At 45.4% G+C, this 144,179-nt stretch overlaps 2 protein-coding genes and 1 pseudogene across 2 annotated transcripts; 1 reads left to right on the forward strand and 2 right to left on the reverse strand.

Moving 5' to 3' along the window:
* Positions 1-26,494: 26,494 nt before the first annotated feature.
* On the reverse strand, positions 26,495-68,349 carry LOC149362531 (neprilysin-1-like). The gene is made up of 18 exons (XM_089569745.1): positions 68,189-68,349; positions 66,152-66,244; positions 64,961-65,160; positions 60,728-60,895; positions 58,831-58,914; positions 56,631-56,758; positions 49,523-49,760; positions 42,548-42,646; positions 40,424-40,501; positions 37,555-37,658; positions 35,859-35,917; positions 35,444-35,495; positions 34,486-34,553; positions 31,443-31,573; positions 31,274-31,339; positions 29,975-30,082; positions 29,620-29,696; positions 26,495-26,594 (listed from the first exon to the last, which is right to left on the reverse strand). Exons 1-18 carry the CDS (start codon positions 68,229-68,231, stop codon positions 26,495-26,497), a joined length of 1,896 nt encoding a protein of 631 aa, XP_089425871.1. The 5' UTR covers positions 68,232-68,349.
* Positions 68,350-68,935: 586 nt separating this feature from the next.
* Positions 68,936-77,071, reverse strand: LOC149362532 (uncharacterized). The gene is made up of 4 exons (XM_089568324.1): positions 77,035-77,071; positions 76,008-76,116; positions 74,788-74,891; positions 68,936-69,003 (listed from the first exon to the last, which is right to left on the reverse strand). The coding sequence occupies exons 1-4, from the start codon at positions 77,069-77,071 to the stop codon at positions 68,936-68,938; spliced, it is 318 nt and encodes a 105-aa protein (XP_089424450.1).
* Positions 77,072-114,611: 37,540 nt separating this feature from the next.
* On the forward strand, positions 114,612-120,373 carry LOC149362533 (uncharacterized; annotated as a pseudogene).
* The last annotated feature ends 23,806 nt before the right edge of the window (positions 120,374-144,179 follow it).

The raw sequence follows: 144,179 nt of genomic DNA on the forward strand, positions 1-144,179 counted from the left end.
GTGTAAAGGAGATGACAGGCAAAAATTATGAAGACGGTGTAAAATGGTGGTGAAAATTTTTATGACGGACAGAGAGAAGGTGCCGAAGACGGTGATATCATAGAATTGCTCTCGAGGAGTTGTACAACACTTTGCTCATGTCCCAATTAGCAGTCGGTTATATAGAAAAATAATTGCGATTAACCTCCCAGCCGACAAAATGGCATTTGCCTGCTATGGGGCGCTATATTACTTTTTCATTCGAAGACTACTTTCAGTCGGTGGTGCAGCAGTGCATCGATTGCTTATCCACAATCAAGAATCGACGAAAATAGCCCCATTTATTGCGATTAAGCACCAGAAAACATCGCATAGAAGCGCCATTTCAAATTAGAAATATATTTTGACTGCCAAGAGTCCTGGCATAAATTCCGTGTACAGGTTACACATGTCGAATTCGTAGACCAGGACTTTAGTTACCTATTTATTTACTTTATATACTCTATACTCAGTGCAGCAGTTCGACGAGTGTGGTAAAAAAAAAGAGTTAAAATCTTTAAGACAATAAGGGGCACTGACATAAATCGGTCAATAACGACAATGGTGTAAGAAAACTTAGATATGGGTAATGAACCGATGTTTTCAGGCAGCACTTTCTATGGCTTGATGGTCAAGCAAAAAAGCTTTACTGATGCGTGTCAATCTCGGAATAAAAGATGTTGGAAGTTTGCCATGGAAAACTGACTTAAGTTCAAGCACTATTAGTGATTCAGAGCCTGGAGAATGAACCAATTGAACCAACCTGTGTAATGTTATCAGACATTGGACGCGGCGACTTGTTGAATGTACTGTCATGCCTCAAGCTCTATAAAGGAAAGGGGCATAAGAGAATCTCCGCTAAAGTTCCGGAAGTTGAAACGTACCGATTCTTTCTCAACGGATCCGCTGCGGTGGTTCAGTGGTTAGGGCGCTCGAATGCTAAGACCCAGGACGCCGTTTCGATCCCTGCTCCAGCGGCAGCGTTGCAATGGAGGCGAAACGCAAGCGGCGTCAGTGTGCTGTACGATGTCACAGCACCCTAAAGAAAACTGAGTAGTCTAAATGAATTCGGAGCCCTCCGCTATGGCGTCCCTGATAGCCCATGTGCCGATTTGAGACGTTTCTACCTATATATCATTTACCATACTGTTTTCTGAATTCGTTGTATCTTTTAAATACCGCGTTTCTTATGAGTATTCCAGACATCACTTCCATGATCAAGAGCGAGGCGGACAAGCCACTTGTTCGCTAATAGATTGGTTTCATTCTTTTCTCCATGTAATGCGCGATGCTGGTATGCGGAGCGTTTAAAATCATTGTTGCTTGCGATATAAACGTGTTTCGACCATGACACGTCATGGGAGGGAGATGTGCCTCTTAGAAATGATATGGTAACAGCTTTAGAGAAATGAGAACCCCAGGTGGTCGAAATTTCCGGAGCCTTCCACTACGGCGTCTCTTATAGCCTTAGTCGCTTTGGGACGTTAAACCCCATAAACTAAACTAAACTATTTCCAGTCTGTATTCTGCTACGAATAGAAATGAGCAAATATGACGTAAAGAAGTATCTTACCCAGCGATGTGTGCATAGTCACAACACGCCGTCATCGGTGTCAAAAGCATGTTTAACATGCTAACGTATGGTGGCGTAATTGGGCCGACGCCACCCGCGCAGCAGCATACAGCGCCTGTGATGGACCATTTTGTAGCGTGAGCTACACTGGCCGAGGTTAGGCAATTTTGAATGGCTCCTGTAGAGCCGTGCTGCACATGCGCGAGTAGCAGTGACGTCACACGGCGCACAGCTGGCGTGCCTCTCCGCGCACGCGTTAGCCTTCCTTCCTTTAAAGTGATCGGTGTGTAAAAACGTTGACAACGCCAACGCCAATGAACACAATGAACGCCGACGGCCTATGGCTTTAGCGTCGAGTTTCTAGTGCAACCTTGTCAATGCCTGCAGCCCATATATCTCTCTCTCAACACCCCACATACCTATAAGCACGACTCATGCCTCTAAGGACCCAGGGATCTATTATGCGCACTTCCTTTCCTTTCCTTTCCATTCATCGCCGCGTTTCTGGCACAACATTGTCAATGCCGACGTATGCAGCGCACACCTGTCACGACCGCCACTTAGCCTAAAGTACGGTTGGGGTGTCCACTGTTCCAAGAGGGCAGTTATTGACCTTCCCGCTGGTTCAGGTGTCCACCCAGATGTGTACACATCGCCCTCACCTCACGTTACGTATATCCTATAGCTGAGCCAAAGCCGGCTAAGCCCCTGCCAATTTTTGAAGCGAAAAGCTTCACAAGGCTAGTCAACACCGATGCTAGCGTGGGCCCCGTCGTCAGAAAAAGCCACAGGTGAGCATGCGCGAACTGCGTGACGTCACAGTGGACACCCGAACCGCGCCCTAAGGGAAGAAAACTGAAAATAAAATTGGTTTTAAGGAAAGGAAACGACGCCTGTCTCTCTATTATTCCGGTGGATACCTCGAACCGCGCCGTATGGGCCTCAAGGAAAATGAAATGAAATGAAAATTGGTTTTAAGGAAAGAAATTGTCTGTCTCTCATATCTTGGTGTACACCCGAAAGGAGCGACGTCACATGCAGCACAAATAAAAAAAATAAATAAAAGACAAGCACTGCGTGAGGAACCTCTCATACCTCGGTGGACACCCGAACCGCGATGTAAGGAAAGAAAAATGAAAAGAGAATTGGTTTTATGGAAAGGAAACGACTCCTGCCTCTCTCATATCTCGGTGGATACGCGAAACGCGCCGTAAGGGCCTTAAGGAAAATGAAATGAAATGAAAATTGCTTTTAAGGAAAGCAAATGCCTGTCTGTCATATCTTGGTGTACACCCGAGAAGAATGCACCCCACAGTACATGTCTCTAAAGCAACCTTCTAAGAGAGCACCGTATTCACTACACGCGCGGCTCCTTCTCCGCCTTGCCGCAGCTTTTCGCTTCGAGATATCCAGGCTTAACCTTAGCTGAGCCACAGCCACTTTTGTGTAAGTTTTTTTTTCTAGAATTTGAATCCAAACTTGATCTCCTTTTACTCACAGCAGTTCAACTTCAATGGTACCAAGCATAGGTCTATAAGAGCTGATAGTGGAACAGTAGAGCATTTCATTTTAGGCCCACTTTATTCCCATCTAGTGGCTTCCAGCAAACGGCCGCGTATCACCCTTCATCTGTCATCGCAAAGCAACACGACGCTTCTAAGCTTTTTACGATTACGATGGACGTTTAGCGACTAGTATAGCGGCTTCCTCCAACTCACATCCTAATCCTGGTGCTGCCGTCTTCCGTAAAAAGCGACATCTGAGCTCGAAACTTCCGCACCTCTCGATAGATGGCCCAGGATCCGTGCAACGATGAAAAGCTAGGCGAGCGCAAATTCGCCAACGTACTCGGAAAAGTCGAGGTGTAGGTCACAGACTTCTTCACTGAAAAATTTCTGTGTTATCTGTAGTGCGGCACAGTAGAGTCATAAGAAGGATACGAAGGACGAAGGTCATTCCTAATATAAAGTTTCAGCAATAAATCAGCCACCGTTGTGTGCCGAGTGGAGGCTTCTTTCTGTAAGAAGTGAAGCGCTGGCACTTCATTTGCCAGGGGCTTGTGGGTTTGTTTAGAAGGGTCACTCATGGATCAGGCCGCTATTATTAGGCTTTGTTACTGCCCATGTGAAGAATCCGTCTTTCTTTAACAGCCGGCCGCTCTGATAGACAGTCACAGAGGGGAGAAGATCACATTGCTACTGAAGCAGAGACTGCAGTGTGACTGCACAGAGTCCCGAATGCACAGTAAGGTTCCGAATCGAAGGGTTGGCGATGCAACCAGACGGAACAATACCAAGCTGCCGACACCTCAGGCTGCGGGCGGCAGCAAGTTTGCTAAGCTGTGCAAGACAATCAATTTGGTCGCTTCTGTAACCTGTTTCTACGTGTGACTGTGGTTTTTGGGCAATCAACCGAAAAGTGTCTGGTCATGCAAAGAGTCTCCTGCACCTGGAATGAGAGCCTTTCGACACATTCCAAGTGGGCAGAGCCTGTCAACCGTCACTCAGAGAAGGAGCAAAGGACCTGCCTGCATTGATTTACGGAGCGGAGAAGAACGGTATTGGGCATTCTTGATAACACAAAAAGTAATCAAAAACGGTCGACGAAAGCCTCAGTCTGCTAGAGAACGTTTTGACAATGTTACTTGTAATAGTTTGGAGCTAATGCGGTCATCACAGCCGGTTATAACTATCAATGCTGACCAAACTTCTAGAAGTTAATTCATCCTAGAAGACTGGGGCCTCCTCTGGACCCTTGCACATTTCTTTTGTCTTTTAAAGGTTTTAGACATCCCAGGAGAGCAAGAGACCTTTCCCGCTGGACTTAAAAGATGCCACTGGTTTGGCGCCCTGCAACAAATTTGCCACACAAAGCAAGACCTATACACAATGTCGACGATTCGTTCGACATTCAGGGGCACCGATTCTTTAAAAACAGGATTGCCTCTTATTATCTGGACAAGGTTTGTCGCATAAGGTACTCTCTGCACCCAGAGGTCTAAATATTGAATCTCTTGCACACATGTACGCTTGTACGCAGTCACAGCTATCACTGGAACTCCTGCAGCTGAAGCCCCTCCCCAGTGACCCCCAGATTGAACTGCACATGTACGGGAATCCAGTGGCCATTGTGCCTCAGATGAAGATTCTCGGCCTTCTCATTAACAACACACTCGATGCAACCGCCACCCTTCAGCTCTTGCAAAGGCAGACCAAACAGGTCACTGCACTTAGGCTGGTGGCAGCACGCAACCACGGGCTGTCTGAACGCGAGACCCTCAATATGACAAATGCACTAATCATTAGCCGCATTACATGCCACCTCCCATACCACATACTCTCTCTGCGGCAAACACAACAGGCAGACATCCTAATACGCACGGCTGTCACATCCGCCCTACGTCTTCCTCGGACGGTTAGCACAAAACGTATCCTGGCCACTGGTACCCACAACACAGTTATCGAAATAATAGAGGCTCAACGCACCAACCAATTAATCCGCCTCAGTCGCACAGAAACAGGACAACGCCTACTGCGACAGCTGCTTCTCAATCCACCCATTCCCACTCCAACAAGTCCTACACCTTACATGAATTCTCTGCGCACTCAGGATCGCATATATCAGAAGCCCCTACCGCGCAATATGAGCGCTAGTCTCCATCAGGGTAGGCGGCAGGCATGAGCCAGCTATCACACGAAAACATACAGCAACCGCTCCGATATCCTTTATGTCAACGCGGCAGAAAATTCGAAACCAGGATATTTCACGGCAGTCGCAGCCTATGAAGAGGGCACAGTGGGGGCCGCCGCCACCATCCGGACTAATTCGCCTGCAGAAGCGGAAGGAGCCGCCATCGCACTTGCTCTGGCCCACTCCACCATTGACAAAAACGTAACCGAAATTTTCAGATTCCCAGGCCGCGTACCGCCACTACCTAAAGGGCGTGGCAACGCCGGCAACACATCGTATTGTTGCCACAGTCACCTCTCTCGACCGAACGGTTACTCTGTCGTGGGTCCCTGGGCATGCCTCGATCCCCGGTAATGAGCGCGTTCATGCGCTGGCCCGAGAACTCTCCTCCCGGGCCCCGGATGATCAGGCACCCAACCCTGCGAAAGAGGCCCCATCGGTCCTCTCTACATATCATCAAATCACAACATTCTACAAACTCAGCCGCATGACACTGCCATCACCCCACAGTACCTTGTCGCCCTCATCCAGCGCCACATGGCGACAATTACAGACAGGCTGTTTTATTTCCCCTCACCGTCTCTCATGCTTTCACCCCACCTTTCCTCCTGATTGTACCAACTGTGGCATGCCCAGATCCACACTTTTCCACTACCTTTGGGAATGTCCTTCCCCAAAGGCAGTACCCCCCATCCCCAATCCCACTCATTCTTCCTGGGAGGCTGCTTTACGGACCGCTCAGCCCGCCGGCCAGAAATGGCTGGTGGATCGGGCTTTACGTGAAGCACAAGCCCGTGGACTCCTGGAACAGTAGGGGACTACTCTGGAAGATTTTTTTTTTGTGTAAAGCGGTTGAATTTCTTTGGAGGAGAAATTCTAGAGGCTCGTGTATTGTGCGATGTCAGTGCACGTTAAAGAACTCCAGGTGGTCGAAATTTCCGGAGCCCTCCACTACGGCGTCTCTCATAGCCTTAGTCGCTTTGGGACGTTAAACCACACAAAACAAACCAAACCTAAAGTTGTTTTCATCTATCCATCCACTGGAAAAATGTACCTAAAAGTATACAGTTATTTACGGAGAATACAGTTATTTACGGCAGTGGCTGTTTCACTCTCACTGGGTGCTGTATCCCCGCGGTGAGGAAAATGAAATAAACGGAATTTCAGAGACCTCCGTAATAATCGACAAACAGGGGCATTTTGGCGTGCACTGACATTGCACTGCGCATGGTCGTCTTTTGTATTTCGCTTGTATCTAAATTCGAAAGGTGCTGCCAGAACAGACGCGGGCAGCGCACAGAGTAGCTACCTGGATTATCTTCACGCATCAATACGCCGTTCTTAGTGCTCTAGCACATTTACCTGTTGCATGCTTCTCTTCTTTTTTTTTCTAAAACCGGTTTTGTGGCAAGCTACTCAGGTACCCACCGAGTGGTCACCTTGCTAAACGCGACGCGGAAACAGATAAAGAGCAAGAAAGAAGAGGCTAATCACAAAGTCGTCGAGGGAATGATTAGTCGAGAAGCGCGCACAAGTGGCTTCAGCGACTGCCGTACAGAAGGAACAGCGAGTCGAATCGCAACCAGCCGCTCAGGCAGGTTTTAGCAATTGGATGGTTAGTGAACAACTGCAAGAAAAGTGGATGCAATGCGCATTTTCAAGCTTATAAAATGCTAAACGAAGCTAAATGAAGCTAAACAGCGCAAACATTTTCCCACAATGAAGTCGCATTTAGCTTAACCAGGAAAACCTGGGGCCAATTGTGTCACCGTCCTGCTGTTTATGATATGAAGGCATCAAAAGAAGCGTTACATATGCAAGAAGGACCTTTAAAATCGAGCATTCCGAATTTGCGCCCCGAATCTCGCAATCAACAGAAGTTCTCAATAAAAGCGCAGTTAAGAAACGTTTTCGCATATCAGCTTAGGTTCAGCTTTCGCGGAGGAGAAGAGAACGACGAAGCGGAGCGCGTCACCTCAGCCGCGGACCTTGGCAGCTCGCTGTCTCTGCTAGGGCCTCGGCTGCCGGACTTCAGCTGCTCCTGCTGCAGCAACCGGGTTGTGAAGGCCGGTTTAGGCAGCAGCTTCTTCTCCGAGGTGAGCCCGTGCATCTACTGCGCAGATCCGCAGGTAGCGCCTACTCGAAAAACAGGAACGACGGCTCATCTTCAAACGTAGATCTGCGTTGTGAGGCATGCTGCCAGCAGCAGCCCTTCGTATGGGCCTTTGTCAATGCGGGAGCCGATCGTATCGTTCAGCACAGTCATCCTCTCGGTCAGAAACGAAAATAATAGCCCCTACCGCCTATAGAATACCGGCTACATCGGACCTCTGTACAGTTCTTGGAACCCGATCATTTCCTGCGGAAGCCGGGCTGCGTGATATAAAAACCGCTTTAAGAAGGGACCGTCAATCTCCCTCCCAACTTTGTCAGTGAGAAGAACCAACCGCCTTTGAGATTGTATGGCGCCCTTGGATGTCCCTTTGCCACGATATGTTGACAGAGAATTTGTGTATGGCTTTTTCGCTAAATTATAATTCTTCCCTTCGGTACCAAAGTGCGCAAGTTTATTTTTGTCGTTTTGCTACCTGGTTGGATGTTATTTCACTCTTGTAGTTTGTTGATGCGCTAGAATTCTGAACAACGTGGTGCAGTACGCTGAAAATACTTCCGTAACCCACTCCTTGTATGGGACAGTTAAGACTTATAGTATTGTTAAATAAATTTGCACACCAAAAAAATAAACAACTACCCGGAACGCGGTCCTAGAAATTAAGTATAAAATGTTCACGTTTTCCAGCTCCCCTTACATCAAGTTGTGTGCTCTGCATCCCGTCGGCTTACACCTCCGGGAACTTTTTCTCCTCTACCAAACGCAGAGGATGCGCTGTTGTCTCCGTGATCCTGGATGCGGGGAAACGCCCATAAAACTAACAAACTTAGTCTAGAGCAAAAGCTGCGCCAGCCGTTACATGTACAGTTGAGCCCACTTATAACGAACTTGATCGTCACGCGGCATTTGTTCGTTGTATCCAAGAGAGAGAGAGAGAGGGAAAGGCAGGGATGACGTTGTATCCAAAGTTCGTAGTAAGTGGACCACCTATAATACGGGCAAAAAGAGCAAGCGAGACGAAAGTTAACTGTATTTTTGAAAATGTCCGTGATGCATGTCTGCTTCTTCAAAGCTGATCGCATCACTGCCGTTTCTAATTTTTCTAGCGCGGTTATATGTTCATCGCCAAGGCCTCTGCTGCACACGAGTTCCTTAAGCGACGCGATGTAACCGATCGCGGTTGAAGCGTTCACAGCAACCGGCGGTAGAGCAGCATCCTCGTCATCGTCCTCGTCGGTCTCTGGGCAGTCAGGAAGGGCTCGCACTTCACGCACAATAGCTTCGTCAGTGCATGGCTCCGCAGTGTCGGCGTCGTCATCAGCAGAAACGAAATCGTCCCAGGCAACGTCAGGTCCAGCCAGCTGCGTATCAACGACGCGTTGCCACAAGTCCTCGCGCGACCGGCCTTCCGGTGGGTTATCTATGGCGTCCTCGGTGCCTGGGCCCATAAAACCCGCCTTGCGGAAGCAATTTGCTATGCACTCCGCGGTGAGTTCCATCCACGCCGCTTTCAACATCTCCACGGCGGCAAGCAAGCTGATGCGAACGGGCATGGCAGCATCAATCGCGATCAACAAGCGTTGGATGACGCGGCACCGGTAGCACACCGTGAACGCATGAGTGATGCCCATATCCAGCGGCTGAATTTTGCAGGTTGCATTCGGAAGCAAGAAGAGCCCTGTCACCGCATTCAAGGAAGGCTGCACATGGTGCGCCGCACAGTTATCCAGCACGAGCACGACCTTCCTGTTTTTTCGCACCATGTCGCGGTCGAACTCGACAAGCCACTCGGCAAATAAGTAACGACTCATCCAGGCTTTTGTATTGTACCTGTAGCGTACGGGCACGTAGCTTCCAAAGCATCGCGGCTTACGTGACTTGCCAATGACAAAAGGCAGCCGCCGGTCACTGCCGTCCATATTGACACACAGAAGAACGGTTATGCGCAACTTGCTGTTCTTCCCTCCTGCGCACTTGTCGCCTTTCAAGGCATGCGTTTTAGATGGCAACATCTGATAAAACAACGCAGTCTCGTCGGCATTGTAAACGTCCCGTGGAGCATAGCTTGTGATTGTTGGGAGGTTGTCGGAAAGCCACGCATCGTCGTCCTCGTTGTTCACAGACGCGGCCTCGCCGACGATCGCCTTGAAAACAATTCCGTGGCGAGCCTTAAACCGGTGGAGCCATCCATTGCCTGGGCCGAAATCGGGAAAGTCCAAAAGGGAGGCGAAGTCTTTAGCCTTGGAGAGCATCAGCGGTCACTGATCGGAACGTTGCGAGACCGGGCGTCAGCGAACCACTTCAGCAGTGCATCCTCAACATCCGCGTAGGTCGCCTTCCGAAGGCGCTTTCTAGTCGTCGGGTCGGCATTCACGGTAGCACCAAGAATCTTTTCCTTGCCCTTAGCAATGGTTGAAATGGTCGATTTCGACAGTCCGTACTTATTGACCAGTTCGCAGTGTTTTGCACCTTGAGCAAGTTCATTAACAATGGCCATCTTCGTTGCGATGTCGACAGCTTTCCTTTTAGCACCTGAAGAGGTAGGCGTACAGTCCTCCATCGCACCAGGCGCAAGTCAAGCCCTTGGGCTCGCGCGTTGAGGCAGCCTTCAACTCCCCGATCTGGGAAAGGCACGGATGCGGCAACGATGTCAACGCACTGCCATCGCACAGAAAGAATCGACGGCGCAATGCCCTCAGCGCGGGGTGGCAACGGAGCAACAAATCACGTGGATGCATCACAGCGACGCGGGCGGCGCCACTTTCTCTTTCGTCACCGCGCGCGCGCGCTTTTTCGTTTTCATTTTTCAACGCGCGCTCTTTCTTTTTTAACTTTATTTTATGGGGGCCCGACAGCTTCGCGTTCGCTCTAACCGAGTGTTGAGGCCACAACAGTTCGTTCTATGTGAGACACTGTGCCATTGCCCCAATATATATTTTGACGGTAGCACCGCCCTCGTTCGCACTAAGCGAGCGTTCGTTATATCTGCGGCTGTTATAAGTGGGCTCGACTGCACGCCCTTTAAACACGCTTACTTACCTTCGTCGCAGCTTTCCTGTCGCTGCCGCCTGATATGTTCGCTAGAAAGAAGATGAAACAGATGAGGTACTAATGGTGTAACAATGATTTTTCAGATTCCGTGAATCTATCCGGTATCATGATGCCTGCTGCGTATAGCATTTCTGCGGGTGTTTCAGATTACATGCCCCGAAAATAGTATTTTCAGTAGATTTTACCACTTCTTAAAAAAATAACGGGCTGCTTTTGTGCCTGTTTATCTGCAAGCATACTTGGCAGTACCATGAGTACGGCGCGCATGGTTAGCACAAGTTCTTAACTGTGCTTTACATCCACGTGCAGTTAAGCTATGAAAGCTACGAGCAGCATTGTATCACGCGACGACTCAGCCGTTCCAAGTATCAGAATTTTTTCATTAAAAGTGATAAATCTCCAGCATCGAGATAAGCGCGATGAAACGGCCATCACTATTGAGATAGTGCGACATATGTAATTTGTTTGATGTTTTTGCGGTGCATTCGCCTGCATGAAAATTAGCCTTCACCCTTCCTACCACTCTCAAAGTGGGGTATGTGGTAAAAAAAGGTACAACCAACCCAAGGCTACAAGGCTCCGCTGGTCTGCAGACCGACGTGCTTGTAGAAATTTCTTTGATCGCTTTGTCTTTATAGTATCAGAGATAATTAAGTACTTTGAAATTTCGTAATTTCGATGCCAATGCCTGCACATTGGCAACACCATTGGTTGGTTAGCCACATGTTTTCTTTTTCATTTATTCATATCGCTTTTTTACTTCTAGAAGCCCTCGAGCTTACTGACTCTCGAGAAGCCCGGTAGATCATTCATCACGCAGCTTTTAAACAACTCTGTATGCACCGGTAGAGTTTGTCTCTCAGGCAAGCGCATGTCTTTTCGTTCTTTGTTACTTTTTCTATAGCGCTTGCTACTCTTTTGAACAGTTCAAAAATTTGCTGTCTGACTGCATGACACGCGCTTCCTTAATAAGCTTTAATTGCCATTGTTTACGTTTGGTCTGAAAAAAAACCAAAAAACTCCGTAGCAGCACCAACGAATCTATGAAATATTGCAAAGTTAATCGTGCTTTAATTTTTCCTCTTGCGGTAATTTTTGCTGGCTATTTTGTATTTTTCAGTGGTAGAGCAACCCAGCAGAAGCCATGGGAGACCAGTAAGAAAAACCTTTCAATACGCTCTCATCTTTGTGTTTCCATTTGCTTAGCTTTAAATACGCCAATCTAGAATGCACTGAAACTAGCCGCTTGTCGGGAAACACGAGAACATATGTAATGGCCAACTGCCATGCTGAAACGTAAAAGTGAATTTAAAAAAAACATGAAGTTCAAAATCAAATTATATATGAAGGAGGCGAAAGACAATGAAAGCAAATAAAGCTTAAAAGGAAAGGTAATTTCTTTCTTTAATTTTTGTGCTAATGTATGGAACATTGGTGCCGTAATCGTTTTATGTGAGAAAGATGCTTCTCTGGAAAGTAGTTTAAGTAGTGCAAAATACAAAAAGTTCAGTACGTACCTTTACGAGCCCTTTATTTGCCTACCTTGCCAGGTCAGTGACATATATTGATCGTTATATCAAGCACAAAACATACATTCTCTCTACTAATCCGAATATTTCGTGGTCATCTAATAAAATCACTGCTGTATTAGAGACTGATAATACCTGAACAAACATTTGGTACAATTTCTCGTGTTCTATGATTCCCAAAATAGCCAAGAAGAAATTGACTCTCCTCAACGGGGCGTGAGGCATCGCAGCGCGCTCCAGTAGCGATTATAGCATGCAGTCTTATAGCATGTAGCTTATTATAGCATGTAGCTTATTTAGCATGTAGCTTATTTTGCAGATTATGGCATGTAGCTTATTTAGAGCATGTAGTCTCACAGTATTTTATTTTCATCTCTCTTCTACTGGTTCGTGGCACACCATAAAGGAACCAGCGGCATTGAGGTCACCGCTAGTACCAGAGACCAAAACGATGGCACTATATAGCTAGCAGCTTCGACAGATGTCCCAGCCGAGAAAATGGCTCTCCGCCCCCGTTCTGGGAGCCAGCGGTGGCACGCGGTAAAAAAGGGTTCCATCTTTAACACAGCTCCTGGCGTTGCGCACTTAGCACAATTTTATTGCGAAAGCAATACTTTAGCACTTTTCTGCCGTCGGTGGAGGTCGTTCCTTCGCTCCGGCGCAGCTGCGGCGCACGACCACGTGACAGCGTGACGTCACGACCAGAGGAGAGCAGGCGCCCCAACTCGTCTCTTCGGCCGTAGTCGTTCCTTCGCTCGGCGCGGCAGCTACCACGTGACGGCCTCCTCGGCCCGCCGCGTGAGGGCGCTCGCTAGGAGAGGATTAATTAAATAATTTATTTATTCAATTAATTAATAAAAATTATTTAACTATTTCGATTAATTAACTTTCCTTAATGCCGAAGAAGAATCTATGAGTAGTGCGGAACGATATAATCACAAGAGAAGAAAATGCCGTGTGGAAGAAACGCCTGAATAGAAAGAAGAGCGGCTTGGTAAAAAAAGATTGCAGTATACAGCCAAGAAGAAAGAGCAGAGCTTTGTGGTGATTCGAGACGATGACATCGTGGCTCAGCGACGTGAAGAACAAGAGATTTGGCGAGTTCGAGTCTGCTACGCGTGAATTCGAGAAACGAAACTACCAGCAGAACCAAGCGCAGCCAGGTGTATTGCTTTCGCAATCAGCCAGGCTTAACCAAGCTAAGCCTACAGCCATTTTTTTCTAGTGGAATTAAAACTTCTCTATTTATTCATACTCTTAACCCTATTCTTGCTGAGACGAAATCGAGTAAAACTAATTTACTCTCATTTACTCTCAATTTACTCTCATACAACAGAATCGGCAGTTACCATACCATTCCTAGAATAAGGTCTTTAAACCTGATTCAACTTTTTGGATGATACTGTTCTCCACGGCTTCACTTCGCAATTCATTTCACATTTTCAACCCATCGGTGAGACCGAATGCTTGGTATAGTTCATAATGTTTAGTTGTATAGTCTATATAGTTATAGTTACATTTATATAGTCTTATCACGAGTGGCTTGTCATCAGAAGTGACACCCTGTTCCGCGACATGCACTGCGTAACGACCGTCCCTGTGGTCTACAGGAGTGCCATGAGTGGAATGGAGTCCGCGGCTCCTGGTGAGGGAGGAGGACCCAGTCGTCCCTGGCTATCCTCAAAGGGCATCCTGCTGCTCCTCTGCGTCTTCATCATCTGCATGTGCGCTATCATCGGGCTGGTGGTCTACCTGATCATCCTAAAGGGTAAGCCCGTATAACTAAAGTAAGGCTGAATGGTGGGCCTGTTGGTATGTCATGTTGAAGAGCATTTTTTATCACCCAAAAAGATGTACATACGAGGGATAACCACACAGGACAAGGGTTGGGCAAGGTTCTCCCTTGTGTGTACACCTTTTTTTGTCAACCAAAAAAAAAAGACGTTCACACAAGGGAGAACCGCAAGGGCTTCTAAAGCCCTTGTCCTATGTGGTTTTCCCTTTTCTGCCCTCTTCAGCATAATTAAAGTACCGCCATTCTTTGCACTTCGCTGCTGGATTGCGAAACCTCGCATTTTGTGATCGCTTACCTCTCAAGTCGGCGCTTTTCTGGGTTATGATTCGCTCCTCCAGTTGTCGCCCTGAAGATGGGAGCTAGGCGTCCGGCGTGCTTGTTTTTTTTTAAATTTTATTGCGAAAGCAATACTACTTGCACTTTCAAGTCTTTGCCGTGACGCGGCGGTGCCACCATTCCAGTTTCGCATGACCTCTGTGTGACGTCACGCCGAAGAGCTGGGCGATCATCTCGCGCCATCCGTGTGCGACGGCGGTGCACATGAAGATTGAATTGGATTCGATTGGATTACATTAGATTAGATTGGATTCGATTTGATTAGATTGGATTAGAGTGGATTAGATTAGACTACACTAGATTACATTAGATTACATTAGATTAGATTGGATTGGATTGGATTGGATTTGATTGGAATGGATTGGATAGGATTGGATTGGATTGTATAACCGATGCATCACCACAAGTCTAACCACAAGCACCACCACCAGCTACACTACCAGCTGTACCATGGCGTAGGTACGGATATTGCTTTCGCAATTACCGGGCTTAACCAAGCTAAGACACAGCGAATTTTTTTCCTCGGCGCCATTTACAAGCCGGCTGGCCTTCTGTCGCTGCTATACCACTCCTGGAAATGCAGCTTCTCCGCGCTTGCGATTTTCGCGATAGTGCCATCTCCCATGGGTTTGATTACGACCGGTGCTGTCAGCATTGAATAGCGTTGCCGCTGCTCGTACAGATACCGTGCATCGGTTCGGTTCAGCCTGTTCCGACACCAGGCTGAGCTTTCACAAAGTGTGTACCAAGCCGTGTTTGTAACAGGGCCGCTGAGGGTAAGGTTCCATGCCTGTACAATCGTGGGGAGGAGGTTTCTAATCACGCTAACGCGATCAAACTCTTCTGGCGCCTTTCTGTCTGCATTAGATATACCTATTCACAACAACGCAGTGTGTCGGTTCTGCCGTTGTTGAAACGCAGTGCTGCGCCGCGCGTCTTCAGTGTATAACGCAAATGTCAAAATTTATGCGTGCGGCGAAGCGAGGCGTGAAGCATTTATTACAGGTTACACATAGAGAGGTAGTTTGGGAGGTGACCCCTAGTGCGCCACCCCCCCTCACAATACTAGGTGGGGTCCCTATTCCGGGACCCCGTTTGACTCTGCCGCCGCTCGGGTCCGCCGGACCATGGCCTGTTGGGCCAGAAGGTCGTGGCAGCCGAGCAGGGCCGCCTCCCAGTCCTCTCGGGTTGGGTTGGGGTGGGGGTTAGGGAAGGATTTTTCTGGCATGCCCACACCATATGGTAGGTGTCAGCCACCTCCGTACAGTATGGGCAGAGGCCAGAAAAGGACGGGTCGAAGTGTTTCATGACTGCCGGGCATAGCAGTGTATTTGTAAAACGTCTTATCAGAAGACGCTCACCTGCTTTTCCCAGCCCCTTGAGGGGGTCGGGTACTTGCGGTGAGAGTATTGGTAGTGATTGACTATATCATTAAATTTTAAAAGGGGTTCGTTGTCCAGATCCGAATCGGTAAGGTCATCGCCAGGGGCCCGGGAAGTGAGTGCGCGGGCGGCTGCGTCTGCAGCCTCGTTACCTGGTAGGCCTTGGTGGCCCTGAGTCCAGACTAAGTAGCGGAGCGTAGGATCTCGGTCCCGTGCCGCGTTCCGAAGTATTCGATGAGCTGTGAGGAGCGAGTCCGAGAAAACACATCGTCGTAGTCGTTTCGGGAGGTCTTTGGTCCGCTAGGGAAGGAGTGAGTAATATAGCATATACAGCTGATAACATATTTCCAAACTGTGATTAATCGACAGAAATTCATCAAACTACCTTCGCATGTATCCAAAGGAAAGGATCGCTCTTGGAAAATCAAGGAACACTTCCTTTAAAGATGACGTTTTGCGGTACTGTTTTTTTGCTTAGACATCGCGCCCCTGGAATATTCTTCCGCGTAGCGTCGCACAAATTACGCATGTTGATGCTTTTTGCCACGGTTTGAGTGTATGAATACCGCGATTTTTTTTTAATGAAAATCCCCTCTGCTGTAATGCCTTATTGGTGACGCATGTACTAGATAAATAAATAAATCAGATAGGTCGGAATTTGTGTGGCAAATAACTAGCCCATTTGTGAAAAAAGTAGTGTGGCAAAGAGTGCGTGTGTTTCCATGCGGTTGACGGAATCAGAAACTTTCTCTTTTGCAATACCGTAATTTCGGGATACAGTATCGCACACCGACTGTGATCAGGCAGGTTTTTTGCTTTTTCATTGATAATTCACTCCAACGATATTACTCGATATGAATTCGCCGGTAAATGCAAGTAAACAATCGTAAACAGCATATGTGCGACTAGAAACCGTAACGCGGAAAACCCTGTGCGGCGTGACATGCACAGGGTAGTCTTGAAGAAAGCAGTTGTAGCCCCCAGTCCCCACCAGTACTTGTTCAGCAAAATGCAAGGTGGCAAATGCAAGCCGGCCCCATAACGTCATTTAACGCCTAATCACCGATCAGCAAAAAATGCCAGAAACCTATCAGCAGAGATGCTCTCTCCTTTCTTCAGCAAAATTTCTAGCCTCATTCTCGAGCTCAAGGTCAAGTTGCAAAGCAATAGCCTCATAAAAGGACCAATGAAACTACTAAGGTATTAGGTAAAGAAAAATGGTTGCTAAATCTGCATCACTTCTCAATTGATCGACTCTTTCGGACTCAAACTCGATAAAGGTTAGCAAAATATGCTTTCAAGCTAATGCACTGGCCTTCTGTTGACCCTGTTCCTCAGCATTAACGCGCCACTGCTAACATTAGTCAAAAAGAGTAGTTTTGAAGCGTTTTCGCCGTGCTTACCTAAAATCGAAAGCCAGCAGAAACCATTGTTCTGCGCAACCTATGCGTTACTTGATAACCACAATTACAAATAGTGATGTCGGGATCAGCACGGAAATATATTTAGCAACATGGAATTTACACATAAATCCTGCCTATTTCATTTACCTCCACATTCGTTTGGAGGAAACGTCTTTAACTATGGAAGCCAACGTGCGCTGTGGCATACGCGCGCAGCGGCTTCGATGTTATTGTCCACGTCCCCAGCGCTCTTATTTAGCAACCTCACCGTCCGTACCAAAGCGTTACGGAGTGGACTCTTGGCATGGCAGAAGTCGTATGCGTGCAGTTGTTTTCTGCGTGGTAGCGATAAGCGAACGAAAACGCTAGTGCGCTCATTGCTTTTAAACAATCCAAATACTGGATGTTTTACCTGAGAATTTGTGAAACTTTTAGCAGAAGAAGCTTTTTGAGTTAGAACAAGGCTTTTTTTTTTTTTTTTTTTGGGGGGGGGGGCATAGCATTGTCAGCGGTGTAATACATTAGATTACAGCTAAGACGTGCTGATTACCAGGCTAGTTGGCTAAATTTAGAGCGAATATTGAAGCGACTCGGCTGCTGGGTGGTTGTCGATTGGACCTCAGTATTGGCTGGCAATGACTTTATTATGCAGCCACAGGTGAGGTGCGTCGCAGCGTTCTCTCAACAGTTGGCAATCGTGTCTACCCATTGGCTGCCAATGGCTGCTATGTGCAGCCAACGATGTGGTCCGGTCGCCTTCTAGCCCATGGCCGGGTCGCCTTCCGCAGACTTTTGAAAGCCGCGAGTGTATCCGAGTGACCAATGATAGAGTATCAGATGGGCACGAAATGCCTATTTTAAAATGGGCAGCTAGTTTATTTATTTATTTACATATACTGCAGGCCAATGTTTTGGCCAAAGCAGGATGGGCATACAAATTTAGAACACAACAAGAAGAACATATGCAATGCGAGAAAGAACACATGGGAGACAACATATTTCTTAAAAGAACAACTACATCATAAAACTAATATTGTGTAATAAATGGCACCAACACATCTCATGTATGATAAGAATGCGAAATGCATGACAAATGACTCTTCTGGAAGGAAAACAGGATATGTTAAGTGTGCAAAATATGGCTTTCAAGTCCTTTCACAGAATAGAATACGGCCCCTAGTTTCAAAAAGAACAATGAATGAATCTTGATAAGACTGCAGCGCGACCACAGTAAGACCACGAATACGAGCCTTCGTATGTATGTCTCTAAGGTTGGTTTTGTTACTTAAGCCACGCTGAACCCACTGGCTATTATCTGCCTGAAGGCCTACCCTTTCATGGAAGAAACTGCTTAGCGTGTAGAAATAGGAGAGCGTTCAGTACTCCATAGTTGGGAGGTTAAGTTTATGCGCCAAATAGTCTGCAGTTTCCTACACTTTAATTCTGAATTGGTAATACTTTAGTTAGGGTAACCTACAAGTGCAGTTCTCCGGTACGTTTTGTGCTGCTTTTGGGACACGCTCATTCTCGTCGCTTTTCTACGCAGGAAAATCGCTACCCGGAGGAGCGGCACTGGAGCCTGAGGGGCCGGACCGTTAAAGTAAGTGGCTTCTGAAATTGTAGGTGTGAAGCATTGGTCCTTCACACCTACAATACTACCAACACCTACACTAGCCCAGCAACAAGTGTTACTTAAGGATTGGTCCGTTGTAGTACAATGTCTAGCTCGAAACGACACGGAATCCAATGTGATTTGCGGTCGCGCGATATGCACCATTGCCTTCCTTCTCCGTTTTCGCATTTTTTTTTTCGGCGGGGGGGGGGGGGGGGGGGGGTAATGCTACAGCATTATATGGCTAATCGGAAACAAAACTCGGCGTCGGGGTTCACCAGCAGCAGCGGTCCTCCAAATCCCAGGTGACATCAGCGTGGTATCAAATGAAACTAAAACTTCTTTCGAAGCTGCACGGAATCGGACCCAGGACTTCCAGATTGAGAGGCGAGCACGCAACTTGTAGTCCACAACACCGCGTTGCTTCGTGGCGAACAAAGGTGAACCTAGTGGATACGTTGCCTTACGCCTGTGTGCTAATGAGAAAGTGTGTGGTCTGAAAGGGGAAGAAAAAAAATTGGAAATAAAAAAAACGAATGAAAACAAGTGAACTACATTGCTTTCGCATTCGCAGCACTTAAGTAGCCGTAAGTGCTCTCCGTATTTTTGCAAACAGCCCATTTGCTGTGATTTGAGAAAAAAAAAATTCTCAAGCATTCAATCAACCGTCCCTCGTAGCCTATGCGAAGGTTCGGGACGTAAAACCGCAAATAGCCTGCCATACCATAATATGCCATACTATGCCATACAATGAAATGATTTCTGCAAGCCTGCACCTCATCTCATAATTTGCGCCACTGGCCGTCATTAACACGACCTACAATGACTGAACACTCGCGCTACTAACTCAGCAGCACGTCGTGTAATCAGACTAACCACGTCAACAGAATCCACTTCATAAACCCACTAGCTGCGGCTATATTATCAATGGTTTAGTAAGCTTTCCTTAGTAGGGCATGCAACATTGAGGTTAAGACGGACCTAAAGAACTTAGAAAGCTGTCCACTGCATGATACAACAAAACTTATGGATCCAATAGAAAGACAAGTGGGTGGGAATAAGCGTCCCAGTTTTGTTGTCATGACTTGGAAGGCACAGTTTGTTTCACGTACGTAGACGCTTCACGTACGTAGAGCGTTTACGAATCACCAGTGTGCGCAAGCACAGAACGTGAAGTGTCTGCGTGGGTCTCACGGACGTGCGTGAGATTCGGCTCTTTGCGTTGCGGTCTTCACGTTGCTTGCGTACGTGGCGTTGGCAAGATGGCAGCGCCCTGCCCGCCCGCTTCAGGGTGAATACAGCTTTGTCACTAATCCCTCGACGTGGTATCGTGCTGCAAACTGCTGTATTTGCCTTCAGTTGGCCCATTTTTGCTCTCACATGATTTAGGTGAGAACTAGCTTTTGTTTTCCAGGTAGAAATCCGTTGCACCAGTTCCTAAGCCTGACGGAGAAGCGTTTGTGGTCGTCATAGCAACGGAGACCAAGTTACAGTGCCGAGTGTTCCGAGGGTTTCGCGACACCACGCGACGCTCGAAACCTCGCGGGATATCTCGAGACCCTCGGTACAGTCGGCGGGAAAAGCAAAACGGTGCAGGTTTTGGCTCCGTACACACACGTTGTCAACGTGAGTGGGACACCAACGCGCCTTCGCTTCTCGAAAGCGAAGATCTAGATATGGTGCGGGGCGTGAGGGAATGCAATCCCTTTGAAGATAACACGCAACATACAGTGCGGTGGACTGAAATCGCTGAACGTTTGTCAGAAGAGAGGGGGAACTATTTACCACCCGCACTGTGGCTTGGCCTTGCTCGGCTCCAAGCAGCTCGACTAAACAAAATTAGTTTTGTTTATCTCTATTGGATGGCATGGCATAACTTAATAGCGCATTTCTTAGGTACTATGGCAGATCTACATAGTTAGCGTCCTTTACGTGTAGCTAAAACAATACGAAGAGACACGAGCGTACCCTACGTAGACTGCTTACATTTACGCACGTGAAGTTTCTACGTACGTAAAACTAAAACTGTCTAATAACAGACCTTACTCGCTTACAGAGAAATTAACAGTATTAACAGTTCCCTTCTTAAACCTACCTGGCGTGGTGGCTTACTGCCTGTAGTGTTTGGCGACTGTGCGCGAAAGTTTGCAGGCTCGAAACCCGTTCGCGGCCGACGACAACGCCGGATTTTCTGTAGGGCAGAAGCCTCAGCGCTGTCACGGTAATAAGGTAGTAATTACTCCTTATTTGGTATTCAGACTCAGTGAAATCAAAGTTAATAATTCTAGGGAAGAGTATTCGGTCATCAGCAGTCCTGGATTCTTCAGCTCTACAGCGGGCTCCCCTAGCAGGCCATGGTCACGGGTTCGGTCGCAGTAAGAGTGCTTTATAGGGGAAGTTGGTAATTCATAATCACATTCCAAAGGAAACAACAGCAGAACACGATAGAGACATAGAAGGTTGTGTCGTTTTCCTCTATGTATGTCCTTTGTCAAAAGTTTAGAGTCCACGCGGGTTGCTTCTCATGCGTGTAGTGCTTCTGTAGCATTCTTCAAAGTCCTACTCGTTGGAGGGGGCAGGACCGAAGTTTTCTTACCTTCACGAGGTTTGGAACGCTGAGCAAGCATTACGAGCCATACGGTGTGGCTCTGAAGCCTAGACCCTGGGTTCTAAACTTTTGACAAAGGGTGTACCAGTATCGTTAAGGTGTTTTACTTCGAAAGCAGGGCTTCATGCAGTGAGTTAATGCCCCTGTACACCAGAAGCACCACCAACTAGCTCCTTCTTCACCTCTTTCCCACAGTTAAGCAAATGCCCCCCTGCCCCCTCCCCCCCACCACCCACACGCTACCATCCACAGCCCACTTTTGCCCAGCTTCTTCCTCCAGATATATTATCTCGAGTGTATTCGCCCCTCTTATACTTTGAACAATCATCAGAGAAAAAGCATGATAGTAATCATCAATGCTAAATATAACTGCTGGTCGTATTAGACGTCTGATTGCCCCATAATGTTTATCTTTTGAAACGTGGCTCCGATTACGTGGCCAGAACGAGTTTTGCTTCAACTACGAAGGTTCTGAGAAAGTAGCATAGTATTTCTTCATAGCCATATGGCTGCGCTTGGATGGATGCCAGTGATTGTTACTGCCATCTTTGAAATCTACTCCACCTTTGGGGATTGCCCTGAGTACATTGCATATGCAAAAGAATGCGGCCGATGGAATCGCCTTACTAATGCGATAGCGCCAAGGAGCTAGTGCCGTAGAAATTCCGGCGTCGCCGTCGTCTGCGTCGTCGCCGTCGTCGGTGTTGTCGGCTTCGTTCACCGTGAGCAAAAAATCCACAAAAAATCGCCAGAGAAGCACCCTAGAAGGCAGGTGGGCCACCTGTGTCACATAACCTTGCGGACTCATCACAATCTGCCCACAGGATTGTGAGCAAACTGCGCACTGTGGCAGGTGGCAGTTAATAACTGGTCGCCAGAGCTTGCCCGCGAAGAGCATGATGGGTTGCGCAAGCCCCACCGTTGGCACACCTGCCATTGTAGGGCAGTGGTGCATTGCTTAACCGCTGCACCTCTGCTCCAGGGGTGGTATGAAGACGCCCAGGGATGTTTGAACGTTAAGTAGAGAATGAGCAATTCTGCATATATGTTTATTAGCCCGCAAAAGCTATCGCGTCATACCCGGAAGGCGGAGCTTGTGCCCCTCTAATGTTTTCATTCTAATATTGTCTTCCTGACATAAACGACCCAGCACTCAGAGCTGTCCTGCAATGACAGCAGCAATTCGTCGAATTACAAAGCGACGATAGTAGGAATGCTCTACATCGACGATGTGATGGCTCTAAAGAGCTTAGTCCTCGTCGCCATATCGGTCTTTTCTCTCTATCTTTGCTGCAGGTACCTCAGAAAAAGGAGCCGCTTGAAACCTTTGTGCCGTAGCAGGGGTAGCAACTGCGCGCATATAAGTACGGGGCTCGAAGGTGGCCGTAAGGAGGCAGTTTCCAAGCTGAAGTCGATTGCATCGTTCTCTCTATCTTTTGGGCATTTGTAGCCGGGTTTGCTCTTTACCGAGGCCGTGGTTATGCCTATGGGCGTCAAAATTATATGTGGTCACAAAACTTCATTTAGCAGATAACTTTTTTACGAAATAGCATGACAGAGCAAGCTTGAATAGTGTATCCTGACAGTAATATCTATTATTCGCTGCAGGTCGGAGGTACGCAGGCGACGGAGCTTGGCCTCTCATCTGCTTTCTCATGGGATGAAAGGCCAGGTATCTTGGGCATACCACTGCCGCCGTCGTAAAATGCAGTGGCCTGTGGCCTGCGAACGCTGGTCGCCTGTGCAGCGCTCCTCCGATTCCAGGACGGGATCTCTCGGAGAATAATAAAACGATGATTTCCGAAGAGCGGCGGTTGGCACAGTTCAAAGGCGAACCAACGCGTTTTGTCATAACTTTTGCGGGACAATATTGCTCCCAAATTCAATTAGGCGCCGAGGAATCCCTGAAGCTCGACAGTGTCTCTCAGTATATAAGTACGAATGATGACAAGCCGGCAACTGCAGTATTCTTTTTATTTCAGCAACCAGCACATACGCGGCAAACCCGCGATAAAATTCCTTTTCACCTGCCTTACAATAAATGACTGCATCTATTCTCTTCATTACCTAACACCCTTCCGATACTGATCGAAAGCTGGAGCCTCTTATGTAACTTGTAATTTAGTTTTCATTTCATTTGCTCATCACATCAATGTGGGGAAGCAAACGGCCAAGAACAGGCATAACTGTTGAAGTCGTGGCACCTCCGTTGGCTACCCTTCGGCCACATGAAGGCAGTGTGGTGCTCAGTAACATATGGAAAACTCATTAGGCATGTCAAACGCATCCTCGTGAATCTTCAATCTTCGTCGTCGGCGCGCATATGCCAGTGAGGCATCGGCATGGTTATGCAACGACCAGTTGGACGCCACCCGCAACTACTTACGATGCTGGGAGCAGCAAGACGCGACCAAATTTATCTCGATTGATCGCATCCAGGGGAAGCTGAGTTTGTTTTGTTCGAGAATGTTCTAGTAACATTGCACGCTTTATCTCGAAAGTTCGCTGTCACCATTAAATTGAGCACGGTCGACAGCGGCGGGCATTCGGTCCGGCGACCGCCCAGCAAGCCTGCTGCTACGCCGCCGCCGACTGGCTCGGTTATTTGCGGGCGCAAGTCGGCCCAAATAAAGTCTTGTTTAGAAGCGATTCTAGTCAGAAGCTGTCTTCCTGCTCTCCGGACTGTAGTCGCCACTACCTGACAATATTGCTGATGAAGTAGCCGCCTCCAAGGAAGTATTCTTAAAAAGCCCAACTGACCGATCAATCAAAGCCCACAGATGATCAAAAAGAGACTTCACAGACTCCTCGCCACCGACAAGGCGATGCACTATGCTGGGCGCAATGGATGGCCAGAGCATGTGAGCCCACCCAGTCCGAGAAAAAAATTGAGCAAAATTTTACATTTCGCTTCCACTAGCCCTTATGACTTCACTTATGCAATAAATAATGTTTCCCCTCAGCAGACAAAATTGTAACCTGAAGGTGACACTTGACTGCCCACTCAAACTTACCCCATTCCACATTAGGTAGCATATTGTGCACATTTTTATAAATACATACTCAATGACACAATTATTTTATTCTAATTGCCGGCAATCTTAAATAATCGCAACGCTATTCCTTTCTTTTTGAACTTTCTCCCCTTTCGTGTACTAATCTATGGTCGAAATGTTTATTCCGAATTTACCCGGTACATACCCACTGCCTTACTGACCACTCCAATTAACACTCTTTATTTCCTCATTCTGGTGTCACTCACACATACTGCTCAGTTTCCTAGCCATATTTGTACGAATGCTTAGGTCTTAGCTGTCTATCTGTAATAATCCATCTTCTTCAATCAACTCGTTGCGTACCATGGGGAAAATGGTCATTTTTCTGTAGATGCACTTTTTATTCTTGGCTTAAAAATTACGTTAATTATATCGCCCCCTACAATATCAAAGTGAAGCTCAAAATGCGGTATTGTGCTGTATAAATATTAAGTGGAAATATTAGGCCCTTAAGTAGCAAAAATATTAGTACAGGCGCCACAGGTAAACAACCAGGCTACGCGGTGGAGAGGAGATTACGTTTTGCGCTAGTTTCTTGACGTATTCAACGTGAAAACCAAAACCTGACTATGTGACATCGTTCTCAGGATCAATATTGCTATGACTATTACAGGAAAACATTATCGGTTCACCTTAAAAAAGCACACACAATTTAGATGGTTTGCTAGCCGGCACGAATATCAGGGATTTTTCCTTCCTCGCTACTGCAGTTGCCCACCGTGCTCTCCTGTCCTGCGCCAAAAGTCGCCCCTTTGTAGCAGAGTTAAATTTATTCGAAACTGAATGTTGAATTCTGGTACTACATAACTAATAAGATGAAGTCGATAAGTTCATTGGTAACGTTAAACTAGACTAGCGCGCCGTCCCCATGGCACACCGGTGACTCATGCTGAGTGGACACGATACGTTAAGAGGAAGACGGCGCCTGCAGAACCTCAAGTCCACAAGAGCCACCCAGCAGAAATAATGGGGCACTTGTTTTTGTTGTTAGCCTTTGAAAGGATGGCACATGCCCTCACTGGGGGATCGGCCAAGAAACGGGGGGTAAAGGTTAATGAGTACAGATCACTACCTCATCAGAATATCAATGAATAGGCAATTGGTGATGTGGTGTCATGAAAGAAGAGCGCTAAAGACGAGTTCGCAAGAAGGAGAAATTATAACACCACAACGCTTCTCCTCTCCTTTCTTGCCGAGTGTTAACGTTTCGAGATTTTTTTTTTTAAGGAGCTACAACTATATTATTAGCTATAGTTCCTATTCATGACACTTAAGGCGGTGTTTCTACACATGCGAGGCAATACGTCGAATCTACTTGGTGTCCACCAAGATATGCGAGACAGTTACTGTGTAATTTCCTTTCCTCACACCGCCGCGGTGGCTCAGTGGTTATGGTGCTCGGCTGCTGACCCAAAAGACGCGGGTTCGATCCCGGCCGCGGCGGCTAGAATTTCTATGGAGGAGAAATTCTAGAGGCCCGTGTACTGTGCGATGTCAGTGCACGTTAAAGAACCCCAGGTGGTCGAAATTTCCGGAGCCCTTCACTACGGCGTCTCTCATAGCCTTAGTCGCTTTGGGACGTTAAACCCCATAAACCAAACCAAACCATCCTTTCCTCACATACAATTTTCATTTTCTTCACTACGGCCCCTATTTGTCTTTCTTCTTTCACTCCCACTTCTTCCCTTCCTGTGCGGTGCGGTTCGGGTGTCCACCGCAACGGTTGCTAGGCAACGGCTCATACGGCCGCATCAACGACACAACAGCGCGATTCAGGCGTCCGCTGACCCAAGGAGGCAGTTTGCGCACTTGCTTTCTTTAATATGATCGGAGTGTAAACGGCGACACTGCGAAACGGGCGCTAAAGAGCTGCGCTCTCAAATACTACAAAAAAAAAGCGACCGCAGTCACCAAAGACAATACAAACCTCACATGCGGGAAGCCCGCCATGCGACAAGCGGTTCGGGAAAGCGGCGGTGGGTTGACCAGAAGGCTTTCGCCAAGCACACTTTAGAATTTCGAAAGTGCCTTCGGTAATTTAAAATGACCTCCAAACTAGCTTCAGCAGAGTGCTGAATTATTCCATTTCGATGCCAACCAAAACACTCACGATGCGTGTAGCTTAGCAACCATCCTTATATCCTGGCGCGCACTTGAAGGGCGCATCCTTCTTGTCGTAGAAAATTTTAATTAATTAAATGTGCCGGAAGCTCAAATCTTTATTCGCGCCTCCGGCTCCAGCCCAGCGCGCAAGTTCCGTCAGTCAGGAAAAGGAAGGAGCGTTACGGACAGCCTGTCGACTGCTGGTGCGGCCGAGTCACCGTGACGTCACCAGAACGTGCAGCGAAGTGTTCTATTCATGGGGCTGTCTTCTCGGCACTTAAATGCCTCGGCAAATGATGCCATGTTGCTGAAGGGAAGGTTCACCCTGCAACAGGTTCGCCATCAACACTGATATTAATGCGAGCAGAAAAAGGACAAAGCCACAGTGCAGCAGTGGCGACCGTTAAGCGCCGAAATGAAAAACAGCTTCTTTGAGAGGGCCAACTTGGCATTAATGCTAAAAGGCCTTAATTTATAGCGACAGTCAACAAAAATGAGTGAAAGCAAAATTGGGACGTTATTTATGTTGATGTTCTAAAATCCTGAGACACGATATTAGCGGTATACAATCACTCATCAAGCAGCGAATACAGGAGAAAACCAGGGTAGCTTTGATAGCCGTACCGTTGATAGGGTACCGTTGATCTTGAAATATATGCGACTTGTCGATGAGTGTTATGTGCAGTGTGGCCAGGCAGTGCTTTATTCTGTATTATAGTTATTTTTTTTGCTGATTCTATCTGGAGTGGCACAGAGAGGCATTTTTTCGCATGGAAAATATATACAGGCTGTTTCAATTAAGATTTTACTCAATTTTTAAAAATCCGCTTTTTGAGTTAGAAGAGGCTCTTATGGGCATAATATTGTGAGACTACAGCTAAGTCTTGCTAACTAGCAGGCTGGTTAACTCGTATTGAATAGTAAAATTTTTAGTTATTACAGTTAGGATCCTCAATTATCGTGAGGAGTGTAGCCCACCTTAATTAATATTCATATCAGTTTTTAGAACTTCGAAATTGCCCTTACGCTCGGCGATGTGCGCAACAAATTTTGGCTACATCGTGCCAAATTCATTGCGCTTTCGAAAAGCTTGCAGGCGAAGCAAACTCTGCAGTGCACGCAACTCATCGAAATAGCCAAAATTTGTGGGGGCGCAGCGTCGAGGGTAACCGCGTATTCAAAATTCAAAATACTGATATAAAGAGTACTTACGGTGCGCTACGCCCATCTTAATAATTAAAAGTAGCCTAACGGTAATATTTAGAAAGTTCAATGTTCAATATTAATTAATCATCCCGCTAGTTAGCGCCTATTAGCTGTGTCCTGACGTAATACACCGTTTACAATGCTAGGCCGAAAAAAGCGGTCTTCTAACTCAAAAAGCCTATTTAAAAAAAATACGTAAAATCTTAGGTGAAACACCGTGTATTTGATCGCCTAACTATCTGATACATCACATCTTAGCAGTGCTTCAACATGCGTATTCTCTAGGGCAGTTTTTTCCCTGGTTCTATTTTTCCCGAAAATCGAACGACATATTTAAATTCTAATTCGGTTAGATTGGTTCGGTGCATGAGGTTTTAGAGAGAGAGAGAGAGAGAGAAAAGGACGGAAAGGCAGGGAGGTTAACCAGGCGATGCCCAGTTGGCTACCCTACACTTGGGGAGGGGAACAAAGGGGAAAAAAGGAAAAAGAGCGGCAAGGAAATGAGTTTTCTAAGTGTCCAGCGACCACCATGTCACAGGGACAGGTTTTAACGTCCCAAAGCGACACAGGCTATGAGGGACGCCATAGTGGAGGGCTCCGGAAATTTCTCCCACCTGGGGTTCTTTAACGTGCACTAACATCGCACAGTATACGGGCCTCTAGCATTTCTCCTCCATCTAAATTCCACCGCCGCGGCCGCGATCTAACACGCGTCTTTAGGGGAAATTCTGCAAGAAGTCGGGTTATGCCGAAAACGGTTCCTTAATTCAGATTTTATCGTTTCATATTTTGGAGCAGGAAAGAATTGTAATGGTAAGCTTTTATTTTTGTGCGGGGCATAAAATGTTGTATATTTTGTACAATGTTAATGCGATAGCATTACAAGCCCAAAGCCGCCTAAACGCGCCGTCGGTCGCATAATTCGCCCATTGGTTCGGCGACAGTGACGTCATCAGACGGGAGGATTTCCATTGGGTCAACGAAGGTGACGCCACCTGAACGGATGTGATGTCACTTCCGTTAATGGCATAACCAGTTGATAATGCTATCACTTCGTCAACAAATAATGGAATTAGCTGTTCCTGTGAATTTTATTTCGTAATCAAAAATAGGAGGCTCCACTGCAAGACATCATGTATTTCTGTATTTCTGCGCAAGCAAGGAATCATGTGTTTCTGCTTTTTATTTATTATACTCACTTCGCCGCGTACTTTATAAGCCGCAGCGCAACATTTCTGCGCCTTCTCAGAACCTGCCTACGTTTGCCTGTGCACTGCGACAACATACATTCAAGGTTACGGCGATAATTTCTAATCGCAGGAGAGGCTTGGAGCAGAACGTGGATAGCGTACGTAGCACTTGATATAATGATGCAAATAAAACATTTGGTTATTACACGTGTTTTTATGGCCTCTCGCTTACAAAACGCACTTTTGTTCCGCGGCCTCTAATTAGGTGAATTCACAAATCAAAAGGCTTAAATAAAATTTAAAATGATTAGCTGACATTATGTGCTCCTCTGGAATCACTTCTAGACGTCCGCCCTTTTCACACGGTGTCTTCAGCTGTGTCAGAAGAAAGTTAAGTTCCCCATAACGTTTATTTTCGACTAGAAAGCCGGTTTAGGATTATCGTTAGTATACTTGCTACGCTTGTAAGAATTGTTTAAGACGCGGCTTCATCCGAAAAGAAAGACACCTAGGTGTTTATTACAGGTCTACATTTGCATTTTCAATGCATAGCAGCTCTCAACCTCATTCATACCAAGCAATTCTGATCAAAAGCATTTTGAACGGGAAAGAGTTTATGAACGTAATTTTTTCATATATTGTAAGATTCAAGTGTGAAAATGAATTTATTCGCAGATATCCCGTTGGCAGGATTGCCATTATTCGCTATTGAGCGTTCCTTATTGGTTTTCTATGGCAGTCTTAACTGCTCTATGCGAGCGATGAAAACGCTATAAAAGAAAGATTTCTCTACATATGGAAAGAATCGACCATTGCTTTCAATATTTCCATACGAGTACCTCAGAGTTTTCCAGTATTCAAAATTTTTGTTCACGAAAGCTGGAGATGTATTATACTAAAAATATGTCTCGTGTCATTCTTAGAATTGAACGCAGTCAATCTTGTCCTTCTCACCTGTACTTTGCTGGACTTGTCGTGCCGTGAAGGATTTCCTTCCTAAGGAACTCTTCCTTCTGCTCTTCGCAGAAACCCTGCGAGCATGAGGGGGAAAAAGCTATGGACTCGCAAATGAATCAGAAAGCTGAATGGACGTAAGCAACTTAAAGAAATAAAAAGTTAGTAGTAGTGGTTAGTAAGTAGTAAAGCAAGTAAGTAAGAAGTAAGAAACTTCAGGCTTCAGCAACTCGCTCATCTTAGTTTAGAGTTAAAAAAAAGAAAGCACTCGAGCAATCCGCATGGCCCTGACAGTGGGATTTCTGGTGCTCTCATAGACGGTCTCACTATATAGGAAACATGCCTGTTGTCGTACCATGGCGTATGAAATGAAGAAAAGCTGGTCCACGGTAAACTTGTCGAGGCTCGCCAGGGAGAAGTGCTGCCCGTCTATGTCCATGTCGTGGACAGTCTGCTGGAAAGCCTGCGCCGCGAAAACAAAGACACGATTCCTTTCGACGTCGGCGCGCCGTCCACTTCGCCGCAACTCTTTTCCAGCACAGCTGACCCACAGTAACTACAGTAGTTCAAACAGGTGCACTTTTCAACCGAGGCCAGTGCCTTCAAACTATATTAACCGTATTACAAAGCTTGGAGCCAGTTTCTTAAGAAATAACTTTAGTCCCGTTTTTTTTTTACACACTAAGAAATTCCTCAAAAACAATTTTTGAACGGGAAGTTGTTTATAAACGTGATTTCTCTGTATATCGTAAGATTGCGCGATAAAAATCAACATATACGCAAATCCCTCCTCGGCACGCTGGCAGCTCTTTGCTTTCAACATCTTGCAACGCATCGGGAGTTTAGACAGTTGAAATTAATATCTTCTTAAGGGTACCTTACAATATTTAACAATTTCCACGCAAATAAAAGTGCTGCCCAAAAAGGCTAGACTTGCTCGACTTGTGCAGTTTTGCACTTCAGTACTTTTTATCAAGACTCCTGAAGGCGAGCCGTCTTTTTCTAAAGAGACGAATATCGATTGTAGGACATTTAGTTTGTAACTCCTTCTCTCTTATGCGGAAGCGGTTACTGCGGCATCTCTTGTTTTACGTCACAAAAGTATTACCTTGATCATCACTATGGAACTCCTGACTATTTTCAACCTGACAGGGCATGCTTCGGTCAACGCGACGTTAGAATTCACATCTCATTTTCTCTTATTTTCTGCATCTGACACCACGGAGAAATATTTAGCATAGCAGATAACATTAGGCACAACCACATGAAGGGATTTGCACATCTGTCTTTGCTTGTTTGATTCTCAGAGAAGTAATATAAAGACACGGAGATCGACCGAACCAGGGTAGAATGAATGCTAAATTCTAGCGGCTAGTCTTGGAACCTCGTACAATTTCTTCGCACTAAGGAATCTAGACAAACAGTTCCTCGATGTGAATTTCGCGATTTCGCGCTGAAGAGCGACAAACAAACTAAGACGACTCGACATCCGCAGGCTCATAACTGCGAACGACAGCAAAGCCAAAATGCGTAGTAAAATTTTGTTAATGAAAGGTTTACTGTTGTTGCATTTCTGCACTGTAAGCGCAAAGAAAATTACCAAAGAGCAGTCTCATTTGCGACGTATACAGTCACACTTTTTATTAAAACTTACCTCAAAAAGAACCTCTGGCGCCGCGTTGTCGGCGACATTCATGTCAGCAGTGCCAGACGCAGTGAGCTGAAAATTAAGAGCATTGCAACCACTTTTATACTAGCATCCATCATACATGTATATATTGAATATCTGAGCGCGATCTGTCATAGTGCATTGCATGTCTTACCCTTAGATGAAGCTTGCGGTCGACGATGCCCTTGTACTGCTCCATGAAGCAGGATAGGACCTGAGCGTACCGGTAGTGAGTCTCTTCCGTCCACCATTTGCGGTAAGTGCTCGAAATGGTGTACAGGAAGCCTGCGTTGTTTCCGTGCAACGTCAGGAAGGAATGGCGTGGCATACTCATTTCATCCGCTACTACTCAAAGTGGTGCAAACTACCGGCGTGCTTCGTTATAAAAATACTGACCAAGGCAAACACGTTGTACTTCAATAAGTTACGCGCCACCGGTTGTGCGAATCACAGTGCAAGTAAAAGGAACACTATGATTCGATAAAGTCGGGTTTTGCTATTCGAATGCATGATAGCTGCGTATATGCTGCGTCACCAATAAATCGCAAGAAACCGCAGTTGTGGCGATTGCAACCTTTCTACCGACCACTCATTATCTAAAGAACATAAGAATTCTACGGCTGTAAAACGCCTTTAACTAGATGGCAGCTTTTTATACCGAACCATTAAATCACCAAATGATCATGTTGTCCTTAACAATTCATTCGCTGATTTCTGCAAGTGGTCCGAGACGTGGCAAATGAATGTTTACTTTTCTAACGCTGCTTGTATGTCGTTTTTACGACGTCTGTGGCTTTGCTTCTTTATATATGCACATAATATGATCAACTTACACAGAGTGTAAGAATTCAGATATCTCAGTCTCCTCCTAGCGCACGACATCTCCTGGTGAATACACATTGATGTCATCTATAATAAGGCCCTTAAAAGACTAGGATAGTTACATCGCACCTTGCGTGCTGCTACTGCAGAAACAAAGCTTTTAACACAAAAACACTTATTCGCCCCTCAATACGCATGCGTTTTGAATCCGTATAAGCAGTGTGGTATCAGCAACGAAAAAGAAGGCTGTGTGTTTTGTTTGCAGGAGATTTGACTTGGATTCTTCGCTGTGTACTTTTCTTCCTCATCTAGGCCTCACAGCTTTTACCGCATGTCGTCGTCTTGAAAGCCCCAAATTCATGTACACTGTAGCCAACTGAAGTCGCTTTTGGCCGCTATTTATCTGACGTTTTCCAAACTTTCATCTGCAGAGAGCCACACGCCTTAAATATTTCACCCATTTATTCCCACACTAACTTCCTTAAGTACAGCTTTTTCCCTCATACCTTTCAAGTGTCGAATTCCTTAGCAGGCAATATCCGTTCATTATCATTACAAAAAATCTTACAAGCCTGTCCCTAGACTTGTATGTTTGCTTTCTTTGATTGTTTGTATTGTACCTCACTCTAGCATTAGCCTCGCCGAGGCTGCAGAATAAATAAATAAATAAAAATAAATTTCAATTCACTCGCCCATATGGCATCAAAAACAATTCCGTACATATTCCCATTATACCAAAAATTTGTCGCTGAAAGTGTGCACTAACGTGCGCTACATCATCTCCCAATTCAATCTTTTTTTTTCTTTCAACGTGGACCACGGTAACATTTCCATCTACGAAACCGCTATACTGCGCGGCATACTTTTAAAATGTTGATGGACCAATTTGTTATGATGTTTACAACGAAAGATTCTATTTTCTATAGGTCTTGAGCGGCAACATTTATGCATTAAACAACATGTCTTCGGGTGACAACCAACACACTTAGGGCAGCATGACCAATATGAAATGAACTTCTTTACTTCGTCATTCCGAGTGCCTCAGAAGAGAGTCGATGCAAACTATAGAGCTCTCATTTTTTTCTGTGTTTAGCAACAACTCAAATTTCTGCAACGTTCATTAAGTTAGCTGTACTATCATTTTTTGCGAGTTTTGTGAGACTTCTTTTTAAGACCGTGAGCAGCATACTCCTGTCGCAGATTGATGGGTGTAATTATAGCAAGCGCTGCGCTTTCCTCCCATTTCCAAAACCCAGATGAAGGTTGTGAACAGCAGCATGTTCTAAATTTGCACGTCTGTGTTCGAGTGCTATGATGAATGAAATTTCCATTAGGGTTTCAGTCCACGAAGCGTTAACGTGAAAAAAAACCGCACCTTTAAGCAGAAAAACAGTGTCGTTACTCGGGCGTCGCAGCTAATATTGTGATGAAAATCGTTGCTTGGAGACATAAGACACTATCGTAAAGTGTGGTTGGGAAATGTCCTTTATATCAAGTGTAAGTAGCAGGTAACCGCATCTTCTCGCCAAAACCACTCGAAAAGAACACCTGGCACTTTGTCTATACTAAGCTACACTGTTCCCTAATTCGTTCCTTATACCCATTTAATTATTCACACAAAATCGAAGTTGTGCCCCCTAGGCATTACTGCCATTATTGCAAGTGTGTGCGTGTATCATTTGGGGGAGGGGTTTCTTGTGTGTCCAGTGCAGCAAAGAAAATAAAACAAAAACTTGAAATTAAAAGCAATCGTACCTATGTTTTGCTTCGTATCAACACGATGTAGCTGTTAGAAATGCAATAATAGTTCTGGAGTATGTTTCTGCGTCTATGTTGAATGACATCACGTTTATGACAGCTGAAAGTACGAGTATACCGCGGCTGGTGGAAGAACACCACGGAAGGAATACTAACGCTTGCCTCAGGCTGAAATGACTCCGTGCTCCTGCGCTTCCATCATGGGCTTAACATCCATGATTTGTATACCGCTATAAACACCTTGTAAGAAGGCACCACAACGGCGCTGTTCCGGGGTGCCTCTGTTACGGCATTTAATGTGTGATAACATCGCTGGATGTACTACACGGATGTGGAATGGGATATCCGTTATCCTTCCTCCTGCTACATGCAGCCTTTTTGTCACCTCTACCAAAAAACGAGGAGGAGGCAACAACAACGAGATGGCAAATCGGCATTTCATGCCTGAAAAAAATAGGATTAGAGAAGGTTTGGTTTGGTTTATTGGGTTTCAACGTCCCAAAGCAACTCAAGCTATGAGGTACGCCGTAGTGAAGGGCTCCGGAAATTTCGACCACATTAGAGAAGACTTCATTACATGTAATGTTATCGTTATTATTTACATTTCATGCGCTTACCTCTTTTGTCGATAGCGGCTAGCATGGCGTGTGCAATTCTGGCTCCAGGTCTGGCCACGCTGAATATGCTGAAGGAAAACAAGCACGAAGCGCGTGCTTTATTCTACGTAATACACAAATTTAAGCCAGGGGTGAATACGATATAGCACACAGGGCAACTTGGAGGAACACAAGGCTTTGCTCTTCTGCGGAGAAACTGAGACAGAAGCTACAACTGATAGAATTAAATTTTTCCCGCATCCATATGCTGCCTAATTTCGACTGCCGAAAATACCCTGGAAGGTGCGCGTGCAAGAAATTCGACGCATGCCAGTGCTTCCCAACCAAGCCGCTTATTCAGCGTGACAGCATTGCACATGGAGATGAGAAGTTAAACAATATACTAACTTTTAATACCGCATGCCGGACATGCGTGAACTGTCCAGGTTTGTATTATAAAGCCGGTAAAAAAAAATGCATTATAAAGCCAGTAAAAAAAAAAACGAATCTCTGCAGTCTCTGGAAACTACGCCAGAATACGTCTCTCTCGAGATTTGAAAGGTTATTTCCAGAGATATTAAGAAATTGGCTCCAATGGCCTGCGAATTTGCGGCAGGCTCACGGCATATTTATGAAACGAAATCCGTACAAGTAGCGACACTGAGCCCCAAAAAGTTATTGCGCAAAAAACCCAGGATTGGGGGTACTCTGAAATGCTGGCAGAGAACGAGACAGTGAATGCTGTATATAACACTTAAAATATATACGTTTCACTTGAACGCTGTGAAGTTTTTAACCTCAGTAATTTGTGGTTATTATTTGTCCACTCGCAAAACGTGCCGTGTTGGCAAAAGTGCCACCACACTGCTTAGCGGCTGGCGAACCGTTTGTCTAATCGTCAGCTTCTAGTCAAGCAAAAAAAGCAAAGCGTCGGAGCAAAATCGGCTACCCTCCCTAGAAAGATGTGACGGATACTTACGCAGAGACTTCGGAGTGAAGAATAGGCTCACTGAACAGCCCCATGGGTATATCTGCGAATGCAGTCACAAAACGGCTCCTTTTATTTCTCTCGCAGAAATGTGTACGGTTTCTATCTTTGATTTTCAAGAAGCAGTTTTAAATGTAATGCGAATAAATATGAGAACAAGGGGGAATACAGTAAAGTGCGACGAAGCACTGCCTCTTGTTTTTCAGCTGTTCAGACACAATGCTCATCACTTTATTTCAGTGATAATATTGTTCTCGCTTTATAGCAGTGTCGATAGGCGTACGTCTAGTACACAGAAAAAAAACGGTAATTTACAAAGAGCGTTATTTATGTAGCTTTTTTAATGAGTGTATAAACAAGCTGACGTCGAGAAAACGGTGAGGATGTGTACAAATTGTTTACGTACACAAAGAGTTGGCCTCACAGTCGTACGTGCAATCCATGTCGAAGACGGAACCTTGCCATCTTGAAGTGTGCATGTGAACAAATAGAAAGAATTTCCGTCACTTCCTCTTTGCCACAGCAAGTTCACGCAGAAGAAAGAGTAACTATACTTGGTGCGAGGTTGCAGACACCAAACAGTGTTGACAAGCAGGTGTGCTAGCCTGCTGAGCAATCATGAAAAGCATTTTTTTTTTACATGAGCTGTGATCGCCGTAATGGGAGTGATCGTGCATTCCGGCATTCATTAAAATGGGAATAATGTACAATACACGAAGGGCGCATTACACTAATAATATAAGTGCTCGTTACCTACAATTTTTTTTTCTATTAAAGGATACGCATTGCCTCCTTACAATGCAAAACTTAATGGCAGGCATACTACCAGGTAGTCAACTTTGAAGAAATCCCCTGCAATTGTGCGTCCATTGATCCTGATCGCAAACACTACCAGCGCTGAGCGGAACGCAGAATTAATATAATGAGGGAATTACCGAAACTTTTCCTTGATGATCTCATAACAAGGTCAACTAGCATTCCTGTACATTTGTTTTTTCTCACCACATAAATCAGAGCCAGCAACATAGTACGGAATCGCAATGAGAGTATAAAAGTTGCTGCTTTAAGAGACGCCGACAGCGGAGGATGCAGTACGCTTTTATTTTGTGCGCCCCGATAAATAAGAAATTTTCTTGGCGCATTTTCTAGCGCATGGCTGATGGAAAAGCACTAAGGGGTGGGGTAGTTACAAAAGATACAAGGTCTTCTTCAGCAACCGCAGTTTCCGTAAAGTCGTTTTTGCATTTTCAAAATTCAACTTTTGAAGGTTACCGTTCAACTTTGATAGAAGTATTATTACTGCTGCAAAAATAAAAGACTCATAATTAGCGTTGCGGTTCATCTGAACCATATAACTGTGCGTTGTAAGGCTCCGCTACGAATACGGTGACAGACCACTACGCAAACTAGCCGGTCTCATGTAAACAAAAATATGTCTGGAACTGTGCACAGAAGTGCTAAAAGTGTGCAGCAATACGCCGATAATTTGTTGTCGGGTTGAAGACAGATAAGAATCATCCCGTATTTATACGCAACAAAAAAAAATAGTGTCCTGGGCACAGTTTCACCACAAATAAATCTACTGTAGACCGTGTTACGTCGCGCCGTTAGGGTTGGGGATGGGGAAAGGGGGAGCGTGTGCAAAGGAATAACACGACTAAATAACGTTCTCGTTAAAGAGAAAATGTTGAGTTGTGAACATCAAAATGAAGAAAAGAAAGCTAGCAATGCCGAGCTCTTCGGTCAAAGTGGCGCATTGGTGACAGACTTGATAGCCATTATTTTTTTTTCAAGTCAAGTGAAGTTTATTGACTATTATTGAGCGGAAAGAATGAACTCCAGGGCTGAGTCGGGTCCTAGTGCAGTTTTTTTCTTTTTTGTGATAATAGCACGTCGCATAGCACCTCGAAAATAGCACGTGTGAAAATAGCACCTCGCATATACTTTTCAATCTTTATACATCAACGTAAATTTAGCTCACATGCCTCAGCAAGCAGCATGAGCTTCTGCCTCTCAGGCAAAAATGACATCACATCGGTAAGCTGCATTGCATAGGCGAAAAAAAGTGAAAGCTAACGTTTCAACGGGAATTGGCAGCTTACTCCGGTTCTGCCTGTTCCTTGGAGAACTTGGACCAGTAGCGTTTCATGGTGGCCCGGCGGAGCAAGTAGTAGCTCTCCGCGATTTCCTTGCGGTTAACCATGGTCTGCGAAGTTAGCACGACGAGGAAAGAGAAGCGCAAATTCGAGATAAGATTATCTTGTTGAGGACAGTGCTGCCCAATTTGTGCGCATGCTGCTTCGGAAGTGTGCATGACTAATTTTCGCGACGGAATTCGGGCGACTTTACATACCGAACAGTCTTTTACGATTGCCTGCGCCTCTTTCTATCTAACGCTCGCAGATGTGGCCAAAACAAGACCCACACGTCATTGTAGTCATGCGAACCTGAACTTTAAGTACGTTCTAATGCGTAATCGTGTGCAAATCAGTTTCGTAAAAAGCAATGTAATTATTGGTGAATAAGCGAAACGCAAAAAGGCGCCCGTGTGTAGTGCGATGTCAGTGCACGTTAAAGATCCCCAGGTGGTCGAAAGTATTCGGGAAACCTCCACTACGGTATCTCTTCCTTTCTCCTTTCACTCCTACTTTTATCCAGACCCCTTAAGGCGCGGTTCAGGTGTCATCCGAGATATGCGACATAGTTACTGCGTCATTCGCTTTCCTCAAAACCAAACCAAATTCTACAGACGTGGTAACAGCGTGATTTAGCCTGGCCCTTAATATTTATCATCCGTCGCTTCTTTCACTTAGCCACCTGAAAGGCACAAATGAGACTGGTTACTGCTCTGCTAATTCGACTTGAGAAATTACTTTTGTGGCTATTGACTCTGGCTGCACATATTTTGTAATGTCCATATTGATCATGTTGCCTTGATGAAGGATCTTGCAGGCAAAAAGTGCAAAAGAAAGCTTGAGAAGAACACAGAAATCCTATGGGCAGAAAATTGCACTATAAATGTTTGTTCGTAGACGATTACGAAAAAGTAATCGCTTCGGGTAAAAGGGAACAAAAGGTCATTGCATTCATTTCATCGTTTGGCTGTCTTAGTCGAAGCAAGGAGAGAAGTACTTAGCCGCCATATACGCGGAAGAGCACGATTTGTAAGGAGAGTGGAGTAGCACGCAGTCGCATATTTCTTCCCCTGCACATGCGCCGGCGCCTAGCTGAAGAAAATTGGCCACAGGCAGGCAGTTGAGAAAATTCATTGGCCGCCTGGAGAAGAAAAGCCGCCAAGCATTTCCATTGGTTCTGTCTACTAAAGTATTTGGCTCCAAAAGCCAAGATTGCATTACTCGTAGTGCATGCCATTTGGCAATGAAAAAGCCAGAACAGATTGCTGTGAGAAACGCTTAATCGTTTGGAAAGTATCTTTTTTAAGGTTTGGAAAGTATCTTTTGATCATTTATAGATGAAATACAGTGCGTGTTACGGTTTCTAACCGAAGGCTTACTGTGAAGCACACGAGACTCCCGTAGCCGCCCAAACCAGCATTCACCGATGAAATTGAAGTGTAACACTGCTGACGGTCAAATTCGGCACAGCTTTTTGCATTCAAGTAATGCAGCCAAGGTTTACCGAAGAGGCAGAAGAACGCCAACAGCAACAAATGTCAAGACGAAACGCAGCAAAGACCACCAGAGTGAAGTGAGCCAGAGGTGATGTCCGAGCGGTGCGCATTAGGCTTGCATTTTTTCTTTGCCTCAAACACTGAAATCGGCGAAATAGTCAAAGTCAGAGCTTCAAAGCCGCAAAACAAACAAGGTCGGTGATGGCCGCCAGTGGTTGTTTTACACCAGTGACTTTGGTATTAATGCCGCATTTGGACTTTTTTTTTGTTCCAGCGTGAGTATGGCGGGTGGCTGAGCTACACCATGCGGTATGTGCTACCAGAAAGGGCGGCATTCATCGCTAAGTTTACGACTACGCACGGCGGGGAACGCTTTAAGGGAACTATGGTAGGACTTCAGGCTTCGCTAGACGCATAGATCTGCTAGGTAGACATATTCTAGCTTGGAAGCAGGGACAGAACTACGTGGCAGGAACACACAGATGAACACCTGTCATCAACACAAACATTGATGACATGTGTCTGGGGCTGGCGCATAACTGGTTGGTGAGTGGGCACGTGCGTCGGCGGGACCGCTTCCCACTCATCGACGAAAGAATGGAAAGATAAGCAGACGCGTCTACGACTACACTGTAATTATGACGTCATTGACAAAGATATTAAGCTCAGCGCAGATGCGGAATCGTATAAGCGTACAAATATAATCCATTTTTTTTTTGTTTTTAAGTAGGTATATTCGGCCTGGATTTGGGCCAGTTAGCTGATAATTTCAAAATCTCACAGAAGACATTATTTTAAAAGTAATGGTGAATCAATTGCAGCCAGTTGATAACTTACCAATGAAGTTTTTTTTTTTAGTTGGCACATCAATCTGCATAAACGGCAGCCGTGAAGCCCACACTCCCTCTTCAATAACGTACGTCCAAGAAAACATAATATAAAAATAACGCCTTTCAAAATACGGAAGTTATGCCTCGAAATTATCACCGAAACCTTTAAAGGGTGGAACGCGGTATTAACAGCTTAGAATGAAGGTACGTCTGTACCATTTCCCCACTTCAAATAAAACTCTTGTATGCGCACTCATTATAGCCTGTGCGAGAGCTGCTGCCGTCATCATTTTTTGTTTGTTCTTTTGTTTGTTCCCAACATCCTCCAGCCTACCACATGAAATGCCGGGTCTGTAGCGGCTGACAGGGTTCGTTTAAAAAGCATTCATTTCAATGAGGAGATCACCAGTGAAGCGAGTTCCCAGTCTATTTACTCAGCGCAATACTTTCACCGCCCACAGGCAGCAAATGCAAAATCTAAAGGACGTTCCCTTTCAACAAGTGTTTTACCGTGGCGTAGATTTTTTCCAGGTTCTGGGTGTCCATAATCCAAAGCGGGTAGAAGACGTTCACGTTCATCGTTTTCAGCTGAAGAGGACGCAAACAGAAAAAAAAAGTAATTACAATAACTCCAGTAAACGTCTAAGAGAAGAACGAAATGCGCAGTACAGCAATTATTTTCAACGACAATAGATTACTTGCGTCTCTGAGCACTTAATATATTAGAATGATACATTCAATGGCTCTAAAAAAATTGTTTTTTTAACATCCTGCTGCAGTGAAACAGTGTACTTCATTATACCAGATGTGTTCAACTTGGCTTCACACGCTGCACCCGTTCCGAAATGTTCCTCGCTGGTGCCGCGAGAGTGCAGAACCAATTAAGGCAGTTCAAGTGCAGCTTGGCACTGGCTGCTTCCAAAACAAATGGTCGAGTGTAGGCCTGGTCGTCTACTAGCCTTGGCGTCGCCATTAAACTGCAGTCAGATGCATGCCGCCCACATCTACCACAGCTAACATAACGACCCGTGTGAAGAAGTTTCAATTAGCTAATAGGAAGGAGAGGTTGCCAAAAACCGGCCCCAGGAAACTATTTTCTTTTCCTGAAAAAAGCTTCTTCACGTCATTTATTAATATCGGCTGAAATGCTTCCCGCGGTGCTCGACTTAACCGCTCATGTTTGTAATACTAAAGCCACGAACATTTATTCAGCTCTTCCTTTTATATACCAAATACAACCATTTAACAATACTCAGGTCATATCTTTAAGCACTACGCATGGGCACTGTAATATTGCCGCACCACAGCTACACTTCCAATTCTGAGAGTGCAAGTCAGACTAGAACTAGTGCTGCACCAGGCGTACACTATTTGCGAAGCGAATGCAGAAATCCAGCGGCCACCAGCTGCTGTGGCGAAACGAATGCGGAAGTTGTTCAACGGGTAAACAGCTGCAGCAAGTGCATCCGAATCGAAGTGACGTACTGCTGGCGCAGGCACAGCGAAAACGCACTAGGTGAAAAATTTGTCTTTATGCAGCGCGTTTTAGTGATTGCAGACTTAAAAAAAAAAAAGTATAGCTTCTGTAAGCGTGCCCCTCTGGATCAGTGCGGTGTAGTGGGGCAAAACAATCTGCTGCAAAAGTCAACGGTAGCAACAGTGAGAAAGAAACTTTTCTTACTAAACAGAATGCATGTTCGAAAACATCTGTGCATTCTGCCTCGAGATTAGCAAGATGAGCCGTTCCGTTAAGAACAGCGCGGCCTCTGTTGCGTACACGAAAACGAAAAATAATAGCGGCAAGGACCGGGGAGGAAGGATCGGATAACTTTCACACCTGCTTCTAAGTGTTCTAATTGCTTGTGGCACAAAAAAGTGGTTTCAGTTACATTTTATACCTACCAGTCTCACTCAAATTAGATGTGTCGAGAAGAACGAGCCTTTTTCTCGAAGTACAACAACCGACCAACGCCTACGAATGGAAGCCAGCCACAAAGTAGCCGGAGTATAATACCCTTCACCAAATGCTAGTTAAAAAAATAAAAATAAACGAACAGTATCGCTCGTTCCTTTCAGGCACACAGCCTGCAGTGCACTGGTCTTGTGTAGTTTCGGTTTCAGTCAGTCCTGGGCCGTTACGTGCAGCGAAATACTGCGATTTAAGTTTGTAACGCATTTCTCAGCACTCCTGGCATGCCTAATGAACGCTAAGATTGTTTTCAAGACGGAAGGTGTGTGCGCTTTACAGGAGCTCCGGAAAATGTGTTTTCATATGCGTGGTTTGGAATCATTAGCAGTTACATATAAATCAACCAGAGCACCTAAAACAGACCTAAATGCAATCTTGTTGCAATAAAACAAGTGCGGGCACGACCAAAAAGCGGATGAAAAATCCCATAGGATAGTCGGAGCTCTATATTTTTGTTCAACCTCGGTGCGTTCCTTGCAGAAATAAGAACTGCTGAAAATTTTCTTCCAACCAGAATGCAGTTGGTGTTTGAGTAGATTCATGCTCTTCCATGAGCAGCGCCTGTTAGCTTGTTCATTTTATGATCCAAAAAGGATGGTTTTCTTATAGGCAGAATAAAAGTACGCCTGCCTTTTCATGATGAGAGCCATGCATGTTTATTTTACCTTGTACTTGGCTGCTAACTTCGACGATTGCTCCATCCAGTGGGCTTGCTCGACAAAGGCCTTCATGAAGTAACGAATGCTTTCGACCGTGTATATAACCTGGTAGAAATACACAGAGTTTTCAGTTGCAACCGAAAAGATCTTTATACCTTAAGTGCTGCATTTTTGTCTTTTTCTAGATAACTGTAGTCCACATCAACAGTGCTCGAAATTTCAGGCTATTCGCGACTCTGGAAAGCGTTACATGTCTGGCCACACTGCACAGCATAAACAAACATGGCCGTCCTATCGGGGCCATGGCGGCACTTTCGCTTCGTGTTGTGCTTCACTTTTAGGTTGTGTGTGGAATTACGATGGTTTGTCGGAGGCAAGCGGATTGTAACGGCCAACCCCTTCTGCCTACTCGGATTGGAACATCACGCAGATGACCACACCGAAATCGTCACCGTGTGCAGCAGGGTGCTTAGGGACGTCACAATCGCAGCATGAGACGCACGAGGTCGCCCTAAAGATAAAAAGCCTTTTCAGCGTGCTCAAAGTGTTAGAAGGCAAGTACACATGCACTACCAGCTTTTCTGAAAGGTCCAAATCCCTGTGTATGGCGCAAATCCACAGCTACAGGTAAGTCGCTTTGCGAGTTACGTCGGGCTAGCTTTATATATATGTTCACTTTCGACACTTTTTCAACCGGTTTATTGGTGAGACAGTGCATTTCTGCGCACCCGGCTATGGTTGCCTCATTACAGCCGCTGAAATCATGGCACGAGAAGCGACAAGCTTCCTGCGCTTGCTTTACTGTAAATATGCCCTTCCGCGGGCCACGTGTTGACGCCGTGAATTCTTAAACCACATTATCACGCCTTCTATAGAGGCCGAGCTGCGTCGGCATTAAACTACACGGTACTCCTTCGAAATAATGGGCTTAAAATAGCTTTTTTTTCTAATTAACACAAGTGCCAGATGTACAGATGTAATGTAAGAAAATAAGGTAAATAACTATTTCTCAAGAGGAATGTATGCAGAAGTTGTTGTGCGCTCGTGCTGATTTACATGGATCAATCTGCCTCCGTAATGCTATTCCCCATCTGTGTACATTGCCGAACAACTATGTCTTTCGTGAGCCCTGTGAGCTCCACAAAGGGAGACAGCATCGTCACACAATGTGTGGCTTGCTTGCAGGTTTCTCCTGCAGGCACCAAACATGGGCAGATTTAGAGAGCAGTAAGTGGTGGAAGGGGGAGGAAGATTGAATAAACAGGACAAAGCTAAATCACGGATATATAATCAAGTAATGCACTACCTACAACTGCCCCTCTAATCACCTCATCACCTACTTGTCCTTCATTACGTTGGCCCAGTTATGCGTGCACCATAGCTTTGACATACAGCCTTGATGAGCGACAGACTGCTAGCGTCATGGCTTACTCGGCGTGGGAAAGTATCTATTACAGCAGCGTAAAAACTGCTGTAGATGTACGACGCTACTTTATACTAATAGACGTAATTTGTCTCAGCACAATTAAGCACCATAACATCACCTTTTTATTCCGTGCAATTTACGACGCTTAATTAGCATATTTATATCTATTTTTTTAATTATTATAACACCAACACAAATCCCCCAACACACATTAACAAGTGTAGTGTGCCAACTTTGACAGGTTCCGCTACCACCATGCGCCGACACTACGCTGCGCCTGACGACGACGAAGTTGCCCCGCTCTCTTGGTGCTGGCTACGCCCGTCTACGCTGCCAGGTCCTGCACGGCGGTTCGGTCTCTTGAGGACCTTTAATAAACGCACCCCTACACAAGCAATACACACAACACGTTCGCTAGGTGCCCGTCTAACACTCTTGAACAAACAACCCATCGTGGCCTATGCGCTGTTTGTCGGTTCGAACCCCAATGCCGAGAAATTTATCTTTTTTTTTGCAATTTTTGGGATTTTTCCAACTGACCTTGGACGAGGGTTGACGCTGAGATTTCAGCAGAACGAGCTCCTTACGCTATCATATAAAATGAAACGCAGCAAAACTCTTTCGACGTTCGCTTTTTCGTTGTTTCTCCCTCACGCGACGGCATGACGAGTCGAGAACATAGATGCCGTTTTACAGCGTACGGGCAACGAAAAACTGAAGCGCGTTGCTATGATGTACCTGAAAGGGCGGTTTATCGCCCAGGCTGCTAGGTCGTGAGCAGTGAACTGCAATAGCTAATACACATTAGCTTCAGACGGTTGCCCTGCAGGGTTTGTAAACGTCACGCTTGAAGCTGTGCGCAATTCGGCTCATATATAGCACAGTTAAAGGTAACACGATATTATGGAGAACTGCAAGAAACTATACCATAGTAAACCGTAGCGAAAATGGGACGCAAGGTGAATGCAGTAGCGCCGTACCACGAGCGCCTTGCTCGTAGCAAGGCGCTGCACTACTGGATTTAATTACTCGAGTAAATAGGCAATTTTTATTTTGGTTATAAGCTAGGAGGGTAAGAAAACATTTGAACAAATTCTTTCCTGAACAGGTTGCCCAAGCTCATGAAAGAGTGACTTACTGATTTGGGCTGTGATCTTTCAAAAAATGTCACATATAACGACAGCAGTCATTTTAGTTTTTTTAATCTGTCAGTGGAAATGTCCAAGGGGTTCAATGACAAAGTCGGCGCAACGCGGCACCGAAATGAATCCATCTACTGATACAGGAGGTTACAGCAGGATAAGTTACTTATGAAATACACCATATCTGCGCAAACAACTTACACCTCGCACCATGCCTGAGATAAAAGTATTTTATAATTCCCGATGTTTATTTACGCATATACCGACGGCAGCTACCTTCCACGTAAGATGCTTCGAGTGAAATAGAGTCTTGCTTTCGAATCTACCGCCATTTTACATACGATGATGATGATGATGATGATGTAGCCTTCCCTTTGTAACGGGCGGGCGCCTACCAAAGGTGCCCTGGCTGGAGATACGCACTTATTTAACAGCGCCATCTATGAGTAGGAAGCAAAACTAGCTGCTGCAGCGCATTTTCCGTGTTTTCAAGGTAGATGGCGACACTTAAGGCTGACTCTGCGAACATTTTGGAAAAAACATGTGGTATGGTTAGATGATGTGTTGTTTTGGGTTTACTGGCTCATACGCATCTCAGGCTATCATGGGCTGGGCTCAAGGTGTAGAAAATTGTTTTGCGCACAATTTTTCAACAAATTGTGGGACAAAGATGGTGTTAAGGAACTAAAAAGATGGTGCATATTTTCAGATGTGGAAAGAACGCACTCACAGCACGCACACACACACAAGATAGGCCGCAGAACGGTCTCGCCTATATCCTGTCTTGTGAGTAGTTTTCGCGCAACCTTTTCGATGTCTGAACTCTTTTTAAGATATATTCTTTCGTGCATGGATTAGGAAGTTCTGCCATCGCCATCCTGTTGTCTTTCCGTGCGTAAAGTTCTCATGGCACAACGCTACACATATTATGAAGAAGAGGTATATTTGAATGTTGCAAGCGCAGTGCCCGAGGAACGTAAAACACTGTTGCACCATCCAGTAACGACGAGTGAAAGCAATTTTTGATGGCCATCGCGAGGTACTGAAAAGCCTAGCCTTTTTTAGTGCAAAAGCACTGTTCCGATCGGTAAACTCTGAGCCAGATCTTGCGATGTTTGGGGGTTGGCGCGAAGTGAAAAAAAAAATTGGCTGTTGTTAAGCCCGGCTCAACCTAGTACGATGAGCGAAAAGCTCAGCTACACCTGGTTTTTAGCTGTAACGCAGCCTGTCTCCGAGCTAAATCAGCCAGATAATCCGACTCTGCTTGCCTTCGATTGCAAATCGTTTGCCGCGAGGGCCTGGCATCAGCCACGATGTCGACTAGCGAGGCTTTGCCACACAGCCACATTTTATTTTGTCCCTCTCCACTCTGAGGCCGTGATTCGGTGAGCGGTGGCACAGGTGTTACTCAAGGCGAGGGACGTAGCTGTGAGGAGCGAGCGCACCTGTGGCGCGGCGGCGAGCTAGGCACGTGAGCTGGTGTCACAGGCACACCTCCGCTCCTCCTCCTCGTTGAAGGTCACTGTCAAGCAGTTTTTACATTGAGCTTTCATGCGAAGAGTAGACCTTTTCGCTCTAATAAATGAATGAAAATAAATCAAACTTCGGCAACTGCGTTTCGAACCCGCGGCGGCGCGAAAAGATAGCTTCGCTGGCCTCGGCGAGAGAACACAAGGCTATCGCTACAGCCGAACACGTCGCGAGTTAAACTGCAACACATTCTCGCGCTGAGCATTGCCCATCGTCGTCATCAACTAATACTACTATTAAACTAATAGTCGTGCCTTGAGATATGTGGCGGTAGTGACATTGAGGTAGGTCTACGCTGCATGCGTTTGTGTGGTCAACGTTGCGGCAAAAACAACTCAATAGAGCAGTACACGTTGACGTTGGCAACATTACTGCAGAAACGCGACAGTGGAGCATAGGCTGCCAGCGTACATTGGGTAAATTGATATTGACGATGAAAAAGTTGACGCGAATAAATGGCTCCTTGGTTCAGCGGACCACTTAATCGCGCTTTCAGGTGTGTGGCAATGTAGTCCACCTGTAAAAAACTGTGCATTCGCATATTTTGCTGATTAATGCCAAACCGCCTGCCATTTTTTTTTCATCACGCATCTAAACATATATTTCAGAATTATTTAAAACGTAAGATCTGACGAAGAACTGAGAACTGCTTTCTTAGGAACGAAGGAGTTACCAGGAAGGTTAACAGTTCTGTCAAATAACAGCTTAAAGAGGGACAGTGACTAAGTGTTACGATAATGACGGCTTGTCTTTGAATGGTACAAGGGCGGCTTAGTGGCTAACACATTTTGTCATGCAGTGAAGTTCTCCAAGCTTTTCGCCTGGGGGAAAACCGAGCACCAGGACAGGAGAGACCTTCTGCCCATTGGAAAATCACTTTTTTTAGCTATACAGGTAATTACCTCTTGGTGTGAACTTGCGAAGTGAAAGTGACCGCTGCTATTTAGAGTGACCTATTGCGTTTAAAAAATACAGCGATGGATTTTATTTGGTCCTGTGCGGTCAAGCTGGTCGGCGTCATATTCTCTTCTCAATCCACCCAAGCCCGGTGATAGTTACAAAGCAAACGTATGGAAATTCCCAGCTTGCACTAATGATTTTGTAAAGACTGCGTCCTCGTGCTCACTATTGACACGCTGTTCCACTACGTGAGCTGTCATGCAAAGCCCGCTAAAATTCAGGATTTTCATATCTGTTTGGGGCTGTATTCGGTCGACACATTCACCTCAAAAAGACTGTCAGACCCTAAACCTGCTCAAAATGTTAACACTCAAAATGCAGTGATATCTGAGAAATCCTTTTAGGCAACAGGACTATTCAATGCTCTAAAACTCCTAATATCGAATAGGGAATAATCATTTTCTCCACAGCACCTGTAATTTTGTCATGTCAACGTCTAGCGCCGTTGTATGGGCCGAACCTCGAAAAGAAGACGCTATGGTCTCGAGCATACCTGGTACCTGAGGAACGAAGTTTCTGAAAATTTGAAGTACTCTGCTTCATGCCCACAACACCAGCCGTGTTGAGACAGGGAACGAAAACATTAATAATGATGATTATTTTGAAAGACGCCTGTAGGTGCACTTGAATTAGCCCACTCAGCCACACCAATTATATGTTAGTTTGAGCGAAAACGGCACCTACGACGACGCCTTCTGCACCACAATATGGTGCTCAAGCCAGCTTCGTGACACCGTCCATTTCAGACGCGAAAAAGCTCTTCAAAGGAAGTCAAGAAAGAAAGAAGTGACCAGTCATTAGTTTCAAAACTTTCATTGCTATTAAAAGAGTACCTATTTTTTGTATTCATCCGCCTGACTATCCATTATTTCTTTTACTACTCGCCGTAAATATAAAATGGCTTCCCATTTAATTTTCAGCAAAATGAATAAGCCTCAGCATTCATGTGAATCAATACTTTAGTACTATCTTGCTGCACCGCCGCCGCGATAGTTTGCATATTGTTTCCTTGAGTGAGCAGCTACGACCAGTATTCGCAGATGTTTACACACATTTTTGTTAAAAAAGAAAAATCTTTCTGCCATCGTATAATCCTGCTTGGTGTCTAGGGAAGCGTAAACTAGGGTGAAGATTGACCAGCAGTGCCTCTCTTTTCAGATGGCATTTTTCAAATCAAATTTTAGTTGAAAAATGTAAGCAATCAGACTTCATTACCCTAGAAAAGAGTCGTATTTGAAGGAGTAACATTCATCTGGCTTATTTTAGCTGCTCCGTTAATAACTAGGTAAAGAAGCGAATGATCACTGTAGCCGTATATGGCTGCGCTTGGGTGGATGCCAATGAGTAATTACTCCCTTACCCGGTTAGCTCAGTTGGTAGAGCGACTGCTTCGGTGAAGCGGTGGTCCCGGGTTCGAACCTCAGACCAGGACGAATTTTTCTTTAACTACGAAGTTTCTGAGAAAGCTGTATAGCTTTCCTTTGTAGCCATATGGCTGCGCTTGGGTGGACGTCAATGAGTAATTACTCCCTTATTACAAATTTACTCCACCTTGGGAGATTCCCCTAAACATTTGACCAACATTGTTCCCACTTCGAGTTATTGATTAATTCGCTCTCGCCCTACCATAAGCTTGCCGTCCCGGTTAGCTCAGTTGGTAGAGCGACTGCTCCGGTGAAGCGGTGGTCCCGGGTTCGAACCCCGGACCACGACGAATTTTTCTTTAACTACAAAGTTTCTGAGAAAGCTGTATAGCTTTCCTTTGTAGCCGCATGGCTGCGCTCGGGTGGATGCCAATGAGTAATTACTCCCTTATTACAAATTTACTCCACCTTGGGGTATTCCCCTAAACATTTGACCAACACTGTTTAAAACAGGGAGCAGTTGTGAAGTGCGATGGCATGCCAGCCTCGTGTGACTCACCTTCTCAACACTGGGCGCGTGGAGCTTGTTGAAGACAACGGCGTACACGTGCAGCGCGACCAGCGGCATGGCATCCTCGGCCATGCGGAGGCAGACGCGCTGTCGGCCCGCCGCCTCTCCTCGGGACTCGAAGCGGCGCCGCAGCCGCAGGCGGGCCACATCTCCGGCCTCAGACTCCGAGAGGAGCGGCGCGAGGGTCAACACCACCCGAAAGCCCACATAGTTGAACACCGTCGCGCTGATCGTGGGTGACAGACAGGAATAGAGCGGTCTCCATTGTAGAGGACTGTGTTACTAGCTGGAAGACCCTACGCATTCTTAGTTAACTCAGGTAGGAAATGCTGTTTTTCTACTGCAAACAGTTTCTACTGCGGACGCCGAAATTCGGTACCAAAGCACCATTGCCAGAGTAGGAAACGTTGCAAACTACAGAAACGGTGATATTAAGGCGGAAGCCTTGAATGCCTCATCGTTTCAAGCAGGAGTTGTCGACAGAAACGTCACACCATTCAATTGGTCGAAACAGTCGTGACGCCACAGCGTGCGAATTTCAAACGAGGCCAATTGTACTTTGGCTAGTAACCATGCAACCAATTAAAGGGATCGTATAGTGGTGCTCCAAGTAAGTGGGACTGAGTTTAGTTAATTGCTTAATTACCCAATAAGCGTAATTAACCCTTCTAGTGAGGCCAGATAAATAAATAAAACCGAGTAGTAAATTGGTAGAGTTCGGGAATACAACCCCGGTCTCCGGAGTGCGAGACGAACATGCTAACCACTCCGCCATGCCAGCTCGATGGTTTGGAATGAACAAAGGTGCGTCTGGCGAATACGTTGTCTTTGTTCACTCCCATCTTCCTCCCTTCCCGTTACGGAGAGGTTTAGGTGTCCACAACCACCGCCTTTTCCCGGCCCCTGCAAAGGGGCTGAGTAAGACGGAGGAGCGAACTTTAAGGCGCCTGCAGACAGGTACTCTACTCTATCCTGCAATCTTAAAGCATTACGATTCTAACACGGATGGGCGATGCCCGCACCGTGGGGAGACCTGTGATATCTTCCACATGGTGTGGGCATGTACTCAAAATCCCCACCTCCCCCTTCCCCTACCCCTTCCAGAGAGCCATGGGAGACTGCCCTCCTCAACTGCTCCTCGCTTGAGTCCCAAAGGGCTCTGGTGAAACGGGCGAGAGACCGGGCATTGTCATGCGGTGTCCCGGACTAGGGACGCCGACCATGTAGTGGGGCCACTCTGTGGCTCCCAAACTCTCAGCAATTAAAAGTTTTCACCACCACTACCCCCACCCAGATATGCGCGACAGATACATTTCCCTTCCTCAAAAACCAATTTACCGACGAGCAAGGCGTACAACCGAACGGGCGATGGCGTTCTATGGACTCCCTGGCAGCGTTGCAAGACGCTGTCGCGTTTCACTCTTAGAGGCGAAGCTTAACACCTTAACAACACATCAGTCACACAAGCAGCAACACGGCGCCTAAAGGGGCCCAGAAACACAATCTTAGTTGACCGTTTTGCCTGTTGATCGCATACAATGAGTTACAATGGTGCTATTAGCGTCGGTAATACCGCGTATATTTCGTTTTTCTAATATTTTAATGTCCTCCCAAAAAACAAATTCGTGGCTCTGATGGTGTCCCCACACAGAGGCGGGTTTTAGCAGCGGATATGACATCACCTGGCGCGAGCTTGATGACTGGACAAACAGTTAATACTGCAAATTGTGTGAATAAATAGAGACACATTTTGTCACCTGTGGTGTTTTATATTAAATCAACAACAACAACTTGTTCGTCTTAGTTAAAAGCCCTGCAAAGCAAGTAAAATAAAAATACACCACCAGGGGCTCTGGCATGGAAACGACGCTGTCAGTCTCAGCAAGAACGAATTACAGAGAGAAGGCAACCATGGAGTGCAAGCTTCCGCGACGTGCTCTGGCAGGCTGTTTTGATTGGTTGCGTTAGGTGTCGTCATAGCGAGAGCGAAATAGGAATGGGAAGCTCCGCCAAAGTCGAGTTGAGGGCAGCATTTTGTTTGCTTGTATTTTGAAATTTCTGCATTGATTAACTCCCGTTCCTGTGCATCGATTCCTGTAATTCTTTTTAAGTCAGCATCTGTGTGACGTAAAGACTCCACCTGAAGTATAGCCGGTATCCCCCCAAGCAGTGTTTCGCAGCCCCTTTAAGGCTTTCGCCTCACCGCACTTTAGGTCAAGAAAGTGCCCCCCCCCCCCCCCCCCCCCCTGAATTATTTGGTAATGCAAGCAATCGCGGTAAGCAACCTGCAGAACGCTGCAAACCGAATATCTGCATCTGTTCCTTGTTATGACTCATGCAGAAAAAAGAAAATTTGTTTACCCTCTTTTTTATGGAGTCAGCCAGTCACTGGATATAGATGAAGCTTGGACTCTTTTCAGAGATAAACTAATGGCTCTAATTGAGCAATACATCCCTTCTAAAATTATTACACGTAGACGCCGGAATGATAAGCCATGGGTGGATAAGAAAATTCGGGCATTAATTAATAAGAAACGCCGTCTGTATGCTACATATTTAAGAAACAACAAGCAGTCTGTTTTCCAGGAAATGCGCCAGATAAGCTACAAAATTAAGCAAGAAATAAAATTAAATCAACATAATTATATGACATCGCTTGACACAAGGTTAAGGGAAAATCCAAAGGAATTTTGGAAATTTGTTAAAATCAATAGTAAAGAGGTGACCTCTGTCCTTAATTTGTTAGTTGACGAGAAAACAGTGTATGACGATTACGAGAAGGCTTGCTGTTTCAATTCTTATTTTCAATCCGTCTTTACTGCCGCATATTCTGGCGAATTGCCTGAAACACAAGAAAAAGTCTATGAGAAGATGCCCGTGGTTACTGTCACATATAACGCTGTTCTCAAGTTGCTTACTAACCTAAAAAACAAATCAGCAAGCGCACCTGACACCATCTCGCCGTATGTATTGAAATCTTGCTCGCAAGAAATTGCGCACTTCTTAGCAGCCTTGTTTAACAATTCATTATACAGCACTTCTTTACCTGCAGAGTGGAAGGTAGCCAACGCCATTCCAGTCCACAAAAGTGGCCCCAAAAAGGCATTACAAAACTATAGACCCATCTCTCTTACATGCATATGCTGCAAAACTATGGAACACATTATTTACAGCTCTGTGATGAAACATCTTCAAAGCAGTAATTTCTTCTCAAATGCTCAACATGGCTTCAGGCCTAGACTTTCGTGCACAACTCAACTGGTAGAATTTTCCCATGATCTCTTTTATAATTTTGATCTTGGTTTTCAGGTAGACTGCATCTTTTTGGATTTTCGGAAAGCCTTTGATACAGTTCCTCATGCTTTGTTGTTATATAAATTATCTTCTCTCTGTATACACCCTGCAGTAGTAGACTGAATTAGAGATTACTTATCTGGGCGAACTCAAAATGTTTTAATCAATGGTACTAATTCATCGAATGTCACCGTAACCTCTGGCGTGCCCCAAGGGTCTGTTTTTGGGCCTTTGTTATTTCTAGTCTTTATAGATGACATTGTTGAAGGGCTTGAATGTAAAGTGAGATTATATGCCGACGATTGTGCCATTTACAGGAATATATGAAACTACCATGGTGTAAACAGTATACAGAGTGATCTGAACAAAATTCAATGCTGGCGCACTAAATGGGGCATGTCTTTAAACAGCGCTAAATGTCAGTATGTGTCATTTTCCCGTAAACGTCTTCCCGTGAGATCAGTTTATAATTTGGACGGGCTACCGCTTGAAAAGGTTCAACATTACAAGTATCTAGGGGTCTATTTTTCAGAAAATTTGACATGGAACCGACACATAGAATATTTAACCTCAAAGTCATCTAGAACGCTAAACCTCATTCGACAAAATTTTCATAAAGCCCCCCCAAAAGTAAAAGAACAGCTATACGTCACTAATGTTCGTCCAATACTCGAGTATGCTTGTGCGCCATGGGACCCTCAAAGCTCTTATCTCGTGGAAAAACTTGAACGCATCCAAAACCGCGCTGCCAGGTTTGTTTCTGGCAACTATAATTTCTGTAGTAGCATCACATTAGTTAAAGAAAACCTTAGGTGGAAAACACTGGCTCACCGGAGACTAACCGCAAAATTAGAACTTTTTTTCCAGATATACTCTGATCTCACGGGAATAAACAAGAGCTTGTACATTCTATCTCCACATTTTATATGTGAACGCCGCGATCATAATTTGAAAGTTCTTGTACCGTGATGTCGAACTGATGTGTTTCGTAATTCTTTTTTTTTCTCATACTTCACATTGGAATAGGCTTCCCAAGAGCATAGAACAATGTAAAACGGATAAATATTTTCACTCATTCCTGGCGGCCAATCTGTCGTAGAAGCTTTCCACCTTTTCAGAACTTGTTTTCTCAGACCGCCATTTCAGTGATGCGTTACTATTTTATTTTAGACAAATGTGCCTTATTGTTTATTTTCAATATTTGTGACATGCTCATTTTATGTATATGTTTACTGTTATTGTCCCCCCTGCTATAATGCCCCTGGGTGCTGCAGGTACTTGTATAAATAAATTGTATAAATAAATAAAAAATGGCGCGTATTTATAATACGGGTCCTTTCTCGCAAATATGCGCTTGCGGCGTGTACACTCCTATTCTTCGCTTTCGCTGCAAATGGTAGCGACAGAGAGAAATCGCAATACCGCAGTGCATTGAATGCGGCTTAAATGGCGCGTAGGAGGCCCGACAGGACGTCTCAAGCCGTGTGGCGCTTCGTGTGAAAGCTGCAACTATAAATGTCCATCCGCAAATTTGAAGGTGACATATGCCCGGACACCCGCAAACTGGCTAGTACGCGTCCCCCTGCCTCAGCTGCACAAGCGAAATTCCTCCGTCATGGGTCCGAACGCAGGTCCTGATGGCGTACAGCAGTTCAGTGTGCGACGTCAGTCATGACGACCAACCATTTACTGCCGACAATGTGAGCAAGTACAGTGCACGTAATATGCAGATAAAATTTTATATATGGCGCCTTCTGCCACTTCACTAGGCTCGGAATGAAAGAGACTTGACGCCTTCAAAAAATGTTAGAGTGGTTGGAAATGCGTATAAAGAACTCTGGCAGCGTCGCTACTTCTTTCAAAGTTTTTCCTATTGGAGCTGGGTAAGTTTTTCAGACGAATTTCGTTGACCTGATGAAATAAAAAAAAATGATCTGCGGGCTAGCACTGGGGACAAATTGGCCGACATATGCCATAAACTTCAAGATTACATTGATCTTTGTTCCACTGGCGTCTTAGCGGTTGGACACCCACCAATTGCCGGGCAACTACTTGGTTTAATCTCCAAACCAGAAGGAACCGCTAGTTTTGTGTTATATTCGGCGGGGAGGGGGGTTGGAAGAACGGTCAACACATGTCCTCCTCTTTTCGCGAGAGCAATCGCTTTAGGAATATTAACCTTCATCGTTCTAAAACCATATATTCTTTCGCTCTCTGTCTAAGAATAAGGCTCAAGCCAAATGAGGCATCATTTTCAACACTGGTTACATCGTCTGTGCTCTGACCACGTGCGATGTAAGCAATGTTAAAAATGAGGCATGCTTGGGTGTTCCTCGTTTTTTAGTGCTGTTAACCACTCAAGCATGTCAATTAACCAACTAGCCCAGCTTGAAATTCTTACTCCAGGCTATGGTCTCACTGGCAAAAACGCTCAGTACAGCTGTACGACTACCACAAGGCCAGCGTTTTGAGCGAAAGACAGAGCTTTTCAGCAAACACGAACAGCGCGACAGTGCATAGGATACACAGCAATAACAAACTGTACAAGTGCTCTAGAGAAAACGCGCACAGTGTAAATATTGGTGAAAATTAGGACATGCAAACATACCGCCAAGTTTGGCAGGAATCGGTCTGGCAAATTCAGTATGCTATCGATGCAGTTTGCTCGAAGTCACGATGGAATTTTGCATAACTGAACAGCGTAATGCGATTTAAGTTGCCAGTGAATCTGTCAGAAAGACCGGGTGGCACTTTTGATTGTTCTTTTTTGTTTTTTGAGCAGAGCGACCGCCGGACCGGGCGCCGTTTCTACTCAAAGGAAAAACTTATCCCTTCACTGGCTCCACCATCCTAAACAACGCTTGAGGTCATCGCGTGCCTGCAAACTCTGGCTTTATATCCAACTATCTAACCAGCATTTCTTGACGTCTACGGGAAGCGTGGTAGAATTTAAGCCGATAACAAGGCTTTCTACTCCTATCTTAGATGCAATGATACTAAAAGTGTGATTCACTCTCGGATGTAACGAGCTGTTCTTTTTTACAGCTGCACTTTTTTTATTCTGTTCGGCATGCCAGAAGCTGCATTTGGGTATTTTGACGTCTGAGCTATGATAGCATTATTCACGCAGTGATTTATCAAAAATGATTGCGAGTTTGCAGCCATTATGATTAATGAAGATGTTAAACGTGAGCTGACGTAGAGTGTACTTTAGACTTTTTGTGAATTTAATAAGAGCATGTTATTTAGTTTAGAGTGTTAGGGTCGTTTTGCGGGCAACCCTTAAATGTGTGAGCCGTTTCCGCAATGCATGAATAAAAAAATGAGAGAGGACGCTTGAGCTCTACCTTAAGGATGTAAAGCGATAGTGTTATGAGTTAATGCCCATATATGCGAAATTGGTCATTCTCAAATTTTCATTCAAATATCCCTGGTAGTCCTAATACCACTTCTTTGTGCAATAGTGCAGCGGTTAAGGGATGCGCCACTGTTATGAATGGCAGGTGCTGCCACCGGTAGGTCTTGTGCGACCCAAGTTGCTCTTCCCGAGCAACCTCTCCGGATCAACAATAAATTTAACTGCCACCTGCCAGTGTGGATAGTTTGCTCACAATCCGGTGGGTACGTTCTGATGACCACACAAGGTGACGGGACCTAGGTAGCCCACTTAGATTGCTTCCCCGATGGTGGTCGCCTGGGGCACCCTACGCTACCTTATCGCTCACGATGCCGACAACGCCGACGCCAGATTTTCTGAGTAGCGGGGCCTTTAAGGCGATAGCGTTAAAAAAGAAACAGTTACCTTGATACAGTGTTCAGAATACGCGAGATGTGGCCCACGTAGAAAGGAGTCTTTACACGCACGTAATCCTTGTCGTGAACTTTGATGATTCCCTGAAACACTGTGTTGAGAAACTTGGCCCAGTGCCACTAGGGAAGAAAGAAGAAAGCGGGATACGTTTTAAATTGATCATTTTTCCGTTTTTTAGGAATAAACATCATTCATCGCCAGGAAAAAGCATATACAGGAATTTCCTTTCTGCAATCCATGGACACCAAGGAAACCACGAAATTTTATATTTGATAAAGTGGAGCAACACTTCTTAAATGTATGGGAAATGAAGGTCAGTCTTTTAGTTTTGCTCCAAAACTATTTAGCGCATATGACAAAGAAGATTTACCTCACTGCGTTCGAAGCTTAGGTGCAACTTGAGTGCTCTGTGCCGTCGATAGCGGCATTTTGAAGTGTCTTAAAATATTCATAAGAACAATGCTTTCGGCTTGTTTGCGGTTAATACTTAAAAAGAAATAATAGCGCACATAAGAAGAGAAACGAAATAGAAGATACGAAATGGCGCTAAACTTAAAAAGAAATACAAAAAACAGTTATAGACATAATTAGGCATAAAAAGAAATACGAGCGCACAAAAGAAGACAGGGCGAACGTGAAAACACAGAGAAGCGCTAAACTTATAAATGAATACTTTAAAAAATGAGTATGCAAATATTTATGCTTAAAAAGAAATAATAGCATACAAAGAAACACAGGGTGAAACACAACATACAGAAAATCGCTAGAGTTAGAAAGAAATGCTTTAAAATGTTAAATAGAAATACATATATACTTAAAAAGTAATAATGACGCACAAAAGAAAACAGAACGGCAGAGAACATATGGGCAAGCACTTGTCCGTGCCGCACAAAAGAAAACAGAACGGCAGAGAACATATGGGCAAGCACTTGTCCGTGCCTTCTCGTTCTTTTTCTCTCCTTTTGTGCGCTATTATTTCTCATTAAACTATGCTTAATAGTCTCTCCTCCAAAAGTTCTTACTTCTCTTCGCAACAAAAAGAAAGAGCACTGACACTTGCTGCGGGCCTGCGTGGGTCACAGTTGCACTGCTCTCACTACTTCTTCTTCGGTCTTCGTTCGCGCTGTTTCTTCAAGATGCTTGACCAACTAGCCCGCCAAAAAGTGTTTACGGCCTAGCGAAAAGTGGCTTAGAAATTACCTTGCAGCCCTACTGCATGCTCACGCTTATATCTAAAGTCTTACGGTGAGAACATAGAGGAACGCAAAGCAGTATTTTTCTCTCGTCAAATCACGCTAACTACGTGACGTCACAAACACTTGCACCAGGATACAGGAACACAGGTTATGCAGATTGCCTCTCGATTTATAATGAGTATTGCAGAGATGTCTGTCTTTCGCGACAGAAATAGCACATGGAAGATACCTGGCACATTTCGGCTTTTTTTTCTTGGAGTCACAGGTTTATCTTTATTCACACAACGCAACAAAGCGACGCGTATAACTGACGCAATAAATCTGCGAAATATAGCTGTGAGCCGACGCAAGAATAAGCTTATGATTTCAATTTGCCTTGCGAGGAACTTCTTTAAACAGGCCTGTGCTGAGCTATGACACTAGATAAGGCACATTCTGCCGCTGATATGCTTTTACATCACGGCAGCATGATGAGAGTTAAGTTATGCGAGAGTATGATATCTGAGACTATTAAAAGCCTGATGGTAACAGCGCATGCAATCATCTTTTTCAGTTGTTTTAACGCTGTTTTTTCTGCATTTCGGACGTTCAGCTGCGTAAAGTGAGCGTTAGGTCTACTTGTACTTGGCGGTCATTACAACAGTGGCGCAATGCCAATGCCAATGCCAGTGGCGCAATTAGTAACACGTCCGCACTCTGGTGAGGCATACCTACACAATTATTGAGAGGATTATATGTCTTTATGTATTATGTGCTTTTTTCCTAGTGTGTTTAAGTGTTCTCAAAAGCGCATTAATGAAAGATCATGATATGCAATTATATGTAAGTTTCCGCCATCTTCACTTGTCGCAGTAAAACGATGAGCAGTGCCAGTGTGTGTGCGAGCGCTCACCGCTACAAACTACCTTTAGTTTTTTGCATGGTACGAGAAGCACTGGAGTTCAATTTTCGGCAAGAACCGCCGTGTCTTCTTTATACGAGGCTGATGCACCTACCCTGGTTTTTGCTTGTAGGCTGTCCAATCGTTCGCGAAGAAAATGGGAGCCAATCTTCATTCGTTCTTTCAAGGTCTTGGTTGACTGCAAAGTCCAAGAGAAAAGCTGCTGGTACCTGTATCACAGCGTAACTTGCATGCGCTCAGCTGGAAATTCGAAACGCCCTTCCCTGCCTAAACTCTATATACGAATTTCCCTGCCACCTCTTCGTCATTAATCTGTTATCATACCTTATTCCATGCTAATTGGCGTCTAACAGAAATAATCAGATAATTTGTGTTTCAAATGGTTATTTCTGAGTACACTCAGTCAATACAGCACTTTAGGAGCAGATTAATTTTGGAGAAGTTTGCAATGTTGCTGATGTGGAAAAACGCGCTCGAGGTTATGTTAACCACTAAAAAAGGCTTCTTATTATATAAAATGCTTTCCGTCTTAATAATTTGCAGGATTCTTCAAACCAAACCAAGCGTTTCGTGGTCGCAAGTCGATGAAAATACTGCTACATGACAGATTCTGATGGCAGGATTTAATGGCTGCGAACCTAGAGCGAGCGCTCTTGCCGGCCGCACCCCTGATAGCTTTGTATTCTCCTAGTCCTTGACAATATGATATATCACTTACACAGAAATGCTTCTTTATCGCTCTTCGCAGCTACTACAACACTCTTTCTCTCTTCTCATGCACGTAATTATGTATCAGCATGCTTGGCTGCCGGCCTAAATCAGGCTTTGGATAACAAGCAATTCACCCTCTCTCAAGGCTCCGCACTATAACTTTTTGATTCCTGGAGCACAGGGAATTTTGGTGGCAAAGCAACAACCAAATTTCTATTGGTGCTGCCCGTTTCCTTAGGCCGTTAGTGTTGAATGGCGTAAGTGTACTACGACGGCTGCAGGATTTGTAAAAGAAGGCACTTACATAAAACCTAAAACCAAGGCCTCCCCATTAGCACAACATCATCGTATGCTCCAAGTCAAACAGTGCCAAGGCAACTGAATCGTTTTCGAATAAATTTTCTTGCCTGAGAATTACAAAAGACCAGGTATTCTAAGTGTGCTTGAATACTATCCTGCACTTTCTTTTCAGTAAAGATTAAAACTTAAAACTCATGTGAAAAAAGAAGCACATCTTCACGGATGCAATTCTTGTACTAAAAGAAAGGAGCCCAGGCTGGAAACACTGAAGTATATGCAGCTAACTTTTATTAGGAGGTCACTACTTACAAATGAGAGAAGGAATTTTCCGCCTGTAGGACAACAGCCACCATAACCTACTATGCAGCTTCATGTGTGCGGTTTTTTTTTTTCTTGGGAGCGTAGTCTTCATGCACTCCCTGCTTCAAGCACCTGCCGCTACCTACCACCCCTCCCGATGGCTCTGCGAATGGGGCTGTGGTTACAGGCAAAATCACAGCATACAGACAAGAGATGTAGTATGTACCTAGGAAAAAAAAACGCACTCTGCCTTGCTGTATGCAAAAACAGTGACTAACACTATAGACGATTCCTTGCACCACGCAGCAACAACAAATCGCGAACGAAGAGCGGCAATGCACTTCAAAATACTAAGCGCAAAGAGGACGACCGTCTTAGCCAGGCAGATACAGGCTATCGTCGCGCCATTAGAACAGTTGTGAACGAGGACACAGAACACCCATCAACACGTGCCCTCGCTTCTAAGGTGACGCTGTGCTTCCACCACTGTCACTAGTATAGAGCTGTTGCTAAGAGCAGTTATCTCAGTCCAGATATGCTTTATTGGTGCCCCTTCTTCTATGATGAAAAGGGCTGGCTCGAAGGAGGAGGTCAAGAACTCGTTCTTTATTCTCTGTTTGTGGCGTGGAATGCCTGACACACAGGTTAAAAAAAAAAAAGAAGCGACATAGGATACATACCCTGGCGATGCGATGCACAAGGTTCATGACGTCACCGGCAAGGCCATCGAGCTGCTCGTTCGGTTTTATAAGGGACATAGCCTGCTTGACGATGTTGCGGTACGCTTCCAGGTTTCTCGCGTTCCCCAGCAGATGGCCTCGGCGTATGGAGAGCACTGGCTGGTCGACCTGCGAGCACAACACGGAGAAGGGTGGCTACGGGGTGCAGATGCGGCGCTTTAAAGAACGGAAACATGCGGGAACGTCGGCGAATAGTACAAAAAAAGCTGTTTTTGAAACTACGAAAAGAGGTACCGGAACAAATTGTCTCTAATGAAAAAAATAGTATCGATAGAAACTCGAAATCAGAGTGCCGATTAGTAACGGCTAACACTCGTCCTTCATTTTTTTTTAATTTGCAGCAAGTTCGCCTAGAGTGTAGTCTATGCTAAAATTTCCCCAGGTTTTTTTTTTGCCGGACTAATGTGAAGCTCTTTATCTGAAATGCATGACACCAAGCAACAGTTACTCATGATGGCATTAGTATAGCAGTCTGAATGATCAACAGTCGGTCAGCGACTCGCTAAATCTACAGTGTTTGACACAAAGGACAAAAAAACGCGGGCAATAGATGACGCCTATAAAACGAACCGTTCGATTCGTCTCATGAACTGGACACTGAATTGGAGAGCTTTGTAGTTCTCAGGTTCATCTCATGGCCGTTGTGGGTACCTGTATGTGTGCTTACGCCTGGTGCGCAACAAGGTGTCCTCCCGATTGCTCCAGCGCTACGGTACTGCACAGCATTACTCAAGAAGAAGTGCTCAGGCTTCTTCCGCTATACATAGCAGGTCAGGGAACAAAAGCGTTACCGCTATCTTAGTTGAGATAATGGAAAATAAATGCCCTCATACAGAACACTCGCATAGAATATAAAGTAGATAAGCATCTGAAGTCCTCCTGAGGTGCCATGAGGGTTTTAAATAGAATTTAAAAGCAGCAGCAGCGCGACTGCGCTTATTGCAGGAAAAAGGCCTCTCCCACATTTCTTCAGTTAGAACTGCCCTGTGCCAGCCGCGGCCACACCTTATCCCGCATAACTTCTTGAGTTCATCCGCCCACATAATTTTCTGCCGCACTGTGCTACGCTTGCCTTCCCTTGAAATCCAGTCCGTCAACCTTAACGATGTTCGGTTATGTGGCCTTCGCATTACATGCCCTGCCCAAGCCCATTTTTTCTTCTCGATTTCGACTAGGATATCACTAACTCGCATTCGTTACCTCACCCGCTCTGCCCACTTGCGATCTCTTAACCGAGCACCTATCATTTCCCTTTCCGTAAGACGCTGCGATGTTCCCAATTTAACTTGAACCCTTTTCGTTACCCTCCGTGTTTCTGCCCATAGGTGTGACCGGATACAGTAATATACATTTTTTTATACTTTTCTCCTGAGGAACATTGGTAAACTGCCATTCATGATCTGCGAGTATCTGCCGATTGCGCTCCATAGCATTCTTATTCTTCTAGTTATTTCAGTATCGTGGTCAGGACCTGCGGTCACTACCTGTCCTAAGTAGATGGACTCCCTTACCACTTACGTTCACCTTCGCGAGACAACAGTGCTAAGTGGACAGAACGAGGAGGTAGAAGAGGAAAGGCAGGGAGGTTAAGGGCCACAAACAAAGCAGGCAACAGGATTAACCGCTGCCCATACGGGTGGGAGGAAGTAGAGAGTGGCAGAGAATGAAAGAAAGGAGTGAGATTGTGAAGTTTGCGTAGCCACAATGGTTGCATCAAAACGAGTACAGGGTTGATTGGAAGTAAATTGGAAAAGAATTTGTCCTACAGAAACGTCGGTATACTGTGGCGATTACAAAGAGAGATGGAGAAAGTGGTCCCCTGCAGTTCGGTTCTTTATTACAGGCTCCTTCACTCAAGGTGGCATCGGCTAAGTCTTACTGACTCGAAAGCAAGTGTCTACTCTGAAACATAGATATTTCTATACCATCAGTCTTTACTTCTCCAACGACCTTGCTTTGAAGTATTAAATAATTATTTCGGATATAGAAAAAGATGCGCTAAGCTATATATTTTCTATGCCGTTCTAACGGCACGCACTGCAAGCAACGAACGGAACAGCCTGTCCTGTATTTAAGTACAGAGAACACGGGAGATTTCAAGAAGATATTTCGCTCAAAAGCGTGCTATATTTCATGCTACCTATGCGGCACTCAGGAGAGACACACAGAACGCCAAATCTGTGACGCCTCCCACATTAACAGCGAAGGTGATAACTGAGAGAGAAAGGCTTGCACTGCGTTGTCCAAAAAAAGGAATTTAAATTTCATAATGCGTCCACAAAGCGCTCCTATTCATAGGCGCATGCATCGGTTTGGTTGGTAGGTTTATGGGGTTTAACGTCCCAAAGCGACTCAGGCTATGAGAGACGCCGTAGTGGAGGGCTGCGGAAATTTCGGCCACCTGGGGTTCTTTAACGTGCACTGACATCGCACAGTACACGGGCCTCGAATTTCTCCTCCAAAGAAATTCAGCATCGGCCGTACGTCAGAGTACCACCGATGTATTATTCTGCGTGTCCGTGAAATGAATGCAAGTACATTTTAGATATGACGGACTGCTACGGCAACGCCAATGCATTTATCGATGTAACACTATTGCTGGAAAACCAGCTTATGTGTGCGTTCTTTGTTCCATGAGCACTGGGGCAGTTGAGTTGGGCTCAAAATTATTAAAAAAAACACGCTTGTGCGATGTTATGCTGTACAAAAAAAGCATTTACCAGATAAAATAAGTATCTGGTATCTAACCCTCAGGTCTTGAGGCTTCTATTGCAGCACTGACATGTGATATCAGTTGCTGTTTCGCCCCAATCCGAGTCTCATTCCATGCTAAAATCGGAAAATAAAGGCAAAAAGAAAGCGGAACGAGAAATAGCCTGCACCTGCGGAGCATCAGCAGACTTAAATCATTGGACAATTTGCCTGTCGCTATATTTTGCTCATTTGAGCTTTCAATGTCTCCCTTGCACCTTATGAGGCTTGCTTCTTTTAGTTTCACTCAAGTTTTTTGTTGTTTTTTCGATAAATTTTTCCTACTCTTTTATCTCCCACTGCCACAGGGCCATTGCCGCTCGAACTGCAAAATATGATAAAAAGTAAACAAAAGTTTTGTATCTTAGAAAGGGCTTAAATAGAACACAATGATGCAGTTTCTACTTAAGCCTCCTTCTTAAAGTTCCATTTCACTTCGATAATCAAAGTCTAGGCTGTCAAGAGCACGGAAATGCAAGTTTCCATATCCCAGTCCCTCGGTGCTCACTTAGTCTCCGATGGTAAAGGTTCAAAAACGGCATGTTTTCCATCTCAGAATGTTATTCTAGTCAGGCAACAGTCTGCGCTCTGGGAACAACCCAGGAAGGACATAAGAAGAAAATGGGTTTGGCCGTGCAAGCTCTTGTCGGGGTGGGCGAGGCGGCACAACTACTGATGTCATTTCCTTGGCCTGCCCGTTAAGCAAAAAGGGTCTCCTAATTTTCAATTAAAGTATGCTTCAGGTTCAATACCTTGCCGCTCACATATAGCCTTTACCCCGCCGCGTTGTCTCAGTGGTTACGGCGCTCGGCTGCTGACCCGAAAGACGCGGGTGCGATCCCGGCCGTGGCGGCCGAATTTCGATGAAGGCGAAATTCTAGAGGCCCGTGTACTCTACGATGTCAGCGCACGTTAAAGAACCCCAGGTGGTCGAAATTTCCGGACCCCTTCACTACGGCGTCCCTCATCGCCTGAGTTGCTTTGGGTGGTTAAAACCCCAATAAACCAATAAACATATAGCTTTTAAAAATAATGTATCAAAGACTTGAGTAGTACGACATTTCTTATACTAGAACGTCACCGACAACTAGAAATCCTCCGTAACTTACCTCATGGTGACGTTGCTCTTACTACTAGCTTAGCATTATGCTCTTTCATCGCACATATGGCGAAGCAAATACAGCCTCGATTTAACAGACATGTGGGCAGGGCTTATACGACTTGCGCATGCCTTCTTTTAACAGGGGAACTCAAAACACCACATCAGCAAAAAATAATAGGACCAGCTTGAGTAGCAGTTGACCTCGTACTAAAATGCTTCGCGAACTACGGTGAGCTTATGTTGAGCCGTGCTGACGCCTAAGAAAGTGTATATGGGCCAATCCGCAGGAACATTCACCTCACGTGTGACCAGCCCCTCACCGTGATGATGTTAAGAGAGTTGTTGGCCAGGTCAGGTCTGTATGAGACCGAGAAGACAGTCGACTCGCCCAGGTCCCTGGCGACGAGTCCGGCCACCGCTTCCACAGCTGGCTCACTGGCCCGTACGCTAGGCCAGTTGCGGAGACCAAGGTCGGCCAGAACACGCTTCAGCGGCCCCATGCCAACGTCGGCGATGCTTTCTGCGAGAAGCGGTCTGTGCTGAGTGGGGCTGCTACAGCAATATAAAGATGTGGATGCTGTGTAAAGCGATATAATAGATTTGGATTTATTTCATTCGAGATGTTAATGTAAACTATGCGTCATTCGAAGGTCTTGACAACATTCACAGTAATAACACAGAGGGGAGGGGGAAGTGTTAATGGCGCTGCGACAGCTGAGGCCATAAGGTGCCATGTGCAGTGTGGCATGAGCTAGTCATGATTATTAAGTCCTGCGGTCTAAACCTTGAGTTTGAATAGCCTAAAATATCGAACGTCACCTAAAGTGCAACCAAACTAATAGACGAAAGCCAATGTCGCTGGAAAATCTCCCTATATATAACAAGTTAGCCATCAACGAGAAAAACGGTGGAAGAAATAGGATGGGTTCTAAATAATACTCGCAGTAGAATCGGCATTTTTTTAACTCAAAACTGCACAGAACTGAAAGTACATCTACACTGTAGTGGCAGGACATTACCTCAATGCTTTTGAGAAAAACGTTATGCGACGAACCTGTCAGATACTTAATCTTGTAAAAATAACTATGCAAAAGCGGTTATTAGGCGTGTAGCTTTTACATTGTTTTAGTTCATACCAGTTCGTTAAATTATTTTGCATCCTAGTCGGAGGATATCACGGTTGTCGCTTATCATGATTAGATTCATGTACGTATGGGGTCAGCTGGCCCCTGTCAGATGCTGATTACTAACCAGCGCAAAAATCTGGCTTGCGGTGAAAGGCGGACAGTGTTCATACTGTATTCGAAAAAGCATTTCATGATATGTGTCAGGGGCAGACTGATTGGCAATGTTCCTTGTATTTACACTACTTCTCACAAAATTAGCCGGCTGTGATAAACCAAAGGGCGCAATGAACCCCCACGTGACAGACAGTTATGGACGTATAAGTATAGTTTTATATTTACCTTGGGATTTGCGCGACCAGAGCCGTACTGACTGAGGCGTCTCACCTTTTTGCTCACAGCCGCGCACGAAGTTAACAAACTTCTTTACGACGGACATGTTGTAGGTTGTCTCGCCCTCTGTCGGTCCTGTTGTCTCCGCTGAAAATAGTTATAGGCCCAACAGTCTTGTCTTAGTATGAAATTGAGGAAGTTTCACAGGACACAGACTATGACTCCATTGGCCCGTAATGTAATAAGCACAAAACCCGACTGCGGCCGCTCTCAACATGAGTTTCATGATGCATCACTTTTATGCGCTTTTATATTCACGTAGGGGTGTGCGAATATCAAATTTTTTTAATACGAATCGAATACGAATACTTGGTTCCGAATATCGAATCGAATATCGAATAATCAAGGACAGACGCATTTAACCACTACAAAACATTTATTTGAGCACCCAAGAACATCACAGTTCAACTATAAGTGACGAAATGAGCACGGAAGGTGTGTGTGGCTGTACAAAAAGTATCAAGGTCTCGAACACTGTTTTTAGAAGAGTGGAAATATCATAGAAGATGGCTGGTACACGGAATTGATCAAGGCTAACTTGCCATAAGCACAAAAGCGCGTTGCTGGGATGAACATAAAAGGTTGTCGTGAAGGAAAACCGGCTGCTCCACATGGTCAGGCAGAAGTAGTTCCCTTCTAGCTGAAACGACTTCTCCAGCCACAGAAAATGCCCTCTCAATTGGCACTGAACTGGCTCGTATTGCGAGGTATTTCGTGCACAGCTCTGACTCAGCGCTTCCTCTATACTTTATAAAGGAGGCGCTGTCTGACTATACCAGCTTCGCACGTATCGCCACAAAGAAGCTCACCAGTGCAGTCAGCTACTGCATGGCCCAACGTTACGCATTGCTCTGGGCACCGCCATGCTGTTATGTCTCTGTCGATAGGACTTGCGGACCGAAATGAACGCCGGTGCTCGCAACAGAATATTCGGCTGGATACGAATATTCGCGTCGTGCCGATATTCGAAACAACATGAAAACTTGGACTTCGAATCGAATACGAATACTAAAAATATAATATTCGAATTATATTCGAAAATTTCGAATATTCGCACACCCCTAATATTCAGCACTATTTTTCACTTGAACGCACTTTTCTTATGGATGAGATGGACATCCTAGGATGTGAGATTTGGAAGATTAGTTTTTCTGGGTGCGGTTTGAAAGCGATAGCATTACAGGTCCCGTTCTCGAGAATATCCCGCGTCGGCGTTGTCCGTCCGTGTCACGAAAAGCGTGATTGGCTAGTGAGTGGAGATGTAGAAAGAAAAGCAGTTCTACTAAAAAGAAAAGAGTTGGTCAACCGAAATTGAACCGTTGTCCATTGAGCCGCGAACAGGGCATGTCGCCTCTACGCCACTCAGGAGCGTTAGATTCGGTGCCATCTAGTTGTACTCTCAAGGGTAGATTAAGCGTCGTCCAAGTTTTTGTGTGACACACTTTGGACGGATATCGACGTTACGGATTGTTTTTTTTTTTGAGAAGTATTTGTCTGTAATTTTCTTGTATCTGCGCTCATAAAAACTTATCGCAAAGTCATCTATATGATACTGAGAAGAAAGAAAAGGTCAAGGTCATGTTTACTACCCGCAGAACGTATAGATAATTCTTATGCAATCGAACCCACTTATAACCACTGCAGTCAAGGCGAATGCTCGCTTATCACGAAAGTTGTGGGCTTGACGTCCAAATATGTATAATGGCTACTGCACTGTGTCTAAGATAAAGCTAACAACCGTGGCTGCACCACTCAGTAGTCATGAACAAGAAGTCGCCGTAAACTAGCGCCCGAAGCAGAAAAATGTGCTCTACCTACAAGCGCGCAGAGCGAATAGCATCTCCCAGCACCTGTGATCTCCCAGAACGCAATAAAAAAGGCGGTATTGAAACTGCAGTTAACTGCTGGCCAGTTCACACTGCAAGTGATCACGTGGTGTAGGCACGATCCTAGATGCTTTCTTGCTGCTCTATAGTATCTTACTCGGTAGTGTTTCGGCCAGTACATGTAGAGTGACATATGCGGTCATACCTTCGACAAAAGCTGTCATGCCGGCCTCGACCCGCTCCCTCATCTCGAGGCTGTACGAGTTCCGGGCGGCGCCGCTGACGATAGGGTTGTCGCGCAGCCAGCCCTGGCAGGCGAACGTGTAGAAGTCCTCGCACGGGCCCACCTTCCCGCTCTTGTTCACCGACTGCACGATGCGCTGGGCTGCATTCAGTGGAAATGAGTGCCTGTTAACTATTTTGTACCAGCACTCTGTTTTTGCAGCACTGCAGCACCAAAACGCGCCCACGTGACCACATGTTGCTGTCACTAAGAACAGCACCACGTCCTGGTAGCCCGTCTACGCCCATTAGAGGTGAAGTGCCTGTCCGTCTGTGATAGACAATTAGCCCTAGCCTGCGCCAGCTGCGCTTTCAGTATCCTTGAAATTTAAAAAATCTCAACTCCGCACCTTAGCCGGCTGCCATTTTTGTTATCACGGAAGTCTTTTGTAAACTTCTTTCGCACAAAAAGAGGACTATATATTTTTCTCTCAATCGTACGCGGGCAGCGTCACTAATCTATGAGGTACATCTGCCATAGTGCACTTCGCAGCAGCTTTGTGTCTACCTTTGTAGTTCTACATCACGCCATGGCCTCTTTTTACCTAAAATAAGGTGATTTTCGTGCATTCTTTGGTTTTGAACTGTTACTTTCTCCTGTTGGATATATTAGTTGCGTCCAACAGTACTTAAGCGACAGTGTCTGTTCAATCGTCTTTAGTGCAGTCTGTTACATATCTTCTCTGACGCAAGCGTTAGACGAGCAGGAGAAAGCACTCTTCACTCGTTGCTGTTGTTCTGCGAAAAAAACAAGCGAAAATTCAAGGGGACCTCTTACTCAGGCATGCAGTTTTTTTTTATATCTATTGCAGCAAATGTTTCTAACCCGACAAACCCAGCAAAGGGTAGGACATGACCGTCGGCATAGGCTCACCTTTCTATTCTTTCTCAGTACGTATGCGGCTCAAAGTATTTGCGAGCATGTGAACAGGACAGGAACAGGTTCAGCAACTTGTCAACGGAACAGAACTGCTTATTCTACTGATTCCCAGTTTCTGCGAGCGCAGTATGGTGCAGTGCTTTTTTATGTCTTTGTGACAGTCTCCTCAACACAGGAAGAATGTTCATGCATGAAAAACAAAGTACTGGATTTTGTCCTGGTCACCATTCAGGTGCACTCCGTATACGTTGGATTTGTTATTACATTTATTAAACGGTTACGCAACAAGTGATATTGTGTGTAGTGCCGTATCGTTTCATTGATGACGGCAAGCCGCGGATGTGACGTCAATATACGTTTGGTTTGCATGACATAAACGCGCCGCCGAAAGAAAAACTAGCAGTAATGATTTGTGACGTAGCAAGCTTACTTTTGTGAGCATGAGTGCACACTTCTAGGAGAAGCTTGGTGCGAGCTATCCCAGCTGTTGCTTTGTTTTGTCATGGGTGGGATTATAGGGCTTCTGTCCAAAAGTAAATGAACCGGAACGAGACGTGGCGGCTCATTTCGCTTCCTCGTGATGCGCACTCAGTTTCACGACAAATTTCTCCTAGTCCTCATTTATTTTCCTCTATTTGCTGGACGCTCACTTTCCCTGCAGACATATACGCAGGCAGAAAAAAGATAAATTTTGATCACGTGTTCATGGTATCGTGTTGATGCTGGATGGGGGCCACAAATTGCGAGCGCGACTCACAAGCCGTACAGTACACCTCTACGGAACTCAGCCAAGCTAAGGCTGGACTTCCGCTCGAGCGTGTAAACGAGCTTTGCAACGCCAATTCATCATGTCTTTTGATGGCTTCTTGAATCAGTTGGATAAGGTAACGCTGTCAGCGTCGGAACTAGAACCAATACTGAGACACTAATATATTAAGCTTCTTAAATCGTGACCTCGTCACTCAAGGTGAGAGCAAGATAATTTGTGAATGGGAATATGGCGCGCCTTCCGCCAATGAACGGGCACCAGATAATTAGCGCACCATGAGTTTTGTCAAATGTTCTGTGCGCGAGAAATTAGTTATAGTATGCTGTCTATATCACCGAATTGATCATGTGCACCCAAAGCAGAGTAAAACAGGCCGTACGAGAAACACCAGTATAGGCGCACCCTATGCCTCTGTTCCGAAGTAAGTCCCTCTTAATGGTTCATATCTACATAAACAACACATATCAGCGTCTTCTGCGCATCACAACCTCCTGTTTCAACACCCACCGGTTAGAAGTAACGCCAGCTTCTATGCGATGTAGCACCAAAGAACTGAGCGCTCAAACCTGTCAGGCTGAACCAGAATTGATTTATGTGCGTTTGGTTCATCGCCGCAAGAAACATTACACGATGGCCAAGCGCAGCCTTGCTTTCTCCCCACTGTACACAATCCCGTCCGGCGTCACGGCTTTGATTGAAATCATGCGCAGGTCACAGCTCCTTCGTCGAATCTTGGACTGTATTTAGGGCGAAAAACATAGCGGCGTGAATGCCACGGCAAAGCTTCGTGGTACGTTCGCGGGGTGGCTGTGAGAAGAAGGAAAGCGTAGCGTTTATGTCAAGCACAGTTAGCACCTGAACCGCGCCGAGCGGAAAGGAAAAAGGTAATGGGTGAAATACGGCGAAAGAGGGAGTCGTAATAGCGGAGGGCACTCTATTAATAAACATCGATGAACTAGGCTTTAACGTACGCTGTCATCCCTCAGCACGCGGGAGTTTATGTTGCTCGCCCGCTACGGAATGCAATACCACGACCGCTATTGGAACTGCTTACCTGGTTGTTAAGCGATGAAAATGTCGACGTCATTGCGTGGAATAACGATTTGCCGCAAAGTGGCCAACATGTGGCAAAAACAGAGACTGCTATGCGCGAAAGCCGTTCTCGAACTTTCTCAGTAAAACTGCGTCGCTAGGGGAATGGAGTGACGGACTAGCAGTCAATTGAAATTCAACCTGAGGGCAACATTTCATCTGTTTTCAACTTATAGTTTAAATTTTGAAAACGTTACTCTACAGCATTAGCAAGATATTTTTAAAATCTTCAGACACTGTGTGACAATAAATATACATCTGAGGTATGAAGATAATTGATCCAAACAACTTGCAACGTCTCTCAAATGAGACAATGCCTCCCCGTTTAGCCTTTCATTGCACTTACTCTTTACACCACGCCGGCTTACCTGGTTTCTCTTCCGCTAGGGCGTGCACAGTCCTAAATGCTGGAAGTGAGCAGAAATTAGACGTCAACTGAACGGAAGCCGAGAGTAAGCAGCATACCAAGGACATCATAAATGTGTCGCTCTTGAAGAAAGAATCTCAGTTACGTCTGACGTCACGTGAATCAGCAAACTGGAATTGTGCCACCAGGGTATTATGTTGAATCCACTGCATGAAATCTCGCTGTCCACGTAAAAAAATGAAGGGAGGTAATTTTTTTTATTTTTTTATTTTTTTTTATTTATTGTTACCCTCAGGGTATAAACATTACAGAGGGGAGTGGGTTTTAATCAATAAACAAACAAAAGATATGCACAGCAACAAAAACATACAAGTAATACTGTAAGTGACAGTTAATTTTGGTTAAAAATGATCTAAACAAAGTCCCATAACACTTAATATAACACAATGAAAATCGTTTGAGTGTACACAGTGGTGAAATTAAATAATATATGAACACACAGGAAAGAGGTAGGTTTTATACAATGTTAAGAAGAACTCGCATGGTCTATATTGCGCACGGCAGACTGAAATAAAAAAAAATTTTCAATTGTTGCAACGGAAGAGGGAAGGCGGTTCCAGTCTTTAGATGTGTGGGGTATGAAAGAATCGGAGAAACATTTAGTGTTGCATGAATTTATGCCAACCTTGTGAGCGTGGTCAATGCGTGATGATACATATGAAGGCGGAATGAGCAATTTATCGTGTAAGTCATCATGGTAAAATATCTTATGAAAGAGGCATAACCGTGCATGCTTTCGACGAAATGTGAGGGGTAGCAGATTGAGATTAGATTTCATTGAGGATACACTAGCGGTGCGGTGATAATTAGAGAAGATGAAACGAGCTGCATTATTTTGAATCATTTCTAGCTGGTTAATGAGATCAGTAGTGCCCGGGTCCCAAACTGAAGATGCGTATTCAAGTTGCGAACGAACTAACGTTTTGTAAAAGAGAAGCTTGGTACTAGAAGGGGCCGAGCGAAAGTTCCGTTTTAAGTAGCCTAGCATGCGGTTAGCTTTGTTGACAATGAATTCGACATGACTGTTCCAGCTAAGGTTAGAAGCGATATGAATGCCAAGGTACTTGTATGACGCTACTGATTCGAGAGCTACATTGTTAAGGTGATACGTAGGTGAGTTGCTAGATGACCTTGATACGCGCAGGAATTTGCACTTGTTAACGTTTAGCGTCATTTGCCATGCTTTGCACCAAGAAGAGATGTTGTTAATGTCAGTTTGAATTGCGCGTACGTCATCGTCGGTTATTATTTCACGGAAAAGGACGCAGTCATCTGCAAATAAGTGAATTGATGATGTAACAGAATCAGGCAGGTCATTAATGAATATTAAGAAGAGTAAGGGCCCAAGCACGGTACCTTGAGGAACGCCAGAAAGAACGGGGTGTAAATGTGAGTTAGTTCCATTAGTTGCTACAAACTGCTGACGGTCTGTTAAAAAGCACTCTAGCCATTTTAGTACGTCAGTATCGAGCCCTATCATGCGCAGTTTTAGTAGCAAAAGCCGGTGACAAACTTTATCAAAAGCCTTGGCGAAATCTAAAAATATGCAATCTGCAGTGGAACGATGATCAAGAATTGCATGCAATTTATGAGTAAAGAGAACAAGTTGCGTTTCACATGAATATGACTTACGAAAACCGTGTTGTGCATGATGAAAAAACGAGTTTGACTCTAAGAAATTTGCTATATGTGAAAAAAGAACGTGTTCTAGGATCTTACAGGGGATGCTGGTGATTGAAATAGGCCGGTAGTTGTAAGGTGAGTGCTTGTTTCCGGATTTATGTACTGGAATCACCTTCCCTATCTTCCAGTCGGCCGGCATCGCGCTATTTTCTAGAGACTGCTGAAATAATTTAGAAAGAATAATGGAGGAATATGTCTTAGTGCTTTTCAGAAATTTTGAGGTAATACAGTCGATGCCGGCGGCTGAAAATGGTTTCAGGCCGTCAATGATTTTGGCGATTCCATCCGGGTTGACGATAACAGGATACATTGGCAGATAATTATGGGCGCAACAATAAGGTAAGTCGTTTGGCAGGGATTTCGTGAAGTGGCTGGAGAAGACATCATTTAATACAGTGGAGCATTCATTGTCAGGAACAGGTTCGTCATTAGCGCTTGTTAAAATAATTTTAGACCGGTCTGTAGGATTAGATCTTGGCCGTCCAGCCACATAGAACTCTGATAACGAACAGGGCAAAGTTAAAAACATCAGCCTTGTCGTATACAGTCTCCGGGGCTTCCTTGTTTTAAAAAAATCTTCAAAACTGCTCTACACGGCTTTACGATCCATGGCACAAGCTAGGTTCTAACTGCTCATGTATTTTGAGGCACATTTATGGGCTTTTTTTCTCCAAATAATACAAATATTATGAGAGAGCTGCATCCCTATATTGTCTTATCTTGACTTGCTGCATATTTTTTTTTACATACTTGTTGCAGTCCTGAACATTTTTCCCGGTAACGTATATGTGGCTGCTGTTTTAGAAGAAAACTTATCTAGAATAATAAAATAAACAACTGAATAGGTGTTCACCATTATCGTTGAGAATCTTTATACCTCTCTGTAGATAATCGTCCAAAAATTACCTTTATGTTTTTTGTAGTGTGTTTTTGATTCCTTTCACGCAACAAGAAAGGACATTTTGGTATTTTTATCGTACAAAACAATAGCGTATTTTGTTCAAATTTTCACCAAAAATGACACGCACTGAAACATCTGTTTAGGATCCGCCAGCCCCATAATCATTGCTACTGTGAACTTCACTCTTCAGTGCTCGTCACTTAGAATCTATGGCCTTCTTTGTGATATGTCATAAGTCCCTCCTAGCAAAGGGCATTCGAAGACGACGGTTCATCCCACTTAAAGAGCAACTGCAGCACTTTTTGAGAATTTGGCGATATTCAAGGATTCAAATCTATATAGGCTGTAGGTAAAGCGTGCCAAGCGTTTCTGCACTAGCATTTAAAATAGTGACGTAATCAACGATTGGATTCTTTTTGGGGAACTTCAGCGCTTATGGTTCGAAAACTGCGATGGCAGGGCTGTGTGGCGAGACCGCAATGGGCTCATCGAACGGCTGTTTCGATCATCCAGTTGACTGTGTCTGCAGCTGTTCCTCTCTGTACGGTAGCTTCAACAAAGGTATCATTAGGTTCTTAGAGCAAGAGAAAATGATAAAAGTTAAATGACGAAACAAAACGAATTCTCGAACAATATACATTAATCAAAGGATTAAATATGCAGCGATATGGGGGAAGGGGTCGCAAGTAGCATCAGTTCTGCGAATGAAGATTACATTGGAGACTCAGTAATGAGAGCAATTCCAATAGGGGTGTGAAATGTAGTCTTACCGGACTTCTTCACGACGACGGTGGTGACGCTCACTGACACCGTCAGAAGGCTGAGGACAGCTGCGACCGACGCCGATAAGATGAGGTACCTTTTGAAGGTCCACCTAAAGCAGTAAAGGCCGCATCGTTCTGATGTATAACCGCGATATAAGAATGAGAAAAGAACAGTAAACAAGAAGAACAAAAAGGCCAAGCCTTTTGCTCGAAATTATGGCGACGAATGCCTGGCGGAAGCTTCCCATGGCTTTTTTGTTTCTTGCTTTAAAATACCGAGCTGGTCGCCGCTGTAAAGTCATCTGATTTACTTCGCTATGCCATTAGGTGGGAACCTCACGGAAAGTTATCTAATTTTACGTGGCTGTGCCAATAGGTGTGAACCTTGACTAATTCATCCTGTTTTCCGTGTGTCTTCCTTCTCCTTGCTTAGTTGCGCTGTTTTTATCTGTATCTTCTAATTAACCAGCCTGCTCAAATCGAGCTTTTATTTTTTCTAAAGGCTCTTATGACTTTCAGCACAATTTTAAGTACTTCCGCGTGAAGGTCCTCTCTTTTCATGTCGGTTTGCGTTTGATCCTATCGAGATTCATTACATGCGAAGTCGAATACGGCGGCTCTTGCCATGAGGCGCTACAAACCAAATAGTGGAGTAGGCGGTTGAAAAAGCCCCTCCAGAAATCACTACTGACCGATCTATCAAACCATTTACAGCTGCGCGATCGCAGCGATCTGACAGGAATAGAAAGGAAAAGCGTGATAATGTACCTAATAATCATCACCTCAGCTATATGTCCCCTGCCAGTCAAAGGCCTCTCCCACTGTTTTCCAAACATCGTCTCATGCCAGCTGCCGCCAACGTATACCCGAATATTTCTTAATCTTATCAGCTCACCCGACTCTGTCACTCGTTGCTGTGTTTGCTATACTTCGGCATCCATTACGTTGCTCTAAGCGACCATTTTTCATCTGCTGTCCCCAGAGCACTCCGTGCCTATGCTAATTTCTTATTTTTCATTTCAGCAATGATACAAATAACTCAAGTTTCTTCCTTGACCCATTCTGTTGTCCTTCTGTCTATTTACGTTACAACAACCATTGTCTTCACTATAGCTTGCTGTTGAAAGCGGACCGTAGTAAAAAATTTGCTCTTTGTATTTTAACACCTAGGTTGTCGACTCCACGAAACTGCATCACCTGCGTCAACCGCGGTGTTTATACCCCACCTTTCGGCGTCGCTCGATGGAAGTGCGGGGATGAGGTCGCCGAAGCTCAGCTCGGGCTCCTCCGTCTGCTGCCGCTGTCGCCTCCGCCGCGCGCTTCCAATCGACAGCGCTGCGTGGTTAATGAAGTCTACTTAAAAAAAAAAAGCATTGTGTGCGATGCACTGTGCATAGGTTTTGATGATAAATATGACAGAAAGGAATGCCGTAAAGTGCGCCAGAAAGCATGGAAATAAACAACCAGGTGCATTTTAAGAAGCGCATGCTACTGAAGGCGCCTTGGGAAAGATAAGGAAACCAGCAAACAAAAACTAAGCGTATGTTTATCTTCACCAATTTACAGAACATATCAATTTCTTAACTGATAATTACATTGTGCGATCATTCACACGCAACTCGTAGCTAGTAGCCCGACGCCATGTTTCCAAGAGCCTGATAGTTTTTTCGTGTTTTTAAGTTTGAATTGAGGCTTCTTGAAACTCTGGCCGTACCTCCGCATCTGGGGTGCGGCGGCAGATTACTTTTACGAGGAGGGCAGCGTAACATTGTTCCCTCAGGCCAGATGACATAAGCTGGAACCCCGTTGTCCCCGAATAAAGCGAGGTTTTAACAATCATTTCCTTGCGAGAGTAGGCCCTTACTTTGTGCACGCAGTTCACATCGGTATGCCTGAAGTCAATTTCGTCTTTCTCTCAACTCCTTTCTCCCTCTCTCGCTCAACTGCTGATTGTGGAGTCCAGACTTCGGAACTTCTGCATGACGCACAAGTGGGACGTCATGTTAAAAAAAAAAGGCGATGTATTTTATATCAAGAAGGGTTGGTTTAGTGCGGTGTAGCGGGTCCATGGTGTTTCCTAATTTTTCGTTTCTTGAATGCATTCTACTTAATCTCCAATGCTAAGGTAGTATTCTGTTGTAAAACAGAACAGGCGATCGCTTTCGGTGGCAGTTTCTGGATTCTAGCGGCTGGAAGCTTTTTCTTCTAGCGTTTTAAACGTTTGTGACAGTCACAGTAATGTCATGTACGCACCAGAAAGGCCGCTGAACCTGGACGTGTTCCGAGACATGCTGCAGCAGCCTGGAGGGGAAAACAAAAAAGGTTTGATTTGTTGTGGATTAACGTCCCAAAGCGACTCGGGCCATGAGAGACGCCGTAGTGAAGTGCTTCGGAAATTTCGACCACCTGGGGTTCTTTAACGTGCACTGACATCGCACAATACACGGGCCTCAAGAATTTCGCCTCCATCGAAATTCAGCCGCGCAGCCGGGATGGAACCCGCGTCTTTCGGTCAGCAGACGAGCGCCGTAAGCACTGAGCCACCGCGGCGGGGCAAAACAAAGGAGAGTTACGTCCACCAATGATAATAAGAACATGCTGCACTTACAGCAATGCGTTGGTGACGGCACCGCTTCTTGTAATACGGTAATTTAAGTAAACTAGCATGTTAGGGCTACCAACCGAACGTCACTACTTTGATTTCCTATTTAATGGTCGGTCACAGAAGATGAATTCCAGCGCAAAGAGTGGCCACGTAGCAGCCAAAATACCTTGTTCTTGTGTAAATGCATGCTTGGCATGTGTGCCATAAAATTTGGAGAATAAGTGGGCAACTTACCTGGCGACGCTGTTTTGGGCACTGCTCTCTCTTCTTCTTGCTCTTCTTCTACCTTATAGAAAAAGCACGTGCATATGGCGGGGGTTATTTAAGGCAATGGGATGAGATTTAGAGCTGGAAATTGCTCCAGACGATACGTTCCTACGCAGGTGGAGAGAAAAAATATAACGGCAATTCTCGCATCAAGTGCTATCTGGGGTATTTCTAAGGTTGGTTGGTTGGTTTATGGGGTTTAACGTCCCAAAGCTACTAAGGCTATGAGAGACGCCGTAGTGGAGGGCTCCGGAAATTTCGACCACCTGGGGTTCTTTAACGTGCACTGACATCGCACAGTACACGGGCCTCGAATTTCTCCTCCAAAGAAATTCAACCGCCGCGGCCGGGATCGAACCCGCGTCTTTCGGGACAGCAGCCGAGCACCATAGCCACTGAGCCACCGCGGCGGCTATTTCTAAGGTATGAACGAGGGTAGCGCTGACGAACACCCTCAAGGGTAGGCTACGTGCCGCATAAATACCCCCCAATTTAGAAGACTGGACAGCCGCCACCGTAGCTTGGTTGATAGAGCACCGGACGCGATATTGTTAGGTCGTGGGTTCGGATCCAACCGGTTGCATGTGGTTGTTGTTTCTTCTATTTTCTCACAAGTTATCTTTCAGCGATGAAGCATTTATGCTATTATTTCTCATTCATCAACACCGTACTTTTAAAAAAGACAAGCACTCTTCTAGGTTATTCAGTTTCGGTGACTGTTAACTTCCTTCCTGTTAAACTAACAAAATATGCCAATTTAGAAAAACTAATTACATACAAAATAAGGAGGATATCCTGTACAAGTCAACCAGTCGATACTGCCAGTGCAAGGCGACTTTAAAAACACCGCGAATAACTACTAAGTATGACATCCGACGTTCAAGTTATCACTTCCTTCTTCTGTTCAAAAATTCAGGCAGCAGTACTGATTTTACCTCGCTTGTATTTAACTGTTTACTAAGGAAGTAATTGTTAGAAGTTGGTTATCAGGTGTCTGGCGGTAGCGATATGAGTATCCTGTTTTTTCAACCTGTATAAATGAGATAGTTTGTTGCACATATTACCTGCTCCACAGTGCCGTCACCTGAGACGTTCCGCTCGTGACAGCTGGTGCCACCGTGGAAGCATTTGACACCGCCTTTTTTTATTTCACGAGTAGAGTTCCAATGCAACCCATTAAAAATGCTACTCCTCCCAGAGAAACCGCATATATAGGCCACGAGCCATCGCTCTATCCTGGAGTTGCCGGAAATTCTTGATAACACAAGCTCATATCTTTTTCCGTATTTATTTTCTTTTTTAAATCCTTTTCTCGGCCATAACAAGTACTAGCTTGGAATTTACCTGTCTTTTCAATACAATAATTTTTCATCATCAGCCTGACTACGCCCACTGCAGGATAAAGGCCCCTCCCAATCTTTCCGATTAACCCTGTCCTGTGTGATTTGTGGCCAACTTATCCCCGCAAACTTCTTAATACCATGCGCGCGCCTAGCTTTTTGCCGCCCTCTGCGACTGCGTTCTTTGGAAATCTAGTCCGCTACCCTGAACAACCAACGGTTATCTTATCTTCGCATTGTATGCCCTGCGCAAGCCCATTTCTTCCTCTTCATTTCGACTACTATGTCATTCACGCGCGTTGTTTGCCTAACACACTCTGCCTTTTTCGTTTCTCCTAACGTTACGCCCATCATTTTACTTTCTACAGCTTGCTCCGTTGCCTTCAATTTAAGTTGAAGCCGCTTCGTTAGCCTCCACGTTCCTGCTCTATTGGTGAGTAGTAGTAAGATAAAGATGCTATACACTTTTCTCTCGAAGGGCATCGCTATACTGTCATTCATGATCGGAGAGCGCCTGCCAAATGCCGTCCACCCCATTCTGGTTATTGCACTCTCTTGGTTCGCATGTGTGGTAACTACTTGCTCTAACTAGATTTACTCCCCGTAACTAGCAAAGCCTCACTACTACTTGTACACTGTAGTGTTCCATTCCGATACTGCTGAACATTACTTTATACTTCTGCATACTAATTTTGAGGTCCACTGTTCTGCTTTGCACGTCTGTTATTGATAAGGCTTTGAAATTCACCCTCAGATGGACTCAGCAAGACGATGTCATCAGGGAATCGACGATTACTATTGTATTCTCCCTTAACTGTTATCCCCAACTGTCCCTTAAGTGATTATTTTTTAGGTCGCACTGAATTTAGCTCCTAAAATTATATCCTCTGTACACCCCTTCGCCTTCAGTGGCCGATCCCTCAGCCGATTTTCGGTAACGTTTACCGCGCATACGCTCAGGTTACTTTCCTTAACCACATTTTCCATAGTACCCCTGAAAATTCCTCACAAGCAGGTATAAAGAGGCCTCGGTGGAAAGTGAAATGCGAACGAGCCATGAACCGATATCAAAAGCAATGCCGGAACTAGCCGTTTGGCTACGGATGCTTTATGTGTGAACGTGAGTGGCTCCGCCATGACCTCACAGACACAGCATTAACACTGACTTGCAAATAAACGCTGCGAGAAGGGCTTCCGACTGACGACATCACTGCATTCCTATCGTGCATCATCGCTTCATAATTACTGCAGTATTTGTCAGAAACATGACAATAGTAATTTATTTTAGTTTGGTATGTCCTTGTGTAACCTGTGCTTGTTCTTGCGTAAGGTTTGTGTGGCATGCCTGCGGAGTTAAGGGTTGCGTAGTCCACTCAATGCATCTGATAACTCGAAAAGTGCCACGAACTTTCGAAAAAACCGCGGACGATGGAGATTAATAAGGAAGGACTCTCTGATATTCCCTCACAGCCTGCATCGTTGCTCGGGCTCGAAAAAACACACTCAATATTCTGCCTTATATTGAATAAACTTTCAGCGACACAAAAAAAGAGGACTGATAAGAAATGAAAACAGTAAATCGGTGCAGCGAAATCAAACGCAGGCACCCTTTGCGACCTAGACACAATCTTACATGGTTCTGTTCTCAGTTATACTGAAAAACAAAGAGAGTTCGTGCTTGAAAGCGAAAAATTATGCGAAGTGTTAATTGATTAGCCGGGTTAAAATCGATATCGGGCGACAGATTCGAGAAATACCGCCGAGCTTTGTTCGCGTTTTAATTACACCCGGTAGTAGCTGTATCTGCCCCAGGTATAAGCCAGCGAGGGACTGCAATTAATTCAGGAACTGATCGATGTGCCGCGAGGACGAACTTTGGATAGGATGGAGCGCAGCCAGGCTGAAATCTCGGCTCGTTTCCACGAAGGTTGCACTGTAACGATCTGCCTGAACTCATGTTGTTTTTTCAGTCCTTAATTGATGGGTGATTACACGAGGGATCAAACAGCCTAAGCATTCAAATTTTTATACTTAATTATTGATATAATATGCAAAAATTATTCAGCAGGGCAACTGTGCATTTGATTTTGTGAAAACGCTAATATTTGGGGAGAAAAAATTATCAAAGACGTCGTTGCAGAGGCAGTGTTATTGCACCCTGTGCTGTTTCGCAGATTTGTAATGACTTAAGAAACGAGGTATTCAAGCCTGGTGGTAACATTTTTCCTACTTAACGTACTAAACAGATTCACAACAGCGCTACGGAACAACGACACAAGGAACACGAAAAACACAGGACAACCGACGTACAACCGAGAAAGAATATGTCATCCAAATTTCCGTAGTTTTGAGCAAGTTATCACTTCCTAGAAAAACCTAGATAATGCACAAGTCCGAAATGAGGCTGTACTCAACAATTTTTTTTCTTCGCTACTACAAGGTACATCGCCTTCACGTCCGCAGGACAAATAGGCCTCTAAGTACTAAACAAGTGTATCGACTTCTGTTGTTGTGTAAAAAAGGGCAATACAAAAAAACTTTGAGCTAAATCTCACATTTTTTAATATACTATTTTTTCCAGAAACAAAAGTAAAAAAAAACTTCATCCCTAAATTTTTTTAAATTTTCTCAAGTAAGTGTCTAGAAGAAGGGTAAAAATCTGAGACAACGTGCTGCATTATATTGTTTCTAACCATGTCATCTAAGCTCGAACCTGTAGCTTCTCTAGCATCTGCAGGAGGGAAGCAGCAAATTCGCCTTGCGCTGCTCTAAATCTTCCCTAGTGGCGCAGACTGAGACCTTTTCGATCAAGTGAGAGCATTTGTATCAGCAAACAGCGATGTGTGACATAAGCAGGGCTCAGTGGCGTAGCTATCATTAGGTACAGGCAACAGTTGAGGGTGCGGTACATATAAATGCATCCAAAGATAATTTTTTTATGTAATTTTCTGGCTTCACAGTGCACCTATGATGCCGTGAATGTTCCCAGGTTCTCCCTTTGTCGGTCTGCTGCAGGCATACCGTGGCTCATTTTTCTTTCCAATTCGTGTTTATTTAAAGCAATACTTGGGTATCTTTCTTTACCCCTCTTCATTTTTCTATTGGTTTAAGCCTGTTATAGCGATGGTGGAGCATGCATTCCCTAAACGTTTTTGCTATTTTAACGCAAAAGCGTTAAAGCCTCTCTTCTCCAGAAAATCCGACGTCGGCGTTGTTAACGGCGACGTTGTGAGCGAAAAATCACGGGCGTGGCTCTAGTAGGTGGTCCCCAGAGAGAAACGTAGCAGGAACTTTTGCCATCTGGGTCACGTGACCATTCGGCGCCATCACAACTTGTCACCAGATAGTGAGCAAACTGCCCACCGTTGCATGTAGCAGTTAAATTAATGATTGGTCACTCGGCGCCCCCGACGCTGGGACGCCCACCGCTGGGAGCACCTGCCATCGCAGGATACTGGCGCATCGCTTAAGCGTTACACCACTGCGTCAGGAGAGATTTGAGGACTCCCACAGATTCATGAAGGCAAATAGAGAATGACCTTCTGCATATATATATGAATTAACCCATTACGCTACCTCGTTATACACATAAGGCTGAGCTTAACTGTGTCCTCCCTCCAATTATTGGTTATCACAGAGACTCCAAAATGAGTAAGTGAGATTCTCCTTCGTTCAAAAATGGTGATAAGAGCCTAGAATGAAAGTGAATTTGTAAAACATCTCTGACAAGAATATATTCAGGTGTTTTAGAAATAACGCATTGGCTTCTAAATCACATTTTAAGCTTCCACATTTTGCTAAAGGCTGTAGTCAGCATTTTTTAATGAAAAACAGCCTCATGAGTGCACTGTGAAAATGGAAAACCACGGAAATTTCCTTGATTTCTGTTTACATGCGTTCCCAGGGGCCGCACCCAAACTGTTAGCTCCAGCCGGCGACAGCGGCTACACCGAATCATGCTGATGCCACAGATCCCTGTTTGTGCATTTAAATGTAATTGGGTATGCTCTCTCTTGATCGAAAACGTCTCAGTCTTCGCATCTGGGGAAATTTTAGAGAATCCGAAGGCAATTTTGGTGCTTCTATCCTGCCGGTGCTAGACAAGCTACAGGTTGCACCTTCGATAACTTTGTTGGAAACAATGTGATCCAACATATTTTCTTTGATTATTTTTTGTCTGCTTCTAACGCCTTATTTCAGAACTTAAAAAAAAAGTTAAGGAACAAGTTTCTTTTCCATTGATTATTGAAAAAGACCACACTTCACTCAAAAATGCGAGACTCAGGGTAATGTTTCTTGTGTTTCCCTATTTTGCTAAGCAATGAAAGTTGGTACACTGTATAAACACTTCGACTGCGATCTATCGTGCGAACTTGAAGCTATGGCTTACAGACCCTGATAAAAAAAAATTCAGTATTGAATTATTTCAGACTTAAGGCGTTTTCGAGATGTGTTTTCATGATAAGCCTCACATATTCTTTCTCAAGTGCACTTTTAGTACAGAAAATATATCCATCATGGCTTGATTTTCTCGATTCTTACGTCATTACAAATTTGCGAAATAGGAGAGCGCGCGCCAACATTGCCTTTGCCATGATGTCGTTAACAAATTTTTCATCCAAAATAGTAGCTTTTTAACAAAATGAAATGCAGTTTTGCCCTGCTGAACAGTTTGCGCATAATATATAAACTAACGAAAAAAAATGAAGTATTCAGATAGTTTGATCTCGTAGAATCAACCACAGGGAAGAAGGAAACAGACCGCAATGGCGTCTTCTAACTCATGCGAGAAAAAGTTGCCTCACACGAATAGCCCACAACATCAAGTGCCCTTTACCGAGGCTGGTCGCGCAGGACAAATTAAACGTGGAATTTACTGCACCGATCCCGGGCGCCCGTTATCGAAGCGGAACCTCCCACACGTGAAATTGACTTCAGCGCGCTCTTGCCACCAGGCCCAACATCCCGCGCTTGCACCCCCCGTGTTTTGTGACGGCTCCGTATGGACCGGGAGTAGTAAGCCGGCTTCAGCGTCGCGACCCACACGTTTTGTTCTTTGCTTTTGTCCACGCCCCTCTGACGATCACAGCAATGAGAAGAAATGACCTGGTTCGTCCTATTAGTCAGCTTTGATTTCATCCCAACGCCCGTTCTTTTTAAGGATACGCTCCTTTCAGTTAGCGTGGTGCCGCTTTAAGCGAAAGACCTCTTAACTATTGCTCCCGCTATTTGTTTATTTTTGTGTTTGTTAAGTGCATTGTTACTATAGAGGTTCTTCACTGAACATAGCCATACAAACGACCAGATCGTGCAGGGAGTAGAGCAGAAACGTGAAATGGCGCCGTTTTCAAGCGTCCGCCAAGTTGCATATTCAAAAATTTTGTCCATGAATGCTGGACGTGTATAAGTGCGAAACTGCGCCGCCCCTGCGACCCCACTGAGTTGCACAATGTTCACTTAGTGTGATCGTGGAAGGGGGGGGGGGGGCTCCGTATGCAGCAAGCGATGTGACACCGCTTGGTCAGTCAGTGAGCACAGACCTACTTTTCCGCACCAGGAAAGGCGACCAGAAACGTTAAATAAAAAAAAAACCATTTGCGACAAGAAACGTCTCAACAGGGCAGGGAGCTCGTGCACACATGGGGCACATGGAGCAGAGCCCCCCCCCCCCCCCCCCCAAGTAGGGGTCCCGTTCTTTCTTCTTTTTTCTTCTCCTCACGCATCCCCAGCTGGACACAGCGGGACAGGATTTTCCCTTGCATTGTGAAAAGTAGGGGAGTGGTAGAGGTCTGAGTAGACGGCAATGGGAGGCTGGGCGTGCTCATTGATTCGCTGTGGGTGGGATCTGCGGACGGGGGCGCAGCTTCGGTCACTGCACGTCGAGCGTTCGGTCTGTGGGCACGTGGGAGCTGTAACGTACGGAAAAGGAATCCAGAAGAGAAAAGTTAATGGTAGGGAAAGTGGGGGCCTCTATCCAGTTTGTTTTGCTGAGTCACCACGCAAGCGATGCATTCTGCCAGTGCAGGGTCATTTTCCTAGCGTGATGTGGCATTTTAGTAGCTTTGTCTAGCAACAATTCCTGCAAAAATATGCATGCTCCGTTGCCAAATCTCATTTTTTATAATTGATATCGGGTGTTAACTATTATATCCAATCTTTGACAGACAAAAAAATGCCCAAGTTGAAGCCATTGCCGGCATTTTCATCTCAAGTGGCTCCACAATATCTTGCTGGTAGCACAGGTGCACGCAATAACCAACACTTTTTGAGTAACGCAAACTCTCGTTCAATCCTGGTGGTTAATGGGTAACTGTGCAAGCTAGAAGGCAATAACTAATCAACGTGAGTGGCGAGGATCTAGCAAGGTGCAAGTGCTATGAAAACAGTAAGATACCGTAAAGAGAGTGCAAATAGTTGTCATATTTAGCTCTTGCGACTATAGCCTTGTCAGAGTTTTCGCTAAATTATGTGAGTTTTCAGCGACCAGAAAGTACCTACTACTGCGGCAGCACACGACAAAAAAAAAATGCAGAATTGATTGTCATTTCGGCATAGGCAGGATAATTCCGTCCTTTTCTTCCCGTTTGAAGAACATTACACCTGATGTCGTTGCTTTTCAGTGAACAATAACTTTTAAAACGAACGTAAAATATAAATCATGTTGAGAAATTGCGTAAAGTTGGTAAAATACTGGTGGTTTCTAAGTAGTGAATGGAAGAAAATTCGCAATGTTTTTTCCAGAACAGAGTGCTTTATTCACTAGCATCAACTCGAGCTCCGGTGCGGCTAGAAAAAAAACCAAGCCCATTTCTCTTAAACTCTGCAGTTGGAAAATGTACAGGTGATTGTACGGTGTGTGATTTGACGAAGTTGCGCTAGCAGTATTTGTTGTAGCCTTGCAGATTTCGTTTAAAATTGCAATCATCGACTTCCTACTGCGGCATTGAATATGATTTCACAGTTGCTGTTTCGTTCCCATCTATCGGCTTCTGGTGAGGCGTGTTCGGGGAGTGGTGGAATGTGGGTGGTTGGTAAAGGCTTCCTGGATGATGGAGGTCAAGGCTCGGAAGCAGGCAATGCATTTCTACCGGAGGGTGCTCTGGCGGGCACCCACCAGACATGCTCTAGAGCAGGCACCTTCATGGTGCGGAGGATGCTCGCAAAGTGCCTTGATCCAATCCGATCCGCTAGGGGCGCCGAAGCTTAAAGACACACGCAGACCACGGCTTCTTGGCTGCACAGCAGTATACTGATAACGCAGTAAAAAGAAAGCAATCGTCCTGGAGGCATGTTCTTTAAGCTGTCCATTTTCCGTTGTGCATTTTGCCTCCTCTCGGTCCTCTGTCAGTGGTCACTCAGATATACCTCCGGCTTTCAAGTGTATGGGGCAAGCGACACGGTAATTTTGTAGTTGGCGACTAGACCTTGGCATTGGATGCAGTATGCAGCCAACAGTGAGGTGCATCGCCGTGCTCTGTGAACCGCAGGCGACCCGACCTGAACACTGGCTGCCATTGGTTGCGAAATGCAGTCAATGATGAGGTCCGGTCGACAACCGCCTGGTCGTTTGCCACAGACGCTTCAAAGCCGCTGGTATCTGAGTGACCCTGACAGAAGACCGAATGGACCCAAAACAGGCAACGAAAAATGGGCGGCTTATAGAATACGGCCTCTGGTCTTGAGATGCAACCCAGAACTATTGCCAGTCTGGGGAAGTCACTATAGAGACTAAGCTAACCATGGTTTGTGTTTAGCTCATCATGATATCTATTGCATTGAAATGATGGACTATCGGGGACAGAAGTGACAAGGAGGCGCGAGCTCCCGCAAAAAATGTATCGCTGGCGGCAACATATTTTCGTATCGGCATGTCCATTCTTTCTAGGAGGGGCCGTCGCCTGAAAATCTCCCCGGGACGCAGTTTGAGTCCTTTGCTTGATGCGCGAAGCCATAGCGACGAGCTGCTGCTAAAATGCAAAAGAAGTGCAGGTTGCCGACGCCTTATCAGGGCTGGTGGCATACGCAGGAAACACATCGGTTCACAACTCATCGTGTGGGTTGCTTCTGGCACCAATCCGAAGGAAACGAGAGGAGACGCTTCCACGCAACGACCACTTGGCACTCGGAATGGGCTCGGCATTATTGTGCCACTAGGTGACACTGGCGACACAGTGATGCATTTCAGCCAGCGACTGCGCATGCTGGGCACCTCCGTCTCAGATAGTGCTTACCATAACTACGTATGTACAAAAAAAAAAGAGGCAGCAACACCAAACCAGCATAGCAACAAGAAATGAGAGGCACACATGTGCAGTAAAAGGGAAGTAGAGCTGAAGAGGCTTTTAAAAGAAGAGTAAATTTCAGGTTCTCTATCTTCCTCGCACCAGAGGTGCCCCGCCAGACGCGGTTTGCATAACTTGAAGACTGAAGCGTTCCTTCGCACCAGGGGTGCCCTGTCAGAGACGGTCTTGCGATGAGACGCGGGGATCAAGGTAAAGTTAAAGATTTATGTACAGATATTTACATCATATACAAGTTCAGGCACTCGAGACAAATTAAAGGGCAAAAAGATACAAAACAACAAATAAGGTGGAACTGGCTAACACTAGAGGAGGCCTCTACTCGGCGTAGCCGAAGATGCATAGCATCTCACCTTAGCTCAGAACCCTTATTCTGGCGCCGAAGCCCGGTTTTAAAGACCTCAAGGCCCGGCCCACATTTGGTACCACCAAATCACTCTGCACTCTTCATATGATTGGCTAATCGAGAGCATGTCCAGCCCTCCAACTACCGTAGGGTAAATCACCCTCTCCACCACAAAATAAAAATAAAAACAAACACAAATACACATTCGTGACAGCACGTGCGCGTGCCAACACGTGCGCGACTCGGTACCGCGGGGCGCGGGACACCCGTACTTCCCGCCGCATTCGCGAGCGGCCGCGTTCCGAGAAAGGAGACGCTCCGCTTTGAGCGCCCCCAGCCGCGTTCCGATGACCCCGCGTACACTACCGATCCCTTATAAGAAGGCACAAGTGCAGTTGTAGTTCCAATTCAGCTAGATCGTTGACATCTCTCAGGTCAGCAGTATTGCGGCAAAAGTGTGACGTTGGTGCAAAAGCACTCACAATGACTATGCATCGGACGCATTTTCCGTAGGCACGGGCTCCAACAAAATAGCCCTTGTTTCGGGTGCATCGGGAGAACGCAGCACAGTAAATCAATGCAACTGATAGGATTTCAACCCCACGCGCTTCTGCAAAGTCCTCTACAGAACAGTCAGAACAATTACTAGTTGGCGGGATGACGCTCTATTGACATCTTCTCAGCGGGAAAAGTGTTTGTTCAGTTAGGCCTTTAGTGGACATACTAATGAGCCAGTCTTACTCTATGTGTGGGTTAACCAGTGACCCGAATGTAAAATTAACACAAAATTTGTACAAGAGACCGAATTATGTAGTTATTTTTGCACTTCAGTTTAAAATTGCTTACTGTTATTATACGTCTGCGAGGAAACTAAGTAAAAACGGAAAAATGTGTTTATCCCCCAAATGCATTTAGTTTACTGCTGATAAGATGTTCGCGTTCACATTACAGCTCCCTGTAGCACTGTGCCAGTATATGAGACGAATTTTTCCCAATCACGCTTTCGTATACCACACTTCTCCACACTTGACATGCGTCACTCCTAAGGCAATAATTGCTGCTGACTTTCTTGCCGTCAGCTCATTTTCCATCTTAGGCATGCAGGTCCCATGAGGACAGTACAGCAGCGTACAAACAAAAGTGATTGCCTTTGAGCGCTTCCAAAATACTAAACTGTAGCAAAGCAGCGAAAGGAATGGGTCATGTGGTTCTGGAATGATTATGAAATTTCTGATCGAAATAAAAAGAATAACACTGCTGAATAGGCCTGTGAAGCACACTCATGTCGGCTTGATATAAATAGGGCGCGTAAGAAGCAGTGCAGTTTTGAAAGAACTTGTCTATACTGTACCATCAAAACAAATGAAATAATTATGCACTATAACAGACATGCAGTATGCACATTAATGCGAAGAAATGAAATATTTTGCAGGAGACGTCTCCGCGGCAGCCGTTGTCCACTGCAGTATGTCTTTACTGTTGCTTTGGATGGCGATATGGTTTAGTGAAAGCTTTCACCCTTCCTTCCTATGCACAGGCGGTTGTTATACTGCATCATGGTGACCGAATAGAGAAGCCGTAAACCACTAACAGAGCGATGTGCTCACGCTCCTTTTGTTTACCCTATGGACCGTTGTGGCTGCATGTCTTGAGGTCAGCTGTCTCTATAAGTGATCAGTTACTTTTGAAGTAAGTTATCTTTTGCAGAAAACCTCGTTTTGAGGGGCGGCAAGTTTGACAGGACGTGAGATTACTCGGCCTCTTACTCTGATTGGAATACGCAAAGCACTGCCGGTGAAAGAATAATTTTTTGCTTGGGAATCAGTTTAGTGTAATAGAAAGGCAATCTTACCCTCACAGACCTGGGGAACATTTGCGCATCAGGCTTGCTAGTTCAGCGTCTTATGCACTGTCAGTGACTGCAAAAAACAGCGTGGTAAGGCAGATATCGCTTCTACAGACGAGTACGTGCAAGCCCTCATGCATATCCACGCATACATGCAACGTGAAAAATAACTGCAGGGCAGAGCTGTCTACTATATACGTACTTACCCTGCGCTGGAATAATGGAAGCTGATAGGAAAAAATCTTGTTGCTGATCGCTTGGCGGTAGGAGCACGTCATGTCGTCGTTCCTACGTGTCACTAGAGGGCCGCTTGAGCCAGTTTCTTCAAGCGCTTTCCGTTCTCATAGTCCTCATCCTGGAATGTACCGAAAAATGCGCACACAGAGGCAGAATCTGAGGATTGATGCCGGATCATTAATTATCATGCCATGATCAATTTTCCTCAGTTGCTGTCGACCAGTGTGACATCCACTTAAGACGTAGAGTGGTGAAAAGTTTATTCTGCTTTTAACAAATATTGACCAGCATTTCTTTTACTTATTTTCCTTGCTTCTAGTATTTTAGAATTCACTCTAGCGTTCATTGCTTCATGTGTTTCTAAAATAAATGGAACTTTAAGTTATGATTTCTTCTGAGGCTCAATACTTCCGCTTTATACTTTCTTCCCTATCGACGACACACTGACGCATTCCTATAGCAACTATAAAACGCGTCTTCTGGCGGGCTAGTTGGTGCATTTCGTTCATTGTCAAACTGCACGAAAGAGTGAGGGCAGAGTAAACACACAGGGACAGACAACACACACACGGCTGTACTGTGTGCGTGTGTCCTCCGTCTGTTCCTTCGGACAGCTTGATAATGAACACGATAAAATTTATTCGAAAGACAAAATTCGAGATGTCGGTTGCATTTTATTTGCAATCGGTCTGGTGCCCTTCTAAGCAACTAACAGCACTCCCGTCATGTTAACGCCACTAATTAATCATGCATTCAACCAAAGGCCCGCGAAGTATGCGCATCGCTAACAGCATCCTAAAGAGAGAGGAGACACAACGCCTTGTCTGCGCACTATCAAAGCGGATTTTGTTTATTTTGACAGACGTAGGGGCCAAATGCCGAAACTCTGCTTCTTTTATATCCATGAGGTAACTTGGGAAAGGACGACAAGTTTCAGATTGATGTATCTATCTATTCATTAGGAGTCGCGCGACTAGTCGTGTACGCCCGCTGTCACCGTTTCCTTTTTTTCTAATTTTTTAGCCGGTTTTCCGAAGCAAGTTACTGCCTGGATATAACTGTGACGCAGCGGACGTTATCGGAAAAACTTTCACGAACACTTAACTACTACTGTGGGTTGGTTGCTTGAAAAAACAAAGAAGGAAACGGTTGGTTCTTTTCTTCCAGACCCTGCTGCCTTTACGCCTTTGCTGAGAACGTCACTACACTCTGCTTAGAATACTCCTTCTCGGAGCCGTTCCAAAAAAGCCGCTGCCCTTCTCCTTACAGATAAACCCCCATCGGTCATGCAGGAGACAACGGCGGGCTCCCGGGAAGAGCTGAACAGCCCATGGAGCGAAGCCGGCCGTATCTCGGGACGCCTTTCTTCCGCCGCCCTCTGATGCGGCGCTGCACATCGCAGAGCAAACAAGAAACGCTTGCAATTTTTCCCCGCCTGCAAACCAAACGAGCCGTCCCGTCTATGCGCTCGGCTGGTTCCGATCATCAGACGGGGTCTTTCTTGCTATTGCTGCGCCGTCGCTGGTGTATTGAGCGGATGCAAGTGAGCTGAAAGCTTTACTCTGGGGACACCACTTGGCTTCCTTCCGGGAAATCGCTCCTCGGTTGTTTCTTTGAAAATTTGGCCGTTAACGGTGCAGTAGAGGCTGTACGATGACTAAAGTTTTGTCCCGGTGTCAGCTGTTGATATATCGATGTTGAAGCAATTTTTTCTTGTTTTTACGCCGAACACATAAAACTAATCTCTTTCAAAGTGGAACGCTTGGTATACGTGTTTATGGTTGCTTATTTTGCTTTTCTAATTTCATAGTAACAGAAAACGAGAAGAGGTACAGACGCTGTAGCAATGCATGGTGGCGCAGTACGCATAAGGCAGCCTGAAATGTTAAGTCAGTGCCTTTTGCAGTTCTGGATGCGGGACTTTATTGTGGACTATCTACCCGAGGACAATAAAAATTGCCATTTACACAAGCGTTAATGTATCGCTGATCTGCACAACGAAGACTGCTGCGCTGCATTGGAGGGAAAACACCTATATTCACGCGCTATAAGTACTACGGAGCAGTAAACAAATTGCAGTTTCAAGAAATTCTTTTCTCGGGGTAGGTCGCTTTGCGTTGCTTTGAAAATTACACTTGTTGGGGCTCTCACGCCGCATATTGTTTGGAGGTTATTCCTTTCATAGCAGTGCGGAAATAGCGTAGATGCTGCGAGGCAAACACTGCTTGAGGAGCTCTTTTTTAGGGGTTTGTATCTTCGAAGTGCATTCCCGCCGCAAAAAGCTAAGTGGTAACATTAGCTGGTAGACTGGTTCAAGTGGCAAACTTAGTGGTTTATATAATTTTCCTGGCCTGCGAAAGGCTACCTTTTACATCGTGGTGAAGCAATGGATGCGCCATTGGCACAGTTCTTTTCATGGCAGTGCTCGTGCAAGAGTGATTGTACGTGCTTTGAAAAAAGCCGGAGCACTCAAAGAATTTGAGGGTGCAGTTGACATGAGCGTATATTTCGAATACTTCGCACTCTATGAAGAAAAGAGATAAGACTGGCTGCTGGCGTCGCGTAATTACGTCCCGAAGCACTATTCGCTCTCGGAACTCAAGAACGGTCGCAGTCGCGTTCACATCTAAAATTTTGCACGCTCCTTTCTGCGCATAAGAGAAGGTTTTTATTGAAATTCTTTTTTCCAAAATTTGTCACTCATGGCTTTGTTTCAGAAGCCGCACAGCCCAGTGAACACTTTTCTTCAGAAGCTTACAAGGCCAGTGTGCGAAGCGTTTCCTGGCCATGTTGGTTCACTCGCATCGAGGGAAAAGTAGCGCGAAAGACGAGAACGATGGAGAAGACAAATATACAGGCGCTGGCTTTCCCTCTGTGCAAAACTATTGTTATCGTAGGACGTTTTCTGCCAGACGAGTGCGAATGAGTGGTAGTTCTGCTTGCTCCAGATGACCGGTGAGATACTGTCCCGGTGTCATTCCTAAAACCTCTATAGTTTGTTTTTCAGAAATCCCTGCTTCAAGGGTGCTAGCACCAATCTATTTCTAGCACGGACCACGGGGCCGATTTTTTTTAACAAATCCGCGAAGAGAAATTTGAGGGAACACTTAACTTCCGCCTTGACTCTATGACGCGGTATCGTTAATGAGTTAATGCCAATATATCTAAGTCATTCTCTAATTTTCATTCATATATCCCTGGGAGTCCTCACATCTCTCTTGGCGCAGTGGTGCTTCGGTTAAGCGATGCACCTGCGATGGCAGGTGCGGCCACCGGTGGGGCTTGCGCGACCCAGGTTGCTCTTCCCGAGTGACTAATCAACTGCCACCTGCCACTGTGGTTAATCTGCTCACAGTCCGTTGGGCAGGTTGTGCTGTCGCCACAAGGTCACGTGACCAAAGTGGCCGGCCTAGGTTGCTTCTCTTGGCATTTTTGTGGATTTTTCCCTCATGGCCAACAACACCTACGATGACGCCGGCGACGACACCGTCTTTTCTGCGACTTGGGCTCCTTAGCGCTACCGGGCTAATATCGTGACAGCATTACATAACTTGCGAGTATGTTTTTGCAGGCTAGTTGGTGCCTAGGCATTCTGGGTTTTTTTGCGCAAAAGACACGACACAAAAGAAACGAGGTAGACAGGACAAGCTCATTACATAAGTCTATGCGCGCTTCGTAATAGTCGCGTACTTTGAGTTCCTGTTCGCGGTCACGAGCGGTTATGTCTGCATAGCGCTGTCAAAAAGGAAATTTAAAAAATATTACCGGACGCCACATCGAATTTGACCATTTTTTATTCAGTTTCACTTTCTTTTGTTTTGTTTCGAAATCGGTAAGTTTTGACTAACTTGGCAAGCATACACATACGTGTTCATTTGACGTTGGAATCGACGAGTTAAGGTAATGGTACATTTGTACGCTTCGCGGGAAGTGGCGCAATGGTACTAAGGCTGCGCAGGTTACAGCTCGAGCTTTGAACTCTGCCTGCGAGCTGCTTATGCGAAGATACACAAGACATGTAAGTAAAAAAAAAATCTGTAGGAACGCCTGCATTCAATATGGCAACGTGTGATTCCTGCGCTGAAAGTGGCCTTTTAGCGCTGTCGTTCGGACGAGGGTACCAAAACAAGGGCAAAATAATCGGAAGTGCCGGTGGGGATTTCGGCATTTCTGTAAAAGGTAATGTTCTGAACCTCGATCAGTAAAAACAACTGCGGTCAAAATGCAATATTGTGGAAGAGATAAGAAATGAAATGTTAAATAACTCAATTTTTCAAAATGCAGCATTTTTTTGACAGAGCATGCGTAGACCATGAACATTTCTTACACCTGAGATTGAGTACGAAGGCTGTAATTTTTTCTTGCTGCTTGTTCCACAGAAGCTCAGAAACAATTTTAAGCGCGTTGTTTTTCTGTATAATGGGAAGCGATGATATTATTCTGCTTTTCTTTTCTTTAGTAACATTTTTTTTTATATGCACCGTGATTTCGTGCTGTGAACCCCACACTCAGTGTCGCCTCGTTTCATAATATTGAATGATCGTCTCAGGACGTCAGGAGCAGCCGCGTAGCCATGGATGAAATCGGATGCGTGAACATCGGACATATGATATGGAGGCAGTTTGCATACATTATACAGCGTTATGATGTAAAGATGTTATTCTGGTAATGGGAGCTGACGAAAGCCAAGAAAGCGAGTTTCACTCAATCAAGCCGCGCTTTCTTTCTTTTAGTCGTTTTTCCTGCCTCGAATTTCAAAAGACTCTCTGCTTTCCTAGGCTAAACTTTTCTATTTGCGCGTAATATGGCCGACGTTCTTAGCTGCAAGCATCTAGCCTGCCCTTGGTTCCTATAGAAAGCGCTTCGACATTTGAGACATCGCAGTACAGAAATTGCAATAATGGAGGATAAGATGGAAGTTGCGTCTCTTCCCGGTGAGAAGCTCTCGTATTTCTCTTAACGTTTTCGTGGGTCTATGATGATGCTCCGCCTGCATACGAACATAAAATTGCACTCTTGTGGAAGCAAAAGATGTAACTCCACGAAATGAATTTGAGGAGCAACGAATAGACTTAAATATGAATTTTAGTCGAATCGGCGTATAGCAAAACACAGCAGCTCTGATCTGAATTGCTCCTCAGCGACGCTGGGCATAATATTAGCATTACATCTTTTTGAGAAGTGCAATACGATATAGATATGCTCGCTTATTAATGCACTTCCTGGAACCAAGTAGTTAAAAAGCGCCATGTCTAAAACAGACTTAAGTACTTTATTTGATTCGGATTACTAAATTGCAACGTATTACTAAATAATACGAAAACTTATTCAGAAAGCCTTTGTAGACATATTTGCCCCAATAATACTGCTAATTTTATATTGCCATTGACTTCTTCGCACGCCTCAGCTCATAGATAATCGTCATCATCATCATCAGCCTCACTATGCCAACTGGAGGGCGAAGGCCTCTCCGATGTATTCAATTAACCCTGTCCTTCGCGAGTTGCGGCCCCCGCATTCCCGCTCATAGGTCAATACGATTAAATCTTTCCTGAAGTGCGACCGGTAGTATTTTAAGGGTGGTGCTCGATAAGTGCATTCTTCGCCTAGATAACTGCAATCCTTAACTACGCAAAGGTCTACGTACTAGTCACGTCAGTGGAACATCTGACAGACATTGCTTGAAAAGTACGTAGTAACGTCAAATGATTTCTCCTCCAATGACTCAGTTCTGCCTGGTGCCTGAAGCGCGCCTCCTGGAAAAATTATAAATTTATTTCAAAATTACCTTCTCTTATCTTAAACTAGAACAAAAGGAGGGTTCCCAGATACCTGTTGCAAAACTGAAATCAGTTTTCTTTTATTTAATCATATGGGGTCTCGTCCAGAAAGCACCACGACATTGGCACAGAATCACAAATGTTTCCTTCAATGAAAGTTCGTTTTAACCAAAAGCCTTTGCAACAAAAGCCACCTGCCGGCGTTTTCTTCCTCGGGATTTGGATCCTTCAGAAGAATACCCTGAATAGCAGGCGCGTTTAGGAAGCAATACAGGCCGTTAACGTTTAGTGTGGCCCAGGTTCGGCACTTGCCTAAGTATTCGGATCTCAGCTGGACTTTATTCACACTTGCGACTTGATCGACGTACTTCGGATGTTCGACCTCCGATAAGCTATGTCATCAGTCCTATGCGATTATGCGCTGTCTCCTCTCGGCTGGAAAATATTGTGCCTTCTAAAAATATATATATGTATTGTGGGATCAAAATCACATTGATGATGTCTTTCAGTCTGAATTAGGAGCGTGAGAGCGCGGCAACCTTAACGATGGGGAATACACTAAGTTGGCCCTTTGGGCCAGTTGGTGTCTTATAACGAACAGGCACTTTATGACACATCAGACAGGGCAGTGCAGCGTTCGTCCGTGTTTCTCACTATGTCCTGTCTCGATCTGGGCCGTAGTACCGCGCACAGCAGTATTTTGATTACTTTTTTAATATTCTTGTTTAAAAAAATTAAATCTAAAACAAAATTGTGTGATGTAACGTTATGAAGCCACTAGTGCTAGGAGGAACACCGTAATGGAGGGCACCTTAAAGCACCTGGTGCTCTTTAACGTGCGTGAACATCGCACCGCAGTCGGGTGCTATGCTATTTCGCCTCCATCGAATACGGCCGCCGCAGCTGCTAAAGTTACTGATCCACCTCGACGGGCTGGTTTTCATGCAAGGACATCGCTCTAAGGCTTAAAGAAGATACTGACGCTGATGCTTGGAAAACCGGTAGCTCTCTCTGAAAGCTCGTATTTTTGTTCGCTCACTGCAGCACCAGTAAAGGCAACAATGCATTTTAGAGCTTGCGGAAAATAGATATCCGAGGCCTTTGACTTTTACACTGAGGTCATCGAGAATAGTCGGATACAACTCAAGAACGAAGCGGCTTTTTCCTTTCAATGCATACCCTACCAGGAAATGGTGTGGGCCGATTCACATGACCCTGCTAGCGTCACAAGGCAGGTAGCGGAGCAACAATGCCGGGGGAACTATCCCCGACCATGGAGGGAGGGGTCTGTCCCCATTCCATCTGCCACTCCCTGAATTGTCACGCCAGCAGGGCCATGAGAGCTGACCGATACCATTGGTTGGAAGGGGGTCCTTTGAAGGGGGAAATCAGCTTCATTCTTTGGTTGCATCCGCCTCTAGGGACCGGGCAGCTGGACGGGTGGCGCCACCTCTCGGCGCTTCCCTCTTCGCCGGAATGAGCCTGCGCTGGACGGCGCACTGGAGTGCGCAGTCTGTCGTTGGTTTCTGTGGAGTTTTCTTCGGTTTTCTTGATTTAGGCGGCGCTGTACGTGCTTATGTCTGCTAAAACGAAGTCTAGGCAGACGTGTTGTGTTGTTGGCTGCGCTAATAGCTACGCAAACTCACGGACGCTTCATTTTTTCCTCATTTTGGCATCGTATTTTGCATACAAATTTAAATACAATATACCACTTTTGCTTACGAAACTTTTTGCTTACGAAACCGTTTCTTTATCAATGGCGAATGCGACTGCCGCAGCATGCTTGCATCGGCCGTCCACGCCGGCTTTGTAGGAGCATTTTGCTGGAGTTAGGTTCCTTGATGCACCCAACTACATAGGCAGTAATAAGGCATGTGAACTCCGTTTTATGTATTACAACGGTTACCTGAAAAAATGAAGTTGCACTTCAAGGTCCACATCGCAGCTTCAAGCATTCAGCTTTGTCTATGGTATGAACTTACTGAATATGTGTGTGACCACACCTTGGCACTCGCGCACGCTGTACACATGGCTTGCCTGGTAAAGGCTCTTCCCTTTTTTGAGACTGCCTGATGGGAAAAACTGTGCGCGATTTTTAAGCTTTGAAAGTAGCACCGCAGGACGACGGGTAGAGCCATTCTCGCCGAGCGCAACCGGCTGCGCCGCTCCCTCCTTATTCCTCGGACGAGAGTTTTGCCACGGGCGGCGCTGTTCCGCTGAGGCGACGGTGGTGCCATGCAACACCGCCCGGTCCCTATAGATTTGGCACGGGGCGTGTGTACTTCTGGTCCGCATATGCTCACTTTCTTCGAGGCACGGGAGAACTCACTGCGCTCCCACTTCTAATTATTTCGTAATATGGCTCACATTCCTTCTCACGGCCGGCCTAAAGAATGCAGATAGTTCGTGGGTGCTTCGCAGCTGCGTAAGAATAAGCCGAAGAAGCCGGAGGGAGGCGATCATCGGAAGTCGTGCCTTGGATTTCCGCTCGGAAGTCTCGGTGCCAAATTGGAGTGCTCGTCCCTCGCCAAACGAGGTGCACACTCCGGGACGAAGGGCGGTTCTGCAAGCAACCCGGATGTGGCGGCGGAGAAGAAAGGTGGCGTAATCGAATTTCAAGTAGCGCTCCCTTTGATGAGACGCAGAGCATGGCCACAGATGCCGCCTACATACATTCTCTTCTTACCTGGCAGAGGAGGCACAATGACTGGCGCCAGTTTCTTACCTGACAAGGGAAAAAACGGCATTCATAAGAGTGTTCCCTCGGAATTCCAGCAGAAATGAACTCCACGTAACCAAGAAACTACCTGCAGGAAGTACTTTCACGCATAATGGAACACAGGCGTCAAGATTTCGAGAAGTGCCGACGTGATTTCCTTTCGTGTGCGCAACCGATATGCATTTGTAAATGAAGAGTGGCTGCTTCCTTTCCCTGGAGTCAGCTCTACGAAGCGCTTAAGCATTTCAGTGATATCGTTTCAGTGCGGTCCTATTTCCCGCATTTCTCGAGATCAAATCTTCACTGGGAGCGTTGTTCACAAAATATCAGAAAAAAATTAATATTCATGAATATGCAGGAGAGCAGGTAGAGGAATGACAGACAGAAGAAAGCAGTTAAGACACACAAGACCTGCCTTGAGTTCTTCTGCGTTTTGTCTGTCTAACGTGTTTCCTTCTGTGTCCTGTTACTTGCGGTGATTTTCTGAATGCCGTAATTTGCTGAGCATAACCCCACTCGGTGTATAGCCGACGGAGCTCAGTTCCTTTAGAAAAACAAAATGATTAACTAGAGTGCCCGCACGCAGCAAAGCGTCCGGGTGTACAGTATCAATTTTTTTTTGGATTTAACATTCCATTTTTCGCCTCTACAGCGCCAGTGGCAGTATGTATACGTAGAGACAATAAGCTGTGTGTCGGTTGGAAATTTATACAAAGCTGAAGTAGGGCCTGAAAACCTGGGGACTGTGATAATTCCGTCGTGAATGGAATGTAGGAAAAAGACGATTTTGAAAACAATCCTTCGGTGTACCGCACATATGTATACACGCTCAACCTAAATATTTGACCTGCAGAAGAACTGAGGATTGGGCGAGTTGGTGGTGATCCATCATAAAAAACCAGCGCTAAAGAACACGGACAAAGAACCAGGTGAAACAGACTGACGGCTTGTAAGTTCAGCGCTGTCAGTCTGTTTCATGTCTTTTGTCCGTGTTCTTTAGCGCTGGTTTTTTATGATAAATATTTGACCTTTAAACATGTAGAGTTCTTTGACTCTTTACCGGAAGTGAAGGTACTCGTAATGAGCCACAAGATAGCCGGCATCAAACATTTCACAGAAATTATGGTCGAATACAGCTGAAGAGCGTAGCAGCTAACTGCACTCAAAAGACGGCCTCGAGCAGATGGGGAGGATCGTTTGTCATTACTTGGCAGTACTAAACTCTTTATGGATTTTTATTTCCAAGCTTTTCTGAGCAGACTACGTAATTTTCGGAATTTTGACAAAATCTGGACGGTTCTAAACACATTATGAATTATTGATGCACTGTTTTCAACCTACCTTATTAGCGAAAAATGGTTCATTTAATACAAACACAGAGTTCAGGTAAAAAATGGCAGATTTTCTAAATTGTTCGCTTTGCAGAGTGATCGACTTAAAACTTTTTTTCTTGGTGGTACGAGAAAAAATACAGAAGTTGTGCATTCGAGTGGTAATGCTGTTAGCATCTCGCTGCGACATTTAATCAGAGCACTTTTTTTTTCATTTTAAACGTGAAAAAAAAAAAGCAAACACCTTCAAATTTTTTTGAGCCTTCGATGTGCTCTACGTCTGGTCACCAAAAACATTTTTTTGTTTGTCACAGATGTCTAATCCTCAGGCATTTCGGTGAGGACGCAAAACAGTGATCGGAATCCGTAGGTACGAGTCGAATCAACTTCGGTGCGCTCTGTCGTAGCGCAGAGACGCGTTAATCATTGAGCTGGCGATATTGTTTCTGTATTATTGAGCTAACCGTTTTATGCGAACCGCTAGCGATTGGAAAAAAGGCTGCGCGCGAGGACAAGTTTCTGTCGCGCTGCAGTAAAAGCTGTGGTCTCGAGGTAACTGCTTGCACAAGTTCGCCATGACGGGCTCGACAGTGAAGTATACAGGCCTGGAGGGCTCCGTTTGAAGCTCTCAACTTCTGCCACATCAGGCAGAATTTCGTCCTCACATGTAATATCCTGCAAAGCCCAAGCGCCGTACAGAAGAGTTTGCTGCTCTCATTGTTTCGGACCCTAACCACAGAAGTGGTAGACAGAGTTTCATGAAACAAGATATTCGAGAAGGGACAATCCACTACGAGCATTCGGAATGTCGAGTTCAAGATGCACACTAAGTCCACGCAATGCACAGCGCAGGAGCATTTATCGGCCCATAGATTTACTCGGGCCGTGGTGTGACCTTGCACAAAAAATACGAGGTCACACAAGACCCTTCTATTAGCGTGGGCTGACACGACGATCTGCGGGCCTTCATTATCCCCAGACGACGACGAGGTTGCTCAAACATCGCAATGAGTGATGTAAACAAGAACAACAACATGTAAAGGAACTGTAATGATATTCGGAAAAATTCAAGCGGGGGAGGGGGGGGAGGGCGTAGTATAATAATAATAATCATGTTTATTTTCACCACTCGATACAAGTGAGCGAAAAGAGGTGGCTGAAGTAAAAGCTGCTGTCTCCGCAGCTTGACAAAGCCTCAGCCACCTTTACATCAGCAGCAGTGACATGGCGAAAGCAAAAACATGCATTAGAAGACATTTTCAACAAGCCCTGTCTAAACTTGTAAAAAGAAATTTATCAACATAAGGCGAGCAAGAAACATTTAATTGCAAAAAAAAACAAACAAAAAAACTGAATGCAGTATAATCGTTACACAAACAGGTTCGCTATGTGCATATGCGTCATTGTAATAATGTTTATGTGCTGGAAGTCAATATCCTTCAGAAGAGAAGGTAATGAACTCTTTATCCTTTCAACGCCAAAGCCAGTCCGTGAAAAGGAACAAACCATGGTGGCTGGTACCTAAAAGAGTAGGTTTTTGCCACTGTTTTCAGGTTTGCTAAATTTAAAACAATTTTTACACCTGTGTGCTGAATTATTGGTAAAATTCAAAAGAGATCGCCCCCAGCGAATGCACGAAGCGCTGTTCAGCTAACACGGGGTAGTTTTCATCAAATATGCTTCGTCGGCCGACGAATGTCACGATATGGGTGCACAATTATGGCACTTCTTTCTTCGTCAAACTGCAATTTTCTCGATGTTTGCCACAGAAATAAAGTCCACGAATTTAAAACGGGGCAGCAGGGCCTAGAGCGTACGGTCACGGTGCAAGGCCCCAAAGTCTGCTTCTTTTGGGTACTGTTAGCTCTATTGGTCTGTTTGCCCGGTTGGTCCGGTATCAAGCGTCGCATACTGGAACTGCGGACACTTTGACGGACGGCAAACACTGCTCGCTATGCAAACAGGCATCGGATGAAGTCGCCGTGCCGAACACCGGGGAAGGGGGGGGGGGGCACTTACTGAACGCCCGACGCAGAGCATTTGACGTGCGACTCGTGACCAATCTGCCGTTCGACCGGACGAACGTGGACGTCTCTGTGTGTACGCAGCTTTATGTTGCGAATGAAAAGGCTTCTGGAGATGGCACTTCCCCGTAATCTTCCATGCGATCCTGAGCATGGAGGCTGTGTTTGTCCTGCTCTCAGCTGCGCAAAAAATCTGTGCTGTTGTTTGTGATGTCCTTTTTTCCTTTCTTATTTCTTTCGGTCCGTCTTTCTTAGTTCCCTCTTCTGTCTTTTTCGCTGCCTTTGCTTTTATATATGTGCATTTGCTTCGGTTATTTTCTTCTTCTCCTTGTTTATCTCTTTAACGAAGGAAAGGAAGAGAGAAGAAAATAAAGAAAGAGAGAAGTGCAGAAAGAAAGAACTTTCGGAAAAAACAGGAAAACGAAGAAAGGGAGAAAGAAAAATAAAGAATAAAAGGAAGAAGGCAAAGGGAGAGACAGAGAGAGATGAAAAGAAAGCAAGCTGTTAGGAAACAGATAAAAAAGGGGGAGAAAGAAAGGAAGGAAGGAGAAAAAGAAATGGAAAGGAAGTGAAAAGGAGGGCACAAAAAAGAAAAGAAGAGAGAAAAAGTTGGAAGGAAGGAAAAGAAGAAAGAATGAGTGGAAAAAAGAGCGACAGAAAGGAAAATAGAAAGCAAGATGGAAGAAAAGCAAGAAATAGAAAGTGGCCTGAAGAAAAAAACAACTATAAAGCAAGCTGTAAAAAGAGAAAAGGTGCGAGGAAGAAGGAAAGAGACGGGGGAAAATAAATAAGACGAGGAGCAAGGCAAGAAACATAGGAATAAAAAGAACGAAAAGTGAAAGACGGAATTAAAGAACAAATTCTGCAGAGAAATTTTCGACCACTTACGTGTGGAAAGGAGAAAGAATGTCGTTGATGCAAGATGAAAACGTTGGATTAATTTTTTGCAAACTGAGTTTATTTGAGGTGGTGAGTCTCTCTTTTTCTCGAAGTGTGACACCACCCACACATACGCATGCGGACGCGTATGATACCACCCTGAGCACTCTACATTGAACGGTTGCATGACCATTGTGATATGACAGTTGTGATATGAAAGTCTGGGAAGCATGCAATCAAAGGGGCATATGTCACCGGTTTGAATCCATGCGGAAAGTTAGCCTTGAATCGACTAGCACATGTAAGCTATAGGAGCAATTTTATGACACTACTCGGAACGCTTTACGACAAGCGGTTGCGTCAGAATGTTATCACAAATGTTCCAGAAAACTGGCCCCAAATAGAGAACGAAGTATATATAGACGGATGACATAGATAGGATTGCTTGAAGTGGTGGTGCTCAGCTTGTTGTGTGCGTCATACGGCCGCTTTATGATGTCATCCTATTTTTCTTGCCACTGCTGGGATTTTCTGCACCATTCACGAGTACACATACACATACGCAGGTGCACGTGGGTGGCTTTTCTCGTGATGGGACTAGAAATGCTTTCTCTTTAAAAACCTAAAGGACGAAAGCAAGAATCGGGACGTAAGCTCAGCTTTGAGGTTCCTACTGCACTACTGACAGCATTCTCTCGGCTCTCGCCAGGATGGTACTATAGCAGTGTTAATGTTATAAGATGTGTAGTATACTCATCACCACCATCCCCCTGCCGAAGCCCGCTTGAGGATAAAGGTCTCTGCCATATATCTCCACTTGAACCATAAGACTGCAGCGCAAAAGTGACATGAAACACAGTAGGAACGCAAAAGTATGGACGGGCGCTCGAAAATCGAAACCTCTCCAGTTAACCCTGTCCTTAAAACGCGCATATCGATGAGAACGAGGTGACACTTCCACAAACTTTTTTAGATTCCATAATACATTTAGGCTTCACTTAGCAATATGGTTCGACGTCACTGGTGGGGCTTCCTCCTTCGAGCCTCTGGATGAACGGATCGAGGACACAGTGCTGAAAAGAATGCTTAGAGAAAAAAATTTGATCCATTTTTGTACCAGTATTCGTTGAGGTACGTGATCGTTTTAAGCAACAAAATTATACAGTGATGCGCGTATTTATTTCGGATGCTGTTTTACATGCCAGTTTCTATACCTGCTTATACACAATAAGAGTTGGTCAGCTTCTTTTCGAGGCAGTTTTGTAGTGCTGATATATTTCTTTTCTAACCGCTCCTACTTGCTAAGGGGACTCAGTGGCTTGGGTGTTTGGCTCCTCAGCCAAGTGTCGCCGAATGAAATCGCAGGCAGTTCGATGGAGGCATAATGAAGAAGCTTCACTATGCTTTGGGACACCAGTGGTCGTTTAAGAACCGCTGGTGCCGAAATAAATCTGAAGCACCTATCTACGGCTTCTCTCATAGACCCCGTGCAACTTCGAGACAATGCGCCCTAACATACCTGCATGCCTGCATCTAGCATTTTAGTTCTTATGTCTGATATAATGAAACGCCTAAGACGACATGTACTAAGAAAATATTGATCATAGACGTCAACCGGAGCGCACCCATGATATTTTAAAGCAAGTCTCTGCAGGTTGTTGGATAAAAATGAAATCGTCGTTGACGTGTAGGCTCTTCCCTCTAGGCTTTCGAATGTTGCAGGTTAATTTTAATCCTATTTATTTCGCTCTTTGAATTTCGCTACAAATGCAAAGATTGCCTTGAGAAATTGTTTAACATTGTTCCCCTAGCGGTGGCGCTACGCGCTGCTGCTTACCGTGTACTGCGTTACGCCACTGCTCACGGCTGATTGGTCCCGACGAGGCAGGCTTGCACCCTCATGATTAGAGTTACTGTATATGCTGCCAAAGGTAGCAGAGTTGCGCGTCTGTATTCAAAACGCCGCTCGTGACTCCATTGGTAGAGCGCCATCACGTGGTGTCAAGCAACCGTGTACTGCGGAGAAAGCGACGCTCGGGACACTTTTTGTAGTTCCCGGCGCCGCCGCTGCGGCGAACTGGATTGACAGCCGGCCAAGTTCGAAGCGTATCCACTATCCAACCGCTGTTTACGTTCGCTGCTGTAGGGTGTCTAGCGTGCGTAGCCCTCGCGTTTTTTTTTTTTTGCTAAAAGTTGCATTGATGTTCCTTTACCGAAAACAAGCTGGACTTGCGGCTCCGCGCTTTTTCGTGTACTCTGTTGAAACGCTAAAATAGAGCTCTGCGTTGCGTATTGATCCGTGTTGGCATAAAACCTGAATGACAAACAATTTTAAGCGAGGGAAAACATGTTTACGCATATGACTGTTTACTTCAGATGTTAACGTTCATCCAGTTTCGAGTAAGCTGTATTCTGGATTTTATACTGTCGTTTTATAGTTCCGGCTCTTAACGTTTTGCAGGAGTTTTGGATTTAGTAAAAGGGACTATAAACAGAGAAAAATTTGAGCAGTCATGCTGTCTTCGTAAATCTCAGCCAGATTTGCTAGGCGCTTCGTCGACGAACGCTACCCACAGCGCTGTACAACACAAAGCTTACCTAAACTTCTTGTCTTTCTAAATGAAAAATGTTTTCTCGTACCTTCCTGCTACTTCCAAGTGTAAAGCACAGTGCAAGCAGTGCGTTCAGTTCATCTTGGGAGAAGAGTTATAAGGCGGAGAAAAGGACGGTGGCTTGTCTCCCATGAGAACGATTCCTGCGAGCCGTGCTCTGGAGAACCAAACTGCGGACGCCCACGTAGAGGCTGAAACAAAATCCAGACTGCGCTAGGGGCTCCGGAACAATACAGAAGCACCGCGCGAACGCCGCCCAAAAGACAAAGGCGCACCACTTTACCGAGTGCAGTGAAAAGGAAAACGCTCAAGCTTCCTTCCTCCACAATATCCCAGACTGCTCCAGCTTCCTGAAGCTTCTGCAGCAGCGTAGACGCTATAAATAATGCTGGAAGTTTCCGTAGGTATATGTTGCTCGGGATCTGCTCTCCGCGGATTGCCCACAACGCAGCTAAGGATTGATTCTTTCCATGGAGGAGGTTTTCTCGTATTGGGCACAGGATTGTTCCCTCCTTCAGCTTTCTATATTCTTCCAAACTATGTCCTTCAAGCTGTTTCGGTGTCATTCGCTATCCGCAGTGCCATGTTCTCACATTCACCTACCGGCGATAATAGACATACAATGTTTTCAACGTGGACGATGAATTTAATCTATACTTCAAACTTTAGAGTTTTGGAAATTCGCATATACTAAATTTTACGTTCACAGGAGTTTTTTTACTGATTGCGAAAAATGATTTGTAATATTTGAGTGATTTCTCCGAACGACGTCTTATAGAATCACGTTGAACCAAAAGGAACCAGAAAGCATGTGAGGAAGTTAAGGAAAACGGCATTACTGCAGGTACTTTAGCTTTGGCACAAGCATATCTTTATATTTCGTACGCGAAAATGTTTTATACTTTGAAGACCATTGCTTGCGACGAAACATAACACGAAAAACATATAATGTGGATAAGTACACATAAATATATCATGGGTTATACCTTATTTATTAGTTCAATTATCCAAGGTAGAGCAGATTAGAAAGAAGAGTGTAATTTCTCATTATTATTCGCCAAAGTGCTTCAAAACAGCTATAAAGCAAGGTTATATTTCTCAGAGAAATGTTGGAGTTGAAAAACTTTCCTGCTGGCTGTAGCATAAAAATTACGACCATCATCTTGAGAAAGTTGCTTAGCTGAGCTTGCGTTGACTTCTGCTTAATGATGAACTGCCGGGTTGCATTTGTGTTGTAACGAAAACAATCACTACATTTCAGGCCTCGACAATAGACTGAATTTACTGATACCATTACCTTGGTAATTCTTGAAAGAACCAGCAAGTATCGTTCATGCGTCAGCTACAGCCATTATGCAAGCATTCATCAACGAACGGGCTATCCAAGAACAGTAATTTTAACGCAAATGCAAAGACTTTCTTATTCCGACATTCAGAACAAAATCTTCGAACGCACAGCTCGCGAGAGAAACAGGAGTGTAGTCATTATTCGAAAGCCGTGGAGTGGAATATGTATACAGAAATGAAAAACAAAGAAATCAACACGCACAGCAACAATTGGTAGCCTTTCACGATGAAGGGAAGTGATGAGTTTCAGTCGTTATAACGCAAAGTGTGAACTTAAAGACAGACAGAGATCTCTAGAGAAATGTCCGCCCTCTGATCTTTCTTTGCTCCATTTTTTATTGCGTAAGCAATATTACGACAGGTTTCAGCCCTGCGCGTCGGGGCGGCCGCGAGGCACGTCTGTCCTTGAAGGGCGGCGCAAGGCGCGGTGCACTACAGCTGTAGCCGCGCCGCTGCCGAGTGGAGGCGCTGCCCTCGCCGAGCTCTCGCCAGCTGCAAAGTGTGGAGAGGAGGCTGGAGAACGGGGAGGGGTGGGTGGGGGCGTATAAAATGCGTTCACTCGCTTGCCGGCTCCGTCGTTATGCCGCCTGATAAACAGAAAGGGAGGCTACGCCGGCTTGACGAAGACAGGAAACGACAACGGGCTTCGGAGACAGATGAAGAAAGCGAACAGCGCCTTGCTAAGCGGCGCGCTCATGACGCTGCTAGACGGGCGCACCGCGCCTCTAACGAAACCGGAATCGAACCGGAATCGTGATGATCCCGTATGGACGCTATGGATGCTTACGCAACCTACCAGGTTTAACCGAAGCTAAACCCCAGCAATTTCTTTCTCTACCCATAAAACAATTTCAGCCGCCCTTTGCTATTACGCCAAACTGAAAAGTTCGATGGGTCCCGTGTACGTTGTGATATATGAATGAATGTTTACAAGTATCAGCACAAAAATATTTTCAAACGCCCGGATTTTCAAACAGCATTGCTTGCAAGTTCATAGAATTTTCGGAGTCGTTCAAAATTAGAGTAAAACACAGCGCCGTTCTTCACAGAAATCCAATACCGTATTTTGTAAGCATCCTTTCTAGAGTCATATACTTTGCCTCTTTTTCCTCGGTCACCACCCCCATTGATTTGGGAACCGGCAGCAGCCATCGGATTTGCCCTGTAGTCTTGTCATCGCAGCGGGTAGAGACCAGGAGTTTAGGGATGAAAAAATAGCTATATCAGAAAGCAATGAGTAAAAATAGAAGCCTGTGCTCCAAGACTCCAACAGACAACACATACACTTTTCTGGAGCGAGTCGCGTATATAGCAGGGCACAATTACTGGGAAAGAAATCCGGGTAAGAAGGCTGTCACACCATTTAGGCAACGTTCACATTAGGAAAGTTGCGACGTGTTTGAAAAATAATAGCATCACCATGTTTATATCAGACCAGTTAAGCAGATGTCACCGTTTGCCTTATTTGCCTGCCGTTTGCCTGCAAAAGTGCTTTGAGGACCGCGACTTCTTGAACAATTGCGTCCGGTGCAATTACTGTATTCTGGTACAATTTCTCAGGACCCATGTCTCTAGATTTAATACTTGTTTCTCTCGTTGCAGGGTGCGACATTCATGTTTTGCTTTCAAACTAGTTTGAGCGCGTGCATGTTCCCGTGTTCATTCTTAGTGCTTCATCATCTGCTCTTTCAGCCGTGCGTCTTGCTTCCGTCTCCCTCTCAAAGCTTACTATGCTTAGAAAAGCAGTTACAAATTGTTCTTTACAAGTTTCAGTCTCCTAAAACGACTGGGCAATGCACAGAAAACGACATAAATATTCTTCTCAACGAGGGTCAAAAGAGAACATGAGCCTCATAGCTTTTTCACTTGAAGTTCGCAGTCATCTTTCTCTCAAGCAGAGAGGAAAGTGGCACAAAAGTTGCTTGTAATGGCACCACTATGAAAACGCGGACTTAGTGAACAAAACTTCAAACTCTGCAAGCTTATCTCTTACTTGCCCTCTTGCACATAAAGGAAAGGTCGCTGTAAACGCTCTCGCTTTGAGACTGGAGAACATTTCAAGAAGACGGCCCTCTTTTAATGATTTTGCACCACTACAACATGTTCTTATCTTTCTTTTTCATTCCTGGGCCTGACCATTTCTGAGAACGCATTAAGGCTATTGAAAAGCTTCTGTCCCCGCGGTCATTAGCACTTCCCGAGTGATAAGAAGGCACGCACGGTGACATCGATCGCAGAGCAGTGAATGTAAATGCGACGACGCCGTGGCGTAGATTTGAGCTAGGCTTTTTTAGAGCATTTTACTAGAATGGAGGAACGCTCTACGCTGTTAAACGCATTCTATCAGAGTGTTTTATAGATCGTGAAAACGGTGTAAAAAGTTTATCTTAGGCTGCATACCGGTTCGAAAGGGGCGTGAAAACGACCAGTACGGAGGACAAAAATATAAAAAAATTATAGCGAATAAACCCGTGGCATTGTAGGTTATTAGCGCGAGCATGGAAGAGATTTTGTTTTTGCAATTGTTGCTGCTGAAAACGCATGCGTATGTGATGATCATATAAATATTTTGGAAGGGTTACAACGAGCCCTTTATGATGGGAGGAGTGTGTTGACACGTGCTTGAGCATCTTCTCGAGCAGTGCGTTTTCAGGCAACGTCCCCATAGCGTTCGTGTTCTTTTCGACTCGCCCCACGTTTGTGGGTCTGGCCACAAACCTATGCGCACAGCTCAGAGTCCGACTCCGCGCCTTTGGTGCATCCGCAGCAGTCCCGCAACCCGGATTGGATGCTACGAGAGCTCTGGCAGGTTTATAGTAATTACGGTGGCTGCTACCACGCAAGCGCGCAGTATTCCGTACCATCCAGTCATTGCAGAATGTTTTCCTTGAAGGGCATTTGGACGCGTTTGGCGCCGTCTTGTTGCGACCCCACACACCACTTGGTGTCGAAGAAGTTATCGAGAGGCGGGAGGCTCGGGATAAGCGCACTGGCTAATTAAATGGTAACAGATGCTATTTGGCGCCGAAGAAAACTATGAACTTGACTAGAACTTTCGCTTTCCATTTTCACGTTGTAAAATTGAAAGCGTAGACGATGAACACAGCCCAGGAACGAAATGCGTATATTTCCGGAAGCATGGACGACTGTTTCTCTTTGCAACTGACAGTGATAATTCTGGGTGTCTAAGAAAGAAAGAATGAAGCTCCCCGCATGCTGAGCTGCACAGACTTCATGACCATAACGACGTAAAAGCTCCGAACATATTCACGCTGGAACAACGGCCACCCTGTAGAATTGATCGGGTCCTCTGTTTCCGGGTAACACCCGGTTTCATCCGATTGATGCATCCAGAGCACATTCATGAAATGTCGGGTTAAACCCCATACCTGCTTGAAAATGCACCGTCACCGCCGTGGAATTCACTATTCACTGTGAACAACGCTGAAGACACCACATTGAAACTAAGGGATGCCTTGTTGTTTTTTTAAAAAAAACTTCCATCTCACTCTTCATGATTTTAAACGTGTTTTTATGGTTGGCTGAATCGGTGGCGACATTCTAAAATTATGTTTTGGTAACTAGAGACGAGAATACATTTTTGACGCGATCACTCATTGCTATCTTTGTGACCAGTTCTACTCTGACGTCATACTGTTTCAAAATGGTTAAGCCTTTCAGGTGGAAGCTGTGACAATTAAATTTTTCGACGCGTACCAAGGGTGGCAGTTATAACACAGACATGAGACTGCTGTGCGCAGAAACAGTAATGTACGCGATGAAATAACTGTAATAAATAAGGAAGCAAAACACGCCTGACTTCACGAACAGTTTCTTGGTGTAATCTGCTAATTGTGTGCTCGGTAGGAATGTAATGAGTAAGGACAATTGTACAGGACATTTCGTGTCCTGTACCAGAAGACATGCACTAATAGTATAATAGTTTTGCTTGAAAAATTTACTCGAAAAACGTGAAATATCAAAATTTTGCTGAATAGACAGATTTATATTCGACTTTTAATATAAAATTTTTTTGCCGATATTTGAAACCACGAATTTGGAAAAAAAAATCGAAAACGCAGGGCCTAATGCGCATATTCTCGCTGCCACTCACGTTGGGCAGGCGAAGCTAAAGTTTGTTTTTCCCAGATACGGTGTTTTGTCTCAGTGGCGTACTTCGTACTAGTTGAACGAAGGGAATTGCGCTACCTCACCAGTGCCACGGCGGCGTACTGATGCGGACTTAAAATGATGTCAACAACCGCCATCAGAGTGACACTAATACACAGTGGTATAGAAATGGTAAGGATATAGTCTATTTTCTGCTAAGTCATTATACCGACGGTATATTTGCGTCTACGTAAGAGAGTACGTATAAGATATGCAACGCGCTTTAATGCTTACATCATAATCTCATGAAAAATTGATTAACATGAAGTGCCAGCATTTCTGGAATGCTTTAATAAAAAGAAACGCACTGAAATACTTTTTGTGCCCCCGACCGTGAATGTGCTGGCAACTCATAAGTTGAACCATCTTCGCGGTGTTTTGCGAGATGCATTCTATTTTATTTTTATGATAATTTTGCACCGTTACTAGCGTCTATAGCAGAGACTCTTTGCCACATAGTTTAAAATCTTACCCCCCCCCCCCTCCCTCACCAGAACTGCAAAGTGTCGCTGACAGTTAATGTTTTGAGGGCATTTGCGAATGATAATTGTAATTAATGCTTTTCCTGCGAAATATAATATGAATGAAGAATTCGGCCCCGTTGCGGCAGGCATGCGCGCAGCTGCCGGGTATGTGACGTCATCTGGTGCCCTCAAGGCGATCGGCGCATGCGCACTGATGGCCTGAGGACTGCCGGCACTCCGCTAACGCTAACACGGTGCATAGTTAGCTAAAGGTGTGTAATATCGAGCTCTTAACGCATTTACCAAGTCCACAGATCCCTTCAGAGTCGCGATAAGAAGATGCCAGTGGAAAGTTAGAACACCGAACAACTCGTTTTCCTGAGGACGATGCTCATTTTTCTTCTTACACCTTCATTTCACTGCACATCTTTTCAAACGCCAATCGTAAGCGCACTAATTTTGTTTATTGTTAATTGAGTTCCTGCTTATCTGATCACGTGACAAAACAGTGCTAACAATGAACAATAGAGCGACCAGAACAACACGATGGGTCAATATTCGCGCTTGTTCTTTTCATATTTGCTTGCAGCTATTTCATCACGTTTGGAGGTTGATATAATACTTTGCTGGCAGAAAACAATAATTCTCTGTGGAAACAAAACTTATTTGTGGCTCTGTAAGCAGCAAAATTTGCTGTCACTTGCCAGCATGGAACAATAGACCCCTTGCATTTATTTACGCATCGTCGAAAGGTGATCTTCAAGCAGGCTTCACAGTTGATTACAGGAAGAAAAGAGTTGATCTTATCAGCGCTACCGCCATCCCAAGTGAGTGAAGTTCTTCCTGCTCAGTAACTTTAATGAAGTGTAGCTTGCGCGGCCCCTCGCGGTTCCACACCAAGCTTCCGAATCTCATTTGAGTGCTAACAGCTTTGCGGGGCTTATGAGTACAGTTAATAAGTTTTGTTTAGTGTTTTAGAAGAAAAACGCACACTCTAACTTGATTGTATAGCTTAGCAAGACCCAGGGGAAAGCAGTAAGAGTCATTTATTTCCACTTTCCCCAGTCCCAAGGGCAAGCAGATTCCGTCAGAGGAAAGTACGGAGCCTCGAAGAAAAGAATTTACCCCGCGTGCACTCGCTGTGCAGATATTGATTAAGCTGCTGCTTTTGTTACTACCTTGAACAAACTGCTCAATCACAAACTGCTCTGGAGGGTAAGTCCCAAAGGCGAGTTCTTCCTGCGCCAATAATTCTGTCTTTCATTACTTTCAATTACAGAAATTCTTTGAGAGTCTTTCCTTTAATATGAAAGCAATAAGTGAAGAACAAAGTGGTCGGTAAGAACGAAAGCGTTTAGTCGGCGAAGAAGCTTCGTTTAATGAGCGCCGAACTGGTGCGTTATTTACTAAGGCGCTGAAAGTATGCGGTTTAAACTGAGCTCCGCAAAGTCTGCGATGCGGTTGTAGGGCTTCTGCGTGTGGCTGGAGACTGTAATGAACCAGGAAAGTTTTCCCTGCGCATGTAACTTTGTATAGGCTGTTGGCAGCGTCGGACTTTCAAAGGACCCATGACCAAGGAAAAACGACATAAACAGGTGCCTCTGCACAACGGCAACAACGCTGCCGGGCATCTGACGGAGAACATGCGTGAAGCTTCTAAACGATGCTTGCTAAGCGTGGGTTAGGGAGCGTCCAGGGGCTGCAAGCGGCGGAGAGGAGCAGGTTAAAGTTCCTTGACGTTGACAGTTGTTGCAGGAATATTTTGTTGAATTACATCCCTCAGAGCATGCTTTAGGACGACTGAGCTGGAAATAAAGCTTTGTTGTTGAAATTTAAGCTGTTTCCTCCGTGTAAATCAGAGCGTTATGCTGATGAAATTCAAGCGATTTCTTGGAATTTCAATGGTCGCGTGAACTGGTCATCTGCCACTTGAAAAAAAGAATGGAGTCGTCGACGGTGTGTACAGCTCCTCTATATACGACGCCCTGATCAATAAGGGACGCTAAGTGGTCGGTTTGTTTTTTCAACCGATCCACTGAACGATCAATAAAGCAGTACGGTTTTTCATGTCAGAGAGAAGTGAACATCTACAATTAAAGACTTCCGGCGCTGGCGGTCAAGAGTCGACATGTTCGTAATATCGGCCTTGTATCCCAGCCATAGAAAATGAGACTGCTGCTCACAATATCACATTAGAACTTTTTTAGGCTGCTCTCGCTTTTCGGGCACTGCACAGCCGCAACAAAGGCTAACTCTTAATGTAGTCGGAAAACTACACAATCGCAGGACAAGCATTTGGGATGTTAGTTTTGTGCTTGTTGTCTTTCCGTGTCCATTTTTTGGAACTTAACGCATTTAATGAAAGGCAGAATTTCAATACCTTAGGCTAAAGTCTTATTCCGAATGGTGCAGCAGCACACGAGAGCTAGCCGCATAGATATTCTGTCAGTTCAACTGCAAAACATTTTTTATTAAATGCTGCTTACATTGTGCCGTTGCTCTTTGCAATCTCTCCGAGTCTATGACTACACCATTGTCACGTACGAAAACTACAGTCAGATCCAGCTCAAGAACGCAGGGGCTAATGCACCTCAGAGGAGGCTCTCTAGCCAAAGGCGCCGATCGGTTCTCATGACGTCATAGTTAATCCCCGAGCGTGAAATTTCTTGTGGTTTACAGCCGTCTCGATGAAAAGCGGCGAAATGTGTCGTTGTGAGGACTGGTCGACGCCATTCACTGGAGGGAGTCTCTTAGGGGTTATTCACCGTTGCGTTCTTTAATTGCATGCGACTATACTATGCGGCGGATTTGAGAATGTAGCTCATTGCGGGTTCCCTATATAGCTAACCAACTATGAAGTTTCCCGCGTTGATCGCAGCGCCAAACACGAAATTTCCGGGAGCGCAAAGCACTTTCTAGGCGCACCCTTAGTACTTTGTAACGTCACTTTTCTGCTCTTAAAAGCAATTGCTTCCGCGCTTATTTGAAGCCGCACGTGGCATGGGTTTGCTAACTGCGCAACGTCTGGATCACACAGGCCACGAACGATATCAGCCAAACGTGTGGCTCTGTATGTTCAAAATATGGTATCGCGTTTGTCGCAGCCCAGGCAGCTGACGCCGGCAGATTTTGAACGCGCAGGGCGAAAATTTCAGCACCGCCTGGCCTATGCGCATTGCGTATATTAGAAGAGGCTTGTGAAGCCAGACCTTCGTTGTTGTTGTTTTTGCCTGAGTGGCATGGCACATACCCACGACGGGGGATAGGCCAGGGTTCAGTACCGCGTGCCTGCGGTTTCTTCTTTATTTTCGGTTTGTGGCAGCGCCGGTTTGCCTGCAGAGCGGTGTGGTGTATACGTCACATCAAGCAAGTTTAAATGTTAGAGACGCTTGCTAGGCTGTAAATTGACTTTTAAAATACAGTACAGATGGAAACCACTGCAAATCGCGGAGAGAAAGCTGCCGATATTACACGTTCCCATTTTATGGTATTTCTCTAGTCGTAACCATCAAGTTGAAACTCGAAGCTGAAGAAGAAGAAGAAGAAGCAGAGCGTTGAGAAGAATGGGCAACATTCAGGGCAAGCAGGTGGCTGACGATAATACGCGCATGACGCAGCGTGAATGCCGCCTTCTCCATGACACCTGGCATGGCTTCTGCAGTGCCAACCACGAAGGCGGCGTCCTCATCTTCAGCGTCTTCCTCACGGAAAACCCAAACCTCGTGGCGCTCTTCCACCTGTTCCGCGCCATGCCACTAGCCATGCTCCCCAGCGATCCGGCGTTCAGGGCGCACGCCTGCACTGTGGCCTACCACGTCACTTCCATGGTGGACAACGCCAGCGACCCGGTCTTGCTCGAGGCGCTCATCCGCAAGAATGCTGAGCTTCACACGACCAAGGCTGGAGTGTACCCACATCATTTCGACATCTTGGGCCACGTCTTGATGAAGGCTATGTTGCGCAGAGACGATAAGAAGCAGATCACACCTGCGGCCCTTACCGCTTGGAGGAAGCTATTGGAGGTGAGATTTTTCCTGCGAGCTCTTAGGTGCACAAGGAAAAGTTTTTCCTGCCATGAATAGTAAGAATGATGAAATACACTTTAGAGCAATATATATCAGTATGCTTGTGCAGCCTGAGCTTTTTCAAGAACTGACATCACATATGTCTCCTGTAAGTAAAAGTAATGGAGCCAGCACATGAGACAGAGACTGATGTAAAACAAAAGATAGATGAGATTTTTGCCTTACACGCTGTCGAATACTGCATCCCATTGAAATATATTTGAAGCTGTGGCGCGTCGAAACGATCATGCCAGCCAATAGAAGAGGTATTTTTCTATGCACTGAATTGAGTAGCGTGTAATTTTATGGGCGCAATGGTGAAGATTCTCGCGCACGAGATTTCTGAAACATGCCAGCTCGTGGCATCATTGATGCTGGAAATTTATCGAAGAACTTACAGGTACCTCAGATGAGAGAAGCCAACAGCCACAGATGGCATTTAAGGTACTTACTCTGTGTGAATATTAGCATATTATTTGACAGGCTAATGTGATCATTATTAGCTTCACCCTTAACATCTTCATGCCATATGCGGACAGTAGGGTTTGTTGCCGTTCATCTGCCTGTTAAGGCAGTTAGTTTGCATTATGATCCAAACACAGGGTTTTGTGCTAATTTTTGGAAGGCAAAACACACGCATTTGCGACTTAATTTTTGCAGTGTAAATATGGTTATTGTTTTACGCAAAGAACGGCAATATGAATGCTTGTCAAGTTAGAGCCAAGGCTGAGTGAAACGGACAACTCAGCTGTACAGCGCAGTCTTCTGATTTGTTCCTTCTTTTTGTCCTTTGCTTACTTTTTGTAGACCGCACAGATATTCATTTCGCAGTGTTGTCTGCTTGGAAAAACTTGACAAACTTTCTTAGAGCTCAGTTTGATACAGCGTTCCTCAGGGAGATCAGGCTAAAAACAACTATTTACAGCCTATGCGGTAGAACATGCTGTCTGGAACAACCTATGCTAGTAGTCTGGTAGCTTACGAAAATATGATAGTTTTGCAGAGGCCCTCCGACGCAAATCAAGCGTGTTGTTTTTATTCTGTGCAATCTTTGGGACAAACCTGGCAATCTCCATTTAAACAGTTACGGCCTTTTTGCTGCAAGTACACAGTTGCAGGTTTTCTCTGCCGAACTTCTGCTCAAACATGAACGAATAATTTGGCGTTGCCACACTTTTAAACGTGCGAAACAATGAAGTGATGGCAGCTTGTGTTGGTTTCAAGCCGCCAACTTCCGGGAAAGCCAGAACGCTGGGAAGGTGCTCATGACAGAAACACTTTAAATAAAAAGGGATTTGGAGAGTTCAGCCATAATGTTTAAAGTTCTCTGCACATCTCGGCTTGCTTGGTTTACTCAACTGTAGAGCACTGCCAAAACAACATTTTATGGGTACGGTTGATGCTAAGTTTTATGGCAAAAACGGAATCTGTGTGCAGAGAGCGCCGTGCCACAAGTTATCTTCGTCTACTAAAACTTGGATCACGGACTCATCTGCCAAGCATTTTACTCTAAAGAAGCCGGCCACCGGGCCAGGGGAAAGATTCTCCCCATTGTATCAATGTTGGGTAGTTGGCGGCACCAAGGATCTAGAGCCACACTTTCCACATGCGGGCCGGAAGCTTAAACCATGAGGCCAAAGCTACGATTAAATAATAACATATCCATGTGGCTTTGGTGCGGTGGATGACTACACCTTAAGTCTCTGAACTCCTGAGAGAAATCTAGAAGCCTTGTTGGGTTGTTTGGAAAGTGGAGGGGTTAGCAGATTTTGGTGTGCTAAGAGGAGTTAATACTACCTCTAAAGGCTCCCGGTGCGCGCTCAAAATTTATATGAATGAAGCTCTTCCAAAGATGCAAATACGGGTGGCAAGGTGTGCGCAGATACCAGCAAAGGGCAGAAATTTTATTAAGATTGAGCTCTTCTCACGGGATATTTTACGCACAACTGAGCAGCATTTGGAATGCTTGTATTGAGCCTTTTGCAATCGCACCCTGAGTATTATGCTCTGAATATCAGTGCTGAAACGCCGGTGCCACTGCTCTGCAGCATAACATTGTCTGCGGATCATACGTAACAAAATGTTATTATCTTAGATGTTATCACGGTATATAGGCCGAGCACCAATGCTTTATCTTAGGCGAGTATGAATTCGTGCCGCGAGTTTTAATTTTGCCTAAATGACTTGAGCAAAGAGGTTTACATTCCAGAGTGCGGAAATGGGCCACAAAACTGTTATCACACAGATGTTTTGACTGCTGGTTTTTATTATTGAGTGTTGGCGAGCAGTACCAAAAAGTTTGTCCATGACATTCTTTTCTGCATTTGTATGATGGCCTGCCCACATGTTGATTTCCCTATATGCATGATCAGTGCAGTTTTGTTGCTAAGCGCGAAGTGCTGAAACAATATGCCATACTGATTTCTTTCCAGTTCATAATGAAAATCACCAACGACGTCTATGCAGAAGCTGGTATCCAGTTCGAAAAACCTGGCTTGAAGCCAAGGTCGCTTTCGAACACCCCTTCCATAGAAAGTACGTCAGCTTTCGAATCGTGCCTCAGCGGCATGAGCAACACGAGCGAGGTAACAGGTGACGAGCCGATGAAGACAGCGGCCTCGAATATTTGCTCACCTGGGACATCAGCCTCATCCAGGTCTTCTGCAGCGCGAACATCTGCTACAGCAGTCGATCGACCAGCAAACGAGCAACGAGTGAAAGTACGCGCGAAGGGCGCCAAAGAACGACCGCGGCCGTTGCCAGCGCCTTCGGCAAGCCAGATCCCTCCTAGCCAGTCAACAGGTGCGAATACAACGAAATGCCAGGAGGCAAGCAACGACCGACCGGCCACGGACAAGCAGATAGGCAGGGCAGCGTCATCGCCTACAAGCGAAGTTTCCAAGACTTCCTCCCAAGCCACCTCTGAAGAGAGCAACAAGGTTGGTGGCAGTGTCCCTGCCTCACCTGCCAATGACACAGACGCCGCGTCGCAGATACCAATGGCGTCGAAAAGTAGCAAGCTTCAAGAATTTCACGAATTAGGGTTGCTGCCGTATGGTCCCAAACATAACAAAGATCACTCTGTGGGCTACATGTCTCAGACTTTACTTGCTGACCCTGCGGAGCGCCCCATCGGTGTACAGAAGCTACCGTCAACAAAGCTGGATCCTCTTTCACCCAGTTCATCTGACTCTGCTCAGACCGGTCAGAGTGAAACGGCAAAACAGGCTGCAGTAAACGCCGCCTCCAGCACGGTGCCTGCGACTGCAGAGGGCCAAAAAGAGGAACAACCTTCATCGTCCAGCAAGTGATGAAACTGTGCACGGTCTTCGAATACCTTTTCTTAAGTATTGCCCGACGAGTGCAGATTTCGCTATGTTGGGATTGCTTAGTACTTTCGTCAACTCTACGCGCTTCTCTAGATAGGAAAATGTGTGATATTAAAACTGTAGCAGATCACTCGTAGTGACGAATATGTAGCTTATATTAATGTGACGATGGGGATTGGCACATCTAAAATACGATGAACAGGCTGAATGGCACCTTCTACTGATGTTGTCTCATGTGTGGCATCAAATGAGGACGCTTCTGCTTTGCAGTAAAATCTAAAATAAAGTATACGTTTCAAAACGTTGTACATATTTTATCAATTTCTATGCTATCCTCACCACCGTCGTTAACAGCTTATCCCTACTGTAGAACAGTACCCTTTATAATTATTTCTGATTAGCATTGTTATGTGCAGGAAGTGGCTACCGTATTTAGGAACTTGTGCTCTGCGTGGAGCCGTCGGCTGCCCTTCCAACTCACTGCGCTCTCGGAACACCGCGTCCTTGTTACAGCTAACATACCATAAGATAGCACATTCTCCGCATTACACGTTCTGGGGGAGTCTCTTTTTGGTAACCGCTAGCATTTCGTTGACAAATATACTCTTTAACCTGGATAGTACTTTTTTCTGTTTCGCATTCACGTGCCACTGGCGTAGACGCTGCTCTGCCTCTAACCTTATTTCAGGCTAATAATTTGGGCACATATTGTTCTGAAAATGCATGTGTTTGCTTTCTCATTACTTGCGTCAAGGCCCTGGTCCTCCCGCAGCTGTTCAGTAAGAATGAGATACCACGAGCCCGAAATACCATAAGGTTTTCCTTTCAAATATCTATGGACAAAGGAATCGTTGGAGACGGCCGAATATGCTTGCTTATTACTCTGCAAACAAAAAATCGAGACTACAATTCGCCGAAATACGGGGCAGTACACTAGCGTACATTTGGGGGAAAGAAAATTGCCGACGATTACGTTATCTCGTAATGCGAGATATGAGCGCAGCTCATCAGCTGTTTCAGCTTTTCAATAGATTCAGGCAAAGAATTTGAGGAAGACATGTATGTACAATTACAGACAACTTGTAGTTTTTCACACATATTCCTTCTTCAAGAAACACTACACTAACAGTTCTTGATTGTCATGAAGGAAGCTTTGTGGACGGAGAAATGGGTGCATATATGCTCTACTTGCTGCATCAAAGCCTGGTTCTCAAAGCGTGGTGGATCACCAGCTCAGGGAAATCAACTGCGCTTCGATAAAAACCAACAGCATCCTCGAGGCTGAGGAAGCAGCAATTGCACCCGCCATCACCCAGCAGAGTGAGGAGCCCCATGCTCACATCATTACAGCTAGACTCGCAAGAGGCGTGCAGAAGGTACAGCAGTGGACGCATATCCACTGCAGCCATTCACATACTCAAGGCGAGGACAATCACCTTTACGAGATGCCTCATCACGTAGACAGCAGGCCATGAGGTTGTCAAAGGGAACCAACGTGCGGACGCCAACGCCCGAGCATACGCCAACCTGGAGGCGCGCCCCGAAGGGGAACTGAGCGCAGTCACTAGACGGTATGAAGCTATCTTAGAACACCAAAGAGCCCTTAGGAGGACCTACCCCCCTCCCCACAAAGACCGTAGTAGAGAGCAGTCGGTTGCCTGGAGACAACTGCAGACTAATACATATCCCAATCTGAGTTTACTAAGCAAAATCTATCCTTCCACATATGACAACAAATGCCCGCTATGCGGTGAACACCCAGCGCTTTGCCACGTTACATCGGCCTGTCAGAAAATGCAGGCAGTGCCAATAAAGAAAACACCAACACCGGAGCAGTGGGAGGCTGCGCTGTCCAGCTCGAAGCCTGAAGAGCAGCTCAAGCTAATCGACAGGGCTCGCAAGACTGCAAAGGCCACTGGGGCCCTGGACTGAGGGCCATAACTCCGCTAAGAAAAAGAACCCTTGTACAATGTAGTCATTCATTCATTCATTCATTCATTCATTCATTCATTCATTCATTCATTCATTCATTCATTCATTCATTCATTCATTCATTCATTCATTCATTCATTCATTCATTCAAAGACGAGGTCTGCACAAGTATTTTGCGAGGTTGTCACAGCTGTGGAAGCCGTTACGAGCGAGAGGAACGGGATGTTCTCCCGCATTAGTGGTAAGAAATCCCGCTTGTCTTTATATCTACACTAAAGTCCCCACCCTCCTTGCCACCCTGGAAAGAGGCAGCGTTTGTGGAACAACGTTGGCACAGCAAAAGCGTGTAGTGGATATCTGTCACTACCGCCATGCAGCTTAAAGCACGATTGAGGTGTAACTGTTCCAAGAGCGCAGTCATGCGCCCTCCGTCTACCCGCCGCGGTGGCTCAGTGGTAAGGCGGCCGTCTACCGAGCCGGAGTACCCGGGTTCGAACCCGACCGCGGCGGCCGCGTTTCGATGGAGGCGAAACGCAAGAGGCGCCCGTGTGCTGTGTGATGTCAGTGCACGTTAAACATCCCCAGGTGGTCGAAATTATTCCCGAGACCTCCACTAAAGCACCTCTTTCCCTCTTCCTTCTTTCACTCCTACCTTCCTATTTTCCCTTACGGCGCGGTTGAGGTTTCCGCCGAGATATGTGAGACAGATACTGCGCCATTTCCTTTCCTAGAAGACCAATTTAGAAATTTTACCCTCTGCTTTCCAAGCCGCAGCTATGGGAGACAGATACTGCGCATTTCCTTTCCTCAAAAAAGAATCATTGCACTTAAAGTGCACTACCGCAAGACAGATAGGCAAACAACCAAAACACGGTTTGTTTACTGAAGCTTGAAAGGCGGGTCGGGCGGTCAACGCCCTTCTTAAATAGGCTCGCTCCACGTCTGTCTGTTCTTCGCGCCAAGGCAGGCGTGCAGATATACACATAGCCGGCTGTGCAGTCTCCTCCTTCTCGCGATGGAGCGAGACGGGCTACCAACTCGGCTCGTCGGGCAAGGGCGGCCGCTTGGCACGGCGCGCCGCGCTCTTCCCACTAGAGACGCTGCATATGCAGTATAAAACACCTGTTTTCGCAACCTACCATGCTGAACCAAAGCTAAGCCGCCCCCACCAATTTTTTTGTTTCTTGCTAAGGAGGGGAGGAGGTTGTGCTTTTACCCTCTCCTGGTTACAACGGCCAAGGCAACGCCGCGAAACGCGGAAATGGGCGCCTAAAGCCCCAACTCCAACGACACTACCTGGGAATAAGCGCGCAGCGTCGGGGCTCTTAGGGCCGTTTCACATGCATGCGGTTCTCGTCTGCGACGCTGCGAATTCTGTCGGTCTGCGACTGGGGAGGGCCGTCGGTCTAGCCGCAGACGGCCTGCGACCAAGTTCCGTCCGGTTGGAATTCAGTCGCAGCGTCGGTGTGTTCGCTCTGTGACTGACCAATGGGCAGCGCCGAGACGGCGCGTGACGTGACGTCACGTGGGAGCTGTTGCCGCGGCCTAAGCAGAACTGCTTATTCTAATCAAAAGATACCAAATATTGCCTTGCATCTAAAAACACGCTGGTCAGAACATCATCAACACATCCCGTGCAGCGTTTCTGTCGCGTTAATCGTGGGTGGTGGTGGTGGTGGAAACATTTATTGCCAATGATGTAAATCGTGGGGGCGAAGCCCCCTACATGGCACTTGGATGCCTCCTCAATGTGAGGAGGAGGCACCCTTACAACGCGAAAGATAGCCCCTGGAGCGCAATCGTTCTGTGAGCGCTGGAGATGATCCGGCGCTGGTCTTGAGCAGACGAACTGGTCAGAAGAGACTCCCAGTAAGACTCCGCCGCGGTTGGTGATGGGGGATGAGGAAAGGTGGGGCACGTGAGGAGGGTGTGTAAGAAGTCTCCTGGTTTGCCGCAAAGTTTGCATGATGACGGGAATTGGTCGGGGTATCGGGCATGCAGCAGTATTGGGTATGGAGCAGTTCGGGTTTGTAGTTGTCGCCAATGTGCAGCCTGGGCTATGGTGAGGGATGGAGCTGGGGGTGCGTATTCCCTTCGTTTGTCTCGGTAATACGAGAGAATATCACGGAAGGAGAGCAGGCGCTCCGAGGCTCGTAGAGGGGGCTCGACTCCTGCCCGGAATGTGAGACCTCGGGCTAGGGAATGAGCCTCCTCGTTGCCAGGGAGGCCAGCATGTGCTGGCGTCCAGATGAGGGTGATGAGGCGCCGGGGCTGCCAGAAACGTAGTAAACGAGCAGCGGTGCTAGATATGTAGCCCTTTGCATAATTCAAAATTGCAGATTTGGAATCGGAGATAATTTTTGTGGCAGATGTAGAAATGAGAGCAAGCGTGATGGCTGCCTCTTCTGCCCCTGCGGTCGAATTGGTAATGATTGAGCCGGAGGTTAGAAGCTTTGCATTATTGTCGGCTACTGCCAGGGCCATACGGGAGCCTGTCGTATATTCCGCTGCGTCCACGTAGACCACCTCATGGTCCTCTCTATACTGTTTGTGAAGGGCCCGAGCCCTTGCTACTCTGCGTTCCCTGTCTCGCTCAGGGTGCATGTTCTTGGGGAGGGGGGTTACGTTGAGGTTAGAGCGGAGGGTAGCAGAAAGGGGGACCCCCTCGGTAGGCTCTATAATTGGGGTCAGGCTCAACTGCGACAATAAAGTACGGCCAGCCTCTGAGCTGGATAGACGGGATAGTTGTGCCATAAAGGTAGCTTCTTTCAGCTCCTCAAAGGTGTTGTGTACACCGAGTTTGAGGAGTCGGTCGTTGGATGTGCTGGGGGGAAGACGTAGGGCCGTTCTCGTGCAACTACGTAGGAGCGCATTAACCCGGTCTCTCTCCTTCTGTTTGAAGGGTAGGTATGGAAGGGCATATGTTGTGCGGCTTATGATGTAAGCCTGGGTGAGGCGAGTCGTGTTTCGCTCGCGTAGGCCAGCCCTGCGGTTCGCTATGCGGCGAATCAGTCGAGTGGTGTATTGAGCGTGTGTTTGAAGTGTCTTTATGACCTCTCCATGCGCACCGTGGGAGTGGAGAACCAGTCCTAGTACGCGGATTTTGTGTACTAGTGGGATGGGATGGGTACCTAGGGCGAGGGAGATGGGTGCATTGACTGAATCGTGTTGCTTGGGCCGGTAGAGGAAAAGCTCCGATTTTGAAGGGTAGCAGGTCAGGCCACGCTCCCGTACATATGCGTCGATGGTGGTTAGTGCCAATTGCAGGTGCTCTTCTATTTCGGCATCGCTGCCATGGTTTGCCCAGACAGTGATGTCGTCGGCGTAGAGGCTGAAATGGATGTCGCGAATTTGAGCTAGCTGTTGTGGTTGGTGAAGAAGTGCTATGTTGAATAAAATAGGGAAGAGGACAGCTCCCTGGGGCGTACCTCGTGCTCCCAGCGTGATCCCTGGTAGGCTGTGGTCGCCGAAGGCAAGCGTGGCTGTGCGGTGGCTGGGGAAGTCTCGGATGTAGTTGTACATCCTGGCGCCGACTCCCAGGGTCGTGAGGTTTTCTAGGATAGCTGAGTGTGTAACGTTATTAAATGCCTTAGTGAGATCCACCCCTAGGATAGCTTTAGTGTCGGAGGTCTGTGAGTCGAGAATGTGATGTTTTAGCTGCAAGAAGACGTCCTGTGTGGAAAGCCCTGGTCGAAATCCAAACATGCTAGTGGGCATGAGATTGTTGCTTTCTAGGTATTGGCAAAGCCTGCGCTGGAGTACATGCTACATGGGTGGCCTATGCGAACATCGAGCAACCTTGCGTGTCCCTCCGACCGAATTCGCTGGGTACGAGTTGCATGTGAAAGCACTGTGCGAAAATCGCACTGCGGCGCGTCACCGACTAGGCCGACTATTTTCGTTCTAGTCGCAGCATGTGAAACGGCCCTTAGAGTACGCCGGAACGGGCGTCGAAAAGGGGCATGCATCTCCATGTCAATGGTGCTGGCTCGCTCTCCCTCTCCAGTCGAGGGAAAGAATTTCAAGCCGGGAAGAAAATGACTTGGGGGCGCTGAAAGGACCAATTAAACCGCGAAGAAAAGTTCGGAGAACTCAAAAGCTACTCAAGCCATGAAGAAAAGAGTCACAGAGACTCCCGCGGTCCTCCGGTTGTTGTAAACCGGACACGGCTTCCGACGCGTACGCGAGCGCCCGTGCGCTGAATCTAGAACGGACAGATATCGGCAAATCGCCGAGATTCGCTGGCGTCTCCTGCAGTGCGCATGTACAGGCCGTTTCTGGCGTACGCCAAGAGCGCGGACGTTGGGCGCGTACGCCCAGGAAGGGCCTTTGGAGTTGGTACTTAAAAGCTGTGCTCTAAAATACGCAGGCGATCATGCGATGTAATTCGAAAATGTTACTTTTACACTCATCGCGCTCCCTTCACGGCTATGCATATCTTTTCGTTGTTGCTTTGTCGTTTCTCTGCTGAATGTTCGCAGTGTGCTATTCTCCTCTTTATATGTCTTTACGCACACACACACACACACACACACACACACACACACACACACACACACACACACACACACACACACACACACACACGCACGCACGCACGCACGCACACACGCACGCACACACACGCACGCACACACACGCACGCATGCACACGCACACACACACGCACGCACACACGCACACACACACAGCTTCTTCCCGCGAATGAGGACTAAAAACAGATAACATTGTAAAAGAAGGAATCCAAAGCGGGTGCACATCGACGACGTCCGTAATGACAATGAGTTTGTTACGCTTTTCTCTCTACCTCTTTTGTTAGGAATTGGTCTGTGCTTCTCCTGATATTCGGAGCCCTCGGAAGTCAAGCACGTCTGCACATGTGGAAAGATACTTTCTCTCTGTCTTCATACGTGGGCCACAGCTTTCATCTGCCCGCCTCGGCTGCGCGGTGTTTAGCTACTGCGGGAGGTATGCTTTCGATGGTCGGGGTGGAGAGCTGTATATCCAAGCCTTGTTTGTGCTGAAAACACTCTGACGTGGTGCGTGAGTCAGACGAGCGACGGCTGGCCTCCAGCCGAGCGTGAAAAAGACTTTTCCTCCCCAGGGCGAGTAGAGGCAGGGACAGTGACGAACGACGGGGTCGGTGGAGCTTTGGCTTTTGTAATGGCGTAGCAGTAGAGAGAGAGAAAAGCAAAAAAAAATATTATGGTTTGTGAGGTTAGCCGTCTCGAAAAGGGCGGCGATTTTAGGAGAAAAAGACTTACTTTTCTTTGCAGTCCAAGAATTATCTTTATGAAGGCTCCCGACACTTACATTGCCTTCCGGTTTTTTGGTTTCTGTTTTTTTTTGTGAAGGAATTGATTTTTATCACGAATATGCGTAATGGCACGTTGTTAAGATTTGCGTTGCAGACCAAATAACTAGTCCCGTGCTTCCGAGACCGTGGTTTGTTCACGAATGCGTGTGTTCCTTAAGCGCGCATTGGTGTTTTCGCAATGCTTGCTGGTCCTCTAGAATGTTTCCGTTCATGCAGAGAGATGAATAGCCGCTGTCATTTCGACCTTGATCAATAAAAAAGCGCATATCACATTAATAGATGTGGAATTATGTCCATGCTGCACGCTTGCGGAATACAAGTCCAACGAAACTATGGGGTAAACGTTCTTTCAGGATATGAGTTTGCAGGGCAACAAAGAGAACTGTTGTATGTTTCGATTAATAAAAGCTCTAATAAAAAAATAACAAATCAGTATAACTGCCGAATCTCTAAATACAGTAGAACTAGCACCGCATACTTAAGCACATATAGGAATCCAATGTAAAGTTTAGTTTGGTTGCCTGCTGAAGGCGGAGCATAGGCGTAAATTTCAAATTGTATCAAGTGGGGCGTTAGCGCGTCCATTACGTGATTTTTACAGCACGTGTTTTTCACGTCTAGCACTTGACGTCGTAAATTTGCTTTGGAAAAAGTGTTAGCAAGCATCGTGTATGCAGTACTGCAAAGGTCTGGTACAGTCCCCGACGTCATTGATATTGGAAAGTTGAAATTGCGGTTTACTCGGTCTCAATATGGGCCCACGGTCTCCGAGTAAGAAGATAACCACCCAAATTTTTGTTCTGTTCATGTCTGCTGGTAACAAGCCGCGAGCTAAACTATAATTCATTCATAAAATCATCAAGTCTCTTTTGAACGAGTTCGAGAACGTTCAAGGCGCGAGAACAGAGGAACTATGCTCCCTGGAGTATGTGATTTTTTTTTTTTAATCAAGAAGTCTTTATCGAGTAACACAAACAAAATGTATACACAGATATTTGGACCGATAGCCAATGAGGCTAGTCAGCGGTCCAATACAAAATAACATATAGGACAGCAATCACAAACACATTGAAAAAAAAAACTAACTCTGTAGCCTTGCTTCCATTCTTAAAAAATGTTTCTTGCATGTCAGTTTGAAATTCCTAGCTTGCTTTATTTCAATTGGCAACGAGTTCCAAATTTTCGCTCCTGTAAATTCTATTCGTCTTTCTCCGTATGCATTATGGCAAATAGGATTATGGCAAATAGGATTATGGATTAAAATTGCCATTGCTGGCTTGTCTAGTGTTGCGGACGGGAATACTGAATGCACCAAGAGGTAAGGGGTAGTTGGTATTTACAATATTATTAACCATAAGAGCTATTTTGTAATCGCGTAAGGTTGTGAATGACATGATTTGCATTGCGTCAGAAATGTTATTGGTAGAACTATTCGAAGAAGGTAATCCCACGGTTTTCAAGGCACGTTTTTGTAGTCTTAGCAATGGTGATAAATAAGTTTTGTATGTGATTCCCCATGATTCACTGCAATAACTGAGATGACTGTGACATAATGAAAAATACAGTGATCTAAGAATAGCAGGTGGAAAGTGCCGCCGTGCCTTTGCCATGGTAAAACAACCGTACGCAACCTTTTTACACACACTGTGCACCTGTTCCTTCCAAGACAAGTGGCAGTCAAACATGACCCCTAAATATTTAAAAGAAGACACACTATCAATAACATTGTTGTCAACGCGTATAGAAAAATCACTTGATTCAATACACTTTTGTTTTGAACGAAAAATAACATATTTAGTTTTTTCAGTGTTTAAAGTTAGACGATTATTACGAAACCAAGTCGAGATACGTTGCAGTTCATTGTTAATAGGATTTTCTATTGACTCAAGTGAGTTGCCAGTAAAGATAAGTGCAGTGTCATCCGCATACATCAAAATTTGAGAACACTGTATTGCATTAGGGAGGTCATTAATAAAGAGTGAAAATAAAAGCGGTCCCAGAACTGACCCTGGGGTACACCACACATAACAGTTTTTTATGCAGACTTGAACTGTTTGAGGACAACTTGCTGGTGTCGGGAAGTAAGATAACTTTTGAAGAATTCAAGTGCCCCGCTACGCACACCATATGCTTCCAGTTTCATTAAAAGAATGGAGTGTGAGACTGTGTCGAAAGCTTTTTTGATGTCTATAAATACGCTTACAGCAACATTATGGTTATGAAGAGCAGGTAGGATAAGCTGTGATAGAGTAACTACACAGTGCGCAGTGTGCCAAGCTGTAAAAAAAAAAGAAGAGAAAAGATGGTCGATTTCCGTAGTAAGGCAAAGTGGGAATTAGGTGAGCTAGCCGTTTAATTTTTCTTTCGGTTTCTCTGTTCCGAGGATAGGAGAATGTCTATATGTGCGCAATCGGTCATTCCCTCGATTCATAGTGCCCTAGAGTCTTCCTACCACTACTGGCGCAGTGGTGCAGCGGTCAAGCGATACGCCACTGCCCTTCAATGGCAGGTGCTGCCATCAGTAGAACTCGGGTTGCTTGGGTTGGATAGCATTCCCAGGTTCCTCTTCCCGAGCAGCCTGTCAGGAATAAATGAGCTTAATGCGCATAAGCAACTGTGGCGAACTTAGTCCAACAGCAGTGGTTAGAGTTCCGTGGCCTAAGAGGCGTTTGAGAAGCCTAAGGCAGTACCGCTTTACGTGTGCGGCAAGGTAGACTTATGGACGGTTGATGGCCTGAAAGGGACGGGACTACGAGTATATCGTCCGTCACCTCTATGATGGAGTGATGAAGCAACGATACACGTTATTTTATTTCTTTATTCGTAATACTTTAAGAGAGCCTTCTGCCCATTATACAACGGCAGGGATTCATAAACAAAAAAGCGCTCACTATAAACAAAACAAAACAAGATAGTAAAAATAACAAAAAGCAAACAAAACAGGAGATGCACCGTCTCTAACAAAAGTGATGAGGCAATGGCGTACGGTTCCCAGGCGTAAAGTGCAGGTTAGGAAAGGCGAGGACAAGTCTTCGCTTTACCTTACACTGATTTAGAGCTTAAGGGTTACAATAAGTGGTCTGTTGAACGGCGTAGAAACAAACCTTGCTGCCTGGTTCCTGTTGGCGAAAGTCGTACATACGTAGAAATCACGGCAAAAGATTAAACATATCCAGAAACTGAAGTATTGAGGAGATGTGTAATCATTCCTATGCAACAAACAGCTTTGCTGGCCCTGCTTCATTGATAATATTCCCCATTTTTCCAACGGGCTGCCTGTTGGCGTCCGCTGTTCAGTGCCTGCGGGCACAGGTCGCTGGCGCCGAGCCCAGCTTTTGGCATCATCGGTAGGGTTCTTCGCTGAATGACTGATCATTAGGAGCAAACCGAGGAGCTCGTTATGACCAGTAGTGGCTTGAGGAGAACATGGGCGAAAAACGCATAATATGTTCAAATCTGACTGGTGTCAGATCACGCCAGCTGTTCCGGTTTTCATCGAAGTGAATGTCGCACGTGTCACATATCGGTAACTAATGCTTTGGAACGAAACTTCCGCTCGCACCGTATTGAGCGTTTAGACTACCTCCGACAAATTGGATTGCGAGCATCATCTCTTCGGCCAGGCTCAAAACGGTATCATCTGTACCTGAGTAATGCGCCGTAACGATCTTTGCTCTTTCGAACGCTCTCTTTCCGCTTGATGCATACGAGTCAAGGAGTGAGGCCGTGATATATTGTAAGGAATGGGATCGTCGCTCTAGAGTACGCCAAATAAAATTGCTGGGTTTTTGAGGAAAGAAAATGGCGCAATAACTGTATGACATCTCATGGATATCTGAACCGCGCCGAAAGGGAAGGGATATGAAGAAAGCGAGAGAAGAAAGGGGAGCGCCTAGCGTTACGTGTTCAGAGTGAGTTAAAGGTTGTGCGACGACTGACTGACCTGATTTACTCCTCTCACCACAGCAACTCCTACGTGCGTGGGGCAGCGCTTTCGAAAGGGCAGATGATAGGGGAGATGTCACCCTTATCCACATTCAAATGCGAACCAGGGCGACCACAAAGGAAATGCACCGACACAAACGTTTTGAGCAATTTCTACAGTCTCAAGCGTAACTTGCTTGAGTCTTCGCGTCTTCACGGCGGAACACCGTACCTCCATAGTGAGCTAAGAAATTCGATGTCTTGCTGTAATGTTTTTGTAATATTGTCGCCTGTGCTTTGGGGGATGCCACGGAAAAAGAGAACTGCCATGCGGACTGGCCAAGCAAGCTGAATTTCATGACTCTCCCTACTTAACACTACATTGAGGTTCCGACTTGGAAAATATTTTGTTGCTTGCAACGATGCGCGATGAATTTTCTGCCGATCCGCCATCCCCAAGCCTTTCAGGCCGACATGAAGACAATGTGCAGTGCATAACAAGGGTATTCATATCAAAATCTTGTTAAAAGTTTTCGCAGAAATCATCAATTTTTTTCCTCAGCCGTAAAATGCAGTTTGCTGCCGTACGTTACGGCTATGTCTTGAAGCCTTTGAACTAGCGGTGTCGGCCAAAGGTAAGCGAGACCCTTTCCAGCCCTGCGAGACGGACGACAGTTCGAACTAAGGGCAGTTCTTTCCGTTCCAGCACTCTTTGCAGTTTGCAGGTACGTAAGCCAGTTTCATACCCAATTTTTTAGGCAACCCATTTCCTTATTTCGAAGGGGTCGTCATCAGTGACGTCACCAGGAGGGAGCATTCCCATCGGCTGGAGTCCCCGGACCGTCACTGGACCTAAAGTTCCGCACTTCTCTTAAAGGTATTGGCAGATGGTAATGTTGTGGAATTACTAGCATATAATAGAATTTGGTGTCCTCGTGAATTTCTGTGCGCTGCTATTCTTTACAGCAATTTTTAGCTATTAAAGAAATGCATTTTTTATGCCGCATAAGATTATTATTAGCGCCGCGGCGCCGTGCTGGCTCCAAGTAAAGAATGGCTGAAATCGTTCGTATTTCGTTATTTCTTCTTTTTTTTCAGAACCAGCAGCCAAGCAAAACGATGCGCAGAATCCAAAACCTAATGCACGAATATGAAGGTGAGTGGCACGCACTGTACAAAATATGAATGAAATGGTAGCCGGTTAAGCACACCCCATACTCCTCCTTTTAAATTTCGGTTGAGGAGCACTGGAAACAAAATAAATTTCCAGCGAATAGCCTTCATTTAGGTGCTGCCATTGCTTTATTCTAAATAGTATTGACCACAAAAGGTGGTTATTTCTGGAGATTTTTCCTTTCCAATGCATGACCATACTCTACAGACTATAGCCAAAACATTTTGTACCGGAGAAATTTAACGAGGCAACAGGGGGTTCTAGACTAACTGACAGAACGAACATCACCAACTGCACCACTTCCTAAGCCCTCTATCCACAAACAGGGCGTAGCAGCCGCACTGCCTCCACTTTGCTGTTGCTGACGCATGGAGGAGGCAAACGTTTCGACTTATGAAATGGAACAGTACACCTCCTGTCTTCACGGCCCTCCTTCACCCATGCGATTTTCCTTTCACAAGGAATTCATTTCCCGCCTAGCTTACGGGTCAGGCAATGCCTATTGGTGCTTTAGCTTTTTGTTTGTTTTTTTAATTCTGAAAGGCATGAAGACAAATGACCAAAGTTCCCCCTTGGGTTTCCTTTCATCTGTGGCCTTGCTGCTTCTATTTTATAAATCCATTCCACCAGCACACTGGGTCGCATTCTGAGCGACTCATCTCCTCCTCCAGTTTCCCTCACACGCCTTTGCATCAAGGGAGCTCTCCCCAATGGCGCTATGGGGCCACGAGCGACAATAACCTGACTCACGACAAGCCGATGTATATGTCCAGGTCAGCATGAACGCACCGTGTGGTGGAACGCAGCGACAGGGAGTATGGAGAACGTGCTGATATGTGGACCGGGCAGGCCGCGGAAGGCTGTTGCCCACGCAAATGCTAACGGACGGAGTAAAACCGAACAGAGCTATAACGCAACAGGAGCGCTGAGCGTCTGCATATAGCTATTCCCAGCAACGCGGACGGAGTGGAAGGCCATTTCTTTTCCGTTTTTCTTTTCACAGGGGGGGGGGGGGGGGGGGGGGGGGGCTTTGGGCAAGCCCCAACGCCTCCCGCGTCCGCCGCAGCGGGACGGTGGCTCCCCCACCTCGTTCCCCTTTCTCTCCTCCATTTTCCCCCGCTGCTCCTGGAGGGAAAGATTTAGGGAGAGCGGGGAGGGGATTTCCCGCTCATTCATCTTGTGTTTGCGCGGGCGCCGTGCGGTGGGGCACGCTCGGCCATTGTGGTGGGCGCTCAACCTCACTCCACGCGGGGCCTGCTTACGACAAAAATGAATAAAGAAATGAACCCCTGCCACAAGCTGCAGCCTCTTTTGCTTAGTCACCGCGCAGGTCATTCATTCTGGCAGAGCCGCTACCTTATACATATGCAGCGTGGTGATCCGTTTATCGGGGATAGCTGTTGCGTATTTCTGGGACTGCTGTTAAAAAAAAAAGATAGGGAGACAAAATAGGCGACAATTGATTAGGTTTTAGTTGCAAAATAAACGGTCTCCATGGTTATACAGAACCAGGAAAATGCGTTTGGTTCTGCTGAGTAGCACTTAGTTGCGGTCACAATGTTGAGGAAGTAGCCATTCCTGTTTTGAAGAGAGAATATGAGTTTTTTTCACTAAGAAACGATTTTAGCTTACTTCAGCATTGTTCAACTGTCCCTCACACTAACAGGTGTTTGATTAACGCCCGCCGTGCAGGAAAGCTTTCCCATTACTTCCGCTCAGGCAGTTGCGCGGCATGAAGAATGGCGTGGAGATTCGAAAACGCGGCATGCATTCACTTCGATGCAGTAATATTTACAAATGCGTGAATACGCAACACAGATTAAGCTCGTCCACTAGTCGCCATGGTATACACGCATCCTTGTATACATTTCAAGGTAGTAGTTTGGTGGGAATACAACAGCAGCAAATGGTGTTTCTTACAAAGCTTGCAACTCGCAAACCAAGGAGGTAGGACAGTTCTATGTGTTTCTGAAACGGCCTGGCTTAATAAATGATTAAACACAATTAACCAAGTCTAAGACAGAGAAGAAGAGGCTTAGTCTGGATAACACATGAGCTAAGTTCCCACATGGTACCTTTCCTTCCAACATATTTTTAAAGAAACTGTGCTGGCGTGCTTTGGATTAGAGTGTGGTGTAACAATTATATGACTCCTCGCTCTGACTTGATAGTAGAGAAACAGGGTGTTACAATTAAGAAAGAGCAGGTCATGAGGTTTTTCCCTCGAATAATTGAATATTGTAACTGAATTCCGGGCATAATGCGCTCTCTTCTATTAAACTCTCTTTTAACAGCTGTCGATAGCGCATTATGTTTTTTTTTTGTTGTGTTCACAGTGTTTTGCTTCAATTTAATAGTTACAGAGCTTCTATCACAACTTTCGCACTATACATGCAAACATGTTAGATTAAGCTTTTTGTGTGTGCGTACGTTACACCCTGCCCTTTGTGTATAAATTTTAACCTCCTGCAATAGCGCCAGCAATAAGCCCCAACAGGGGCTGCAGTGTAAATAAATAAATAAATAAATGAATGCAAGGCTCTTAGAACACTGGCTATAAGTGTACTAGAACGCCTTATGAATCCAAACTGGCAAAGCTATGCCCCTGCATCACCAATCAAGGAACAAAGAAGAGTGGTTGTGCAAAGAAGCCCGCTAGGCCCTTTGCGGGATGCGCCGTCGGAGTTTTCTACGAAATACCACTGACTTGTGGAAAAACATACGTAGGCCAGACTGGACGCTGCTTGAACGATCATGCACGGATCATGGTTTATCGCTAACCACTGGAGAGGGATCTTATTTGGCAAAGCATTGCCTGTCCTGCAGTGGCTGTCGGCCACCGCTTAATGAGATCAGTGTCTGGGCAAGAATCGCGATTCAATTGCACGTGAAGTTATGGAAGCCTATTTCATAAAGAAAAGAAGAGATGCATGTATCAGTGATTCTTCGCTTGTACTGTTCAATAGTGAGGTAGCCTTTCTCGATAAGATGATGTGTGTTCAGGCCTTGGTAGGCCTGTCACATGATGTATCATGATTGTCACATGATGTATCTTTTCGCTGCGCATGCTCAAAGTTCATTCTTTTTTTCCTTAAGATATGGGCTGTGTCCATTGAATAAAATCAGTTGTAAGTTTGCTCTCGTCCCGTACCCTGTCTTGTGTGTGTGTGTTTCGCGCAACTGCCATGTCTAAAGCATTGTACCAACTAGCCCGACAACACGTTCTCTTAGCCTTATGAGATGCTTACTCAGAGGGGGCGCGCTCTGATACACAAGTGGTGGCGGCATTTACTTCTGAACAAAAGAGAAACGATGCAACTGCAGTAAAGCAACTCATTATGACTACGTCAAAGACGCCGCATTACCCCAGCAGTAAGATCACTTCACCTCCCTAGTGAAGTATAGATTACTGTAAGATCGCCAGCCACAGCGCAAATTATGCCTTCTCAACGAAAACGAAGGGGAAACTCTCGGCGTACACCGGGAGCGACGAATGGAAGGGTGATAACCAGCGGAGAGCTAGGTAGAAAAAACACAACTCTAAGTTTGATGAACGGGGGATTTTTCTCGTTCCATCAGAAAATGATGTGTTGTTCGCAATAGACTGACACGTTGCGTATCGCCGGGCAGGTTGTTACTACAAAAAAAGCTTCCGAATTCGTAAGAAATCAGCATGTTGCCTGTTCAATACCTTTCGTTGTTCTGGCGCTTGCAGCACTCTTGAATAACATCTACAGCGCATGCGCTGAAAGCCACTTAAATAGTAAACTTGCCTACCAGTCGCCTGTGACAAACACTCGTTACGTCTTGCCTGCTCATCTGCCATAGCGTATAGAAATACATATAAAAATATAATTGCTAGGGACTGTTCTATGACTTACCGCATTTACTAACTGAAATTTGCGGCTTTTTTGGAGAGCGCATTGAGCAGCCGCTGCAAATTTGCCAGGATGAGCAATTAGGGCTAATTCTTAGGGCACATTCTTGCGAACATTTCATGAGCTTTCAAAGTGGGGGGCCGTGGATGAGTTAAACAGAGTAGAAAGAGCCGACTAATTTATAGTGAAGAGTGACCATTAATGTACATGCATGAACCAAAGATTTAAAGTGCAGTTCTAATTGAGCATTGTGATGTGAAAATAAAGCAGACTCCTGCTGGTATACACACATGCACGCACCTGCGCGTAAAAAGATCCCGAGTACACAATCAGCACATACCTAAAAAAACAGCTTTACATTTAGCGTTAAATGTAAAAAAAGAAATGTGTGTTGGATTTGTTTTATGAATTTGGAGCAATGACGAATCGGTCTGATTTTCTTATTTCCAGAGTAGTGAATTTTAACTAAAGAACAGCAATTTGCCCTTCATCTGAAATTAACCCTAATTCAAAGGTGCTGGATCTTTTCCACTTCCTTTAGATCTTGTTGTTCTTACTTAATAACCTTAACGAAGGTAATCATAACACAGCCAAGCAAAGGTGGTAAAGTTAAAAAAAATAAAGAAAGGCACGCGGAAATACCTCCTCCTTGTCGAGCCAACTCCATGGCTCTTGGTCGCAGTTCCCGCGTATTGCTGATAGGTCATGTGAAGCTCGTGCCGCCGCGAAGTTTCAGTAATGAACTGGTGTACGTTTACCTGTCGCGTTAGTTTTCTAAACGAGAACAGTTTGACAGGGGTTACAAATTTTGTCCTGCGAGCTCTTCGAGGTGAGCGCGAAGTACATATTTCTGACGAAGGGCGTGCAGCAACCTCGTCTCAGGGAAAACTTTCTTCCAAGCAGCTTTTGTACTGACCACGCAGCCAGACCGAAGTTTCAAACCGCGTTCTCTTTCACGCCCTCCCCTCCCTCTCTTCCTTCAATTCACCCTCTCCCCGCCGGTCTAGGCGTACGTTGTAAAACCATTGAAGCGCGAACCAGAAGAGAAACGGAGCGTGAGAAAAAGAGAGGAGGGGTGGGGGGCGGGGGCGAAACCGGCGCAGCAACAGCGGGAGCACCCTGTAAACTGGTGTCCACGTAGGAAAGCGACTTCCTCGTTTGAGCGAAAGCCGAGCGTAATGCTTTCTAGCTCATAGCTGCGCACGCACACGCACGCTTACCACGAGGACCGCGCCCTCCCGCCCCCAAACTCGTCTCCCGGTTTGCCGGCTCCCTTTCCCCTCTAGTCCAGAGGGGAACGCTCCTCGCAGCCTTACGCCTATTTCACCCCCGGTGTGACGCAGAACCCTAGCCATGCAACAGGCTGGACCCCCAACGTGGAAATCGCCTTTTATAATAGGGGCCGACTTTTGCAACGCAGCGATGTTGTAATGACGTCAACCTTTCCTCTGGCTGCTGTTCCCTCCCCGCTCTGTTATTCCCTTTCTCCTTCACTAGACTCGCCATGCCCACCTCCATCCGTATTATTTCCGTTTCCATTATTCCACCACTCGAACCCACTCCTAGCTAGCTCCCATGCTCTCTCTATGAGGAAAGAGACGCTTTCGCACGGAAAATCATTTCACTTGTTTTTTTGTTCTTGTTGCGTTGCAATGTGAAATGGAAGTTTTACTTGTAGTCCAAGGGAAGGCCCTGTACAATGAGCGGTGCTACTAAACTAATGCCCAGTGCTACTGCTTCGGATACATTGCTAAAAGTCGACAAGCCGGCAGCACCGAGAAACTTAGCTTTTTTCGGTGAACTTCAAGCTATGCAGAAGGTGACTTGGTGTTTCACGAGTATTTTGAGTGCCAAGGAGTTCTGAAATAGGTTTTCTGAATTTTCATGTTCTCTAGCTTTTGCATCCGCCTTACGGTAAATCTTGCATTACGGAAATTCCTGTCTATTTTACATTCCTCACAATGAGCAAAAAAAAAATGATTGTCTTGGCGAGCGGCACATGGTTCCTTTTTTTTATTTGTTTCCAGCACGCAAGCCTTCTCTGTTGCACGGCTGAGAAGCGGGCTTTTTGACGTCATGAAGCATCGCCGTAAACCAATGTCCCTGAAATAGCTCCCATTTTCTCCTTTGTACCAAGGAACACTTAATGGCACAGAGTTTACCGTCTTTCCTTGGCTACAGCGTACGAAATATCGAAGGCAACCTTCTTTTATAAGCCCTAAAACATTCAGGGTACCACCAGAGGTCTTGATGACAAATGCCTGCAAACCTAGCTGGTGTTGGGAGAGCCGGTAAATCCGAACGGGCTTATGGTGGTTGCGTTAGCTATTGGCGAAGTTTCCAGTAGTGCGATAGAATTTTTCCACCTATTCATGGAGGCATAATTGGCTCCGCAATTGCGACGGAACAGAAAATGTGCTGCCTTGAGCATGTTATTTTTTGCCCACCACGCGAAGGTGTTTACGTTCATGACGTTCATATAGCTCTTGCGCCTCTAGTGGTGCTCGAAGTAAAAATCGACTGCTTATGTGAAATTGGTTTTGCGTAGCTAACTCCAAACCGTGGAATGAAATCCCGGCAATGAGACAGCATTTCAGTGGGGGCGAAACGCAATAATCTTCATGCTTTGTGGAATAATAGGGCACGCAATGAATCCCATATGGATGAAATTAATACTCAGACCTTCAAAACACCTCTCGTTTGTGGGCTGCTTGACGATTTTGAACGCAGCGTATTATAGCATATTTACATTTATGAGAGCCGCTTGGTAGAAAGAGAAAACTTTCCGTCACATGGACATTTGATGTCTCCTGGTACTGAGAGGCAGCCTTTATAAAAAACTTCTGGGAAGCTGCTGCCTCGCGGGCGCAAGGTTATCGACTTCGCCCTTTAGAGATAAGATGCACACATTCTTTCTCATGTATATTCGAAAATAACTGGCAAAGAATAAATGGCCACGAACAGCTTCAGTAGTCGCTTCTCACCCTTTTCGAAGTGCTGTGTGCACTAACTTCTGAAATCGAGAAGAGGGCAAATACGGGCTGGTTGGTACATGTTTTAAGAATTGGAAAAACAGCGCAATCAAAGACGAGACACAAGAGAAGGACAAAACACCAGCGCTTTTCAGTCTGGTATCGGCATTTTCAGTCTGGTTTTCTACTACTACTGCTACTTACACTAATACAACTATTACAGCAACTGGTACTACTACTACTACTACTACTACTACTACTACTACTACTACTACTACTACTACTACTACTACTACTACTACTACTACTACTACTACTATAACTTTAATATTAGTGCTCTGCTCTTATGAACCGCTGGACCAAATTTGCATATACGAGTTCGAATCTCTGCAGAACACGAGGAACGAAGTCTGTAGTGCAAGCTTTCATTAGTGATCTCCACCAGTGCCTAAGTCACAGAGTAATAATATCGTTGGCGCTGTGTGTCCGGAAATACTCGCAACCTGTACTATTTTGGTCGGTTTCAAACAACGCATCAGCATCGTCATCACTATCTACGCTTCGAGAGATCCTGGTCTCACTGCTTCATTATAGAAAGAATAAATATGGATTTCTTTGTGATCAGTAGGTACACCCAGCCAATTATCTAACTGTTTCACTCGAGCATCGAACTGGCGGCCTCAGAGCGGTGCATGATGAAGCGTCAAAGTGCTTGCCTTTTTTAGGTTGTTTCACCACTCTGCTTCGTCACAGTTCGCTGTAAGGGCGCTTTTTCGGCCCTAGCGTGAACCTGTTAAAGACTGGCCAAGTTGAGTGCATTGCAGTCTCGATTTTGTCTCACACCAAACTGGGCTTCCTAAAACGCGTTCGTGCACGTTGATAACATTCATCGTATCGCAATCAGCGATCAATTCTGAAATCCTTTGTTTTCTTAATCTGACAAAGCAAACAAAAACTGAAGGCGGGCATCCTACTTTTTTTCGCTCAATTCGTACCGAAGTGGCCGTAAAAGAAAGCAATAGCTTGTTTCGAACACATATTAGCCAACTGTCGGTAATATCCCGATTATATCACGAGAAATGAACCCCATATCCTGACTCCCCATATCCCTATATCCCCGTATTTTGAGCCCCACATCCTACCCCTGACCTTGGCATTCAGGGACGACATGAGTGACAAATTGTTACGAGAACGAAGTCTGCTTACCATGGCAAAACACATCATACAATTCACGCAACCGAATCGCCGCGTCTTTAATGCCAAAACAGCTTGATACCTTGCTATGGCACCCTTCTGGGATCTTTTGCAGTATTTGTTTTTCCGGTGGCACGTGAATAATGCAGAGCCCGCTCGCCCTCCCGGTAACGCTCGCGCCCCTCGCCAGTGTCGAGCAGTTATAAATGGCCCCTTGCCTCGCAAATGGCAGTTTAAATGGATCCTGGACTGAGTCACGCCACGGCGAATTAGGCAGGCTTTTGGACACCCAGAAAAAAAATCAGAAAGGTTCCCGGCGCAGAGCACGCCTGTCGACAAGAAGGGGAAAAAAGGGAGGAACTGTGAAATGTTTGATCTCCACCAACTCCTTTGCAAAGCCTTCGGAACTATTCCAGCTGATGATGTCACCGTACAATGATCGTATCGTACTTCCGCACGCCAGACTTCCAGACGCATGGGCTATGTTGGAGTGCCACAAATAGATCATATCTTATTGCGTAAGTTCCCACTTATAAGCTAAAGTATCATTATCATCATCAGCCTGACGAAGATCACTGCAGGGCAAAGACTTCTCCCATATCTATCCAGTCAGCCCTGTCCTGGGCTAGCTGTGGCCACCTCAACCCGGCGAACTTCTTTATCTCATCCGCGCACCTTTCTGCCACCCCCTGCTACGCTTGCCTTGTCTTAGTACTCAATCCGTTACCCTGAGTGACTATCCATTACCCTGCGTTCGCATTAAATGCCATGTTCAAGCCTGTTTCTTCTTCATGATCTTGACGAGGCGGTTATTAAGCCGCGTTTATTCTTTGCCCCAGTCCTCTCGTCCTGCTTTTTAACGTAACACCTATCATTTTCCCGTTACATTGCTCGCTGCGTTGTCCTCAATTAAAGTGGAATTGTTTTCATTAATTGGCCGCCACGCTTCTGCCCCATAGGTGAAAACCGGTCGGATAGGCTAAAGTAGAATAGTGCGTAGTTCTAGCTGCAACGCTTGTACGGTCGGATCTGGCCATGAAGAGGTATTTACGTCGAACTTGCAGCACATGCCGCTGTGACTTCCCCGTTCAGCGATGTACAGGTTTTGTTTACAAACGCCGTGTCCGCTGCGTTAGTAGTGTGCAAACCGGGTTCTCATTTCCGGGCTACTTCTAAATAAAAATGCCTCTTGCCATCTTGCATGACTTTAAGAATCGCAGCATTAGACGAAGTGGCAAATTTGCTTTTATTTTATGAAGAAAAGCACACTATCGCATGACAGGCTCCGCGGAAACAAGTCGCAACTCCGTTGTGTGCAAAGCAAAGGAAGGTGCCCAAAGCGTTGGTATGCTTCGTTACTAGCTTACTAAGGTCTGCCCTGTAAAACGATCATGGCCAAGCCTATAAAATCATTCATGTGGACGGGGGAATTTAACGAGGGGGAAGACTGGGGAAGAACACTCGAAATGGCCTGCCTGCGTGAAGGAGGGGCCCGGTGTTAACCCGACGCTTACGTGGCCGGAGCTGAGGCGCATATAAGCTTTCGAGTTGGAAGTGTGAGAAGGGGGAGACGGGAGGGGAGTAAATTGTCGAGAGAGGGTAAGAAAGTGACACGCTCGGGTGTTTTTAATGTGGTCGAAGCCAGGCGCCGCGCGCGTAGGGGATTCCGAGAGCGGCAGCCGTCCCACTCTCCATCCATCAGCGTTTCGGCGCCGGCTGTGTTTATGACCCGTAACGACACATGTTGCGGCCCGGGGTCGTCGGCTGCGGTGACTAAGAAGCAGCAGCGGATTGGCCCGCCATTACGGATGCAGGTGACGTCAGGGACAAGCCGAACACGTTTCTGAGCTCTAACCGCGCAACGTTGCGAGGTTGTGCAACATAAGACAAATGTATTTGTGGTGATGTGCGAGTGTTTGAACACAGATGTTTTGTGTCTGCACTCGTGCTCCCGTTTTTTTTCGAACCCTATAGTGTCAGGACGCCCAGGTAAGAGATCAATGTTTCATTACTTTTTTCGTGATTCCTCTGACTGTATCTCCAGAGCATGGACCTCCTGGTCGGTGGAGATTCAAGTTTGAAATTTATTCATCGTAAAACATTGAACAACGTTTTTTAAACGTTGTTCAATGTTTTACGTTGTTCATTAGGAGGCGGCAATGTCAAAACTGCGGGGCGTCTTAACAGTAAGCAAATTACGAAGTGGTACAAAATACAGCAAGCAGTCATAGCATCAGTACGTTCATTAAATTTTTAAACTAGCAATAGCAAACAATGCGCCAGCTGTAGTAAACAAAATGTTCTTTAATTAGCCCCATAGGGATCAGTCAATGTCATGAAATGTTGTTTAATGTGAGTGTGAAGTAAATTGAAGATATTTCAAGCGCTTTCAAGTGTGAAGCTATTTCAAGCGACAATGTGTTACACAGTGATATGCCAGCAAATTTAGTAATAAATTTGAATAGTTAGTTCTGACCTTAAGAAGGAGTAAATTATTGAGCTCAGAAAAGCTCGTGTTATTTCTGTTATTGAGGTCACCAATGGAGAATGTTTCAGCCAGAATATTGCCATCAGTTAATCGGTACATGACGAGCAAAAGCTTCAAAGGAAAAAGATGGCAGGAAGGCAAGATATTTAGCCGACGGTGAAGTGGAGCTGAGGGAGATGCTAATGGGCTAAATGTTATCAGTTTAACTGCTTGGTATTGAAAGCACTAAATGTGGTCTAACTGTGATGATGAAAACGTTTATTAAAGCCACAATGCCTTAGTTGAAGGGAAGGCTGATCGGGTCCCTAATCCGGGACGCCGTTGGTGAAAGCCGCTGCCCGTGCTCTGGCGACGAGGGCTCGTTGTTCCTCGAGGTCCGAGCTGTACAGGGCCGCCTCCCAGCCCTCCCGCGTTGGCTCATTTATGATCTCGATGCTGTCATTTTTCTGACAAGCTCATACCATGTGGTACAAGTTTGCCTTCTGGCCACAAAATTTGCACTCTGCCGAAAAAGACTCGGGCTCAATGGCGTGAAGCGTAGCTGGGTTATTGAAAGACATAGTTTGTAGCCTGCGAAGGTGACATTACTCTGATTTACTGAGACCCTTAGCGGGCCTCGGGAGTGTCTGCCTTTCAAGGCGCAAATGTTGTAATATTTCTGAATATGTTGTTAATGGAGAAGGGGAGCCTGAATCAGTAAGGGAGGACGTAGAAGGATTCCGGGGAAGAAAAGCTCGGGCCGAAGCGTGTTCGCGCTCGTTTCCTTCAACTCCCTGGTGACCTGGTACCCATATTAATTGCTTGGTCTAACTGTGTAAAAAATGTATTGCCTCACGAAGACAAGCAGTGAGAGAGATGATGTGGATATGAGCGTAGAACAGCGAATAAATTGTATGGGCTGTTTTTATTTGGAACAGTGCCAATCTCTAGTGGAGACCTTAGCAGGTAGGCATTATATGTATTGGAGTTAGGAAAAGATTATTTCTGAAAGCAGCTCTGCAAAAGCGTCGCAATAACTTCGACAATTCATACGGCACTGAAAACTCAAAAGGAGCTCACAGATCTGCACAAGTAACTTTCAAAAGACGCAAACAACTTAAAAAACGTAAACATGGGCACAACACACCGTCTTCTTCAAGAAACCGATAAAATTAGGAAGAAAGTTTCTAGCCACGTCAATAGTGTTTAAAACGCAGTCGACTAGTTAGGAACAAAATATTGAAAACCAATCAGCATTAATAATTTGTACGTCCAGGCGCTTCCATTCTCTTGTTAATAGCGGAAAGAGTATTTTGAGGGTTTCACTGTGATATAGATATGCGGCTAGCGTATACGTGTGCTGGTTCATTAATGCTCGTTTCTGTGACAGTCAAACGTGCTTTCATGAATCGACATTAACGGTCGTAGTAAGAAGCTGCTAGATGAATGAAGGATAAAACTGTGGAATCTTGCAATCTTAGGTGATGCAAAAGTGCAATCTTAGGTGAATGCGATATAATGAGCTTGGTTTTATCAGGATTACTATATATAGAAAGTTAATTTTGCACCACAATAAAATGTTATTCAAATCAGCGTTGCGTTTCTAACGCAGTAATGACAGTTTTTTTTGGATATGAAAATTGTGGTGTCATATGCATACAGAATATAGTTGAATTGACTCAAAGAGTGAGGCAAATCATAACAGCCGAACTAAAGGGAATGGAACAGACCCTTGAGGAACTCACATGCCTACAGGCTTTTCAGATGGCACATTACAGTTCACTTGGACAATTTGAGATCTATTAGTGAAATAGCTTAGAAGGAGTTGAAAGGGTGGATGACGATTTCCTAAGTTAGTTTCTACCGGCGGGTGCAGTGGTCCTATTTATCATAAGTTTTGGTTATATCGATAAATACTGTTTAAATGAGAAGACCATTGGCAATCGCATCCTTAATTTTGTTAGTAAAAGATAACAGAGGGAATTCAGAAGAAAACTTTTAACCGAAACCAAATTGGTGAGCTGAAAGTAAGTAGAATTTTGATAGCTATACCACGAGTAGATAGAAATTATATGTCTATAATTTTACTCAATTAAAATAAAAAATTGAAATGAAAAATAATTCTACACATTTGAAAGTAGTAAGTGATAAATTCGTGGCGGCCTTTCTTAACGGCAATAATAATTTTACCAACCTTTAGAATATCAAGAAACATGCCAGAACCCAGGATCTTGTGAATTATAGATGTTAAATTATGTGGCAGCTCTTTTGCCACACGGTTGGGCAACGATGGCAGCTTATGGAGATCTACAGGCGAAGCACAGTGGTGACTGAAGGCGCTCTAAATGTGGCTACTGCCAGTGTACGTGCAGGGGTAATTCTTTCATTTTAGTTGTATGGGGGTCAGAGCCCATATTAAGGAATTTCTTAATTAGCTGCCAATGGCGGCGGGTGGAATTATCATTTTTCAGTATTTGATTTTCACAGTAGTGATGCTTAGGGCGCTTTAAAATTTCTGAAAGCTTGTTAAAATATCCTCGGAGCTTATGTTTAAACGTAGTACTAAAACGGAGGTCTGAATGGACATAGAATGGTGGTGTGTCGCATACATCGGTTAATGCAGTTACGACGTTTTGGTGAAAACAAACTGAAGGCTTTGTTAGGACAGATTTCAGATGTAAATAAAGTTCAGACAATAGGAGAAATCATCTGGACAAATTCATCTGAGTTGACCGTAACCACGTTCATCTGATGGTGACCGTAACCACGTTGAGGATTACCGCCCAATTTCCATTTTAAGCTGCATAAACACACTTTTTGAAAAACTCGTTGCAAAGAGAGTGAAAATATTTCTCGAGAAAGAAGCCTTGCTATCTCCTC

This window comes from Amblyomma mixtum, chromosome 2 (assembly GCF_055824585.1).
Source record: "Amblyomma mixtum isolate Tamu chromosome 2, ASM5582458v1, whole genome shotgun sequence".
Lineage (NCBI taxonomy): Eukaryota > Metazoa > Arthropoda > Arachnida > Ixodida > Ixodidae > Amblyomma > Amblyomma mixtum.

Excerpts from the sequence above, each read along its gene's own strand:
- LOC149362531 (XM_089569745.1), bottom strand. The coding sequence starts at position 68,231 with ATGAGGGAGCGGGTCGAGGCCGGCATGACAGCTTTTGTCGAAG. Across the intron at positions 66,245-68,188 it reads CATGACAGCTTTTGTCGAAG|CGGAGACAACAGGACCGACA; the intron begins GTATGACCGCAT and ends AACTATTTTCAG. Across the intron at positions 35,496-35,858 it reads CTGTGAGGCCAACTCTTTGT|ATATACCCATGGGGCTGTTC; the intron begins GTACGTAAACAA and ends CTGCATTCGCAG.
- LOC149362532 (XM_089568324.1), bottom strand. The coding sequence starts at position 77,071 with ATGTCTCGGAACACGTCCAGGTTCAGCGGCCTTTCTG. Across the intron at positions 76,117-77,034 it reads CAGGTTCAGCGGCCTTTCTG|CGCTGTCGATTGGAAGCGCG; the intron begins GTGCGTACATGA and ends TTAACCACGCAG. Across the intron at positions 69,004-74,787 it reads CGTCGTCGTGAAGAAGTCCG|AACAACAGCAACGAGTGAAG; the intron begins GTAAGACTACAT and ends TTTTTTTCGCAG.